Source organism: Lonchura striata, chromosome 4A (assembly GCF_050655825.1).
Source record: "Lonchura striata isolate lonStrDom1 chromosome 4A, ASM5065582v1, whole genome shotgun sequence".
In the NCBI taxonomy this organism is placed as follows: Eukaryota; Metazoa; Chordata; class Aves; order Passeriformes; family Estrildidae; genus Lonchura; species Lonchura striata.
The window spans coordinates 7666603-7798065 of record NC_140742.1 but is presented as its reverse complement, the minus strand read 5'-3'; the positions used below and the strand labels follow the sequence as shown (position 1 = coordinate 7798065).

The following is a 131463-nucleotide window of genomic DNA, read 5'->3' as shown; positions in this document are numbered from 1 at the left end:
TCACACGCTCACTCCCTTGCTCCCTGCCTAGCACAGAAGTTTTTTGCAGTCTTGCAGCCCAGGCTGTGGCTGTTTCAGCTCTGAGGCCAGGCTGCACCACACCTGCCAAACCAAACACCCCGTGGAGCTCCACTTGGGCCCAGGACACATGAAAACCAATGCAGTGCCTGGGACAAATTCAGCAGAGCAGCTTCTTTAACAGGTCCAGCAGCTGCAAGGCTTTGTTTGCTTCTCCTGTGCTCTGCAGAGCAGAGATCAGGCCAGGTGCCCTGATCTGAGCAGATCCAAGGAAGCTGCTTTGTCCTGAGTGCTTCTCCAGGTAGCTGAGTGCTGCTGGGGCAGGGCTGATCCTGCTGATCAAAACCAGAAGGCTCTGGTGGGTACCAGCCTCCTCAGGATATGTGGGTGCATGGACCGGTGCTGGTGCATTAGCCCACATTTATGTATCTATGCTTTGCATTCCCTAAACTTTATTGCCAAAGACACGACAGGAAAGAAAGAACTGCTGGAAAGTAATGTGACTTTTGTGGTAATTGTGTGTGGGATGGGGCAGAAAGCAAAGGTACTCCTTGTGATAGAAAAGAAAATGAGGAATTACAGAGACAGGGCAAACAAAAATCAGCCTGGGTGGGTCAGGTTCACGTCTACTGATGTAGGATATGGCTAGTTACCATCTCCAAGGCACTTCCAATCTTATCTCTTGCTATTGTCACTCCTGTTTGTTACAGGCAAACAAATTTTACTGCTGGTCACACTGGGATTTCTTTCCTTTCCCATCCATCTGTGCAGGATCCCAAGCAGCAGAGAGGGTACAGTGCATGGAGCAGCTGCAAGCTTTGTGTGCAATGGAGTTAACCTCATTTCCAGCCCCATAAGTGGTGCTTAGCTCCATCCCCCTGGCACAGGAGCATGGATCAGTCCTCCAGGCAGCAGCATGTGGGGTGTTACATCCAGCTGGCAGCAGTGCTTTCGCCTTCCTGACCCCACCACTGTACTCCCTGTGCTTAGCTCTTGCTGTTCTAGTTTTTGCTGATCTAGACGTGTTAAAATTAATTTTTCTCTTGGTGCCTGACTCTAGGCAAGGTTATTAGATAGCTGGGTCACCAGTCTGTGACTGAGCTGCTGAAATCATTTGCATTGGGCTGTGGGCTGGTAACCCACTGAATACCCACTTTTGATGACTAACCAGCATCAAAATTCCTGCAAGCTTAATTTTAAAAACAAGGAGTATTTTATTGAAAGAGAACAAGAAAATGCAATTCCATGTTGTAAAATCATTTGCCTTCATGTGTCAAGAGCCCAGCTCAATTTCCCTCTGCTCTGCGTTCTGGAATCATTACCACATTTATTTCCAGTAGTGCAGAAAGCCTTTTCCATATGCCTCCACTTCAGCCAGTAGTCTGTAGCTTGTGTTTAGTGTCTCCTAGGCAGAAGAAGATGAGGACAAACCAACAGCTCTACTGTGATGACGACTGTAGAAAACATAAAACCATTCTCCAAAAGCAGTCCCCATCTCTGAAAGCAATCCCAGTTCTTCAAGGAGTGCTTCAATCCCTCTGAGGGGTGTGCAGCCTTGGGACAGTCTGTAAAAGGAGTTCACAGACACCTTCTGTGTCCCCAAAAAATCCTCTTTGGCCAGAGCATCATTGTACTTCATCCTGGCTAAGGTGAGAGGGCTCAACAATGACAAAGATGCATAAAGTTAAAAATTCACCAGGACATAATTTTTTCTGAAGTCATAACAAAACGTGTTTTGCATGGATATTTGCTTTCACAGCATTGAAGGAGATTTGTGCCAAATTAGATGGGTGAGCAGAATGTAATTGTGCATTCATGTAATTTGCATCACAGGACTTTTAACTGGACACTGTTCTGGCATTTCACATTCCAGCCCAACAACAGTCTGCAGGTTTTGACCAATGTGTGCTCTATAAAATTACTGGAAAAGGACAGTAAACAGCTTATAAAAGGTGTTTCTTAGCATCAGCTGCAGACAGGAATTCCTCCCAGGAGCCCCTCTTGCTCCCTTTGTTAGAGCTGATAGAGGCATGCTGGATCAGAGGGAATTCAGAGATGCGACATGGCTTAAAAACAGAAGAAAATAATACTCTTGTGGGGGAAAGAAAGGCTCTCTAGTGGGCTGGGCACAGGCAGAATTAGAAAACAGGCTGTGCTGTCCTCAAGCAAGGGCATTCCATGTCCTCCTGCTTCTGCAGCAGGTACTGACAGTCTTTTTAAGAGTGGCAGATGGGAGCAGTGAGAGGACCTCGAGTCCCATTGTGGAGGGTACCTGAAATGGCCAGGCCCTGCCCATACTGACCTGTAGAGAAAGAACAAACTGGTTCTTAGAAGGGCACTGTGCCCCTGCTCTCAGCCACATCAAGCCAAGGATTTTATCACCACAGTGTTTAAGGGGACCACTTCTGTGTCCCTGCCTCAGCAGCCACTCCAGCAGAAGAGTCCAAAACTCTATTTCTTTAGAAATGCAGCTTTTTGGCAAGGGCTATATGGTCCAAGACTTGTCCAAGGGCCACACTTGCAGGAGAGCTGGCCATGTGCAGCCCAGCTGCAGTCCCCAGGAGCTGCTTTGCAGCTTTGCTCTCCCAACCTCAGCACATCCTGTGCTGCACATGGAGACAAATCCAGGTTAAGAGCTGCCAGCACCAAGTACCCAGAGAGAGCAGGGCACCCCTCTGATAGACAAAATAACATGGCTTGGCAGTGAAAGAGTTTTGATCTCTTCCTGCTTTTTGTTGTTGTTGTTTTAGCATTATCTGTCCTCACTTTTCATATTTTTGATGTTCCATCCAGACCAACATCAACTGCTGTGACAACTATGAATAAAAAGCTTTCTTCTAGAAGTTGGGCAAGCAACATTTGGCTTTAGTTTTGATTTTGTCCTAAACACTTTTACAATTTACTTAGTTTTTATGTTCACACATGTATCTCATAAGAAATTTGAGAATGAAGCACTGCCAAAGGCATTAACACACGAAAACATTTTTTAGCCACTAAATATCCCCTCCTGATCTGTGAAAGGAGTTTTTTCCAATCATTATACTCTTATAGTCCATCAAAATGGTACTGGAAGAAAATCTGAGGTAGCTTTCAGTGTCACGTAGCTGCTAAGTGGCTCTTATTCGCTTTATCTTTTGAAACACACCATTTTTGGTGGTGATGACATCAATAGTGTCTGATGGTTTTGTCAGGCCAGCTAGCCAGGAAGGCAGCTTGAAAAACCTGATCTTGTTTACAACTGATTGTAAAGGTCTCTGTTCCCTGTGGATTTAATTCCTGTATTAATGCAACTACTTGACAGATCTGTTTTACAAAGAGTTGGAAATCACACATTGTGAGAGGTCTTGATGGACTGCAGTTCACCAAAAACTGCTCCAGCTCGGGTCCCTTCCGTGGGATGTGGGATCAGTCCTTCAGGAAGAGGCTGCTCCAGGTGAATGACAGAAAGTGTGGAGTCAGGTCAAACTCAGCAAATCACCCCAAATCCTGGGGAATATAAATTCTAACCACAGATTCGAGTGCAATATTTCAAAGCACAATCACTTCTTTTTCAATGTGAGGTTAAACACTTAAAGGAGAAGGAGGCCACAAGTGTTGAAAATCTTCAAGCTGATGCAAAACTAGTTATTTATTTTCACTCCAGCTATAACTTATCCTTCTCCTGTTTTGTTTTGCCAGCCAAACTGTGATTTTTCTATCTTGTAACTGAGAAAAAGAATCTAACTTCCCCACTGGGGACCAGCCTCACAGACCTGGGAACTGGAAGCTGTACTGTGCAGCACACACCAAATAAAACCTTTGCCCTGCAATCCAAACAAGCTGTAATGATTTTACATCCCCAGCTGGGAGGAAGGTTTTTCCACATCCATGCAGCTTTCTGGTGCATGCAGTTCCTCAGATTTAAATGTCAGCTTGAGACCATGGCATCTTCTTCTCACCATGATAGTAATCTCAAAGTGAGCAAAACAGAATTATTAATTCTCCCTTTATCAAGTCCCACCCTAGCTGAAACCACTCAGCTTCTTACTCCTTACAGCCTCTGGGTTGGGTATTCTTTTTGGCACAGCCCAACCTTTTTTGCTAAGACTTGCAATATTTTGCCTAATTTTTAAAAATTTGAACTCTTCTTGAACAGTGCCACCTCCTTGAATCCACCACTGTGTGTCTGCCTGCCACCCTTCACTCTTTATTCAGAGTATTTAGATGATTTGGGGTAATGATGATCATGTCCCCTGGCCATGTGCCATCTGACAGAGTGGGTGCTGATCCACACACGAGGATGCTCAGAACCGTGGTTATGGAAGCAGTGGTGACATCAGCGAGGGGCACAGCAGGGTGATGGGCTGTGAAAGGCCATGGTAACACAAATCCATGTTTTCTGCAGACAAGCCCCTGGGTGGCACACATGCTGTGATCCAGGTGGCCTTCAATGGCAGCTTTTCCTTCTGGCCATGGATTTGCCAGGGTCTGACAGCGCCTCTGTCCCAAACTGCCCGTTGAGATTTGCCCTTGGCATCACCTGCAGCTCTGTTTTATCTGTGTGGCCACTGCCCCCACCCCAGCACAGACCACTCAGTTCCAAGAGCCCTCCTCCACAGTGGGAACTGCTCTGAAACCCTGAAGAGAAAAACTTTTATCTTTATCAGTGTGAAAATAAAGACTTCTTGGAGGCCACTGTTCCCCAGCTGCTCTGGCCAAGGGGAGCTGCAGCCATCGCTGGCAGTTCTGGGCATGCCAAGGGAATGCTAACACCTGGTAGGGGATTAGGATGGCACAACTGTTGGGACAACAGCTGGCTGGGCTGACCCTGGGAACAGGCAGCTGCCTGTGGTGTGGCCAGCCAGGGTGGCTTACAGAATCACCTGTTGCATGGGGTGCTTCTCCTCTCAGCCCTCTTGCACACCCACATGTATGCAAAACTGATTTTTCATGTATTATTAAAAGCACAATTTATTCATGCAAGAGTGTAGTACTTCCTCACTGCTGTATGAAAATCAGCTGGGGACAGTCCATAATACTGCTTGCCTTCTCTTCCCTTTTCCTCACACAATGTGGAAGAAAACAGGCAGTGGGAGAAGTCCCACATGGTCAGACCACAGCCTATTTTAGCAGGATGGTTGAGACCAGAGGCTGCAGTTGTCTGTAAAGGACCACAAACACAGATCAACCCAGCTGTCAGCAGATCCTCCCCAGGATCTCCTTTACTGCTTCTCTGGCCTTGACCATGAAGTAGTTGTTCTGAGCTGCTCCCTTCTTCCTCTAGCAGCCTGCTGTGAGTCCACAAGCTGCTGGGCAAACACACTCTGTTTACTTTTTATTGCCTGTGCTCTGTCCTAGGAGCACAATTATCTGCTGAATGTATAATACACCACCTCTCCTGTAAAACTGCCCCTGTTTATGGTTTTGTCAATGAGGAGTCTCCCATGACATTTTTGTGCCCTAAGGAGGCATTGCAGGAGGATCAGGGATGGCAATACTACATGATGAAAGACTGAGAGGAAGAATTAGACAAGCCACCAGCGTAAATGTTGAAACCTCCACACATCAGTCTGCTGGCCTGTATCTATCTATATGTTACCACTTTAGGCTGTCCCTGATGATCTGGAGAGAGGCACTAAGTGTGTGATAACCACCTGTGCTGGAGTGAACCTTATGGTGACACAATGGATCTCCAAAATGCTTTGCTGGGCCCAAAATCCTCTGAATCCTGATGTCTTTCAAAGTGAGGATGCTTTCAGGAGTGAGAGTTGATCTGTAATATGGCAAGGGACACCCGTGCAGCCAGGCACCACTGGTGCAGCAAGGGAACCACCCACTCACTGGGATGAGAGCTGGAGCTGCTCCCATGCTCTCCCTCCATGTGGGAGGATGGGAATGGGGTCTTCTCTGCTGCCAACCCAGTCAGGCTGACAGAATAGGTTCTCTGACCAAGCAAATTAGTAGGTGATATAAAACTCATGATAAGGGAGGACTGTGACCCCATCTGTCGTGCAAGTACTTCTAAAAAAGGTGTAAAGGGTAATCCAGGTCCATGGCCTTGGCTCTGCCCAAGGTGCAACAAGACCTGCTAAGGTCAAGTTGGCTCTTTTACAAGGAAAAAAAAAAATCCATGAAGGGAAAGTCTTTCTTTTCTCCTAAAAGAAACCTCAATGCTGGCATTCAGGGAGGCCATGGGTTTCCACAGCTCCATCAGCCTGCTCTGCCACAGCCCAGCTTGTCCACAGGGCTCAGCATGGCTGTCTCCACCATCACAGTGCTGAGCACGCCTTTTCTCAGCTGGCTGGGGAGAAAATGTGCTGGAAAGCTGAAATAAAGGTTTTAAATTCAAAGAGCTCAAGGCAAATGAGAATGCCGAGGGGAAAAACAAGAAGCTTACTAAAGGTGCACTGACTGTACCCTCGAGCAGCCACAGAAGGAGCATTTGTCAGCTCAGAGGTCAAAACAAACCAGAAAGAGAACATGTCTGGGTTAGCAAGACAGGGAGGAGAAAAATATTTAATCTTGAGCAATCAGAAGCATTTTGTTCGACCTGAACATTCCTGTGTTTCCTAACTCTATATTTAACTCCCCTTATACTTAAGGTTACTTGTAATGGAAAAAATGCATTTAAAAATCTTTCATTGGAAATTCAAATAGTTACAGAGGTCCTCAGGTGAAACAAAGGGAAAAACAGAGGATGTTGAATCAAACATGTTTTTCAGCTGTAGTTGTCAAAATCGTGAGTACTTTTTGTTCTCCTCATATGCCTTTGTGCACTCCTTTTGTAAAGGGGAGATGTGAGAACTACTCATGGGCAGCAGCTCTTAGACTATCCAGGTGAAGGAAAAAATCATTAAAGATTTTAAGAAGAAGGAGACAGCTCAAGCCTGTACCTGTGCCTGAGTGTGCACACGATGAAACAGGTTCCTGGCTGCCCTGAACTGATGGCATATTTGTTATGAACATATAATCACCCACCTGCAAATAGCAGTGGGTGCCAGGGTTCATTTACCTTTGCATCTGGCAAGGGCTCATACCCAATAAACCCCTCTGGCTTAGCTTTTGGACTATCCAGTGCTGCGGGCAGTGATGAGAAAGTAGAACCTCTTTGCCATGGAGCAAGACAGGCTCAGCAGCTCAGAGGCTCTTGGTACCAGGAGCCAAGGATGTGCCAAGCAAGGGAGCCTGGGATTTTTGACTTCTATGTTTTTTGGGGTAGAATGGTGCCAGACACACCTGGGGCCTAATCTCCCTGTGAGTGTTTAGGTGGGACTTGGCCTTTAGCACTTGGAAAGTGAGGGGCAGGTCATCCTGAGGGGTGGTGAGGGGCAAAGGGGGTGACATGTGGCACCTTTCCTTCCCTTCTCCCTGCCAGGACACACCCCTGCAGACTTTGTAGCAGGAATTTTCAGGTCCCTTGTGTGGGAGCACTTGGAACTCATTGCATAGTACTTTGCCCCCTGTTCTGAAAAAAATATATAACTTTTTCAACAGCTAAAGCATGAAGCAAACAACTGAATTAAGAGGGATCTTTGGTTATTAAGAGTTTTGGAGAACAGTTTTAGATTCGTGAGTTGATTACACAGAGTCTGGATGAGAAGGGCAAGCATGAGTGTGTACAGGGCTCCAGCACAGCAGATCCTGGTACAAACAAGCTTTTTCTCTTTCCCTTCCCAGGAGCATCACTGATAGCCATGCATCCTAAGGATCATGGTGCCTGGTAGGGAGCACTCAGGAAAGGTGTCCCACCCTGCACTGGCAGCTTTCAGAGATAGCATCTACACCCACAGCAAAGATTCAGATGTGTTAGAAAAGCAGTATCAGCATTAGGAAAAATATGTCCCTCAGCTAGTCTCAATTTGGACTTTACCTTGGACTGTATCCATTGCAGGGCAAAGGAAGTCAAACCTTAAAAACAACTTTGTAATGGCTTTTTGTATCAGAGGCATTTTGATCCTGATAAGATTTTAAGTTACCATATGCTAAATGCCAGAAGATCCTTGAACCATTATCCTTCAGTTTCAACAACACCATTCCATGGAAGGGCAAACTCCTGCACAGGCAGTGAGGTGACAGAGAGGAGAAATCACCTCTGTCTCTCCTGCCTGTCTGGGAGCACAGCCCACGGGCCAGCTCCCACGCAGTGGGGAGCTCCCACACCCCTGTACTGCTGCTGGACAACTGGACCTCAAAATCCAATACCTGCACAAACCTGTGACACAACCCAAGCACTGCCACCAGTTTCCCCCAGTGCAGTCTGAGAAGCTTTTGCTGCTGTGTCCCTCCTTCACTCTATAGAAGGCACCCTGTGATGACCATGACTTATTTTGTAACCATCTGATCCCCAAATTACGTGCATCTGCAGCTAAATAAGGGTGCACTCTGTGCTGTTTAAGGTGGATCTTCCTGGTCATGCAGGTTGGGCTTTGGACTAGAAATACGGGGGAGTGTCATCCTTCATAGCACCAGAACCAAAACAGATGAGCTCTTTGCAGTATTTGCTGTGTCACAATCCTGATGCTGCCAGACAGTAAGTGTAGATACCATGTTCAAGGGAATTGTAGCCTGATGCTATTGTGTTCTTTGGACATGAGCCACAGTACCAAGAACCTGCACAGAGACCACTCAGAGTATCACCAGCAGCCAGCATCAGTCCTACAGCCCAGCAGGGACCACTCTGGGCTGGGGGTGAGAGCTGGTGAGTGCTGCCTTCTCCTCTCTAACCCTGCAAAGGTCTCCCACAGCACTACAGAGAAAGCTGGAGGTCCAGCACCACTGCTTGGCTTAATACTCTGCAGAAAGGCCACACAATTTTCGTGCTGCCAATGCTGAAGGTCTCACAGCAGTCATTGTGGTCTCTCTCTCTTTCTTTTCTTTTCTTTACTTTGTACTTAATGTTTCCATTTAAATAATTATATAATAATTATAAATTCCATTTAAATAATTCCTGTTACTCAGAAAAATCACACTCATGTATCTGAGAAGCAAAGGCCTGTTTCACCCATATGATTTTGTAGGTCAATTGCAGTTAATCAGTGGCATTCTTTGAAAATGAGCTGCAGAACAAGGACTGAGCAGCAGCCTGTTTCAGCTGCATCTGTGATTCCTTTATTATGATTCACCTTGCACAAATATCCAAATAAACAAGTTTGCTGCCAGGAATATTCTGGTGAGAGGCGAAATGTTGAAAAAGTCACTGAACTCTTGTTCTGAATGGAGAAATCTCTTCCTGACAATTTGATCATCGAAGGTGCCCTGGCTTGCCAAGACTCTCTGTGCCTGAGGCGGGTACCACAACACGTGCTTGGCACAGTCACACCAAGAATATGCACAGCTTTTTCTTGGCACATTTCAAGGAAATGCATATTTTTCCACAGTGCTGTCCTTTTGAATCCTTACATAGAAAAGTATAATTAAATTCTGATCCAATATCCTCTTTGGTTTTGCTGATCCTGTATCTGAATGTAGATGATCTTCTAACCAGGACTTTGCCACTATAACAAGGGTTTCTTCCTTATCAGAGACTTTCACAGTCTCTTCTATTTCTTGAAGGATTCTATCTTTCTAAAAACAAATAGCTGATTTCCCACCTACAGTGTCCAATGTATCATGAGATCTCTTGATTTCAGGAGATCAATGAATATCTAATGTTGCTCTTGCTTATGTGGACAAAGCCCTTCAGCATGTGCCCCAGTGCCAGTGTGGTTTACAGTGTGGCAGCATCATGTGGCCTCTTGACCCAGAGTGAAGCCACCACAGTGGTGTCTGCAAGAATTTAGTACTGTTGCCTGGGCTAGCAGCTTGCAAAATATTTGAGATGCTGAAATATATCCTGAAGACAAAGAAGACAACTGCTTCAGACAGGCTGACAAATGAACCTGTTACCCTCTGTCCCTTAGCAGATCTTGTGCCATTTATTAACTCCTGTCAGAAATGGCTCAGGGCTGATCCCCTGGGTTTAATGCTCTAATTTCTAGGGGTTATGCATATGGAACATGCAGAAGTCCAGGGCCTGGAGCACACACAGTCTGGCTCTGAAGGAAAGAGGGTCCATGGAGGGTGAAAAAAGAGCAGAGAGTGAACCCTCCCCCAGATTCAGAGCCATAAATTGTCCCCTTTTTCTCCCACTTAAAGAATTCATTGAGCCTTTCTGAGCTTGGGCTGTCTGTATGTTTGCATTAACACAGGGTTAAGTTGTTACTAAGCAGGTATTCCAGAAAAAGAAAAGAAAATACCTACAAGGTATTTTTAAATGCATTTAACTGTCTAAATCCTCTTGCTAGATTTAAGTTCAAAACTAAAACTATTCCTTCTCATTTTCTTCAGACAGTGCAGACTTCCAGGATACAGAAATAGCCCAGCATCCCTATTCAATAGTTTATGAGCTGTCAATTCATGCTCATTGTGTCCTGTGTTTAGAAATCATCTAGAGCAGCAGGATGTATGTACCAGGCCCAAGAAGTCTGTTTTATTTCGTACACGTCACTATTTAGAGCAGCTGTGCTGGTGAGATTTCCTCACATTACTGCTATTGTGAGAAGAGCAAAAGACACTGAAATACTCCATTTCAGAAGGCTGCTAAATGACAATGTTTGAAGTCTTGATTGCAGAGCAAAGCTTCTCTAATTCAGAATTATGGAATTTTCCCTGGAGCCAAGTGGATGTTTCAGGAAGTCATTCAAAGGAGCAGTTTTGCGAAGGGAGGAGGAAGATCTTTTTTTCATCTCAAACACATTTTGAGCTTTTCTGAAAAGAGACCAGTGTGTTATAAGAGTTATCTGGTGACTATTTTTGTACTACTTCATAAGTTATGTGCCACAAGGACACCAGGGAAGGGGTTTGCAGGAGCCCACACATGGTCCCACCCAGCAGGGAAACCCTGCAACCTTTCCTGCTGACAAATGGCACAAGTAGATAACTCACAGAAATAACGACCATGGAAGAAGCTGGGCAAGGGGCAGGTGCAGATAAACGGGCAGAGATACTGGACATCACCACCTTTTCTCCAACAGAAGAGAAGTTTTCGTTTATATGTCAGCATTGCTGACTGCAAAAGAGAAAAATGTACAATGAAAATATTATAATAGCCATCATATGCTAATGCTGAAATAATTATTCATTGGTTATGGGTTTGCTGTTGAGCCAAGAAGCTCCATGCACCCCTGGCTGTGGAGTTCAGCTGTGATGCTGGCTGTCCTAAAGGACAACTCCTGCTCTGGCTACAGCTCCCCAGCCATAAGTCACACTTCCTTGCTGCTGTGAAGGGCAAAGGAATTTGTCTCTTTCAAAGCTCTTGAAACTAAAAAGTCATCTTCCACAGTGACTTGAAATATTCCAGGGAAGTTATTCTTTCATATGTAATTATTTTTGATTTTTAAAAATTTTATTTAAATGGTCAACACTTCAAAATCAGAAGTGAAATTGCAAAGGATGTTAAAAATGACAGTCTTTTCTCTAAATCCTCAGATTTGCTCAAACACAACCATTATCATTTTGCCAGACATCAAAATATTTCCCTAGTCCTGCATTTCTTGTGAATTTTGTCTGTTCAAACCACAAAAAAACCCCAAAAAATTATTGTTCTCTGCTGGACAAATGAGGGATAAGCTGAGAGTCAGACTGTGCTCCTGTATCCTGCCTGCTCCAGGCAGTAGGCTGTAGATGACCTGCTAAATTGGGAGCAGAGGGATGCAGGTATATATGGAAGGGAATCAGAGCTGCCCTGGGAATGCTGTTACTATATAAGCTGTGTGTCTCTATGTGAGCCCAAAAGCAGATCTGACTGCTGCATTGGGCACCTAAATGCGGGGGGAACAGGGCATTTCCATGCAGGAATCTCCAGACATCTCCCTAGGCTGTTCCCGTGGTGTGTAGCTGTGGTGATGTGTGTAGCCCAGAGCAGAAAGCAGCTGCCTGGAGGAAGGATGGTCCCTGGGGCATTGCCTTTCACATCCAGCTCTCTGCAGCAGCCAGTGTTGTTGCAAATAATAACCTCCAGGCAGGCAGGAACTTTTCAAGTCAAGCAGAGTTTGCCTGGAAATGCTCATGTGGTGTGATAGGAAGCATTTGACAATGACTCCCAGACCAAGGATGCAGGCTCAGGGTCCAAAAGTGGAGCCATGCTTAGGGATGGAGTCATCACAGCCCTCCTGGAACTTGCTCTGGAAAACCTTTCATACCCCCAAAAAAATAGGACCCTCATTTTCAAGCCTCTGTGAAAGGATGGCAGGAGGTGAGCTTTCCTTCCTTAACCAAATACACATATTTAGGAGACCAAACCCTGTCCAGTCTGGGGTGGGAGCACAAGCCAAGCTGCTGATGAGGCAATGCCCTGTGTCGTTCATGATGTGCTATGATTACAAGTTACTAAACTAAGCTCAGCTGACTAAACTAGGCTGGACTAACAGCTCCCCCGATGCCTTTCCTTCCCCCATTCCCTGCACAGCCTTTTCCCTTCACACTGCCAGAGGTGCTCGAGGTGGAGAGCAGGAGGCAGGCAGCCCCAGCATGCAGGCAGCCCTCGCAGGCTGACCCATCCTGCTGGGTGCCATCTCATGTCTTTCCTCTCCACTTCTTTCTCCTCTTGTGTTTGTGCAAAATCTGCAAATCAGTGTTCCTCTAGCAGAGCTGGGTTCCTGTCTGGACCCTTTCTGGGCAGGAGTAGATGGGTGCGTGTGAGACACAGCAATACAGGCTGATGTTATGGAAAGGCAGAGCTCTAACCCAGCAGGGGCAAAGGAAAATTTCTTTTGTTGTTTTTGGTTTAGCTCACCCAGAGTTTCTCTTTGTTTTTCTGCCAGGGCTGCTCTTAAATGTCTGACTGTACACTTTTCAGTGCTTATTGAAAGATCATTGCTTCCCACAGCTCAACATTTTTTCCATCCAGCTCATAAGCCCTCCGGTGCCACGCAGCTCCCCCAAAGCAGCGCTGTGCCCCTCTGCAGCCTGGGGGCAGGGGCTGGGGGAATGGGGGCATCTCTGAAAAATGCATCCTGTTCAGATTCGATCAGCTACAAAGGGAAAAAAAATCAGGTGCTAATGGCCCTGAACTCAGTGATAACTTTATCACTGCTGCATTCGGGCCACACCAGGACTGGGTGTGAGGGAGCTGCTTCCAGCCGGGAAATTGCCGTGGGGTCAATTGAAGGAAATAGCAGGTCTGAGGTGGTGTTTGGAACACCGTGTCCTTGCAGGCAGAGCTGGCAGGCGGCTGTGACAGGCTCACCTTGTCACAGCTTACCCGTGGGACACCAGCTCCACACCCTCGGCGCTCACGGGAGCGCTGCCCCGCTCCCCACGGACACGGGGCGAGGCTCTGGGTGTCGGGGTGCTGCACTGGGTCTCTGCTTCCTGGGGCAAAGCAACCCTTCAAACAGCCTCACCCTCAGGCTTGGCTCAGGGAAGTGGCTCAGGCCAGCGGCTTCTCCTGAAATGTGAGTTTGGGGCAAGTTTTCAGGCTCTCAGAAGTGTTTCCTTCCTTGGGCTCTCTCAAAGGCAAAGAGGGATAACTTGCAGGAATATGTGGCTCTCCTGGCACAGCTTTCTTCCATAGCCCCAAATGCTGCCTGATCTCTTCCTTGCTGTCACCCTCAGAGGTGCTTTAATTTGAATGGTTCTAGAGAAAGCAGAGGCCAAGCAGGGAGCATGCCGGGCACGTAAATCCTGACTGAGAACAAGTGCACACCATAATAAGGTTTGAAATCTTACTCTGGCAGATCACCTTGACCCCCATCTGTCTGCAAGGAGCACCCAGCAGTGCAGAAAGGCAGCTGGGGAAATGGGATGCCACGGGCAGAGGGAGCTGAGCAGCCCAGTCCTCTGGGCTGGGTGCCATGTCCTCTACAGCAAGGTCAGGGGTGACCCCAAATGGGGCTGATGAGAAGCATGAGCCATGAGCTGCTCCCCCTGTCCTGGAGGCACTTGAACTGACAGCCTTGTGTAGCACACAGGGTTGATACCCCTTTCCTTGCCTCTGACTGCAGCTCTGTTGCAAAAGTGGTTCTTTATTTCTGATTCTCACAGGAGCAACCTGTATTCAGTCATCAAGTGAACTGGCCTCCCTTTGTTGCTCTTAAGTGGTTTCAATCTGTGTGCCTTGCTAGGAAAAACACCGTCTCCCGTAAGAAAGAAATACATACGGTAAATTCAGAAGCATTTTAGGTGTCCCAGCAGTGCACTAAGACGTTTAAGATGCATTTGAGGAAAGCTGCCCTTTGCTGAACTGTTTCATCACGCTCTGTTTAATGCAATTGCTGTCTCCTTGCCTTGAATAATGTATGTAATAGCCAGGGTTAGTTGTGGTCCCTGGTGTGTGAATAACAAACATCAGCCATGGTCAGAGACTGGCTCTGGTGAGGAGGCACAGTGCTTCTACTCTCATCTCCTCAGAAGAGGAAGTCAGCAAACACTGGCAGCTCTCATAAAATGAAGAATTAATGCACCCTGATGTGCACACAGTGAACATTGGGCAGACAAATTGCATCCTCTGTCAGTAGTCAATTTTAGCACCCAGCTGAGGTCGCATGTGCTGATATGCACCGGGAGCTGCAGCACTGGGGAGTGGGGCTCTGAGAGCACAGCAGAGGATTGCTGCCCTGGGGAAGGCTCCTGCCATTGCCAGCTATCAGGATGAGAACTGCAGGTAAGGAGGTCTTTTCCCAAGTGATATTTTGTTCTACTGACCCCAGGAGCAAAGGTCATCTAGGAAAAATGACCTCTATGGCTAGGTGAACCATGGATTGTGTAGGTAACAGTGAACTGTGGAGATGGGCTACAGGAGCATGAGGGACAGAGTATTAAAGCAAGGCCACAGGGATGCAGAAGAACAGCCAAGAGAAGAAAAATGTATTAATAAATATTTTTTTTCCACTATGTTGGCAAAGTGAGCACTGAAAATAATCCATGAAAACTGGAGGAATTTAAAATATTTTAATAACAATCTCTCATATTATCAGGGGGATTTCCCCAGTGCGTCTCAAACACTTTACCAATGAGTTTAATACCCCTTATGCTCAAAAAACAGATAAGAAGACTGAGGCTCAGCTAGGCAAAAACATCCAGCTATCAGCCACAGAGAGCTCCTGTCCCACGCCAAGTTCTGCCCCCACACACTCCCCAGTATACAGTTGTGTGTAGCAAAATCTTCCTTCTCCACACACATGACCCAAAGTGTGATGGAAATGGCAACATTCCTCAGTTACATATTCCTAATGCTCCCACAGTCTGGATGCCACCACCCTTGGCATCATGAGCCATGACACGCTGTCAGGAGGACAGTGACAGTGCAGCACATTGAATACACAGTTTATTCTTTCCAGCTTTTGAGATTGAGATGTACCATGCACCCAGAAATGCCCCTTCTGACTTATCTGAAACATCCCCTGAGTTACTTAATCATCCAAAATACTACAGCTCAAGTGAAAGGTGGAAAGAGGGAAAAGCCTGGAATCTTTTCTGTAAAACTGTTGGCTCTTCGCAGTGTTTTCTTTACAGGCCAGGCATTCTGTCCTGCAGATGCTCAACCAGTTTTGCTAATATTTCATTTCAAAATGGAAGCAACATCTTGACCAGCACTGGATGGAAAACCTGCAGCATCCCTGACGGCCAGTTCAGCTGGTGGGCAGCGTGCTGCATCCAGCTGATCATGTCACACAGAGCAGCAAGAAACCTGTTGTGATAATTCCATCCTCTTAATCACCAGCTGCTCCTCAGTTTCTCTGTGGCAGGTTTGAAATTAGCTACTGTCTGCTGCTTGACAGCTGCAGAGGGGACAGGTCTCACCAGCTGCTACTGGGCACAGCTGTCCTGTTCCCTGGTCACCCTGAGCCCCCCTGGCCTCGGGGAGAAATGCTGCTCAGCCCCTCACGTGGCACAAGCCAGCCCCACTGGAGCCTTTGGGCACCATCTCAGTGGAAATGGGCAAACAGAAATGATGTGTTTGTGCATACTCCAGAACCCCAAGGAAGGAACCGTATGACACAGTGCCCTCTCTTTTATTTCTGGAGCTTCCTGCTGGAATGCAAAGCTCTTAGGCTTTCAAAGGGTCTAAACTTCCTTGAGTACTAATGCAGGGGAGATAGAAGGCAGCAAAGTGCCCTACTTCTTGCTTTCATTTTCATCCTGGCTTGACAACACATTGCTGCCGCTAGCACATCTACTTTCCTGTTCTCTTTTATTAGCAAATGCACTTTGACTGGTTGAATGATTCATGCAAATAATTTACCAGGCCACATAAAAGAAGCTTTTCTCTTCCTGTGTTATCCTCAAATGAACAGGTACATTTTATGGACGTATTTGCTGTCCGTAACTGCTCAGTGAAAAGGCTGTGAATACTTGAGATGGAGAGTTGTTTGTGAGCCGCTGTGTGGTTGGGCTGACCTGTCTCTGGGTAAGAGAAGGGAGCAGACAGGCATGGAGCAGTCTGACCCCATTTACACTGGAAGCCGTGGAGTAACCATGGTCCCTTCTGTCTCACAAGTGCCCTGATTTGTCAGAGCAGCAGCCACTGTGAATATTATCGTAGGCAAAGCCCTGCACCCATGAATGTTTGCACAAATGGGCCAAGAAAAGGTGACAGATATTTGAACATATCATCTCAAGTGAACATTTTGCAGCACTAGGTCAGGTCAATTGCTCATCCACCGTCAATTTATGCTGTAGGAGAGATTTCAGTCAAATGAAAATCCCAGATTCATTGTACAATATTCACAGTCATTCTGTAAAGGCAGAGCTAAGACCTTCCACAAGTTTGAACAGTCCTTACCAAATCATCTAGATTTTCTCCAGGTGTCACATTTTTCTAGCAGTTTACCCATTTAGTTTGGCATTTTTTATTTTTAAGATGAGTTTCAGTGCTGGTTGGGCAACATTTAACCACATCATTGGGTCTGGAGGCTCTTGGTATTATAGAAGTACAAGCAATTCTGTATTTGTTTATTGTAAAATAAAAGAACTTTGCTTGAAGCAGTGAAGCAGCACTAGTTTACACCAGGGAAAAACACTTCCAGTATATATCACAACATCATCCAGTTTATTTTGTGTTTCTTTTATGGACATGTCATAAGTCTTGATTGCTGGAATATGGTCTACTGTAAAGAGCATTTCCCATCAAGGAGGTTGTTGTGCTCCAGGAGATAAAGAAAATACAGCTTGTGGTGGCTGCTACATCCACCTGTATCACTGGAAACAACCAGAAACCATCAAGGATACTTCTGTGACCTGTGTCATGCTGTTGAATAAAAAAAAAATAAAAAGGTGCATTATAAGAAGTGCTATTTGCAATACAAACTTTCTGTCTTGGTTTAGCTTTCTGTCATTAATGTGTTCCAGTTCTTCCTATTCTTAACAGATTTTTGGAATCACACTTTTTTTTTTTACCTTGCAGAAGTCTTTGTACACTTTTCTCTTCACTTAGAAAAAAGCTGAAGGCAGAGAGGGAAGGAGTTACAAGGTTCCATTGCTTACACTTCAGACTTTGCAACCTTCCTAATTCTGCTCTGCTTCTTTAAATTCAGCCAGACATTAAGTTGGTTGTTTTTTGGTTTGGTTTGTTTGTTGGGGTTTTTTTTGTTGTTGTTTTTGTTTTTCCACAAATCCAGCTTGTATTCAAAAATTAATTCAGTTTTTCAAGTGGAGGGAAAAAATCATTGTTGTGCAGCAAGATGAATGTGAGCTTTGAATTAAGAGTCACTTGCAGCTCTGCCTGTCACTGCACACTCAGAGTTTCCTACAAAGACTTTCTCTGAAGAAAAATCTCCTCATTTACTCCATGAACAGGTCTGACAAGGGTTGAAATTAGACTGCTGAATTCCTGAAGTTTCATCTCTGTAACCTCAACGGTGCAAAGGAAGAAATGCTATCATACTGGAATTCATCCTAAAACCAAAATTAAGTATCCTCAAAAATGGAGATTACTGTGAAAAGGTTATTGGAAAGGTACCGTACTACCACTGCAAGTAATTTTCATGTATTTTTGATTAAAATTAAAATTAACTGAGATCTTAAAGTAATGGAAGATTGGTATTAACTAATCCTGCAGATGCCACTGCAGTCATCTTCTCACTAACAAGATGGAAAGCTTTAAAATAAGTTGTCAAGTAGCTAAGCTGTTTTTTTTTTTTAATTGTTAAGTGGAGCCCCTTATTAACCTCTTGTCTAGTTTCACTTTCCCTCAAAAATATGGGCTGTTGGAAACACGCAGAACTTTCTGTAGTTTACCCTCTACATCTGCCTGTCCAAGGCAGCAGTGCAAAAAAGCAGTACAAGGAGACTAACAAACTATTCCATCAGCATTTCTAATTCCTGAAATTTGGGAAGGTAATAACAGAAGGCATCGAGTCATCAGCCCCAAGCAGCCTGGGGCAATTGCTCCCTGTTCGTGGCCATCAGGTGGGCTGAGACTGGAGCAGCTGAGCTCGCCCCATCCCCAATCATCCATCACATACATGGCTGAGAACAGATTTTTAGTAAAGGAGGAAAATGACAGAGGAGCTTTCACATGATTCAAATTACTCTCAAGGCAGGTGACTTGTTAGACCTGGATAGTTTTCATTGTTCCAAAATTTTTTCTTGGATGATGAAACCAAAAGAAAATAATAAAAAAAAAAAGTCAAACAAAACCCAGTCATATTGTTGACTGCTGGTGAGTTGCTGTGGTTTGAGGGCACTGGTACTTCCCAGCCACCCTTGCAAGATGTGGTGGCCACTGTCTAGACTAAGGCAAACTCAAACCTTGTGCTGGCACAGCTTGAAACCTCACTGTCAGCCTCAGGTCCTGCTTTAAAACACTCTTCCCCTTTTTCAGTGGAAACTCCTTATAAAACAAAATGGTTCCCTGCTAGGCATAAAACTGACAGACAGCTTTTCTCACACAAATAATTCATGGTAAGTTGAACCTGAGATCCATGCAGGACTGGTACTTCTGCATATGAAGAAAAGTTGCCTCTACTGGCCAAGGGAGTGGAAGAGAGAAAAACAGGCAAACAAAACCCAGCACCTTCTATTCTGATGTAAATATATTCCAGGTTGCTCAATGCTTCGAAGAAGCTCAACAGAGAGCCACAAAAATTGCTTGCAATCTAGAAACATACCTTCAGCATGAGAGCATGGAGCTGAGCAGTCTGTTGTTCATCCAGGAGAAAGGAGGGTGGCTCCATCACAGTCTGCCTACATGAGGATGCATTTTTAACAAGCACTTTTAAAACTGACATAAAATGGTAAGATTGAAATGAAGGTGCAAATAGCCAGTAATGAAGCCAAGTAATCATTAAGATAGAAAGAAGATAAATTTTTCCATCACATTAATAGCAACAGAGAGAGTGGCTGTTCACCTACAAAATATGCTGCAGTACAATCAGCAGTGACAGGCTGAATGCAGGAGATGCCCAGTGAGAATGTAAAGTCCACATGTCTGTCTTCCAATGGATGTCATCCCATATCTTGTATTTTTGCTTGGAATATAGCCACATGTAGAATTCCCAGATGTGAGTGATGCCATCTATTTGGCTTTAAATAGCAGTAAGTCTTGAATAATTTATTACTATTAACATTAATGAGACTTTTGTTCATATGCCTCAAAGAGCAAGGAAAATCTGTGCTTGTCTGTATTCTGCAGCACTGATGACAGATTTTTCTCTAAAGGACTTCTTAGGAGTCAGGTCATCATGGGGAGGTTGGTTGTGATAGTCTGCTAAAGAGAGAGTATTTATTCCAGCAACCTTTCCAAGATGATTGTCAGCTGAATTTTTCTTCATATTCAGAGTTCCTCAGGCCTGGTGACCAAAACCTGTGTGACAGTGACACAGCAATTCTGGAATGAAATTATACAAGCAGGAGAAAAAAGTTAATGTCCCCTTGCAGCACCTCTGTCAATTTGCCCTGTGCTTTTGCCATACAGCCCTGAGCTTCTCCACTCCACATTATCTGAAGAATCTCTCTATTAAAACATTAGTTTGTGGTGACAGTCTTTGCAGGATCTTCTCAGTCTTGGCAAAGACAGAGCACATGTCAGGAATTGGTGACTATCTCGGATTTTGCTAATATGATTCTTCTTTATTGAATGCAGCTTCTTAAAACTGGATTTTCTGGAGCAGCACGTGGGATGGATGAGGTGCCCCAAAGAATACAAGAGAGCACGCTGCTGTCTGGTTGGCCCTGGAGCCAGTTCAGGCCTCACAGTGGCGTTTTTGAGACCAGGAGAAGGAAGCCAGGATATAGCTCCAACTTTAGCCCAGCACCCAGAGAAGCTTGTGGAGCATCGGGGCTGGGATGTGGCACAGGGAGCTCTTGGTGCCTTGTTCCCCATCCCACACGGGGACATCCACAGCAACGCTGCCAGGTCCGTGCCAGGCAGGCTCAGCCCTGATCCCCTGGGCTCCTCAAGCTGAAGGTGCTCTGGATATGGCTCAGGGTATAGTCAGCTGTGCCTCATAGCCATGGCCATCCCTGAGAGCCTTCACCCTGAGCTTCAGGCTCAGCAACACCCTCCTGTCACTGCTCTTCCTCCACAGCACAGCCTTTCCTCTCACACTTGCCATTGCTGATGTGGCAGTTCAGGCTCCAAACTCCAAGTGCCAGTCCAAAGGCACAGGCTTCTCTGCCAGCCAGCTTGTTTCCACTGATCCCTGAGATACCTTTCCAGAGCACTGAGTCCTGAAAAAATGCAGAAATGTTTTAACATTTTCAGTCTTGATATGTGCAATGGCCAGGGCACAAAGACCATATTAGTGTTATGCATTACACAGACTTAACCAAAGTATAGCAGTTAACACAGAACCAGTAGGACACAGTGTCACCACCATAAAAAGACAGTTCAGATATAAAAATTTTGGTTAGTTTTAAAATAGGAAAAAAAGTTATTCATTTTCAGTTTGTCGCCACATGAAAAGGCTTTTTTCTGCTCTTTTTAAAAAAGAAAAAAAAAAAGAGTCTAAAATGCGAATAACATTTCCTGATATGGAAAGCAGAAAACACTCCTAGCACATTTTCCAAGGTCAGCTGTGAAAAGGAAGCTGCTTCCAACTCTAGCTACAAAAATTAGCAAGCCAAAAGTTAGAATTCTCTTCTATAGTTAGTCTGTTCATAAAAAAAGACTGAGCACCTTGGTCCTCTCCTCACCCCAGAAACATCCTGTCTTACATCATTGGGACATTCTGGGTATTGGGTACTCCCAGAACTTGAGTAAATATCTAAATACAGACTCAGAAGCCTACATTGGAATCTGCTATGTAAAAAAACCCAAAGTCTCTCATTTCAAGCAGCAAGACAGCAGAATAGTAATCTATATTTTCTATATCTTCATTGAAGTCTAAACCTATTCTCTCTCTTCTTTGTTTACTGTGCAAACTGCTTCCCCACACAATGAAATGATCTCTCCAATCCAGATCTCACTTTTTTTAAAGCAGTGGGCAAGGAGTCTGCCCTGGGATGTGGTGAGCCCAGAGCAGGGCTCACTGACCTCCCCACAGGCTCCTGAACAAACAGAAACCAAAGTGCTGCTGGTGGCAACGCAGCCATGAAAGGGCTCGGCAGCAAGCTGTGTGTGCTCAAATCAGCAGCCAAGCAAAGCACCATCGTGAGTTTTCACTTGCACTTGCTGAGGGCTACACACAGTTACTTGCTGTAACTCCACAAATCTGCAGAATCTCAAGAAGCTTCCAGATGTGTCCAGGTATTTTCATCTGGATAAATAAAGGGCATATGCCCATAAACATTTCAGCTCCCCTAACAGGAGTTCCCCTTGGTCAGGATGGGTCAAACCCACTAGTTATTTTCCCTTGGTGCTTAGAGCAGATTTAGGGACAGGCTCCAAACAAGATCAGCTGCTCTTCCATCATCCTTGTCAGCAGATGCCCCAGCAGCTGCTCTGGAGGAAGAAGGGGCAGGTTTCTGTCTGTGGATGGGCCTGGCGTGTCATGCACCTGTAGGTCAGAGCAATATCCATCTGTTTTCTGTGTAACAGTGTCAGGCAAAACCAACAATCTTTTTCCGGGCAAAAACTCTGGGAGTTTCTGTGGATCTTCCACTCAGAGCAAGGAAGAGACACGAAGAGGTAGCACAACCTATCAATCAAGGATGCATTAAAAATAACTTTAAAAAACACTAAAGTGTGACTTCTTTCTGTCTTTTTGTTCTGTGATCATCCTGAAATAGCATGTGTGATTCAGAAGCAAGCCTAAAGCCACAGCCACTGCCACCTCCCTCAAACCTGCTTGCAGCAGCCACAAGACCCACTGCCCAGAGGCTGTTGTTCATTTGCCCTGACTCCAAGTTTAAACAATCCTGGGCTGTACTTGCTGTAATGAGTATGATCAAGACTAAGCACATGGGACATAAATAATCCAAACGCAAGATGTACACACAGCCTAATCCAGTTACAGCTCTAATTTGCACATTTCCTCTTTGAAAGCAGTTCTTTCATCTTCTGTAGAGAGCTAAACCTCTCCCAGATGCCATTTGTGAGCCAGGAGAGGTGCTTTGCATCAGAGCCAAGTCAACACAGAGATCTGCAGGACATTTCTGACCCGCCCACCATGTGAAGTGCAGGACAGAGTCCTTCAGCCAGCTCTTTGCATCAGCAGTTCCTCAGCCTCCCCAGCTTTGCAGGGAGCTCTGGGTCCAGATGGGAGAACTCCAGAGCTCAACAGCAGCCCTTAGCTGAGCTCCCCACTCCATCCCTCACTGCAGGCAGCCACAGCACAAAGCAGGAGGAGCTACAAAGAGCTGGCTGTTACTGAAGCAGTACCTGTGGCTCTGTTCAAAAACCTGCTCCTCGTTTGCATCCCCAGACACTTCATTATAAAGTAGAACATGCTAGGATTGACTTTCTTTTTCTTGTTCCTCCCTCAATTTTCTGCTCTTTTCCAGGCTGTTGATGTTATGTGTTATGCTCCTGTATTTATTCATCCTAGCAGGCACAGGCACCCAGCCCTGCTGCTGAGGCTGGCATAGCCCGGGCAATCACTCCTCAGATTTTGCCTTTGCTTGTGGATCTTTGGCTGCACTTGTCAAACAACAAAGTATTATAGAGGCTGCTAAGAGACCTTGTAGGTGTGGGGTGTAGTCAATGACAGAGGGAGAGCACAACACACAGCCAGTTTTTATGAAAATTGTTATTGTTTACCATTCCAGCATTTCCTGCAGTTTTGGGATATTATGGCTCATAGGTCTCATTAACAACTCTTTGATGAGACTATTCTCTAAGAAATCTCATATATATACATATATATAAACAAAATACCATGAGGAATATCGGCTGGAGGCCTGGCTTGGCCTTGGAAACATCTAAACCTAGCTCCAGAGCAGAGCTGTGCTTGTAAAATCTTAACCAGTTAAACTGCTCTGTCAGCTGAGCTGCCAGCTGAGCTCTGTCCATGCAGCAGGGTCTAGCTGCTCACCAGAGGAGCTGTGGCTGCCCCATCCCTGGAAGTGTCCAAGGCCAGGCTGGACAGAACTTGGAGCGACCTGGTCTAGTGGAAGTTGTCCCCACCCATGGAAGGGACACTGCAACTAGAGGAGCTTTATGGTCTTTTCCAACATAAACCATTTTATGATTCTATCTTTCCTGATGGCAGAATTGGAAAATACTACTACACACAGAAAAGACATTTTTACCAGCTAAGGAAAAGCTTGTATTTTCCTGTGCAGATAAGTGGAAGAATTTCATATTCTCAAGTGGAAAACAAGCAGAACAAAAACCTAGAAATGACAGTTTTGTTCAAGAATAGTAAGCTTGGTTTGGCCAGAAAGTTCAGCAACAAAATTTGAATCTCAAATTCTTATACTAAGATGATGTTTAGCAACACTATTGTTTAGAATAATCACTTTAGCTTCATTTTTTAAAACTAATTCAAGCCAAGTCTGGGGGAAAAGATTTTGTAAGAAAAGTAACAGAATAATTCAGTCGTGGCCTCCCAAAAAAACCATGTAGTTTTTGTTTGTTCAATAGAAGCAAATTATGTTCTGAATCAATATTTGGACTTTGTCCAATTACTCACTGTTAAATCCACTAAGAATTATTATTTATTTGGAAATTGGTAGTGTATATTATAAACCAGCTTCAACTGTCCCTGAACAAGCCTAACATACAGCCTCTGTGATATTTTTTATTTATTATCCTGAATTCCTTAAGCCAAACCAGTTCCAGCAATTTGCTTCCAAGGCCTGACCCAGTGCACCTTTCTCCACCAGGTGAATGTTGCTGGATGGCAGATGCAGGTCTTGGAGGAGCAGGGGGTCAGTAATCTTGGGGCATTAATGGTGATATGTCTGTTGCTATGAGACATTTTTATTTCCCTGAGGAAAATATTCTGAGCAACTCAGTTCTGATCATTAAAGTCCCTCAAAATATTATTTCAGATAATTCTCGAGGATGCTGGCATAAATCTCTGATTAGAAGCAATTACCACAGGAAATTTACCCTTTCCTGTTTGGCTTCTGCAGCACATGGCAGCTAAAATTTATTCTGTAGTTTGCAGCAGCAGAAAAATGGTAAGTGGATCTAAACACGTACATTTAATAGAGACACACATGGCAGAGCCAAAATCTCCAAGATGCTGACATAGATGGAGCTGCTTCCCTAGAGGAGCTGCTGGTCTGGAGTTTAAGCAGTGGTCTTTATTTGGTCTTGCCCAGAAGCCCCTGTCTTATCCCAAGTGATTGGATGCCTGGGTTTAATGGGAAGCCATCCTTAATAAGCCTGTTTGAGCCACGGGCTTCAGCAAGAACACACTGTCTGGAGCACTACACTGAGCCTGCTTTATTCTGGGTTGATCACAAGGCAGAGCAGGAAGCCCAAGATTGCTCTGCCCCCTGCAACCTCAAACACCATGATCCACGTGTTGGGAAAGCAAAGCTTTGCATGGCAGGGTTTGCACAGAGGTAACAGCAGAGTTAGAAAGGTTACACTTTCTCTCCCACGTGAATTTGGCTTTTCAGCCTTTCCAGTCTTCCTGCTTAGAGGAGGACTTGCTGGCTTTAAGCAAAGTTTCCACACTAATGATGCAGTTAATACTGTGCATCTCCACTCATGCAGAGTTTCCCTACTGTTCATGCCACGTTCGGCTCTCTCAAGGCTCTCTGGGCTCTGGCTGTGGGCTCTGAGGGTGCCTCTGCAGCTCCATCTGGACACCATCACCTTGCTGTGGCAAGGGACCAGCCCTGTCTAGCACTTCCCATGCCATAAGCTGTAGCTCCATGGATCCCAAATGCCCTTGGCAAGCCAGGAGAAATGCTTTGTACACAGAGACCTCCAGCTAGCGCATTATTTTCTGACCCAGGTGCTACAGGGCAGGGAAACACCTCGGGACAGACCTGGCTGCTGCCCAACTGCCTCCCATGGATGAGACAAAACAAATAAACCCAAGCAAGTGCTGTAACAGGGTATCTGGAGGCAAGCAGGGCTGCCAAGCAATTAGTGTCCAAACAATGCCTAATTAGTCCCTTGGGTGCATCACATTACAGAACAAAGCAGAAGATGTCTGTCGGGGTGTTACATTGGGAGCGTGGGATTCTGATCCGATTGGGGCTGGTGCAAGGCAGCGGGAGCAGGGCTGTTGGATGGTCATGCCCAGGACACACCTGGGGAGAGACCTTTCCTTGCTCTCACAGCACTGGAGGCAGTTCTGTCGGGAGGGCAGAAGAGCTCTCAGTCTGCAAGCAGTGCAATACTGAGAGCTGCAGGACTTATTCTGAATTAGCTGCAGTAGATCAGATAAAGAGCTGCATGATTTATTCTGAATTAGCTGCAGTAGATCAGATATAGATGTAAAGGCAGTTTTGTGTAACCTGTTAGTGATACATTGTAGAACTTAAGACTTTGATACACAGTAAATTATACAATGTGAGTAATATAAAACCTGTTGGTTGGGGGGTAGTCAGGAGAAATGAAGCTTCTGATTGACAACATAAGAAATTTCTTAGCTAAAATCAGGCATTCAAAGTTGACCAAATGTAACCATGAAATTCTAGATCCAAAAATAGACAGAATTTGAATGGGGACCGAAATCCTGCTCAGTAACTATTTGTAAATCCCAGCAAACCACACTTCTGTGTCGAAAGGAAAACACAGGCATGCATTGGTTGGCTTTGGCAGAGAAAAAACAAATTTGCTTTCCCAAATCTGCTGACATGTTTATCAGGATATCGTGAATGAATGCATTGCATTTGCCAATACAGCACACAGTGGCAGCTGAAGATAGAAAATTATTTGAAAAGAAATTACAAATTATTTGGCTGCACACAAGGGGCTTTATTTGCCCTGCCTGGACAGTGAATTGCACTTCTGAGCAAGATGAGACTGAGCAGCAGAGCTGACTGCTGGCTGTGGCTCTGGGAAAAGCATGGTAGGGGAAGCCTGGGGAGAAACAGGTCACTCAGGCACTGCAGCACCCAGTGGATCCCTCCTGCTGTCTCCAATGTCCTGGACCTCTGCAGAAGCTAAGAGGTCTCTGCCCTTAATGGGTATTTATATTTTAAAAGCCTGAACAAATATTTTCAATGCATTTGCTTTAATTCTTCTGTTTTCACTCTACACTGCGTGGTTGGAAGAGAGAACATGCAATCAAAAAGGACAGGAGCTAATGATGAAAAATACCCTTTGCTTTCAGCTTTTTGTGTTTGCTGGAAAATAATAGATTTTCTTGGTAAAAACCAAGAGGATATTTGTGACTGAGCTTGCTCTAATGAACATGAGCTGTGCTGTGCCTCTAAGGCCTGTTGCACTTTCAGATGATTTCACCACTTTACAATTCAGCTCTTATGATAACATTTAGCACACACTTTTTTAACCATTCAGTGCTAAGGCAGCTAAAGTCCAGCAAAGGGTAGCCCTGGACACAATCAGTTTCGAGGTGGAGTCCATCTTACAGAAAAAAACTCAAGTGAACAACACAAAGGCTGAGGTGTTGTAATTTTTAAGGCAGGGAGTAGAATTCATTGGCAGTGCTAATGTGATTTAAGCAAATTGAGCAAAATAACACATGGAACTGTCTTTTAGTGCTCTTGTATTGTGTGGGTTTTACTTCGTCAGTTGTTTCAAAACGCAACCAGCAATTTCTGGGAATGCTGAGTTTAAAAAAAAGGAGGGGGAGGGGGAAGAAAAACTTATCAGGCATTTCTATAGCTTAGTAAAGATTATTCATCTGGCTCAGCAAGACTGAACCAAAGAGCTTTCATTGACCAGTTGATATTCAGAAACATCTTTGTTTAAATATGATTTTAAATGACATGAAAATTAGATCTATTCATGAAACCCTGACACATGCAAATTTCTTGTTTGTACATCTGGGCTTATGGTCAGATCTATTTTAATGTCTTTAAAAAAAAATGCAAGTGCTAGTAGGCAACCAGAGAGTCATCACAGTTTTTGCAGGACTTAAAGGAATGCAGAGCTGAAATTAAAGCCCAAAATATGTTCTGCAGGTGCCCTTTTACCTGTTCATCTGTGTAATTGAGTAGTCCTTGGCAGATCTGCTGGTGGCAGGATGAAGGATGGACTCCCCTCAGGTGTCACTTCACCTGCCATGAGAGACAGGAGCTGAATGTGCTCCTCATCCATCAGCATCACGTACAAGTGACCCTGAGGAGCAGCAAGCACAGGTGGCTGTGGTGCTGTAAATGTGATGTGTCACTCACTTTTTACCTTAAGTGGTACCCCCCATCCTTGCCCTGCTGCAGGGGAGCCCCTCACTGCAGTGTGGCCGTGCAGCAGCTTGATCCAAGTGCAGTCACCACTCAGCAGTGCAGCTTTGGGATTGTGGAAAATGCAACGCTCCCATGGCTGTGGGCAGAAACATCAGTCATGTTTGGGCTTCTCAAGATGTTCACCCAAGTATGGGCAGGATGAAATTTGTTGCTGCTACAAAATGATGCAGCACCTCTGAGCAGGGCCTCTCTCAGCCCATCTGACCCTGACAAACAGTTCACATTAACTCCTATAATTTGTTGACTATTCTTTGAAAACCTTTTAAAGATTTTGTTTCACTGTGTCTGGAGTTACAGCTTATGGCTCCCAGTAGCTGTTGGGAAGGAGAGGACAGATGGATGCAGACAATAGCAGCTCTTGGAAGAGAGACCTGTTATAATGACACCTGCAGAGACTGATAGGATGTGGAAAGGAACCCATAAATGAATGATTCTGGGACTTGATTTAATGTATACAAAAGAATCTGAAAAAAGACTAAATATCCTCTATCTTGCCATAACACTTCTTTGCAATAAATAACCCCTATAGAAATGTTTATTTCTTTTATTCCCAGCAGTGAGAGCTTCTTGACAAAACACATCATTTTCATTAGAAATGGTTCTGGTTCTCCTCAAAAACAAAGGAAAAGTTTACCTTAACAGTTCAAAATGTTTGCGATCAAAAATGAATTAAATTCAGAATTCTCATTCCTGGTTCAAGCTGTGTTCTGTAAGGATTTTATTCATAGGTGATGGCTGCTATCCAGAGAACCAAATGAGGCCATTGAAGGAAAAGCAGTGTTTTGTTGGCAGTTTATTGTGAGCTATCAAGTGGTGCAGTCTGGAATGAAATAACCTCCCACAGCCCTTCCACTACCTGTCTCTGATGGAAACCTCTTTGGGAATCATGAATAATTGTGAATTGGTTTTTAGCTGTTCCAGGGTCTTTCTTGGCTCCACCTCCCTCCAGATTTCCATGGCTGGAAATTGCCAGTGTGTATGGCTGAGCAGGACACCCACAGCTGAGATAACAGAGCATCTGCCCCTGGCCCTGAGGTTGCCAAAATCCTCAGTGGCCCAGATGAGCAGGAAATTATTCAGCTATAAATCAGCAACCAGGCAAATATGCCAGACAGCTGGTGAGATGGAGCAAGTGCTGACCTGGAGACTTTTGCAAGGGTTTTCTGCACAGGGATCCAGGATGGAGGTGGGCTCTGGTGGCTCCAGCACAGCAAAACCTCTGTGGCAGGAGTCACGCTGGTGGCACGCGGTCCTGACAAGCCCAGGTGGGCAGAAGCTGTGGGCCATTGTGCTATGAGCTGGATTCCACCTTTGTCAAGATATTGCTGCAGCAGGGACTGGCCCTGCCCAGGAATGAGGAGCTGCTGCACAGGAGATGAAGAGGGGAAGGTCCTCACAGCAGACACAAGGATGCGCCAAGAGCAAAGGAGCAGGTGGGGAGCTCACCAAAGGAGGTGAGGTGTGGCCAGCAGCTGTGGTCTGTGTGCACAGCACAGCCTGTGCAGAGCTCACTTCTAACACAGACTGTAGCAGGACAGCTCAAAAAAAGGAAAAACACTCTCTTGGCTCTTCCTGGTTCTTCCTGGCTTTGTGCAGCTGCCTGGTGAAATCCTGCCCTATCCCATCAATATATCAGTCAGACCTCAATTCGTGACATTTTGAGTACTTTTTCCTGGCTGGCCATAGTAAAGGAGCAGCTCAGCAAGGAATCAGCTTTTAATTTCAAATTAATATAAAAATGCACTTTTCTAAATACCATACCACCTTTTCAAGCAAAGACAATCAACCATACATAGGAATATGTGACTGGGGGCTCTAATTAGAAGATAGAACCTTGCATTAAAGCTAGGTGCTGGATGGATGTTGCTACATTTTCATCCTGTTCATGGCTGCATCCTGTTTTCAACCTTCTGCAATAAATGTCTATTTTAATGAAGACTGCTGGGTCTGATCTAAGTACCAGAACATCTTGTATGCAGTACACAGAAGTCCCTTTTCCCTTCAGAAGTGCTGTAGTGTTCATCTGCATCACAGATCCATGACCAGGCACACAAAGAGGATGGATCAAAGTGCTTCTAAATGCAATGTTAGGTCCACTGTAAAATCCAGGGCATCTCCAGAAGCAGCCCAGGTGTAGCTGTACCTGGGCCTGTCGGTTTCTGGATTGCTGTAGAAACACAGCCTAAAATGCTCTTTTCCCCCCCCCCCACTGGGGTTGCTCAGCAGGGCTTGCAGGCAAACAGGGTCATCCAAACACCTGGGCAGGGCTGGAGATCCCCTGCCTGAGGAGACCCTGGGAACAAGGGTGTCTTTGGTGCTTGCTAACACTCAGATGTACCCTCCACGGCCATGGAAGGGTGCCTAGTGCCTCTGTCTCACCAGCTTCCTTTCTGCTGCTGCTGCCAGGGTTTCCCAGCCTGGGCGGAGGTGATCAGGGAGACAGATACAAAACAGAGGCAAGCTTTGTGCTGTGAGCAAGAAAAAAAAACCCTCTGCAGCTCCAACAGGGCTTTGTCTCTTTTTCCCTTCCTCTTGCAGTTTCTCCACCTTCCCCAGCCCTTGTCAGCTGTTTGATGCCAATAGCCAAGCAGGGCACATTCCCAGTGATCCTTCCCCTTCTCATCACTATCAGCAAAATAAACAAATGTATGTTTTTTCCTGTGTTATGGAGCTGGTGAACTCTTAAAAGCCTGTTTTCTTCTCTAAGAACTGAGATCCCTGAGGAATCTGCCTCCCTTGCGTCTTTCTTGTGTTGAGGTGGAATTAGTCACATTTTTTGCAAATGACAGCAGTTTCTCAGAAAAAAAAAAAAAAAAAAAGAGCAAGTTCTGGACAATTTATAGGCTTATGCAAAAAAATAGTAAAGCAGTCTCTAGCTGTTTGGACTGTGCTCTCTTTTCATTGCACACAAGCAACTTCCATCACCACTAATATGCAAATAAAAATATTTGGCCTCAATCTTTCCTACAGGGAGGAAACCCTCAGCAATGCCACGTATCCTACAGCCAAGGCTGGTCACATGTCAGACCATATTTTCTTCCCTAGCCTCAGTCCATGCAGCCTAAGAAACCCAAAGGATCCCTCATATCCATAGACCAGACCTGTAAAGACATTTCAGCTCAGTCCTACCTCAGGTGTGGTTTATCACAAGTTATTTTTCATATCACAGAATTGTTGTAACTACAAAACTGTAGTGATGGAAACTGAGCCTCAGCTGGTGAGAGCTGTTTAGTCTGTTAATATACAGCAGGCAGCTCACAGACACTGCAAATGCAGCTTAGATCCCTGTCCTTACCCAGGCATTTTCTGCATACCAAAATTAACTGTGGTCAACAAAGAAACTTCGGATTGGTTGACACTTCAAGGAAATGCACAGATGAATCATTGTGCCAGGAGTAGGGAAGGGGGAAAATCTGTATTTAGGATGCATGCTCTCTGCAGGCCCAGAGGACTTGTGAAATCCATGAGCTCTTGCAGATTCCCCCTTGGCAAGGCTGACTTAGGGAGGTGCAGAAGAGGCTGGTATTAAATATTGCTGCCTTGACTGGTGGCACTGTGTGGTTGTGCTCCCAGCAGAGCTGTGCTCTGTTGTATGATCCTGAAGGGAGTAGGGAGTTGTATGAAGGTCTGAAAAATTCAAATTAGGGCTGTCCATCTGCAGCAATAACCTGTCTCCTGTCTCATGGGTAAGGCAATTTATTCAACTACATTGCATTTGAGAATGGGATGTCAGGATTGGGAATTTTCTGTTTGTGGGTTTGAAAAAGTACTTTTTAATAGGGCCTCGAGAACTGTAATGAAAGAGGCCACTGCAAATGCTCAGCAAAATGCAGGCTGAGAAGGGACTTCTGACAGCAGACACTCCTGCAGGACACAGGACAGTGGGGAGGGGAAAACCATTTCAGCAGAGTAGAAGGCTGCCTCAGGGACAGGCAGAGAAGGCCACAAACTCCTTTGGGCTGGAAAACTGAAGCTAAAAAGAGTCTTCAGATCAGTGGATGCTGGATGCCCCAGGTCTTGTGGGTTGCCAAACACCTTGGCTCTGGCAGCCCCTCATTTCTCCAGTGACAGTCAATGGGACGATAAAATGTGTGCAGCTCCTGCACTGTCAGTAACACAGTAGTCTCCACGAGGTTTATGAGCACTCCTGGCAAAAATGACAGAAGTTCTGTTCCTGGAGCAGCTGAGGCAGACATTACCAACTGCAAATAACTCACAGACAACATAAAGCAGCCTCACTCTCTCCTTCCTTCCCTCTCTCCTCCACACCTGGCTTTGCTTTGGAATCTGTCATGGGTTCCCCTTGAGATTTCTGCCAGTCAACACATTCCATCTTCAATCCTACACCTCCTCAATCCATGGTAAGGGGCATCCTCAGCCTCCAGGGATGGGTAGCTGGAGAGTGACAGTGCCATTTGATCATTTGATGGCATAAGGTGGGGAGCCTGTACCCAGACACCTTCCTCCTGGAGCCCAGCAAGAGGAGGGTTAATCATTTCAGCCTGGTGTCTTCTCCAGTCATGAACTATGGAAAGGGTCAATCTCATGTTGCTCAGACCTATGTGCCTCTGCAGCAAGCTGTAGAGGGATGTAGGGACAAAAGTATCCAAATGCTGGCAGTGGCACTGAGATTCCTGGATTTTTTGGCATCTGACACCCAAGCTTTTAAGTTACTCTTAGGTCATGGTCTTTATGGCATAGCCACAGCATTGTAAATTGACTTTTTAATACAGGAAAGTTGAGATTTTTCACCTCCTGACCTGCCTCCAGGAACTGGGGTTTTAATTGCACCATTAAGCATCTTGGGACTTCCAGTGTAATCATAAGAGCTGTCACTAGACCCGACACAACTAGGAAAGATCTGCTTTGGAACATGGCTTAATACTAAATCCTAAATTTCAGATCCTGAAGATTCTCCAGATCTGGTGTTTCTGTTCCTCTTGCCTCCATGTGTTAGCACCTTATGTTATCCTGCCTACAAAAGTGTCCAGAGCTGATCCAGATGACCAGTGGGAATAAGGCATCAGCAAAAACAAACTTAAAATGGGAAAAAAAAGAACTGTCTTACACATGGAAGATCAAGGGCTGATCTCTGGAAGAGGATCCCTTTCCCAGGCTACAAATCATCTGAATCTAGTGCAGGGCACTAGTTCCTGACAAAGATAATGCAGTTTTGGAGCAGGGATGGCCCTGAAAATGGCATCCTACCCATGGCAACACCTCAGTTGGAGGGACTGGGATTGCCTGGTGCTGTCTGTTTGTTGGTCTGGTCTTATGGGAAACAGTGATAAATCCTTTGGGCTTGCAGCCCTTTCCTATACCCCCTTCTCACCCAGCACTATGCTGGAATAGGCCTCTGGTTTGTTTGAAATTGTATGGGATGCCTGGAAATGAGATACTTGATAAAGTACAATTTGAGCTGCCACAGCCTGTTCCTCTTCTCCTGACTGCTTTGCTGTCTGGAGCCCAGTTTAGGCCATCTCTCACATTTCAGTCTGGGGGTTTTCTGGTCTCTTCTCAGCCTCTTGTGGCTCTTTTCTACTGGGTTGCTACCTGGAAAAGGCTCTCCTTGTAGCTCAGCCTATCTCAACTCCAGGGGAAGGAGCTGCAGTGCCTGAGATGCTGTTTGGGTCTCAGGTTTCTGTTTAATACATGCCTGTGGTTTGTGGCTGTCTGAATGCCTCCAAGGACCCCTAAAAATGAACGACTCCTGCTGCTGCCAGCAGGCTCCACTGGCACTTCCCCCTGCACCCTCGAGCTGGGCCACGAGTTCCTGCCCTGCCTGACTCTGCTTTGCAGCCAACCTGACAAACATCAGCTCCAGGAAACCCCTTCAGTGTGGGACAGAATGCCAGCCCCTGGGAGGGATTCCTTGGCTACTGCTTTGGTTCCAGGTCAGAGCTGACTGATGGGTCTGCTCCAAACCATACCTGTTATTCCTCAGGCCCCTCCTGCCACCCTGCTCTTCCAAGGGCACCATTTTGGGACCCTGCCCTGTGCTAGTCTGGCAATACAAGTGCCCCAAAATTCTGGGGAGTAACCTGATGCACTTCTTCTACTGGTTGTATGACACTAAAATCATCCAGAATCAACAGAGAAATTAAATGGGAGCACTGGCACTCTCTCCCATCTGTGAAGCTCATTAAAGGTGGCTTTTAGCATCAAACCAGACATCCCATGAAAAAGAAAGAAAATACCAAATGTCATCTTAGCTGGGGAAGCAGACCCTTGGGCACATCCTCTTGCAGCCAGCCTTCCTAGGAGTCCTCTCTCCCACCAGTACGTGGGCTGCAAGACTGGATTCTGCAGAAAATGTTCCCTGGAAACTTGTTGCATGAAACCAATAGAGCTGTGCCTTTCCAATTCCTACTCCAAGTGGCCAGTCTGGGTTAAAAAGCAACTGGAATGTTAGGAATTGTTAGGAGAGGAACAGAAAACATAGCAGAGCCTCCCTATAAATCTGTCTCAAATATTGAGTCTGCTCCAGCCCTGCTGTCTCAGGCAGAGCTACAGAGGTGATGAGAGGGCTGGATCAGCTTCCAGGCAGTGGACAAGGAGATACAGAGAGACTCTTCTAGAACAGAGGTGAGCAAAGGACAACACAGCAGGGGCTTAGAGGAAAGAGTATTCACTGATAATACTGCATTTTGGTGGCCCAGGGAGTCAGAAAGCAGCCTTGGTGCCCAGCTGGTGGGTGACACGGTTCCGGGAGGCTGATGGATGTGTCAGCAGCGATCTGCGCTGGCTGAGCCCTGCCCGAGGGCACTGCTGAGCTGAGCCTCTCTAACGGGGACAGACTGACAGGGCACATTTCTGGTCAGGGCTGCCTTTGCATCATTCCCTGCCATTGCCCTGAGGGAAAACCCAGAACAGGGAGCTGAGCTGAGCCTCTTGCTGCAGAGGAGATGCCCTGCCCAGGGCGCAGCAGAGCCCAAAACAGAGACTGCTCCGGCAAGCAGGCAAGAGACAGGGGCAGCCCAGGGCCGTGGCTGAAGGGAACCAGGCAGGGAAAAAGAAACTTGAGGGGGCAGAAGCAGGAATAAAAAAAAAAGCCATTAAACACAGCGAGACCTCATCACTGTTGGCCGAATTCAGTGTTTGTCAAGAGAGGAACATCTGCACGACTGCACTTCTGCAGTGAAGGGACATGGTTTGCAAAGAAAATCACTGCTGGCCCCACAGAGCCTGTGAACTTCATTGCTTTTCTGTGCATTTTCTCAGCAAGCACTCCCAGTTGTAAGGAGTGAAGCACCCCAAGGTGCTCTTTGGGAGCTGCTTCCTACAGGCATGCCCTGGTGCCCTCTTCAGTATAGGCAGTGAGCAAGGATATGTCAAGGTAAAAACAAACAAATAAATAAATAAATAAAAATTATGGTCCAGTTGTTGCTTGCCAAGTGCTAGAATTTGGGCATTTAGAGTTGTTCCAGGTTGCTGTGAGGTTGGCTTAGGGATGTTTGTGTCATTTGCGTGTCTGCATCAAAAGGCTTCTCCCATTTCACAGTTAATTCACAACAATGTGAGCTCAGATTGACAGGTTTCCTGATTGAAGTGTTCCTGCCTTTATAAAGAATCAGCTTGGTGGAAGGGTTTTCTATTCTATATTCTTTCCAATCAAATAATGTGTTTGTCAATCTTACACAAAACAAGAATATTAGCGAGACATAAATCATTTAGTATTATGAAAAAATAATTTCCTTTTCAGGAATAAATTAATGTGATTCTTGCATCACTATGTATAGAAATATTCTTATATTACATTAAGTTAACTTTATAATCAATTTGCAACACTATAATAATAAATTACGTTTTGAAGAATGCTAAAATAGGAGTTTATTTTTGTAGGACATAACTGTTTTAATGAGGGTTTGTAAAACAACAATAAATTTAGAGACAATTCAGGAATACAATTCCTGGTTGTAAGAGAGGAGCAGCTGCCACATTTGGTGGAGTGAGCCCTTTAAATCACCAGATATCAGCTTAAGAGGTAGAAGAATAAGGGAGGTACAGTTGTTCCCAAATGTCATATAGAAATCTGCTGGATTTTATGATCTTTGATCACCTCAAAAAGCATCTACATAAAAATTGTACAGACACCATCCCTTATATGCCTGTGCACAGGATTTGTATGCACAGGTGAGTATAGGCACACATACATATGGAATAGCATTTTCCCAGTTGCTTTTATAAACTTCAGATTTGGCATAATTTTACTGAATCAGCTCTTGTGGGGTTTCACAAAAAAATCTTTAGAAAATGTTTCCTTAAAAACAAATTCCATGTCATCTCACCTTACTATTACTATTTAGAGGAGGCATGTCAAAACTCACCACTATTTGTCCTTCACCCAGAGCATTTTCCAAGGTTCAGTGAAGTAAAAAAGAGACTGTTGGTGCCTTGTCAGGGGGCTGTGGTTCAGAGACACACTTTTCAGTACCAAGGGGATACCCCATACCAGAGACACTGATTCCCAGCACTGTCACAGCCATGTGGCAGATTGGTCTTGCTCTTGCTCATTCATGGCTTTCCCTTTTTCAAGTTCAAACATTTAGGTCTTGTGTCTGCTCAGTAACACATTAAAAAAAAAAAAAAGTTTGAAATATTTTCCTTTGAAAATAACTTTTTCAAGGGAGTTATGTTTAAGACTCAAGAGATGGGAAGGGATGTATGTGTTCATCATTAAAGTAATTATTAGGGCTTTGTTCCAAGTTTTGGTAATATTAGACTGGCTTGGTATAGAAGGTGGAAATCCAGTGGGTAGATGGGTCTGGTGAGAGGTGGTTATTATGTTCTGCACTGATGAAAATCTATTCAATTAGCAGGTCATGTGTGCTCTGAAAGCTTTAAAAAACCCCATCGAAGTGGTGAGCATGATGGCACATTTAGTGGCTCTGTCCTGGAGGCATAAATAAGAGAGCCCTAAACTGATCATGCATGTGCATGGAGCGTGGTCATTCCTGGAAATAAAGACTGGCATGACTCAGGTATTGAGTGTGGCTGGGTATTAAGAGAGTAATAAGCAGTTGCTGGGAGGCATAATTCTACAGTAGCTTCCACTTAATAAAGCAAGGGGTTGAACTGGGAGCACAGCCCAGGCAGTGGGTAGGAAGTGATGGTGGCTGTCCCACAGAAGCAAACAGGCTGGAGCCTGCAGCACCTTGTGCAAGGAGCTGCAAGACAGACACTGCTGAGGGCTCCTCTGATGTGCTTCCTGCCTCAGGGCTTGGACCAGGCAATGTACCTGTCCACACCAGAAGGACTCAATGGGCAAAAACAAACCTGAGCAAAGCTATAATAGTGGGCTTTTTTCCTTCCTGGAGCTGACACTTCCATGCCCAGGGGTGGAGGCACACACACTGATTGCTAATAGCAGTGTAAGCTGAGCCAAGTGCTGGGACTATAGTGGGATTGCTTGGTGGAAACATCCCAGCTGTAGACGAAAAACTCCATGGAAGGGACCAGGTTTTAATAGATTTAGTGAGGAAACAGTTTCCCAACAAGAAAATATTGGGGAGGGGAGGAACCCAAATGGCCCTCACAGAGTTCTGCTGCAGAACTGCAGAAGTTGCAAAAGCAAAACAGTTGGGAATGAGAACATAGGGAATGCAGAGCACATGGCACAAGGTTGAGCCCCCTTTAAGCAAACACAGGTGGCACTGAAAACGCCTGAGAGCAGAGAGGGAATCACTGCAGGGTCAGCAATACCCAGATGGACAAAGCCAAGGAAATACAAAATAAATGATGTGGCATTTCAGGATGCAGCAGTCAGCAGAGAGAAGGACAGCTCTGTGCTGTCACTTGCATTTGCTCCTGTTTGTGTCCCAGGACCGTGGCACCAGTGGCACGTTCTGAGATCTCACTGCTCTCTCAGTGCAAAAACAGCAGCAAGCAGCAGGAGGGGCAGTGACAGTCATCTCCAGGCCCCAAGAGATTCAGAGCTGCCAGCACCCATGGCCCAAGGAGAAGGTAAAATTTTTAGTAACTGGGCTTTTTTGGTTTTCAGCAATTCCCTGGGCAGCTCCTGGGGTTCCCCTTTTGGTGTGTGCCATCTATGAGCTACACACCAAATGAGCTTCCGCAGCATGAGAAAAATAGCCCTGGGTAGGTTAGGAAAGCACCTGGAGAGAAAACATCATGCTCATAGTAAGTAATTCAGATATTACAGATGCCATTTTATTTTAGAAGGCACAGGAAAATGTGACGTTTGTATTTTTATTGACGTTTTCCTCTGTCACTTTGGAGAAAACTTTTAAAGGGTGAAATAGCATTTATTTTTGTAAATGCAAGAATTACAGACAAATTATCTGCAGAGGGAGGGTGTCCCAGTGAGGGCCTGCAGGAGCAGGTGCTGCACCTCAGGAGCTGTGACAAAGGCAGGCTGCCAGTGCTGGGAACAGCCTTGGCCCCTATCTCACTGTGGTCTGTGTGTTCTCCCAGCTCAAAAGGAAGCCCCTTGCAATCACATCTTTCCCTGCTCTGAACAGAGCAGGGACAGAATGACCCCCAGAGGCCCCCTCTGACCCAGTTTTTTCTAAGACTTTCTTCCATGGATTTCTAATTTTATACTTAATGAGCAGACTTCAGAACAAATACAATCTGTTGTTTTATTTGAGTGGAAAAATTCATTTTTCTAATTTTCTGAAACCCTTTGCTGGCAAAACAACCTGCTGGAATGAACCTGGTAACACGCAGGGTTTTGCAATTAGTTTTGTAGGGCTCCCATCCTACCAAATCACCTCATTTACTTCTGTGCTGCTCTGGCTGGGCTGGGAAGTAACCACAGGCTGGGGATTAACCACAGAATTGTCCCTGGGGTGGGTTTCAGATGTCACCTGCACAGACACAGAGATGTCTCCAGGTCTGACTGGAGGGTGAAGGAGCACATTGTGTTTGCAGTGTGCCTTTGTTCTTCCATTGCCTTCTCATCCATGATGGTTTCCCTTTTCTATGAGCATCCATCTAGTGTGAAATATTAAAAAATAAAAAATAAAAAACTTAATTAGCTCTTGCAAACAATTATTCCTTTTACAGTATTTCATTTGATGTGTCCCAAGAATTCCTTCCTTGCATGTTTTCAATAAATTTGCTGGTTTCCTGCTGGCACAGTAATCTCTGTGGGGTCACTCTACTTTGGTCATATTGCTGTATAAGTTGCAATGTTTATTTCTATCACCTACCCAGACTTAAATTTACTTACTTGCCATTAAAACTGGCCTGTTCTGCAAATACTTTCCTGGCAATATATACACTCTTCAAGTCATTCAACTCTCCCAGCTACTTTTGAAAGCAAAGTTACAAGCGGGGAAAGGCTGGTAAAACTGAAGGTTTGTCACCACCAGGAGGTTGCAGAAAAAATGTCTCAGTAGTGACCCCCCTCTGAGAGATCCTTTGGAGAACCACTGCAGCACTTGCTTCCCAGTGCTCAGCCCAACCAGCTGGAAACCACATCCTGACTGATGGGGAGCAACAGCAACAATAAATAATCCATTCTTTTTTAAACAGCTTTCCTCATTTCTTACATCAAATAAATGAAGAATAGTAACTTACCATCTGGCAGCATATGGAGATTTCTTCTTATGTTTAATTCTCTAAATGACTGCAATTTTTCTATTTGCTGGGGAAGAATATGAAATTCACTACAACTAATATCCTAATAAATACATAATTAAGAAATGAACTGAATATCTTAAATTAAACAAAGGAAAACTGTTATCAAAAATAGTATAAAGTATAAAATTGAAGAAAGAAGAAATCCTATTTTTCTTGGATGTTTCACATAAAGAAGTTCTACCACAACAAATCTCATTGTTTCTTCAGTGGTAAGTGTACCAAGTTTCAGAAACTCAATTCAAGAAGTAAAATCATTATGAAAGACTGGTTCAGAGATTAAAACTGTAGCCTAAGAATCAGGAGTTCCTGGTTTAGATCCCACATCAGTTAAAAATGTCTTGTGTTAATGTTGGTAAATGACTTGCCAGCAATCAGCTCCTTTCTAAAAATTATTCTCCCTTAAAAACACTGAACCAGTCCATATAGCTAAAAATTTATTGTATAATTTATTCTGTAACAGCAGGCTCACCAACTTCTTGGATCTGAGCACTAGAGGGTGACAGAGCTGCACCAAACAAACACAGACTACAGCACTTTATGGCACCAAGATAACATTTATTTATGTAGTCCAGACTGATTCAACAATCACATGGATAAAGACCCTTCCTAAACTTTTTAAATTCTAATTTGATAAATTTGACTTCAAAGGTTATTGCATCTACTGCAGGTTCTCCTCTGTCCATGTGACTGAAGTTAAGATGGGATTCCCTTCCTGAAAACATCTCTCTAGCACATGGCTTAGATGTCAACTTCCTTTTTTAATGTGTATATATTTTAATTATGTTCTAAATAGGCATATCACAGGCACTGGAACAAAACCCTCTCTAGAATGCCCTTAATCTGTGTTATCAGGCATGCACTCTAGGTTTGACAGCTCTGAAAAAGAAGCCAAAATAACTACAACTGCAATTCTCAAAAACATTAACTTCCTGTAAACAGTAGCAGTGATCCCACCTTGAAATGCCATGACAGTGAAGTGAGCATAGAGAATTTCTCACTAAATAGTAAAGACATTAGAAAAGACTCACAGGCATTCAGAATATCTCACGGTACTTGTAAATTAAAAGAGAATGTTGAATTATAGTTCAGAAATTAGGTAATGTGGAAAGAATTTCCAGGGCATACACAGCTACTGTGGAAGTGGAATAATGATGCTTTGCACTGACCACAGAAATCATGAATGCTGTAAAAAAAAAAAAAAAAATAAAATCTCTGGTCCAAGTGCCAGGTCAGTGAACGGTTTGGGTTGGAATGAAACTTAAAAAATCACCTGCCGTGGGCAAGGACACCTTCCACTAGACCAGACTGCTCAAAGCCACATCCAGCCTGCCCTGGATCCAGCACAGGAATGGAGCTCGCCCCGTTTCCCTGGGGATCCTGGGTCGGTGCCTCACCGCCCCGTGTCCCGGCGGGGAGCGGAGCGCTCGGTGCTGCCCCCGGGCCGCGCGGGGCGACCGAGCAAACGGACAAACAGAAAAAGGGATGTCAGCAAAAATAATCCACACACGCCCAAGGTTTATGGCCGAAAAGGAGAGAGAGGAGTCCTGCAACTTTATTCGGAGAGAGCCCAGTGGGGCACACGCCCGCTGCGTTTTCTCTCTCGAGGTTTCGGAGGGCTCAGCCTCCCTTTATCCTGAATTCCCCGCTCGTTGCCCTCTTCCTTTCCCCACTGGCTGAGGTCAGGAGGAAGGCACAGCCTTCCCGAACCGCCTACCGCGAATTCCCCCCTTAAACCTGCTCAGAAACTCGAGCTTGTGCAGACCCGTGGCTGTTTCAGGAGCCAGACTGTCTGGGCTCTGCAACAAACCTGCTGCCCAAAATCAGTAGAGACATTAAGACCCATTTCAAAGCTGTTAACATCCATACCTTCACCCATCGAATTGTTTGTAAAGACATTAGCACACAGCTTCCCCCTCAGGGACAAAGGGTCCCGGCGCTGCGGCGGGAGCAGCAGCGACTCTACCGACCCGTTATCTCTTCTGCCCTCCTCCTCCACTCCCGTTCCCGGTCTCTCTCGCCCTCCTGTGCCCCACCCCGTTCCCGCTGCTCCCGGAGACCCGCCCGGCTCTCGCCGCACCGGCTGTGGCTCCGCCCGGCCCGGCCCGGCCGCTGCCGCCGCCTCCTCTGCGGGTCCCCGGCCCGAGCTCCGCCGCCCGGTGCCCGCTCCGGAGGGGCGAGCCCGGCCCGGACCCCGGGAAGGAGAAGGTACCGGGTGGGGCGGCTGCTGGGGACTTGACCAAGGCAGCCGAAAGTGGCCGGAACGTCCAGAAGTTACTCCGGACAGGCCTGGGGGTGACACGGTGACAGCCCTGAGACGAGACGGCACGGCCAGCGTGGGGGAGCAGAGCTGGTGTCACCCGCGGGGACCTGGTCGTGTCCTGCGCACCTCCGGGACGCTCCTGAGGCCGTGGGTTTGTTCGGGTTTTGAGGGGTTTTGGAAGAAGAGTGTGTCTTGGGGACTTGTTTGATTTTTCTGGCGTTTTTCTCAGGGGTGGGAGCGTTGATTTGGGTTTTGCTTTTGCTAAGCTGACGTTTCGAAAGCTGCAGAGCCCCCGCTAGCCCCTGGCCGGGGAGCCCCGGAGAGCGGCGCTGGCTGGAGCCGACACTGGGTGGCAGGAGGCTCCCGCAAACAGCTTCAGTCCGGGGCGTTCGTCCCTTCCCAGCCCATCACCTCCGGCACAGGCTGCTCTGCACCCCCTCGTGTCCGCCTGCATGTGCCCTGGCCCCCAAGTGCACACTTAGCCCCCCACCCACCCCACTGACGCCCGGGCACCCTGCGCCCCAGCGTCAGCCGCACAGCCAGGGCTGGGTGTGCTCACGGGCGTGCAAGACTGCTCGGGGGATGCAGGTGTGCTCCGGGGAGTGCACGCGTATTCCAGGCTCGCTCGGACCAGTGCTCGAGCCTGGTTCAGCGGGTGAGCAGAGCGAGCGCATCCCTCCCGCAGTTTGAATAAACTGGGGGATGTCGGCCCGTGGGGGATTAACGGCTCCAAGAACGTCTCAGAGCACAGGGACCTTCCATGTGAGAATGTCCCTGAACTGCAGCCTCCCACCAAGCTCCTGCTGTTGTGTGAGAGTCCTCCTGCTCTTCCTGCTTCTCCGCTGTGGATGCACAGTCCTTGACCCAAACACCGAGGAGCACCAGAAGGGGCTTTGGTAGAAGTGTCAAATGTAGCCCAAGGGTGGGAAGGGAGCAGCTGGGGCTCTAGTGATGTGAACGTACCAGGATCTACCTGCACATCCACATCCTGAAATTAAAATTTTTTTTAAGTAAATTCAGTGGGTGAGAGTGCCTCATGACTGTATTGCCCAATAGTCACTCAGTGTCAGCAGCAAATCTCATGTTCCCTTTTGCAGACAGGGCATTTGCAGTCACCTTTGACCCCTACTCCCTGGGAGCAGCCATTCTCTGATACTTCCACAAAATCTGATTTCTTTCGCTTTAACTGACTCTGTTTCCTAGGAAGGAGGACCAAGCATCGTGTGACCTGTGACCAGCTACTCTGGGATGTTTGACAATGCACCACACTCTGCCTTAGCGCTCCCAGTAGCAGAAGATGGGTGCTGTGGTCATGGAGCAGGTGGCTGCTACGCATCTCTAAGGTCAGCAGGTTACCTCTGCACCACTGCCTTCCCATAGCATTGTGGACATCCAGTGCTGGTGCCTGGAGGACCATTTGTCAACACAATACAAACATGCTTTATGCTCTTGCCAGGTCAAGAGGAACATATAAATGTGCAACGGGACAAATAAATAGGAAAGGACTTGGGGCTGCTCTGCCAGAATAGCCTGAAGTGGTAAAGCACTGAGAGAAGGGTCCCTCAGGGCAGAGGGCAGGGTGGAGTGCCCAGGCCCTGCTTGAAAGCCTCAGATGACCGAGGAAGGGTGACATTCTATTAGTAAACCACTAATGACCACCTCTTTGGCATTTCCTGAAAACTACCATAGGTTGGCTGGTTCCTGGAGGAGCACTGTGATGTCAGCAGTCAGCAATCCTGTGGAACTGGCCAGACTGGCAAATGTATGAAAGTCAGCTAATCTGCTGTTTTATCACTCCTCCACCCCCAGATCCCCATCCACTTCAGGCATCGGAGGGAAGCTAATTGACTTGAGCTTCCTTTTTGTGCTCAAACACCTTGGCTGCCTTGGTTATTTTCTCTTATTTTTTGTTTCATACAAACAGATCGGTTTCAAAGGCGGTGTTGGCACAGGTTATGTGATACAGATCTACCAAATAACCCGGGAGAGGCCTTGCTTCACCAGGTGCTCTCTGCCTCTGAGTGATCTGGACACACTTTTGCTGCCTCTCCCCACTCACTGGGGTGAAAGTTACTGCTGGGAAAGGACATCTGTTGTTGCTCACCTTCCCTCTTTTCCTTTATCCCCCAAAGTAGAAGAAATGCAGACTTTTGGGCAGCAAGGGCCAATGTGGAGTGGCCTTCCAGGGAATGGGACTTTAGCAGGGACATGGCACCATTCCTCGGAGTGGCTTTTGTAGTGAGAAGGGCAAGTGTTCATGAAAACAGCTTCCTAGATGTGGGCTGACCCAGAGGCTGAGTCTCCCATCTTCACCTTATCTGACCCAGTAAGTTTGACTCTGATCCTCACCCTCCTCCACCCTGCAGATTGCTGGATGGGCATGCTGCCAGGCTGTATTTTCCCTTACCACGTTGGAGACACAGTATAAACTTGGAGGCAGGTGGGAGGTGCTGAGCTCTTGCCTTGGCAGCAACTGGGACAACCCACCTCCTCATCCCTGCCATCTTACTGGTGTGAGAAAATAGGAGCAGGTTGAATAGAGCTCCTCACAAGGGTCCCGCTCTTAAACACCCAGGGAGTTTCAGGGATCCATGCAGGGAAGGAAGCTCACCAAAACATGCTGTGCCAGATGGGGAGGCATCAGGAGAGGCTTCAATCTGCCCCAGCTATAATTAGCCAAGAGGTGAATGCAAGCATTCAAACAAGGCTGCAGGAGCTCCATGTAACCTGGATGTGATGAGGTCCTGCTGACACTGCCTGTGCCAGGAACAGAAGGGTTGGGAGAGATACAGGCACAGGGACCACTGGGACTTGGCATGAGGGAGCCCAGCACTCCAGCAAGTGCAAACCCTGCAGTTCCTGCAGGACCATGTCATGGTGGGCATCTCTGTTATGGGGGCGATCCACTGCTGCTGGCTGTGTGCCTGCTCCCTCCACAGCCATACATCGGAGTAAAGCAGGTTCCCACTGCCTTTGCCCATCACATCAGAGAGAAATGGAAGGAAAGCATTGCAGCTCAAAACATAGACACAATGGTTGTCCATCCCTGTGGCAGTATGACTTGCCAACAGCAGGAAGTTCAAAATCTGCTCATTGGGTTGGGCCAAGCCAGCCAGCAGCCAGCTATACATCCCTCTGAGCAGCCATAAATCACCAAACTGCATCACTTGAAGACATGCCAGAGAAGACATGTAGGATAATAAACTGGTCAGGTGGGACCTACCTAATCCATAGGGGCATGAGGCCAAGTACCTGGTGGCTGGGCTGGGTTTCTCAGGGCTTGGTGCTGCCTCTGAGCAGCTCATGGGCTGTGGGAATGAGCTGAAGCACAAACCTCTGCAGACTGGCACCACCTTGGGTCAGTCTAGGTGTGTTACTTGCCCTTCTGTCCTTACACTTGTAGATTTGTGACCCATCTTGCCTCAGGAGCTGGCAGAGAAGGAAGAGCACTTTGCAGGGTTTTCTTTCCTTGGTGGCTGGATGTGGGGCAGAGAGGACATTTGAGGTTGCTGGCTCACCCTGCCAGGCAGCACCCCCTTGTCAGATGCACAGGCAGCATGGGCACACAGCAGTGGCAGAGCTGAGACACCACTTGCACCTTGTTCCACTCACAGGACCCCCTGGCCCAGGCTAGTAGCCCCTGGCACTGCAACATTTTTCCTCTTATTTAGCCTGTTTGTGCAAAATCACTTTACTTGTTTGTTTGCTTTTGCTACACGTGCCTATATGGCCTAGCCAAACAGTTCATCCTTTTGGCTTGTGCAAGCCCTTTCAAGAGGCTGGTTTATGCCTCATATCTGTGAGTTGATGTTTAACCAAGTCAAGCATTATTTTGTTACAATCTTTCTGCATTGGCACCGTTGCCCTTGCGCCTTCCTTCCCTTCCTGATGTTTTTGGAAAGTCTGTCAGCATCCTCCTTGACTTTCCCTGCCATGAGCACAGGCATTTTATGGTGATGTGTCTATCCTGTTTGACTTGCACAAACTTCCAGATCACCTCTGGTCATCTGTCCACGTTGTAGTATGAGCTGAAAGTGGAAAGTTCTGTTGGAGAACACTCCTGTGTATTCTCTGCTTTTTACATATGATCCATAAGTTGTCACCGAAGCTGTAGAAACACAAAGTATTGCTTTTCTTTGAGTGCAAAGAGGAGAGGGCAAGTGCACCAGAGAGGAAATGGAAAGAGAAGATATGCCCTCTTGTGCTGCACAGGAGCAATCAGACCAGCACAGTGCAAAACTAGAGCATGTCAAATTTACTCTCTCTGAATTGCAAAAAGAACAACTCTTTTTGCAAGAATACACAGCTTTGCTGCGGTTTTTTCCTCCCTAGGGTTACAAAATCTGCTCCCGGACCTCCAGGCACAGCCTCTGCTCCAAAGGCAAAGCCTTGCTCTGGTGGGATGCTTTCACAGCAGGAGAGCTTTCAGAGTGCTGTAACCTTCCAAAAGAAGGGTGAGCCCACCTTTTCACAGCTTGGTTATGCATTTTATCTTGCCTCCTACAAGTATAACTTTAGTCCATATAATCGGTGTGTGAAATAAGGTTAGTCACAGGACTTCCTGGCAGCAGCTCATAAACAAGCTTTCCTCACTTCCCTCTTATGAAAGGTCATCTCTCTCCTGCTGCACTGACTTCTTTGTTTGCCTCTTCTCCCATTTATCCCCTGTCTCCCATTAGTATCTCGATCAGTCTAGTAAACGTTTTGCCCCGTGGCAGCCTTGTCGAACACAGCAGGAAATCAGGCTCTGGAGCCACTCTTGACACATCTCCGGGGGATGGATCTTTTTGCACTTTCTGGTAGGTTATTTTGCTATCGTTCCTCATTCACACATTGAGCAAGGGGGAACCAATGTCCCAAATATTCAGCAGCTCGTTAGCACTGAAAGGTAATAGGGTCTGTGAAGCTTCCTCTTCCCTTCATCCCTCTCTCACTCATATCCTCCCCCCCCTGCTTTTACCTTTGTAGCTGGGATTTTTTTTTTTTTTTTTTTTTTTTTTTTTTACCTTTGTTTCCTGGGCTGAGTCTGCTGTTCAACATGTGGTACAAGAGGGTGGTATTTAACTAGGTCTCACGATTATTTATGTTTCTATGAAAAACACACCCACTTTCCTGGATGCAAAGGTGGCCACGCACTAGCACACATGAAGGATTCACCACCTATTGTGTGTTTTATGGATGCAGCCTTTTAGCACACAGGTCACACTGTCACCATCATGGCATTTACAGTCTCACCAGTAGCCTTGTTGGCCTTGATCCACATGTTTACATCTGACTTCCTCATCAGCACAAGGGATAAGTGTACGTAGCAGTTGGACCAGATAGAGGAGAGTTCCAAAAGCAGCCAGGGGAGATGTGTACTCATGAATCATCAGCTCTTTGGTTGCTCTTAGCTGGAAGAAAAGTGACTCTGTTGTGGAAATTTCCCTTCCTTGCTGCAGCCTCTGTCATTGAACACACTGCACTTAGATCCACACACTCACCATGCTGGTGCCTTGATCTCATCCATTCACACAGAGAAACCCTGGCCCTTGCCTGGAGTTTTATTTTATCTACCAGGCTCTGCCTGCACCAGCCGACTGCAGGTCTGGGACTAAGAACTGTCACCTTATTGTCACCCCATTTGCCTCCTGGCTAGTCACAGCTGTGATGGCAGCTGGGTTGGTTTGCAGCATTGCTTGAGGGTTCATTTCCTGGAAACAAGAATTGTGAAGCCAGGAAAATTTTCAGATCACCCTATTTACATATTCAAACAGACATGAAAGCCTAGCAGGATTTTCTGCTAGCCCTGTGTTTCCTTTTCCTCTCTGTCATCCTTTTACCATGTCTTGCTATAAAACTGGCAAAGCTCTCAACTCCTCATCTCAGCCTCAGATTGCCCCCCTTCTCTACTGTCCTTTGAGCATCTCCTGATTTTTTTTCACCCAAAAGCCCCATCAGTGACATCTAGCAGTTCACACAAAGCTGCGTGTTTGTGGTTCATGAATGACAGCCCAACTGGGACACAGATGTTGAGTCTCATTTCCCACAATCCGGTGGCTTTTGGACATTTTTCCAAGATACTTGTTCCATTCTCTCCTCATGTTCAAGCTCCCTTTTAACAACCAACTCAACTGAGTATGTTTTTTATGCAAACAGCAATTTCCTTTTGAAGCTCTCAGTGAAGGCCATGTTTGTCACTTAGTGCTTTGAGGGGAATTTGAGTAAATTGGACTGGAAACAAAAATACTGCTGTTCCCTCTCCCAGGAACTTATCAGATTCCTGCATTTCATGTGCATTTCTGCTCTAAGAAGCTCAGTAAAGTGGTATTATCGGACTGTCTCTTCACATTGATTCCTGGCTCAATCACAGACAATTCACTCATTAAAAAGACCTCTTGCCATCATTACTAAGTTCCAAATGGAGGTTCAGGTGAGTCTCCATGACCCAAGCTGTGGTCTTTCCCCTGCTAAGACACCATCACTAAAAGCAAAGGAAATACATGACAAATGCAGGCTGTGACTGTCACTGCCTGGTTTGGACTCAGCTCAGTGTTATGCCACATTGCTGTCTCTGCAGGGACATAGAAATAGAAAGTAAAAAAGAGAGGATTGCATTTAATGTCCCAGTTTGTCTGGGCAGAACCTGTGGGTAGAATTAAAGGCAATGGGTCTCTGCCTATTCTGACCATTACTCAGGGAACTAAATGTAAACTGAGTACCATCAAACACACATCTCCCTGAACAGTTTCTGGGGAAAAATTGTTTTCCACAGCCATATCCCACTGCTTTCTTCCTCTGCCTGCATTGGAGCAACTGGGAAGAAACTGGGCTGGGGTGATGAGCACACATCTCAGCCACATGGAAGGGACCAGGGTGTCATCGTTTCTTCCTAGCTGCCAGCATCACTGCAGGAACAGTGGATTTCTGAGCTGTATTCCTCCAAGGGAACCATGAAGTTATTTCTAGCTTTGACCAAAGTTTTCTCTTCTGAGTGTCCCCGTCTGTGCTCCCCACTGTGCTGTGACCGCTCCATCAGCCTGTTTTCAGCAGGTACTGATAGCTGTGATGTGCCAGGAGCCCCTGGAGGGCTGCCCATGCATTTTGTGAGCCCTGTTGCCACGATACTGAACGCAGAGCAGATGTTTATTTCAATAGAGATGGCTTTGATTCCTTTTCAGCTTTTCGCTCGAGCTGCCATCGTGTGTGAATACTTCTTCCCAGGAGCCAGGCGTGCTGTCAGGGCCCAACAGGGCAGGCCTTGTGGCTGTAGCCAGCGAGGAAGGAACAAGGGTGAGAGGCAAGTGGCAGAGCAGCACAAAGCAAGCCGATGGCCCCGGCCTCTCAGGAAGGATGGCTGAAGCTCTGGGGACAGGGACTGAAGATGTGTGTGTGTCTGCATTCACGTGTTTGTGCACATTTGTGTTTGTGTGGCCCTGTTTTGGTGCTGGCAGCCTGGCAAGGCTGGGAAAAAGTAGTTTCCTTCTCACAGCTAGTGCTTCCTAGCACTTCATTGTCCTTTTTTCCCCCTCCCAGTTGCCTCCATCAGATTATTGCTGCCTTGCTGCATACATGGACCAGCATAGCTGGAGTGAAGAGAATATCTTCTTGAGAACAACAGAAACCAGGCACCAAAAAATATTGAAGATGTGGTAGGAAAGGTAAGGAGATCCCTTCCTTTAGTACAGTAATTCCATGTGAGAATTATCCAGATGAGATAATTACTTCTTTCTGATTTTTTTCCCCTTCTCCTTTACCCTTTCCTTTCCTTCCTTTTTTTTTTTTTTTTTTTTTGGTTGGTATATTTTTAAAAATACCTCTTTTTTTTCCTCTTTCCTCTCTCTTCTTTAACCCATCTTGTTTGTCTCTCTCTCCACCCTTTTCTTGGTGCTGGCAGAGCAACGTGCCCTCACAAATACCCAGAGTTCTGCCCAGGGCTATCAGACTCTTTGGAAGGAGTGCTTTGCTAGTGTAGGAATTCCACCAGAACCAGCTTCTTGCTGTTCCCTTATATAGAAATGTTTTTAATTCTATAAATACTGTATGCATTTTACTAAAAAAAAATTAGGGGAAAAAAAGGTTGGACTGGCTATGTAAAGACACTGTGCTGTTGGGGCTGGAGTTTTGTTTGCCCACTGGCAGGGCCTCTCACTTCCTTCACCCTTTCCACTGTTGTGAGCAAACTATTTTTGGTATTCCAAGAGCGCAAGCTTTGCTGAAATTCTGGTTTCCTGCTTAGTGGGGGGAAGAAATTAGAGCAGAAAAGAGTTATTTAAAATTACAAAATATATTTACAAACAGGGGGAAGAATATATGAGAACAGTAATTTGAGAACAATGTTCTATGATATTAAACTACTGAATTGGATACAATTACCTATAAATACATATATGTGTGTCTCTGTGTGCGTATTTAGAGTTTGTGGTTTATTTTAGAGATGGAAGTGTAAATAGAATATATTTGTAATAAAGAGGTCAGAAACAAAACAGTAGCTCCATCTCACTTATCTTGCAATGTTGGAAGCACAGAACTGTCGTACAGAAGATCATCTTCTTTAAGCCAAATACTGTATTGAAATAAAAAGTTAACTGGCACAAGGATTTTTTGTGTTGAAGGTGGAAATGTTGCCCTTGAACTTGTGAACAGTCCATTCAATATCATAATCCTTAGGAACATAGTGACTCACCATTCACCAACTGGTACAATACACATGCACTATCAGCTTAGTACCCTCATAAAGACAACTCACTGGTTTTTTTACCCCTGTTATGGGAAATTAAAGATTATGTCAGCACAAAATTCCTGTGCTACAGACTCATCTAGCACCACGAGCACTGTGTCTATTGGTCCTGTTAACAAGTGGCTCTGCCTACCATCTACCATTGCAGGGCAGTTCCTCCCATCTCAGCTGAGCACTTTGGCAAAATTTTAACCTCCAGGCTAAACTTCTGCATGGAACAGGCCAATCATGCAAGGACAAAGCCCATCCACCACAGTAGCTCATCTCTGACTACAGCCAGTGGAAGGGGCTGGGGAAGTGGATGAGAATGGAGTGAGCAGGGGCAGTGCTTGCACTCGCCACAGGGGATTTGCAGCTCACCTAATTCCTCAACCAGAGGTGCTAGTTTTATAAACAGTATTTCCCAGTGTTAGAGTTTTTTTTCCTTCCATGAAACTGTCCAGTCACTTTTGGCCTGTAGCAAATAGTTCACCAGCTTAACTATACCCTGTGTGAAGAAGTGCCTTCTTTTGTTTGTTTTGAACTTGGCATCTGCTTGTTTGATTTAATGATCTTTAGTCTTTACATTGAAGGAGATGGTGAACCAGCATCCTTCACCCACCTCTTCCATCCTAGGCATTTACCTCAGCCTGATTATTTTCCTTAAAAGTACAGGAAGTGTCAATTAAAAAATAGTTCAGACATTTCTAAGAGGAAGATTGCAAGAAGATGTATCATTTTGCCCTGCTAAGAAATATCATTTTGTTCCCTTTGCTTCTGAGGGAGGATGTGGAGCATCATCCTTGTGTCAAGCACGTACCATTGTTTTCTCCTGAAGAAAATGAATGGTTTTACTATATTACATGAAAATCTCAGTTTTTTACACTTAGCTGGCATTGGCAGACTTTGACAGCTGAATTATCTAAATAATCTATTTGTGCTGGAGGATCTCCATGCACCTACTGTCCTACAGAACAACTGAGCTGCCTCCTCTGGGGGAACTGAGAGCTGCAGAGGCGACAAGGAAGGTGGGATACTGAGAATACTAGAGAGTGAGGAGAGACAAGATGTGTTCTGGGCATGGGAATGAAGGTGGTAAGCAGAAGTGAATGTACAATGGTCTGGGTTCTAGTCCAGCTTCAAGGCTCTGTAATTTTAAATTATTTATTGGATACAGAGATGTCGAAGTTGTAATAAGGGATTGACAAGGACTACGTTTGTCTCCCTTGAGTTAGTGAGTATCAGCAGCTTCTAGTGCTGGAAATTCTGAAGATCCTAAATAAGTTGCCTTGAAGACAAAGTGATTTACCTAATGCCCATGAATCAGAGACTGATTTATGTCAATGGATTGAGAAATTATGTTCTTAAAAAAACATTTTAATTCTTCCTTTGACATCACTGATGTTCTCATTAATAAAATAAATATGTGGCTCTTTTTTCCCCCTAATTCCAGTCAACTTTTAGCTTGCACAACATCTTTGGCAAGGTGTTTCAGACTCAAAAACATGAAAGGCATTTGAAGTTACTGTTTTGGGATGCTGTATGCCACTTCTATGGGAAACCCTTTAGCTGTGCTGTTTCTTTTGAGAGACAGGTGCCAGGCAGGAGAATTGTGGGTGCCTCTAAATGCATTGCATGGGATTGGCACCACAAGCCCAGGTCAGTGCAACACCAGCCAGCTGAACTTTGCAAAGGCACTGAAGGGTTTGCAACACCCAGATCCATCCTGATACATAGAAACTGGGCATCATATTTTTAGACAGATGTGTGAGTTTGCATCAGCTCTGCTAGAACCAGATCAGACACCTGTTCCCTCCCTCCCCCCAGTACACCACTGTAAGGAGTCCTTGGAGTTTGTAAAATACAGTTTTTTTATGTTTAACACTCTAATTTTATTTTATTCATTTATGTTTGAAAGTTTAAGAGACATTTCTACCACTTTTTGTGGTAGGTCTAAAGCAACTAACATGGTGCAGGCACTCTCCAAAAGCTGCATGGTTTTGATAGCTCCCTGAAGTCTTCTGATGTAAAAATAATTATATTTTCACACCAGCAACACAAAAATAGTAGTTAAAAAACATGAAACAGTTGAAGGTCTGACTTGGGTCACATTACTACTGTGAGGCCCTGGGAGCTGTCCTAAGTGAATTATAGACACATTTTAAGTCTTGGAAAACAGCAGCACCAGGTATTTAAAGGGCAGGCTGGTAGGGAGAAGGAAAGGTCTTTCATAGAGCAATATCAGCAACTGACCACCTGTCTTTCTTAATGCACAAACTAGAATTTGCTAATTACAGAGGGGAATACAATATTACAGCCCTTTTCTTAGATGTTATGGTGCCAGTCTACCTCACTTCACAGCCTGGCTCAATGATTCAGTCATTGCATGACCAGCTGATTACCTAAGATTCCCTGACAGGTTTTCCTTCCTGGCTCAGCTCACCATGTCATTCCTGGGCTTTCCGACCTGACTTTTCACAGGATGTTTTTCTTTGTGTTTTTGTCACTGCAGTTCCTTAGTCAACCTGCCATGCACAGAAGACAGCTATGGATGTACTTGCTGGGGAGAATACCTTATCATGCTTCACAGTTGTCCTGCAAGACCAGAACTAGAACTCTCTTAAATAAATCTGCTACAGTCCCTTTCATGTTATATTAATCTGAATGCAAGTCAGAAATACATAAAAGGCCAAAAGTCACAGTATGTGGCCCCAAAATAGGAAGAATGGATTGGCAATTAGTAGTCTCTGGTACAAAGTAAACAGGGAGAAAATATGTATAGCATCAAGACAAGGCTGAGATAAACAATTAGCAGGAATCTGGAGAGAAAAATCAAGGTAATATATGGATAGAAAGAGAAAAGCAAAGCCTCAGAACCAGAAGAGGAGCAGCAGGTCTGCAATGCAGTAGCAGCATGAAATAAAAATCATCCTATTTCATTTGTCAGGATTTTTTCAGGGCTTATATTCTAAAGATTATTAAAAGCTAGCAGGAGAAGTGATTTAAGTATATTTGAGCAGAATGAATCAGGCCAGGATTCAAAAGTACCATGAGTGAATATTCATTCATTTATTTGCTGAACCACTGTACACAATTAAAGATTTTTGTCAGTAGAAATCCCCATTTCTTTCCAGAAGTTTATTAATGGAAAACATTTTTGAATTTAATTATATGGTATCAACTTTCAGAAAATACTTACCTTAAACATTCCTCACATTAAAATGAACTCCAGGTAGGCTCATAAGTAACTTAGATGTATAACTAAAACACAGAAGCCTTTTTAAGTCATGCTATTTTTTAAAAAGGTGCAGAAGAAAGTAAACACTTTAGTAACAGTAAAGGCTTAACAAACTGGCAAGTTGAAAAAAAAGTATTCCACCACGATCCACAAGCCCGTCTTTGACAAACATTACTGTTTGTTTTTTGGTTCAAACCACAGTGAGTTAAGGATGGAAAGACTGCCTAACTTTGAAATTCTTGTCTTCAGCTTGTTTTCACACAACCTTACCTTAAACAGAGGTGTTTTGTGTTCCTTGCCCAGTGCAACATTCCTCTAAGTCCTAAGAGAGGGAGACTGCCTGCTGTCACATCCTTTCTGAAGGGACCCACCCTCTCAGCAGGATAGCTGTGGTATGGCCAGCAACCCAACACCTCCAGATTACCTTACTTTTTCTTGGCTTTTAGATCTAGAAACCTGTGAATTTGAGGGAAGCCTTCGCATACCCATGAGGATATTTGTGATGGATCCATGATTTCTGTACTCTTGGTCAATGGGCTTCTGGGGAAGACTAGTGCCATAAAAGATGTCAGTTTGAGATTTGCTTTAGTAACCGGCAAAATTTACATGTATAGGAACATGAATCACACACACTAATGTGTGACTCATGCATGAATAGGGAAAAAAGTCACTTCAAAAATACTGTTATTTTCCCCTCTCTAGGCCCTGGTAGAATGTTGGGGCAGCCCAACTCACCAGGAAAGCAGGTGGTGGTGGTGAAGGACACAGGTATGTGTTGGGACAGCCCTGCAGCAGCTGGTGCAGAGTGGGGAGAGCTGCCCAAGGAGGGGGGAACACCCCCAGGGGAGCCAAGAAAGAGCCAACCACCCTGAACTGGGAGCTGAACCTCCAAAGACCAACTGGACCTGCCCTCACCACCTCTGCCACAGCTGGCTGTCAGGAGCACCCCTGAGACAAGAAGACATCGCCACTTTTGTCACAAAAGCAAGTAAACCCCATCAAATATTCCCTCAGTTATTTGTACCCAGTTACTACCCTGTGTCTCCGGGGTGCAGGAGCCAGCGGTACAGGGGTGTTGGGGACAGTGGGGCCAAGGAGCAGCGCTGTGACTGTGCAGGAGGGACCCCATGACAGCACCCGAGGGGTCAGCATTGCTGCTGGAGAGGCTGCACCTTAGTGCTGTGTCCAGTTCTGCGTTCAGGAGGGACACTGAGGTGCTGGACTGGGTCCAGAGAAGGGCAGTAGAAATGGGTGAAGCACCTGGAGCACGGGTGTGATGAGAGCTCTCGAGGGAGCTGGGGGTGTTTGGCCTGGAGGAAAGGACGCTCAGGGAGGACCTTGCTGCTCGGTGCAGCTCCTGACAGGAGGCTGGAGCCAGGTGGGGGTCGGGCTCTTCCCCGGGGAACCAGCCACAGGACAAGGGGATGAGATCTTCACTGTGCCAGGGGAGGCCTAGGTTGGACATCAGAAAGAATTTATTCACAGAAAGGGTGATTAGGCTTTGGAACGGGATGCCCGTGGAGGCGGTGGAGTCACCGTTCCTGGAGGTGTTTAAGCAAAGCCTGAGCATGGCACTCGGTGCCCTTGTCTGGTTGGCAAAGTGGTGTTTGCCATCGGTTGGACTCGATGACCTCAGAAATCTTTTCCAAGCTATACGCTGGTCACTCTGTGACAGCCGGGCGGCCGCGACCCGGGCCGCGCTGACGCCGAGGGGAGCCGCGGCCCCTCCCTCGGCCGTGCCCCGGCCCCGGCCCGCCCGGGGAGGCGGGCGCCGTGACGCCAGGGCCGTGCGGCGGCTCCGCCCCGCGAGGCCGGAGCCGAGACGGAAGCAGCCGCCGCACAGCAGCCGCCGCCTGCAGCCGGAGCCCGACATGGCGCTCTGAGCCAGCCCCGGCCGCGCCGAGAGCCGCCACCCCGGGGGGCCCCGAGCAGCCGCCCCCGCGCCGGGACCGGGGAGCGGGGCATGGGCAGGGCCGCTGCGGGGAGCCCGGCGGGCAGGGGACAGCGGCGCTAGCGACCCCCGCCCGCCCTTCGCGCAGCGCAGCCCCGCGGCCGCGAGGTGAGGAGCCGGCGGCGGGCGGGGGCCGGCGGGCAGGGCGGGGAGGGAAGGAGGGAGCGCGGCCCGCGCTGAAGCCGCCGCCTCCCCGCCGCTTTGTCCTTCCAGGCCCCGCCGCCGCCGCCCAGGAGAAGGAGGCCGAGATCGGGGAGCAGCGGGCGGCGCCCGCCCGGCCGCCGCAGCCCGCCATGGCCCACTCGCCCGTGGCGGTGCAAGTGCCCGGCATGCAGGTGAGCTCCGCACCGGGCCCAAAATGGAGGCGGCGGGCCCGGCCCGGCTCCGGAAGCGGCGCTTGCGGCCCGCACCGGGCGGAGCCGCCGCCGGGGCGCGGGGGGCCGCGGGTGGGCGAAGCGCCGCGGGGAGGCCGCGTTCGGGCCGGGGCAGGCCGGGCCGCCGCCTCGCCGGGGCAGCGAGCGAGGCAGGGAGGGAAGCAGGGGCTGCTCCGAGGCAACGGGAGGCTTCGGGGGCCGCGTACCTGCACCCCGGCGGAGGAGAAGGGATCCCCCTCCCTCCATGCCTCCCTTTGTTCAGGGGTGGCCGCGCCGCATCCAGGAGCACGTAAGAGCCTCTAAAACTGATTAAAGGCGAAGTTAATCGCAGGGTGTGTGGGTGCGCTGTAAATGACATAGCAGGCGCGCTGGCAGGCGGACCTGCAGCAGGACTTCCCCACCATCCTGGCGCTGGGCCTGTAGTGCAGCTTCCCGGAGGACCTTGGGATTCATGGAGAGGTGGTATCCGCCAGGTCTGGTGGGGACAGAGCACCGGCGAACGCAGTCTGTCAGAAACCTGCACCTCTCCTCGCCTGGGAATCAGGCCTGGTGTCACTTTTCTATGTTTGTGTTACCTGCTTAGGAAACAAACAAGTTGGTGTGTTACTGACTTTCATAGGAAAGGTGGAATACCTCTGACTCTTCATTCTTACTCCACTGGACAATCTGATACAAATTTAGCCGGATATCTTTATCAATGTAAAGATCAGCTCATTTCAATGCTGATTTTTTTTCTTGTCAGGTACTGGCAGCCCAGTCAGTGTTTTTGAGCATTCTCTTAACTTCTAGGATAGTCATACCTGTATAACATCGGAGGTTTTTTTCAGTTCAAATACAGAAACATTTATGATACATTTCTGTGTACGTGAGAGATACAGTAAAGAGTTCAGGAGGCTTCAGAACAGAAATATATCTTTTGGTCAGGTAACTTTATGACTTCTACAAAGTGTAGAATTGATATATAAACAGTATTTACATATTTATAAGTATAAGCCTGTTACAATGCTATGGTTTAGTTTACCTTTCTATTTTCTAATAATTTCTAGGCTTTCTGAAATCTGTTAAATTATGGTAATTCACTGACTTTCTGTTTCTATAAGAGATCACAAGCCACATCTGCTCAGCCTAGTTGTTCCATTGTGTCAGAATAACTGTTGCATTAGAACATCTTAAAGAAATTTTGTTATAAAAGATTTAAAGGCTTTAGTCTGAGCTTCTTTAATTACAGCCTCTGGGCTTTCTAGTGTGTTTGTATTTGGGAAACTTCTGTTTCAACATTCTAGTTTGTCAATTTCCTATTTTTATATCTGCTTAATGTATCGCTGTTCTATTTTCTGTAACTGCCAACACAAAAGGACCTTGAAATTATTTAAGGTTCTGTTTTTTTCATTGTTACACCAATAAACTTTATCCTAGTAGCATCCTTATCCCCACTAGTATTGTTAGTAGTTTAACTCACAGCCCTTAACATATATGAGTATGTTAAAAACATTTTTTAAACTATTAGATAAATCCAGATGCATAGAATTAAAACACACTTTTTCCCTTGGTGGCCATCTTTTTATGAACGTGATTACACAAGTCCTGAAACCCTCAGAATACAAAAAAATAGAATTTGGTGTGATATTGATCTGCTCATCCTTCTAGAAGAGTCCTAATACAGAGGGTTTTCATTTTTAAAAAACCCTAACCCAAACACAAAAACTTCATGACAGTCTGAGATGGAGGAGTTGTTTCCTTTGGGGTTTTTTAACCTATCTGGACTATTCAGGCAGGATCATCTAAGTAATGGTAAAAGCGTGCCTGCTTCTGCTCAGTGTTAAAGTAGGTGGGTGGTGATTGATTAAAGAAGGAATAAACAGGTTCCTCTGTGATGCAAGATGTAATGGTTATGTTAAAACTACCACTGTGGAATAGTCACAGTGATATTGTCAGAGAATGTCACAAGTTTGAAGTTTTCAGCTTTATTGTCATCTTATGCTTTCCCTTACATTTGATTATACAAAAAAAAAAAATCAAGAAAAATACAAAAATAAACATGTTATGTAATTTCCATACTCCAAAACCAGACCTTAAGACATTTTATCACCAAAGTATATCAGATGCTTTTTTGACTCTTTTAAGATTTTCCACCTTATGAAGAGTCGGGTCCCCTTTAAAAAAAACTCAAACATGGAAAATTAGAGAAAATCATGGAGAGTTATTTTGGTGGACTTGCAGTTTGACTTTAGTCCCCTGACAGCAATTGCAGACCCAAAGGTGGTATTATCTGTTGCCCTTATGAGTAGTTACAGAGCCATTTGTTTATGTAGTGGTTGGATTCTGTTTAACCTGTCTTGTGTCCCTAACAAAACCAAATTTTATACCTAACAATTCTTGCTTCTGCAGACAACTTCCTAAACACATTCATTTTCCTTGCTCCTTTGGAAAGGCTCCCCTTGGTGCAATTGTACAGAGTTAACTTAGCCAGCTGCCTAACTTCTAAGCCCATTCAGTAAAATCCAGGTACTCAGTGTATGTATAACATGAGTGGTCTGAAGCTGAACATGATACCACAAATTATGGCATTTTATGCAGAATCCAAGATGAGATGGAAAATGGAAAGGATAATGAGCACAGTTAAGGTGTCCTGGTTACAGGAAGCACAGTTTGCAGTGAGCTTGATTGTCAGGTTTGAGGTTTTATTCAGTAATGTCACAGTAACTTTGTTCCTTGGGATAAAAATACTCAAACTAGTTCTTAGGCTGGAATGCTTTGAGATCTCACAGTGAGAAACCTGTTCACCAGCACTGTCTTCAAGGAATCCAGTTGAACTCCTACAGAACATTTCTGGATACAGCTTGCAGGAGACACATTCCCTGTGTCTTTGGCAGCCCAGGTGCTGAAAACAGCTGGAGTGAAGAAGGTGTTAGACTCCTTATTATTAATCCTAAATGCTCTTCTATTGCCTGGCAGATAGAGTACGTAGTTCAGAGGGTTGTTTGTTTCTAGTGATCAGAACATTTGATGGGTGTAATTTGAGATTAATGTATTTCTGGTGAATTTATGTTCTTGGCAGCATCTCACGCAATGCTCCAAAACTCTTTACAAATAAAAGAGGTTGGAAACTGTTCATTTGCAAGTGAGTAACAATTAACCTTTCTAAGGTGAACGGGGAGGCTACTTTTCAATGTGTCAGCATTTAAATTTTCTAAACTAGTCTGTAAATTTGCTGGAGCATCACTCAAGTAGTAAATGCCTTTTTTAGCTGGTGGAGTTTTAATGTAACTTACCCTTTTCCTATTCTAATTTGTCATGCAAAACCCTAAGTCTGTGAAATACTAATTTATTAACTGGTGGGAATATTAATTATTCTCATTTATATTTTTTGTTAGTATGTGCGTCTTTGGAACCTGGTTTGGGGCTTTATCCCTATTTTCTCTGCTATCCTACTTATCTAAACACTTTCTGTTTCCTTTCTCATGGCTTTGTTGATATCTCCTGATGCTGTATGACAGTAGTTTTGAGCACAGCCAGAAAGGTTGTTTAGAACTGCTCTCCATCTGTTTTTGTTGGCATTCAGGCTAACTTGCAATAAAGAACCTAACTTCCTCTAAAAGTGTAGCAACCAGGAGCATGTGACCTGTCAGGCAGTGTACTCTGATTCACAATTGAAGGATTGCTTGATTAATTGAAAACTTGGATGTCAAGGTGAGCTTTGCTCCCTGTGCTGCCAGTTAACAGAGTGACCGTAGGGCGCTGCTCAGTCCGGAGCCTGGCAGCTGGAGAGTCCCTCCCTGCAGGCTGCTCGGGGTAGATCAGTAATGCCTACTTGGGTAAGTAGAGGAAGATGAGAGGTAGTGTTTAATTTTGTAAGTGGTCTTTTTCATAGCCCTAGAAAAAAACCACATTTTTCTCTTAACTTAGTGCACATCAGAAATGTGTGATACCTAAAGCTAGTCTTGGAAGTGTGTCAGATTTCTAGTAAACCTTATGCACTGAAGTTAAAAGAATATGGCTTCTGTTAAGAGCAACCAGAGTGTTACTGTAAAATACTTACATGTTTAGAAAGTGCATGTTAGAGAAACTTAAATCTTTGAAGAAAGATGCATTCAAGGTTCTTTTAATTTATTCGTCTCCTAGGAACTGAGCTGTATCCAGACGCTTCTACAGCAAATTTGTAAAGACTTTAAACCTTTACTATTTAGAAACATGTCTTACTTAAGGGAAACAGGAGAATCTAGCACTTGTTGGACGCCAGGAGATTTCCACAGTGCCTAGAAAACTGATGTCTTATGATTAAGTTGATGTGGACTGTGGTGTTTTTTCCAGTTTCAGTTCCTTGATTGGTACTTTGAGCTGCAGCACAGGTAGACTCTGCAGGAAGAGTATTTTAAGCCTTATGGAGAACAAGCCTGTTTTCTTCTTGAAGCAGCTCTGCTTTAAAATATTGGTGGAATTCAATACTGCAGTTGTTCCTTTCGTAGGAACAGAAAAGATGTTGCAGGACCTACAAGCTCTATTGCAGCTAATAGTAGATTCCTAAATCAGCTCAGGCTGTATTAGCTGAACTTGGTTCTTCCCTCTTATGCCTCCTGGTGAGTTACTCTGGTGGCAAGAAAAGTACGGCTCAGGCATCCTTTGTAACGTCTTACTAGTGTCAAAGGAGGAGAGTAGACAGAGCTCTGAGAAGTATTCAGTACATGGGAGCTGTGCAGGTATAATCTCCTGGAATTCAGCAGATGCTTTTGTCAAGGTTAAAAGAAAAAGTCCAGTCCTGTAGTAGTATTTTCTGTGCATATTTTACAGTTTTATAGACACATTGAGTGTTTTGACTTGGAATTCAGAGGCAAATCAGCTGAAGCTGGAGAGAGTGCATAAACCAGTTCACCTTAATCTCTGTGCTGTTCTGCACCATCATACAATGTCAGTTTTTAGCAGAGAATAAATACACCCCCAGAAGTAAAAACATTACATCTGAAAATAGAGTTCTAACTTTTAAAAGGATAGAATTGTTATTTTATTCTGATTTTAACATTGAATATCTTTGCACTAGCTGTTTTTGGTCTCCAGTGTCTCAGCTTTACAAGTTCTGATGTACATTTTATCTTGCTTTTCTCCTTTTTCTCCAAAAGGAGAATGTACAGCAAGCAGTAGGTCAGTAATATATTGCAATTTTTTATTTAGGTACATATATTAAGGGGAGGAATGTTTCTTTATATCTAGAAACTCGGTGGTGCACCAGGAGGCGTATATATGACTGAGTGTGCCTCTGCAACAGCATTTGTCCTATGATACCTGTGAAATGTGTTGGTGAAGATAGCCAAGAGTAGGAGCCTCAGCTTTCAGCCATCTCTAAAAGTGAAAGGCTGGATTTAAAACCAGTAGTAAAAGTACTGCTTGTTTTCTCTTTAGTGACTGTCTTTAAATTTAGAAGTTGAGAAATTAAAAAAATTATAAGAGACGAGACTGTTGTTTTGCCTTTGATTTATTCTTAGGGACTGAATTTAATAATTGACAAAAGCATTCAGATATGGGTTTGAGGAAGATGAGGTTAATGGTACGAAGTTGAAGCTTTGAAATGTTTCTGTGACAAGTATTTTTTGTCATGCTGTAGTGTCTACGTGTATGGTGTCTTCGAAGAAATAATTGGTGAGGTATCCATTACGTCAGGAGTCACTGTTCCATATCCTGCTATTTCTTTCTTGCAATAATTGGAAAGAAAATTCCTTCCTAATACTGCCTCACCAGTATTTATTTAAAGAACTGTCATTTGTTCTTTAAATTTAAACTTCTTGTAGTTCTTCTGGAACATGTCTGTTCTGCTGATTAGATGAGGATCACTGAGCACACTCCTTAGCTCTGAAGGAGAAGCTTAAATATCCTGGGAAGGGTGCCCACCTGGTGATAGTCACTGAAATCTCCTCTGCCACAGGATTGCTAGCCAAATAGATTTGGCAAAAATAACTGAATCAGAGAAACTATTAATACAGGTACTGACAAGGTAGCAGTAGCTTGCTGGTCTCATTCTTCATCATATTTTGTGCATGTGTTTTTGCAGAGTTGGGCTATATTGATTAGGTCCATAGCTCAGGAAAGAGCATGGCTCCAACTTTATTCCTTCTTCATAAGGAAAACTTTGAAAAATTGCACAAAACTGCAGTTTTTGGAAATATGTAGCCAAGTTTGTGTTGCTGAAATCTGGATTTGAATGGTCTTGATTGAGGCAGCATATCTGAAAAAGCTTTCTGACAAGGTCTGTCATAGTTCTGCATGAATTCTCTGTGCATCAGTGAAGGAAAAAAAGTAATGAGAAATGTGCAGAAATCTGCAGGTTTCACACTTGAGCCTTGGAAGGGAGAGTGTAAGAGCCCAGATTGGCTTCACTGTTTACATGAACGAGAATTCAAGGACCATATGTTCAGTCCTGGAGAATGGGGTTTTTTTTCCTGTTTTCCTCCTGTTCCCCCATCTTTTGCAGTCTTTCCTCTGAACTGGGTACTGTTATATTTTCTGAATATCTGAATAATGCTGACTGGGGGAGGATTAGAGAGTGTCTATGCTTTGCTTGATGTCAAGTTGTGTTTCAGTGGAGGCTTCTGTGTTGGGAGCTGAATGCAGAATAATAAAAACAGTGTACAGCTTGAAGTGACCATGAGTGTAGCATGCCTAAATGTAAAACACTGAGTAAAAAGATTGAATTTCTACTGATGTAGATAAGTTAAAAACATACAGAATTGTGAGGGGAGCAAAATGTTCTTGCTGTTGATCTCTCACCTAGGAAGGTGTCATCTGGCAGCTGGTCACAGCAAGAGCACTTTTACATTCCTGCACAGCTTTATTCTAGCCTAGTTGGCAAGAAGAATCTGATTCTTTTTTTTTTCTGCAGGGTGTTTCTTTTCCTCCCCTCCCCCTTCCTCTTGCCTTTTATGTAATGAGATGCTTTGCCATGCTATGAATGAGCTGCAAAGTAATTGAAAAAGGAGTTTCCTGAACGGGCAGGTTGGTTCTGGCAGCAGAGATTTCTTTCTTTGCAGCTCGTTTTGGACTTGTATTTCTGGTTTTTCCTTGTGTGCTTTTTGTAGCTTCAGGTCCAGTATCATCGATATGATCGAGGGCCAGAGTTCAAGAGGAAAGTACAGCTTTCAAGCTTGCGGTCCTCTAGCCTTGGGGGAGAGGACAGAAATGTAGGATTCTAGTAGACTGCTGTTTGTCTTTCTTTCTCCAATCTGGCCCCTCCCCAAATTAAAGAAATGGTGATACCCTGCAAGTGTGGGGTCCCACTTAGGGTTCATTGCAGGCAGTCACTATGCCTGGAGCTTATCTGTGGTAACTAAACTTGTGACCTGCTCTTTAACCCACCCACACTGTGGTTTGGAGCCATCCTTTTTCAACTAGCTTGTTTGTGCCTCACTTCAATTTTGTTTGGCCTGAAAATAAGTAGTGACTTCTTCAATGGAGAGATTTAAGTACGAATGTGTGTCATATTTGATGTCTTTTTGCTACTTTTTAGTTTATGGATTGGCAAGTTAAAACCCTGGATTTTATTGTTGTATTCTAGCTGGCTTGTAGTATAATTCTAATCTTATTTATAGGAGGAAGGTTTGTGTATCAAATTCTGACTTGCACAGGAAATGCTAAAATGGCTTCTAGAGTGAGAAGGCCTGTCAAATTTATATGTTGCCACTTAACTGTATTTAAATATTAGGAAAATGGTTGAAATGCTGTAAAGATACAGGGTATTGCTGGCAGAGTTCTGACACGGTTATTCCTTTAAATGGGTGTGGCAAAAATTAAAAAAAAAATGTTTGTGTGCTGATAAGCAGGCTGGTGCTGAAAGAAAGGGCACGCTGCTAAAAGTAGGCTGCAGCTCATAAATGGTTATTTTTCCATATTCCTATTAGATGTGGCCTTTGAAATCTCTCTGCAGAGTACATTTTTCAAAGCAGTTCTTAAAGTGGAGAGGTTACAAGTGTTCTTAAGCAAGGAGAAATTGCAGTAGTCCTTTATGTTGTGACTTTTGAATCGGGTTAGTTCATTGAGGTGGGTAAGTTACTCATTCAGCAGTCACTTGTCCTGCACCGTTCAACAGAGAAGATGAAACTTGTGAAAGATCAAGTTGTTGAACTCTTAATAAATGCAGAACAGAGTTAGTTGATACACTGGGACACCACAACCTGTTGATGTCTTGAACTGATTTCTCTCTCCATTTCAGGATGTCCATACTTCTAGCTAGAAAACATTCAGCCACTCACATATTTTTCAAATTATAGTAGAGACTCAATCATGTAGTTTGTGTGTCCCCCCACCTTAATTTCTCTGTTTTTTTTTAATATGCTGTGCTCCTCAGAGATGTGAACAGACTGGAGATTATGCAGCTGTATGCAGTGGTTTGAGGACATTTAAAAATATACTAGGTAGTTAAAAGGTATTGATACATAGAATAGAAGCCAAGTGGGACTCCATTTGAACTGTAGGATGTGTAGGATATCAGTTATAGAGAAACTCACTGTCATGGGAAATCGCTCTTTGTTTCCTTTCCTCAGTGCAGAGTACTCTTTATAAATAATTGGCGTAAATGTTTTAAATTGCCTTGTGTCAAAGAGCTAATCTTTGCAACATATGGTATTAGTCTTTTTTTGTGCTTATTTATGCTTTTGCCTAAGCTGCTTTATGTTGTGTGAAAGAAAAGCTAAGAATAGAGGAAGTGAGTTCAGTGGTTTCCATTTTCAGCATAACGTACAATTGACAGCTCGCATCTGCCACAGGTCAGGTGGTTTGAATATGAAGGTAATTCTTTCCTTAAAAATCTGACAGTAGGTGGATTTGAAAGCTGATTTTAGAGTTTTGATAGTCATAGAAATTTTCAAGCAGCTCACCTTATGGCTAACTTGATGAAAACAGCCACATAGGTTTTTCTTGCTGTTTTTGCTTTTTTATGTAGTTCCCTAGGTTCTCACTAAAAATGGCAATGAGTCTTGTCCTTGTCAGATAAGAGAGATGTTTCATAAAGGGTGTAATGGAGGTCAGGTCCCATATAAGGATGGCAAAACCCAGATCAGTTTTTCTTACCCACTGAATAGAAAAACTTGTAGATAATGTAAAAATCTGATTAAATCAAATTGTTTTGTTGTTAAAGTAATATTCTCTGCATGTGTATCATACCGTTCCAGTAAATATAATTACATCTTGATACCTTAGTTTTGAACAGGGCTGCAGGGCAACATCAGAGTTTATTTATATGCCAAAACAGCTGGACAAAAAGTGTGTATATGTTCAAGATGAAGAAAATAGGTGTGTACAGGTTCTGCCCTTGTTTTGAATGTCAGCAGGTTCATTTTTTCTTATTCTTTTTAAGTAATAATGGATCTGCACCTGTGCCTTGATTAACTTCAAACTATTCAAATTTTTATGTATACACACACACATGCCTATGTATACACACACTAATGCCTGGCACTATTTCTGTGAGTAACTTTCCATATGCACGTAAAATATGAAAATATATATAATTTATGTGAATATATATTGGTACATGGTTTAATATGCATGGTGTATAATTAGTGTGTATATATATATATATATAAAATATCTGAAACAACATGCAGATAGTGTATGGCAAGAGATAAGGAATTTATCTGTTGATTAAGACATTACTCTTAAAGAAGTACTGTAGCATATTACGTTTGTCAATCTTACTCCCTCTTAATTTTATTTTTGGGGAGTCTGAACAGAAGAAAAAATTGAGAGGTACTTTATTATCTGAGAATAGGTAAATGCCTGCAAATGGATTTGTTTGAAATGTCAGTCTTTTAAACACAGGTAATTCTGATGGCTTCCAAAGATACTAGGACCAGTTAGGCTGCCATAGTAGTGGGTGCTTGAAAAACATGAGTAAACACTCTGTGGGGCTTCTCTTACTAACCTTTTATAAAGTCCTTTGAACTAATTATTATATATTTATTTAATACATATTTGGATAATGTAGGTGAGCTGCTCTGTAGCAGTGCTACAATTCTGAGGGAACTTTTGTTCCTGATAAAGCCTGGGAGATGCTTGAAAGTCCTCATAGTGTAACAGCATTTTTCAGTCAGGTTTTAGGAATACTGTTAAGACAAGAGGATATATGTTCTCACACTGACAGACTACTTAGAAGAAATCTCACAAGACTGTTAAAATAATTGCTTTAGGAATCCTAGAGGATGTTGGGTGCCTGATTTTGTTAGAATCAAAGAATTATTAGTTCAGTCTCTGTCCAGGATACTTTGAAGGTTTTGTTTTTTGTTTTTTTTTCATTCAGTTGTGTTCAGTGCCTTTGAATGAAATTAATTTATGAGCGTTTTCAGAAGGCCTGTTTTTGTAAAAGAGCTGTCCTGTACCAACAAATCTGGACACAGCAGTTTATTCTAATTTGGTCTGTGTCATTAGATTTCTGTATAATCTTGGAAGTTATATATTCAGTATGCGTTAAGTTTGTTTTAAAGAATTCAGAATCTGAAGAACCAGGTACATGACAGGGTCAGAGGTGAAAAGGAGAGTCAGCAAGTCCGTCTTGTAGCAGAGCACAACCAGGACATTGCTTCAGAAACATGTGTTTATTGGAATCAAAGGAAAGAGGTTATATAAGCCAGATTGGCAGAATGCTTGACGCAGCAACTGACAAAAATTATGTTTAAAAAAAAAAGAAATATGCTGGCAAAAATGATGCTATAGTGGTTTTTATTTGGGGCTTCTGAGCAAGTGATAAGGTTGGATGACCTCCTGAGGTCCTTTTGGAGCCAGATTGTGTGACTTTGTGTGCACATACACATGTGTATAAACACATAGAGTGATGGTGTAAGGTTGAATAAGAGAGGAGGAGAGGTTTCCTGAAGGCCCCAGGCTGTGTGGCTGTGCCAGGCTGGTGAAATGGTGCAGAGAGGGCTTGTGTTGTCACGCTCATGCTGGTGCTCTTAGTCACACTGGCAGGACTGGGGCTGGCATGTGAATGTGCCTGTGCTTGTTGCTGCTTTTGTCTGGATCTGGGCTTAGGGAGGGAAAGAGTGAGATATTCTCTGCCTGATTTGTCCACTTGCAGGTATTATCTTTGAAGAGGTGATGATAGAGTTCATATACTGCTTATTGTCTTGTTACCATCTGCTGCCCAACAGACTTGTCTTCCCATGGAAACCAGTATTTATTAAAAAAAAAAAATACTGGTTATTTGTGCAAGCATCTTTCAAAGCTTTTTTCCCTTTCAGTTAAAAATCTGTGAAACAACAAGGAATAAAAATGGGTGGTTTTGCTCAGGAGTGTTAATAGTGTTAAAAATATTAATTTCTATCATATTAGAAGTTTAGCTGGCAGCTGTGTTGCAGAAATTTACTGGTATGTTTTGAGGATGTGTATAAATGCATATACACTTATATTTATATAAAATATATCTCCATCCTTTTCAATACATTTGTTTATGGAGCAGTCTTTTAAAGTTTTGTTTTGTTTTCATTAGTTACAGAAAAACATTCCTGTAGAACAGTAGGCTTAAAGACAAGGAAATTAAGAAAGGTAAAAGCAAATCTGTTCCAAAATGCAGTCTTTGTTCTCAGGCCATGTTTTAAGTTATGTAGTGTTACAAGTTTGAAGTCTTTCCAAAGGACATTATCTCAGTATTCGCTGTAGTTGGTCGGAAATATTTGTCCTTATCCTGGAGTGTCCTACACTCCCTTGTCAGCCTCGGTGAGTAACAGAAGCTGTAAAGCTGACTGTGCTTGCTGTGAGAGGATTTTCTGAGAATAGAAAAGATGTGACTGTTTCCTGAAGTAGTCCTGCACAGTTTGTTCTCCTCTGATGCCCCTCTGTTCCACCTCCTCCTCCCAGGGATATGTACATGGAGTTCTGCAGCGCTGGGAAGTCCAGCCATGACTGATCTCCCTGTACTCCAGCACTCACACATAATGGCATCAGGAGTTGTTGGAAGATAAAATAGCCTTCAAAGCTCTGATTCACCTGAAGTAGCTTGGGGGAGAGAATTTGTAGGCCTGGTTTGTTCTGTTGATGGTGGTTAAGTAGGTGTATAGGATGGAGTGATGTGCTTTTCTACTGAGGAGCCTGAGGAGTTTTCTACTTAAGGTTTCTCCCCCAGCAAAATCCAAGTGTTGTCCTTTGAGGTGATCAGGCATTTATGAAGGGCTGGATTAGCTGAGCATGTCTGTTATTAAATTGCTTTTCTTTTATCTGACTGGAAGTGCTAAACAGGTTTAATCTCAAATGAACAATACCTGTTAGTATTAATGGCTCCTGGAATCTCAGATTCCAAGTATGTCTTAAATTGAAGCTAGGTTTTGTGAAGATGAGTATTTAAGCATCAATAAAAAGTATTGCCAGTCATCTCTCTTGTTTCTTGGAAGTGTGTGTTCTTTGTTTATTGTAAATGGAGAACTATATGTTAATTATTCCTTATTGTGACTAATGCAGTTGAAAAATGATTCCTGGCTAGAGGACAGTTTGGCATCTTACCTGGCAGCAGGGTAAGGTTGGGTGGCAGTCACTGCTACTTTTGCCACACCTGTCCCTACAATAACTTTTTGGAGCATGCCCGAAAATGGATTTTAAATTCAGATTTTTTTAAATATTCTTTTTAGTTTTAGCAATAAAATGATGGCAGGAGCTGGTGCAGTAGTTACAGCAATGTGTCTCTTTTTGGACAGTCTGAAGATTTACTGCTGTTCTGTGACCATTTTAACTAAAAGCTTTATGAGCACTGAAGGCTTCAGTTATTTTCTTTCCTACCATAAAAAAAGTTCTTCCAGGTTTCAGACCAAATAGCTTCCTCTCTCTCTCTCTTTTTTTTTTTTTTTTTTTTTTTTTTTTAATTGTTTGCTTTGATTATATATTTGTTCATCTTTTAGGTCTTTCACTGTATCTATCAACAGAAGAAAATACAATATTTTTGTTTTAACTATTTCTAGGAATTGTTTTTAATGGAGCAGAGTAGCAATGAGCTCGTTGTAGAGCTCATTGGGGAATTCCTCATTCCACAGTTGTAATGTGCTGTCAGGAGCAGCAGTAGTGTGTCTTGTCTGTTTGTAAAATCTAGAAATCTTACCTCCACAGATCAGTGTGAACCTGCTGTAGTAATTCATGTTCCCTCCTCTTGTGATAGCAGAAATAACAGCTTGGTATATATGAGCAGTGAACTGATTCAGCTGAAAATAAACCTGGAAAATCATATGGTTAACTCTTAGCTAAATCTGTTTCCTGATTCATTTCATCATATTTTGGGATAAATTCTGGTTCTGGTCAAAGGGAAGAAGCAACACTAAGGGCCCAGATGTAAGAAAATGGGACTGTACATTTTGGGCTAGCTTAAAGTACTAATGCATTTTTTTTCCCAGTAAAGATTTTCTCAGGAATTTGCAAGAACACCACAATGTAAAGTTATTTTCTGGAGTTTCAAGTTCATACTTGAGTATTTGGTTGTGTAGGGTAATCTGTGCTTTAGGTTAAATGTCTGCTTTTGCCAAACCTGCCACTTCTTTTGCTAGTTCTGACTTTTGGAATGTGAGAGAGATGCAAAGCAAAGCATTTCTTCCACGTTTTCAAATTTTCTTACTGAATTAGAGGGCTTTTTCAGGCAGCGACGTTTCTTTATTCAACACTGATTTGTGCAATCAGTTGCCCAGTTCTGATAGCAGTAAGGTATTTAATTCTGTTGCTGTGCAAAGCATTGGTTCTTTTGGTGTGTCTGTCTGACCTCTTCAAAATATTTCTCTGTAAACTTTTGTAGTCTGATCTCAAGTTCTGTGCTGGTAAACTGTGGAGTGTGTCATCCACGTCCTTCACAAGCCAGGGCTCTGATGTTCAGATATGCAAGGTTCTCTAAGCAGCTACATGGCTTGCTTTATCTTGAAGGAAAAATGAGAATTTGCTTCCTTTTTGTTGCCCTCCTGACTACTTGTCTACTAGAAATTTACTTACTTGTCTACTAAGAAATCTATTTGACTACTAAGAAATCTAAAATATTTTTATAATAACCAGTCTGCTGATTTTAAGAGTAGTTATTCAGCAGAGATTCCAAACCAGCAGTGTCCTCAGCAGTGCTCTGCTCCCCTCTGTAAGGCATGTGTGGTGATACCAGCCAGTTCTGGGCAATGCCATGTGTTCAGCACTCCATGACAGCTTCTCATTCCTCTGCTGAACACCTCTCAGTCCCCTTGGCTCATCTTTCTGTCAGTCCTTTTAATGGCCCAAAGACACCTGGTCTCACCTGATCTCGGGCTCTGCCATCCCCTCCCAGGCACCCCTCGCTGTGTTACATGACAGGGAGCTGTGCCTGCCCCAGGCTCTTGGCCAGGTGGGAAGCCCAGCCTTTTCTGCCTGGATGGTGTTGGTGGTGGTCCTGTGCCAGTAATTGCATTCCCCAGTCTTCACAATTCCTGCACAGGCAGGATTAATGTTAAGAACAGCTCTATTCTTTAAAAGGTTGTTATGTGAGGAAGTGAAATGAGGTTTGTATCTGACTCCCTCCCTGGTAAGGCTCACTTACCTTTGCCAGAATTGCATAATGTATGTTCTGTAACTAGAATTAGAAGGTAGTGTGTAGGAAATAAATTTACCTGATGCAACCCTTCTGATGATGATAAGTCTGGATGGCGTGCTTCTTGGGGAATAATGAGGGCCAATAACTTGGAAGTAAATTAGGCAACTCATGTGTCTTTTTTCCCTTTTTTTCCTTTTTCTAGAACCACAGAGCAGACCCAGAAGAACTCTTCACAAAATTGGAACGCATTGGGAAAGGCTCCTTTGGTGAGGTCTTCAAAGGAATTGATAATCGGACACAGCAAGTGGTTGCCATAAAAATCATAGACCTTGAGGAAGCAGAAGATGAAATAGAAGATATACAGCAAGAGATAACTGTTTTAAGTCAGTGTGATAGTCCTTATGTAACAAAATACTATGGATCATATTTAAAGGTAATGTATAATATTGCAAAAGATTTGCTAGAATGCTGCTATGAAAATCATCTAAAATTAGGGAAGATTTATCATGCCAAATTGGCATTTTTAGTAGGTTTTTATTTTTCTTTGAACAGAGGTTTTAATTTCATTTTTCTCTTTTTGCTGCTTGCTGTTTGGGACTGGGATTTGCACAGAATGACTAAAGAATGAACAGAGTTGATAAAGGATTCTTTTTGCCATTGCTTTTGAACCTTGGTTTTCTCTCCTCCCTCCACAATCTCTAGCACAATTTTGTGGCCTTTCTGAGCAAAAGAAAAGAAATACACCTTTGTAGTTACAGAAGCAAAAGCTGTTCCTGGTGTGGAAAGAAGCCCTGTGCCATGTAAGATGTGTTGGCAGTTATGCAGCTTAGTGGGCCTGAGACGAAGTAACACTGACATCAGCAGAGTTATGTAACCACTGTGTGAAATGTTATCTAAGGCATAATTTAACAAACAAAAATTAAAACCTACAGAAAACCAAAATGTTGAGTAAAACTTTTCACCTTAAATGCTGCTTAAATGTTTTGCGCTGCTGATGTATTTTGGGTGACTTTTAAAAAATCCCTGAAAACATTTAATGTAAACTAATGTTTTAGTGATAGCTCAAAGTATATTAAGTATCTGGGAGGGGTTATGTGCTTATGTTTGGGATTTTTGTTGGTTTTGGTTTGTTTGCTCCAGTTTGGGAGGTTTTTCTGCTTGGTTCTGTTTTTTGGTGCTTGGTCTCTCTCTCAGCATTTCTGCTTTCTTAAGGTGTAGTGGGGTTTTGTACATTTTAGAGATATATTTCTGATCAGTGTTCTCTGTCTCACCCTTGTGCTGTATCTTTCAGTTATATGTAAAAGTATTTGCAGAATTTATTTAGTAATATTCTTTGTAGATTTTGCTTTTTTCTGTTTAAATTGCAAAAGTATTCAATCTTTTATATTTTAATACTGAGTGGACAAGTTATTTTCCCAATATTTCCAGTATATTTAGTATACTCCAAATACTGAGTTCTCATTTTGGCTAATGTAAGACAACTGTAGTGGCTTTGCTGTTTACTATGAGTTCTTCACACCTGAGTAAGCATACAAATTGCCATTGATAACCCATTTTTGCTTCTCTTTATTGGACTCAATCAGTGGGATTTTTGTTTTGTTTGTGAATAAGTAATAAATGTCTGAGAAGTAGGATTTACTTTCTACCACCGCAGCATATTAGAACAAGTAGGTTCATTGCAAGATAACTTTGAGTTCAACTTGTAAGGTTCCCCTGGAGCAGTGCACAAATGGTACTGCTGATCCAGACATGATTGGCCTTTTTTACAGTCCTTTATTTTCTGTGTTGAGCCAAGTCCTAAATTTTGTTCTCTTGGATATCCATAATTTCAGCTTTATGCTGTAAAAGTCCAGTTGTTTGCCCTGAAGTACAAACAGGTCAAAGTAAGTCTTGCAAAGTGTTTTTACTTGGAAATGTTTTTGCTTGAAAAAGTGTTTTGTGAAATCTCAGAACTAAACAGTGATTTCAGCAGCTATGAATGGAGGAATTAAACTTTGATTGGGTGGGGATTTGTTTTGTTTGTTCTTTGTTTTCTCAGAGATGGGGGGTGGAAAAAGCTTTATAAGTTATGGATTGAATAGGGAAAGAAAATAGTCTTATCATTATTTACAGCAATATAGGTGTGGAAAGTAAAGTCTAGTTATTCTATCAGTGCTACATAGCTATTAAATTCTGCTTAGGTTTTTTTTTTATTTAAAAAAAAAAATCTTGGCAAATGTAGGATTATGTTAATGCTGCAGTACTGTACTCTCTTCACCACTATATGAGTTCTTTCCATTTGTGTTCTAAATGGATACATTCTGAAATATTAATGATGATGTCTTGTTTACTTTTCACACTTGGAAAGTTTTTGGGGAAGGAAAACTTCTGTGCATGGAGTTCGGTGAGATGTTTGTAGAATTGCAGTTACTTTCTCATTCCTGTAAGAAATTCCTCTTAAAAAAAAAAAAAAAAAAGTAAAAAATTGTTCACAGGAATGTTTTCTATCCCAGAGTAGCATGATAGGTAATTCTGCTGCTTGCTATTCCCCAAGTAAATGAATAAAAAGATCCACAAATAAATGAAGACCTTTAATTCTGTAATTAAAAATAAATAAAGCAACTTTTTAAGTAGTATCTTCTATCTAAATTGTTCTTAGACTAGATTAATCCCTGGCTGCTAGTTTAAGGTCTTTTAGCTTGAGACTCCTCAGGGGAAAGAGGGTATTGGCTTTGTTCATTGTGCAAAGATTGTTTTATTCTGCCTTTTCATTTTAGTAATAGCAAGTATTTTGAGAGTTTGTCTGTCTATTTTTTTTTGCTTGTTTGTGATTTTAAAAATATGGACAGTCCTTTAATAGTTTTCCTAGCAGTGCAATGTTCCTTGTCTGTTATCAGGTATTTTAGTCATCATTGGTACAAGATGGCAAAGTCTGTTTCCTTGAGGTTCTTTTGATTAAGTTGATGCTAATTATTGTGACACAAAAGGTACAAAAGCCCCATATCATGGTAATGTGGGATATGTTGAGGTTCAAATGGGAGTTTCCCATTGAATTAACCTCAAAGCTTAGGTATTAGTAATTTTTTCCTAAATTTTCCTTGGGTGTCTGGCAAGATCAATAGTGTTTTCTAAACATACTGGTAGATGATGTGCAAGCATATGTGCAGTCAAAGAATGCACCTTAATAAACACATTTGTGTACAATAATAAAATGTTTTACCTTTATATCATGGCTTTCACTAATGTGGGTAGAATCATATGAGCTTCAGCTATATTGCAACTTTTGTGATTGTAAGATAATTTAAGTCCTGATGGAGATATTTGTAGATATTTGTAGCTATTTCATATTTGTAGAAGGTCAGGATCTAAATTTGTCTCCTCATCCCCTATTGCACTTGGATTGCAATTAACATCTCAATAAATAAAGCATTGGGTGTGGAGGGTCCCCTTGATAGGTTAGATAGCTGAAATGAGTGTTTTGCTCCAGCCTAATGGGTTGTCAAAATGCATTACTCGCCTACCAGTTCAGGCAAGAAAAAGATTAAAAGTTACCATAGTTCTGGCATGTTCTGGTTACACAAATTTGGGAAGTGTACTTGAAGTGCTTCAGCTGGACTTCCCAGCAGTACCATAGAGAAAAATCTCTTGATGACTGGAATTCCATTACTGTTTTCCTTATTTGTGCCATTTAGACCAAGGTTTTCAGTATCTAGCCTTGTAACTATTACAGCAACCTGAGCTTTCTCTTTTCTTTTGCAATTAAAACAAACCTGAAGTTATTCTCAGCTTTTCAGACTTGGATATGGAGAAATCCTGCAGTGACATCCAGAGACTTCCATCAGAATTTGCAGCAAAGCTTTGAGACAATCTAAAGATACTGGTTGTTCTGCCCTGTCTATTTATACTTGGCTGACAGAAAATAGCTAGGAAAAAGGTTGTTCATGCCTGGCTAGAAAATATCCACACCCAATTACAGTGGATAGTAGCAATTTCTTTGAGACATTGTTTGAGAAACAGTACTTACTCATTTTCACCCTGTACTGTTTTCAAGTAATAGTCAAATTCTCCAAACATGTCTGGTAACCACAATGTTTGCCTTGAACAGGAGTTCTTTGCAGGTCTTCTGAGCTGACAAAGTTGGGCTTTATAAAAACTGCTAAAATTAGCCAGCCCTTCCCTGCTGAGATCATAATATTGAAATAGACTCTCATAAATTGTGTGGTTTTTAAATTCAGTATAAATCTAATAGAGCACACTTTGTTAGAATGATTGGATGTGGTCCTTTCAGAAACTACACCTTTATTTGCTTGCTGAGTTTTCTTTAGATTTCCATTCCTGGGCAGGCCATAGGGTGGGAAAGTATACAATGGAGAATGCAAGAGGCTTTAAAGAGTACTCCTGCCCTAAGCTTGTGCTCTGTAATGAGAAACTAGCACTGGTAAATATTTGCTGGAAACTTATACAGTGTGTGTGGTACTTCAGCAGCTGTGGTTCAGTTGAGTAGTTTTAATAATTGGGTTTTATTTTAAATAAATACATTTATTAATGAAATTTTCTTGACTAGTACCACACAGATTCATATTTGAGTTTTGTCTTCTGAGAGAACTCTGGCAAGCAAGTAGTCTGTAGATTTGCTACTAAGTGTTTCCAGTTTTATTTCTATGAACCAGCCACTTTTTGCAGTGACAAGCCAAGGACAAAGTCAGTACCTAGAAATCAGTGTTAGAATAATATGTCACTTCTAGAGGTTGAGACATCTTCAGAGAGGAAGTGCAGAAACTCAAAAGATCCATGTTAAATAATTATTTGTATCTAATTAAAACTTAAACCACTGCCGAATCACTTTAACCCCCCCCCCCAAGTTCTGTAAATGTGTTCCTTTAAGTGAAATCATTTTAGATTGTGTTTTTTCATTGCTTTTATAAATACAGAAGTCAAACTTACTAATTAGTATTTTAGAATTCATAGGAGCTGTGTGATCATTCTACAAGAAGTAATTGCATACAACTGGGTGACTAATGAGACTCTCTATTTGCCGTTTCCTAAGAGTGTGCTGGCATTCTATTGAATTATATATCAATTTTTTATGGCAGCCTTGGACTTTTGACAACTTATGTCTTCTTTACAGGGCACAAAACTATGGATAATAATGGAATACTTGGGTGGAGGGTCAGCTTTGGATCTTGTAAGTATATGATTTTTTTTGTGCATTATAAGTGTCAGTGAACTTTATTTAATTGTGTTTTTTTATAAAAATAAGTACCTAGAGGCAGCTGATATTACATCACTGCTGTGTGGTAGTGGTCTAGAAGTGTGAATTTGAATGGTAGGTCTGTCACATTGAATTCATGTTAGTTTTTCTATTTTGCTCTTTGTAAGCATTAGAAAGCATCCATTTGTTTTCAGTTCTTAGGGTTTTTTTAGTTTGAGTTCTTTTCTTGCTGTATGTTTGATGGAGGCTTGGGGTCCTCTGTCCATCTCTTCCCACTTCCTCCAAGTAGAATTCATTACAGTTCAGTAAAAAACATTTCCTTTAGCTTTGGGTCTCAGGAATGAATCAGGAGAGTGTGTCCACAGACAGTTAATTTTAACTGGTTAAAAGATGTTGGGTTTTCCATGTTCAGGTATTTTCAGTTAAGCATGAAAGTGCCTTTTACTTGAGATAGTGTGGCATTCATAGAGGTATAGCCTGGGGAGTGCACAAGCACAGTCCACTGAGTGTGAATGTGGTTTCCCCATGGTTTCAGTGCAGCTCTGCCTCAGCTGCCACATTACAGACCCACCCTTTCCTGTAAGATAATATAGCTCAGTCTTTGTGTGATTCTGAAGGGAAAATACGATGTCTTCACTATTACAGAGTGGTAATAATTATGTTTGTGCTAACAGGGGTCCTGTCTGTGAGAGCTGAAGTATGTGCTTGACTTCACAATTCTTTTTATAGTTCTTCATGAAATTACATCACATCAGCTCATCAAAAGCATAGTGATTAGGTGTAGCATGTGGTAGTTTGTAGCTCTAGAACTTGGCCCTTTTGAGGAAGAGGCTGTGAGGTACTCTTAACACTTTTGAGTAATTGATTGTATTCTGTGGAGTGTCAGAAACAGGGAAATAGCTATTGCTAGTGCCAGTTTAAATCACTGAACCTGTAGAGGAATAAAATTTTAGAACAAAATTTCAGTTTTGCCTCACTTTGCCGTACTATAATTTCAGGATGTTCACTGTTTTGGTGCTGAATTGTTGGTATTTTTTTGATTGCTCACTTTAATTTCTTTTATTTGCATAACTTTCTAATGTGTAAAGGATACACTTAATCCATTAGCAACTTTATAGTAGCATGTCATGGTCTTGATACAAAAGCAAGCATGGAATCAAAAATACTGGGAAAGTAAAAACTGCATCATTAAATTTAAAACCCGCAGTCAACAGGTTAATCTGTTTTAAAATAAATTGGTTTTCTTAATTTACTTAATCTAAATTGCAAAGTTCAGTCTGTTGTGTTTGCTGCTTGTAGGAAATACAACTTTTTGGAAAGTTAGTTGTTGCTTTTCTTGTGTTTTGCATGCTGAGGGGAGCAGACAGTGGATGTTTGAGGAGTAAGAGCATTTTCAGTGTGTTTGCAGTAGAGGAGATATGAAGGTGATCATTCCAGTGGCATCTATTTCAATTAGAATATTGACATATTGCATTGAATATTACATTATTTTTGTTAGTTCTCTAATTTTGGAAAATGTTTCAGGTTTAAAATTTAATTTAATCAAAGCAAGGCAAAAATTAGATGCAAGACTAAAATTATTTTAATGTGTCTTTTTTCCAAAGCTGCGTGCTGGCCCATTTGATGAGTTCCAGATTGCTACTATGCTAAAGGAAATCTTGAAAGGTCTTGACTACCTACACTCAGAGAAGAAAATTCACAGGGATATAAAAGGTGTGCAACATTTCAAATATTACTTTGTTAAAGCCTTTTAAAACCATAAAACAGTATTCTAATTAGTTATTATATTACTTCCCCTTGGCAGCTGCCAATGTCTTGTTATCAGAACAAGGTGATGTTAAACTTGCTGATTTTGGAGTTGCTGGGCAGCTAACAGACACACAAATTAAGAGAAATACCTTTGTGGGAACCCCATTTTGGATGGCCCCTGAAGTTATTCAGCAGTCAGCATATGATTCAAAAGTAAGTAGAACTTTTTTTTGTATCTGATTATCCAACAGCATTTGTTTTGATTTTTTGCTTTTAGCTGTATCAGTGTAGGGAGGAAAAAAAAAGTAGATTTGAAATTACAGGGTTTCAAATAATAAAATTAAAGGTAGGATTTAATTGGTTTTATATACTAGTTACATGTCATTGTATTCAGGTAGAAAGTAAAATGGTGATGTCATGTCTCTTTCAGAGCAACTCCCTGAATGTGGGGTGGTTGGTTGATTTGGTTTCACTTCAATGTTCTGCATTTAATTCAAACAGTAATAAAGCACTCAGAAAGTAAAATGCCACCAGAACATGGCAGTTCATTTAAAGCCAAGATTGTGGCCAAAATGTTAATTTCTTCTTACAGTTCTATACATACAGCTCTGGGTATAATTTCTCAAAGGGTATTTCTGAGGATCTATGTAATGCTGAAAATTTTAGCATGGGTCTTGAGAACATAAGAAGTAACTTTGTGGCTATGGCTTAGTAGCATTGTGGTACCTTGTGCTTTCTTTGTCATGAGAGCTCTTGATGGGTGACTAATTGCAAAGGAGAGTTTCCCTATGTAAACTAGCAGTAGAAAAGCAGAGTTCTTCCATGTTTTTCTGAGAGCTGAGAACTGGTGCTAGAAATGACAATAAGGAGGGAACAGTCCCCTCTTCTGTATGTAAAACCACACGATGTCCTAGAGCATGTGGTGGGTGAAACAGCAGTGTGTTTCAGTCTGGCATTGGACTTTCCACACTCTGTAGACAAAACCTTAAAATAGCATCAAGAGAATAAAAACCTTGGTATGTGTAAAGTAATACTTCCCTAACTGCTTTTTCTCAAATAGTAGACATGAAACTATACTTACATGATGTGCATATAAAGAAAAATTGGTGGATATCTGAAGTGTCCTGAAAGCTTCCACACTCCAGGAGACTTTCCCAGCATCAGTCAGACTTGAAGGAATTTGTGTACTTGTCACAAGTGTTCTTGCTGATAAAAAAGTTGGAATTCTCCTGTTTAGGGTTTCAGTGGTCCCCTTGTAACGTGTTCCCTAGGGCATTTTGGAAAAGCTCTCTACCCTGCTTAAAGAATGTGTGTTGGCCAGTCAGATTGGGAATAATTCTTCTTCTGCTTGCCCTGTGTATAGATCAGCTTTACCACACCTTCATTTACATTTCCCCAGCAACCTAATCTTTTGCGTTCCATATCTCCTCAGTGTCTTGCAGGAGCAATGTCTTCCCCCTTTTTTTTCCATGCCAGTAGGCTGGTGGGAGAGTACAGAAGATAAAAACCTTTGGTAGGAGAGATGAAGGATTTGGATAGCATACACTTTAGTTTCTAGACTAATATTGATGACTGTTTTGGTATCTGGACTGAATTTTAGTCGTCTTCTCTCTGTACTCCAAAAAGCTGGAAAATAAACTGGAAATTTGATACATTTTAGTAGTGCCAGAGATTTGTAAGCCCCATATTCTTCTTTAAAATAATTTTGCTCCAATACACAATTGTTGGTTATGGTATTTCAGTAATAAACAGTGAGTTAGTTTCGTTCTTTGCTATGAAGTACAGCTATTTTAGGTCTTGTGAACAAAAAGGAATATTGGAGAGATGCAAATTATAATTCTTGTTCACTCTGTGGGTAGTTTTGGTTTATGATTCTGTGCCAAGTGTAGTCAACTACAGCCAAACACTTTTTAAACGAGAAACACCTTTAGTGATCTAAGTAGCTAATGTGGCTCATCTAAAAAGATGCAAATAATAATATATTTCACTTGGGAAAAGAAATCAAAATCAGGAAAAAAATTTAAAATACTAGTATTTTATGTATGATATCCAAATATCATACTAAGTTTTGGTAGAAAGGGAGAATTTGTTTATAATGATGCTTTTAGCTAAAATAAATAGTACTTCATTATTCTGCTGTGTCTTACACTGTGAACTTGGTGCTTCAAGTGGTTTCAAGTCTAACTAGTTGTCAATAATTCTCCAGCTAAATTCATCAAGCAATCTGTTAGGAAAGAAATTAAGTGATCCCCTGCTGGATTTGATTCAGCTTTCTGCCTTGTTCATTTAGAGTAAGCTGTCAAACAAGATTGGATACCTAAACAAACTCTGAATTAGACATAGGAAATTTGTGGCAATTTGTCATTAACATGTGGAAAACATCAAAAGAAGATCAATATTTCTGAAGGTTTTCCAAAAGTGTGTAAATCTAGGTGTCCATTTAACTTGCTGGCAGTGTTAGAACACCAACTGCAGCAAAAATTATGATCTAGATGTTTGTCATTAAAGACTGATTAAATCAACCAGGTGAGTCAGGTGTTCCTGAAGTGTTAGAAGGGAATGTTTATCGGCCTAGGCCAACATTAATTTTATTATATAGATTATATGTGAAGATGTCAGTTACTGGATACTTAGTCATGGCAGCCCATAATTTTGTACTAACAGTTCCTTTTCCCTCTCTCAGGCTGACATTTGGTCACTGGGCATCACTGCAATTGAACTGGCCAAGGGGGAGCCTCCCAACTCGGATATGCATCCAATGAGAGTTCTGTTCCTCATTCCGAAAAACAATCCTCCCACTTTATTAGGAGACTTCAGTAAACCTTTTAAAGAATTTATTGATGCATGTCTGAATAAGGACCCAACATTTGTGAGTAGATAAATGTGTGTATGTGTTGTGTAGATGTTTCAGTTTTGTTTTCTGCTCTCCTATGCTTGTGAAGTATTTTGCTGGCATTATGCATCCTCAGTGAGTGAAATAATTTTAAGGACTGTACTTTGCACTATGAATTTTAGTGGTGCTTTTTAATATCTCTGTCTTTATCCTAGTTTGTTTTGTTTAAAATACTCAAAAGGAGGAAAGAGAATGCTGAAAGAAATTACAGTGGCAGAGGCAGATTCCTAAATGCAATCTAAACTAGGATAATGTCAGAAGAGAAGCTTTAACAGAGGGGAGAATCATCTGAAATCCTTTTCTTCAGTACAACTTTTGCTGTTTGAATTCAGTTTACAAGGAAACGTTGCATTGGAGAGTTTTCATTAGTCATTTTCCTGGGTGTGACCTTCTAACGTAGAAGGATAAGCTGTATAGTCTATGGGTGACTTGATCATATTTTTAGCATGCTCATAAACTTGGATTACTGGCTTTTCTCACTTCCTGTTTCACTAATTTCCTGATATTATACAAGTTAACTCTAGAAGCCTGTTGTCTTACTAGGTCTCCCCTATTAGCATTTAAAGTCACGAAATGTTAGCATAACATTAAATAATTAATGTTTCTTACAGCGCCCCACTGCAAAAGAACTTCTGAAGCACAAATTCATTATGAAAAATGCCAAGAAGACTTCCTATCTGACAGAACTGATTGATAGATTTAAGAGATGGAAAGCAGAGGGACACAGTAGTGATGAAAGTGATTCCGATGGTTCAGATTCGTAAGTTTATTTTATCGTCTTTAAATTGTCTTTCTTTAAGCTCAATTTCAGTTCTGTTTAAGTGCTGTCTATTTCCTAGTCTGAGGCTAGTGGTTGTACCAAAACCACTGAATCACAATTAGAGATATTGCAGAGCACAGTTGAGGTGCATGAAGAAGTTTGCATAGTGCCTGTGGAACAACATGTTTTCTGTAAGTGTCTTGTTTTTCTGGCTATCAGATAACTCTTAAATGGGATGCCATGGAAGAAGGTAAGCCTTGTAGGCAGATAACATCTTCTGTTTGCTTTTGGTCACATTTCAAATTATTCAGCCTCTTTCAAAGTTCCGATAATGTTTCAATACATGTTTTCCTTCTTATTTTAAGGAATACGGAACTAATCCTGATAGACTTGTTATGTGTTAGGGTTACCTGTGCTTGCTTGGTGTTCTGTTGTGGCTAGTATTATGTACATCATGTCCTTTTTGTTTCAGGGAGTCCAGCAACAAAGAGAATAATTCCCATCCTGAGTGGAGCTTCACTACAGTTCGGAAGAAGCCGGATGCAAAGAAGCTCCAGAACGGGACGGTAAGTACAGACACAGGAGTTCTTCTTTCTAACTGCTGCTTCTGAAGGCAGTTTAAGGAAGATAGTGATAAAGCTTAGTAACTTCATTTTTCATAAGACCTGACTGGATTTTTTGCTGTTCAAGAGATGTTAGTGATATTTCCTATGCTATGTCAGCCTCAAATGCAAAATACACTGCAGATGTACTGTAGATCAGTAATATAGATGGGAATTTTAAACTCTCTTACTAGTGAGGAAAAACTGAACTGTTTTTCTGATGCTGAATGAAATTGTTTCAGATGTGTCATCAGGCATCTGTTTCAACATCCTACAACATTTGTTGATGTACTGTGTCTTTGTGGGTTTTGTAATGTATTTTAAACACTTCGTTAAATTTAACTCAACTTCCAAAATCACATGTGCTGTGCTAAGAGGCCGTGTGTATGTTGTATATATGCTTGTATATGTTGTAATATGCTGATGTAATCTATATTTGTTAACTTCTAGGATCAGGATCTTGTTAAAACCCTGAGTTGTTTAACTATGATAATCACACCTGTGTTTGCTGAGGTAAGTGTTGGCTTAAAAATCTTCGTTGAAAGTATTAGCCAAATGTCTACTAACTTTTCTGAATTTTAACTTCTTTGGTTTGCTCCTCAGCTCAAGCAGCAGGACACAAATAATGCTAGCAGAAAGAAAGCAATTGAGGAACTTGAGAAAAGCATCAATGTGGCAGAAGCAACGTGTCCAGGGATCACAGATAAGATGGTGAAGAAACTTATGGAGAAATTTCAGAAGTAAGTAGCTCAGTGATAAAAGGGAGATCTGCTATGTCCAGTGCTTTAGCTTTGTAGTTAGTTACAGGTAACACTTCTGTCTGAGACCAAAACTAATACTAACAATTACTCTATCTGGTCTTGAAGTGCTGCAGCTTTACTGTAGTTGCTATATCTTGCTTCTTTAATTTAGCCTGCAGGTTTGTCTTAAGCATATTTACAGGCAATAGAGAAGAGATAGAGACTCTTTTTCATACCTTTTTTTGGAGTGTTTTCTTGAGAATATCACTTCTGGTGGGTTTTGTACTATGAGCCATTGAGATGAAGGCATGTATGTACTAGTTTAGTGATGCAGAAATATTTATATGCTGTTTGCCTAGCTGAAGCAATGTGATTAACAAATTTCTTAACTTGCATTTTTTGTCTGTAGATTTTCTGTTAATGACTCATCCTAAGAAACTTCACACAATTGACTGCTGTTTCGTATGGACCCAGTAAAACCCACCAAAACTACTTCAAGCTTGGCAGTGCTTAGCTCATGAGCTCCTTGTGCCTTTTGGATCTTTGCAACATATTGATGGTGATTGAGGATTTGAAAGAACCTACTCAACTATTTTGTGGCAGTGCACATGGTTTTATATTTTCAGGAAATTATTTTGTAAAGGACAACTTTTAATATTGTAGTTTCACCTGTTTAATCTGATAAATGTTGAGGTGCAGTTTTGCTTTTAGAAATAACCATTACTTTAGTTAATAGAATGTGCAAGTACAGTATGTTTTGATGCTGTTTTGTTCCTGTACATGGAGTTGTACAGGTCTTTTATATTCATGAGTTAAACTTTTGTAAATCACTAATGAGCTTCAAAGAAAAATAGCTTTTTCACAAGCATATTCAAGACATGTAGTGGCAAGGGTATTGCTGTAGCACATGCTTCAACCAGCATATAGTTATCGTGCCCTGAAAAACAAACCTGCAACAGTATCTATTTTAATTCTAAATTGGTACAGGATTTTAGGCAGCTCTATGATTAAATATATTTGAGAGCAATATGGCAATAGTTTGCAGGTGATATGTAGCAACAGGTCTATCCTGATGTACAGTCTGTGTATTACCTTTTAGAACAGGTTTTGAAGTAGTAACTCAATCTTATATCATCATGGTAGGAAAATTTAGAGCAATACAGTTGAGGGGGTGGGGCTTTCGGCAATAATGGACAAAACCTGAAGTCCAGTTTTAACTTAATTTAATTTTTTTTCCTCTGAGTATACATGCCTGGGTGGAAGGGAGCCAGAGAAGCCGAGCGTCGCATGTTACATACCTCACACGCAGGTATCGGTGTAACACCAGCGTTCTGTGTGGTGGTGTTGTTTCTCCTGTAAGATATTTATACACATTTTTGTTCTGAAATACATTAAATACAGTACATCAACATAATTTGTTTATAATTTTCTGAAAGTGTATTTTAAATATGTATTTACCAGTTAATATGCAAATAACTGAGTTATAGATATTCTTTCACGAAAAGGTAGTACTGTGCAGTACGGAGTGATTTTTTTCATAAAAAGTAGGTAAGACTATAAAGTTGCTTTCAGTTATATATTTATGGTACTGCTAGATGGGTAATCTCTTCTGTTGTTTTGTTTTGATTTGGTTTTTTCCCTTTTTCAACCCAGTATGTATATTATGCTGAAGTTTTGAACTGGGATTGTTTTTCAGTACTTAGCTGTGGAACTGTTGGTGTAAATTTATTTTTGATAAAGGCTGGGTGTGTTTATTTTATGGTTCAGACCTGCACATTTTGTTTTTGCACAAAAGTCATTTTAAAGAATCTGAAATATATCTGCCAAATATTGAAAAAGTAATGGTGTGCAAGTAAATACTGCATTTTTCGTCAAATGTTGCCATTACATCGTTTTTATATAAAGGACACTTGTGAGAGATGGTGGTTAGATATGCCAAGGACAATTATTTTCAATGGTGCCTACACTGTAAAAAAAATTACTTTTAACTCCTTGTTTTAATTTTAAAAAAAAATGTTTCTGTTTAAAACTTTCATCTGCTATATAACTGAAATTCAATTAGAATTTATATCTGAGAAAAAGTCTGGAAATAGTTTTTGAAAACAATAATGTTATGGATTAAATAAATATTTTTATAAATGTAAAAGCAGCAAAAGTTGTAAATACAGTTGATCTGAAGCTTTACAAAATAACTGCATCACAGAAACAAATTGTAGTGCTCTTCTAGCTTCTGTAGTTGTTAGTCTTGTAAATCTGTTTATAGATGAAGCTTATTTCAATGTTTTGGGGGGTTTAAAATGGTTTAAAAATAAATATTTAAGTTCTGTAAACTTTCATGAGCTTGTTCTGTTGCGCATCATTTTATTCTGGATTTCAGCAGCTGTGCAGAGGTGGGGACAAGGGTGTTCCTGCATGGGTGCTTTGCAAAGCTCTGGGTGCCCAGCGCTGTCCTTGGCCAGAGAACAGCTCCAGCTGCTGTGTCCCAGGGAATGGGGGGAGCACTCCCGGGGTTCAGTTTGGTTCCTTTCTGAGAGAGGAACTCCGGGATGTGTGAGCTCTGACATGGCTGGCAGAGCAGCTCTGTCACAGCTCTGTCACAGCTCTCCCTGCCTTTGGCCTCGGCCTGGGGCAGTGAAGGGACACAAAGGCCCGTGCCACAGCTCCCTCAACTTTCACCTCAGCAGCCTCAACACAAATCTCATTTTAAGGAGCTCCATATACATTTTTCAGAATTAAAACCATGTTTTTACTTGCATGTCACTTCCCTTAAGGTGTTCTTTTTCTGTGGGAGCCTGAGGGATGTGCTGATGGGAATTCCTCCTGAGTTTTGTAACTGGTGGCTCTACCCTGTTGACGCAAGATCTTTAATCTATGCAAGTCTGTGAACAGTTCTGGGTAGGTGGGGCTAGCAAATGACATGGGAAATTGGAACCTGACATATTTGAGATACAGCTGTAATAAGTTGCTAAACTATAGTGCCTCTTCTTTTCCTGTGGAATGGATGGGATGTAAACCTACCTTGTGGGACAGCATGGGAAAAACTCCCCCACATGTGTACAAATCAGGCTCATTCATACTACAGTCCATTCAAGAAGGTTTTTTTATTGTGCTGCATATGCCTGAAGTCTCTGTGCATAATAAGACTATAGTTAGCTCCTAAGAAGGGACATCTGTATTGCTGATTCTAGAGATGAGCTGTCCTTTTTCCCACGTTTTAGTTATTGATGAACTGTGTAACTTAATCAGCAGTATTCTGTTGCTGGTAGATAGCTAATGGAAAGATAGATCAAAATATTCATGCAGGAACCATCTTCCTGCTCTTTTGGTTTGCCAGGCTTCCTGCTGTAGGTTGAGAAGAATTGTTGCTGAAGAAATCTTATCAAAGTAATCTGAATTGCAGAATAGAGAAATGTATTTGTTCTTGGGTAGATGAGTCCTTTATTAATGTAATCATTCTTTAAGCCCTTGGTCTCTGACCCCTCTATTCATGTCTGTGCCATTGCACCTGCTCTTGCCTTGCAATTTCGACAGCTGAATATGAGAGTGTGTAGGTTTGAATGTGTTTGCACAAAGTTTAGTGATTGTTAAAAGTCTGATTTTTATCACACTATTTTATGACTTAACACTGGAATAAAATTATTTTCCTCTTGGCAAAATTTTAGTGGTGTGTATGTTGGCTTATTTCACAGCTTTATCTATTTTGTCTAAACCTTTATCTGTTTTATATAAACCAGTTACTTCTATCTGAATGCACTGAGAAGCTTAATGTTTTCCCACTGTGATGCTGCAGTGCCTTCCCCCCTTCAATAATCCTTTGTGTAAGGACTATAACAATTTACATTTTCCAGGTTCTGCTGTTTGTCTTTCACCACCAGCAAACCAAATCTTTCCACGTCCTCTCTCCATCGTTGTTTTCTTCTCTAGGGAAACAAAGTCGCTTAAATAGATGTCCTTATCTCAGAGGTGATAAGAGCTGAGCAGGGAGTGAGGGGAAGGACTTAGGCAAGGGTTGTTTCAATGGTTCCTTGGCAAGTAAGCAACTGCTTACTGGGATTGTTCTTTAGTTTTAGTCAATCCCACTGACTAAAATTTAAAAAGTGGCTTACACAATGAATTTAGCTCGGAGAAGTCCATTTGTGTCACTTACTACTGCTTTGTTGACACTTACACTGGTTGTTGACCATGTGTAGGATGTGCTGAGGCACAGTGCCCACACTGTGCTCCAGTGCTCCCTAGTCCATGGAAAAATCAAAAAATAATTCCCAGATCCTTGTTTCACCCTCTCAATGCTGTTTTCCCAGCATAGTCTTGAAGACCAGACCTGGCAGTTCTTGAAGATTTAGGCAGGATGTTTGTATTGATCTCTTGTGGTGAGACTGTGTCTACTCTGGGACATGCTCAAGGTGTGCGTCCACATGCTTGAGGAGCTGACAGTGATTGTGGAAGTATCGCAGGGCTGTGTGAGCAGCCTGTGTTTAAACACTGCTGCTTTTTTTAACCCTCTACCAAACTGTGCCCACAGACTGCCATTCTTAAATGTTGTACTGAGTGTCTTGCTCTTTCCAAGGTGCAGAAGTTTGGGAATGGGGAAGAAACAACCCTCTAGCCCGAAAGATTATCCTTTTTTTTCAGTAGAACGTGTGCCAGAGCAGCGTGAGGGATCACTGCAGCTCACAGCTTCAGCACAGGGTGACTCAGAGCAGAAGCAAACCTTACAATGTACTCACTTGTTGGGCTAATGCATTTCTTTGGGAACCAACCAAGAATGTGGCTGTTTTCAGCAGGGTTCAGGGATCTCCACAAGTCTTCCCAGTGCAAAGACACAGAGGAGACCAGACAGCAGAGCAGGAGAGGGAAACCAGCTCCTGGGAGCACTGAGGGAAGCTCCTGAGCTGGGAGGCACAGGACAAGGTGTGCTGTGGGGTTGTGCCTGCAGGATTTGGGGTGCAGATTCCACAGGACAGAAGGAGGAACTCAAAACTCCAGTGTGAACAAAGGTTTTTTATTGTCCACCTTCTAAAACAAAGGACAGCAACATGCAGAGTGAGCAGGACCCATAAGCCCAAGTCTTTCTACAATTTAATCTATTTTTTTTTGTCCCAATTTTCATATTTCTGAAATCCTTCTAGCCTGCTGCAGTAGTTTCTCCACTGTGGATTTTCTTGGCTGTCTCCCTGCTTACAGTCATGTCCTACAATGACTTACAGGGTTGTTCTTAAAGTTATCAAGATTTCCCCACCCCCCCCCCACCGCCTACCCCCCACCAAAATATTATGGAGGTGTCATAGTAAGTTTTTCAATAAAAATACTTCCAAGAAGCTGCCTTGTTCCTTTCCTACTGCTCCTGGTATCTTTTCCCCCATGCTGCTAAACTGAAGACAGATTTGGGGAAGCAAAGCACCCCAAAAAAACCCCTCACATGTTTCTCTCCCTCAGATTTAAGCACAGCACTGAGGTACTGGGGCTGTCACGGTGCTGCCAGGAGGTGATGGCTGATGTGCCTAAGCAAAGCACAGTTAAGCAGAGTTAGAGGGTGTGAACCCATTTCCCAGTACTCACCATGGGGGACTTCTAAAAGCTTGACAAGCACTACCGAGATATTTCTGGAGAAGGATAATCCTCTAAACTGGCCAGGAAGAAGACAGCCATGCACAGAGCCTTGTCTTCGAATGCCAGCTGCTCCCTGCAGCACTGGAGGGAGGGGAGGCAGATGGAGGAGATGGGCTCTGTGCTGGGGTTTTGCCCTGTCCACATGGCATCAGTGCGAGGAACAACCTCCCATGAAGATCTTGCTCCTTTCCAAAGGGGCCTGAAACACCCTTTCCCCTCCAGTGTGCCACCCTGCAGCTCGGAAAAGCAGCAGCTGAAACTACTCTGTGAGAAGTCTCTTTTTATTTTTTTTCCCTCCCCCTCAATGAAGACTCCAGCAGCTGAGCTCCAAGCATCAGCTTGGGCAGGGCATAGGGGCTTAGCAGGGCTTTAGGAGATACCTCGCACCTGGCTGAAGCAAGAACCCCCCTCAAGTGGGGGGAGCTTCCAAGTGTGCAGGGGTTGAATACTTCTGAACACACCCTGATGTTCATTAAGACATCCTCTATAGCTAAGAGCACTCACACAACACGATCCCATCAATGTTTCATAAGCTGTAAGCAGACCTAAAAGCCAAGAGTGTCACCATCCTTTGACCCCGGGTCAGCACCAGCCACCCCCGCTCCCTCTGGCCGGTGTCAGGCACCTAGGTGAAATATTTGGAGGCCCCTCTGGAAATCCTCTCTTCAGCAGCGCTGGTGGCAAAGGACACCTCCTCATCCTCCTCATCCAGCTGGAGGCTGCCCGAGGAGAGCCGCACGCGGGCCATGGGTGAGCGCAGCACGCGGCCGTACAGGGAGCAGTAGTCGGCGGCCAGCAGGTCCGAGTCGGAGTCGCTGGACTCGGTGCTGCTGCCCAGGTAGCGCTCGGTGGAGCGCCGCGGCCCCGGAGCCAGCCCGCGCTGGGCTGGGACGTGCCAGAAAACCCCCCCTTTGCGGCTGCTCAGGGCAGGGCACGGCCCCAGGGGCCTGAACTCGGAGCCGTAGGGGAAGCGGATGGTTTTCATGTCCGACTGGCTCCAAGACCGCTTGGGAGGCTGCTCCTGAAGGCCGTAATCGAAGGAGCGAGCCAGTGACCTGTTCTCCCCCGCCACGCTCATGCCCATGGCTGTGCCTGCAGCCTCACCGTGGAACTGCCCGGCCCGGGTCCCGCTCGGGCTCTGCCGGGGGGGTTTTGCTGCCACAGGGCCACTTGCACCAGCTGCTCCTGCTGTGTCCTCAGCCAGGGCCAGTGCAGGGCATGGGGACTGCAGTGCCCTGTCCAGACAGAGCACAGGGGGGGCCGGGGCCACCACGGGCAGGGGACAGGGCACATCCGTGTACACCAGCTGCCGGGCGCTCACTTCCCGCATGTTGCCCACAGAGGTGCTTTTACTGTTCCCAGCAAACTGGTGGGGCCGAAAGGATGTCAAGGGATTCCTGGCTCCGAAGAGGTCGATGGGCTCCCAGGCCCGCTCCATCTCCAGCTCGGCATAGAGGAGGGGGAAGGCAGACGAGCTTTTGGAGTGGGGCAGGAAGGTGGGGGATGCTTCGGGCTTGGAGCGCTCCAGCTCGGCGGCGAACGTCACCTCCACGGTGGAGCTGCGGCGCCGGCTGTCCAGGGTGGGCTCGGAGCCGTGCACTCCGTTGGCGTGGTACGAGCCCCGGCTGCCGTAGGCCAGGCGCAGCTCCTCCACCTGCGCAGGGCAGAGGGGTGGGTGCCAGGTGGGAAGGGAGCCCCCAGAGCTGAGCATCGGGCTTGGCCTCCAGCCGAGCTCCTCAGCTGGGGCAGCAATGCCAAGAGCCTGGCACAGAACTGCTGCTGGTGCCATGGGGACTTACCTGCTTTGATACATCCGTCAGGAGGTCTGGGGAGGAGCGGCACTGCCTCTCATCGTAGCGGGATGTGTAGTGTTTCCTGCAGAACGAGAGCACGTCTGTATGGCCAGGAGGGCCCAGTCCCCTCAGGCACCCCCTCCCTCCATGCCCTGGTACCTCTCGAAGGGCAGGCTCTTCATCTTGGCCTTCCTCCCGTGCTCCAGCAGCTGCCGCTGAGTCCTCCCACTGCAGCATGGAGGGAGAAATGTCAGCCGCACCATCAGCCCCAGCTCTGGGCAGGCCTTGTGCCCCATTTGAGGGGATGCAGCAGGGGGTCTTTCCAGGAGAAGTCACTGTATCACCCCCTTGGATTCAGACAGGGCTGACATAAAAGGGAGGCTCGGAGCCATCCCCAGGCCCTTCCCAGCCCCAGCAGTTTGTGTTTCCCCATGGGATTTACCTGTAGCGGAAGCTGGATCCTTTGCTGCACAGAAGGGCTTTGGGCTTTGACTTGGGCTCTTCAGAGAGTCTGAAGAAGGCGTGGTACTCCACACACGTCTTCCAGAAGGCCTTGCAGGTGTCCCGGCTGGCCATAGTGAACTCCAGCGTGTCCTTGCACAGTGCCTGTGTGCCAGAGACAGGACAGCCGGGGTCAGGAGCATGGGACAAGCTCTGCCATTTGCCCTCTGATCCCCCAAGGGTCATATGGGCTGTCAGTGGCTCCAGGCAGTGCTCTGTCACCTCACTGGGGACACAGGAGTAGCACATGTCGCCCTCAAGAAGGAGCACCATCATGAGCAGCAGGAATGGATTTACTCAAAACTGGGGACTTTGTGTGGCTGACCTTCCATCCACAGCTGTCTGCTCCCGAGCCCAGTAGCTGCCTGTGGCGTGGTACTTACAGAGATGTTTGCATGGAGCTTGATGAGAAAATGCTTCCTCTTGAAACTCAGTTTGCGAATTTTGGACCAGTTGAAGGTGTTGATCTTTGTATTGCCCTGCAAGGACAAACACAGCAATTACAGCTGGATAGGGCAACCTGTAAATACAGAATGCAGCGGGCCACAGCCTGAGCTCACAGGACACTGCACCAGACGCCAATGGAGCTCTTGGAGCTGCTGAGGTCTGGGGAAAGGGTGCTGGGTTTGGTGTTTGACTGCATCAGTTGGTTCTGCAAGTAGAAATTGAGGTTCAGGGCTTAACTCTGCCTGCTGAAGCTCTTTGCAAAAGTCCAGGTTCCCCAGACAAGCCTCAGAGAGGTTGAGGCAGGGAGTCCTATCTGTGCCAGCTCAAATATCATGTGAGTTAAGGCAGAATCAGTGCCCCAAAGAAATAATATTCTCCCCTCTTTTGCTGGGAAGTGTAGCAGTACTCAGCTCACCCCCACACCTTTAGACCGGGTTTAAGCAGGCTGGAAGCACACATTACTCTGTTATCATTTTTGCACAAGGAAAGATGCAGCCACATGGCAGAACCAGGAAAAATCGTGTTACTGCACTCTGTGGCACCAGAACCCTCTCAGCTTTCTGCGAGAGCCCAGATTTTAATGGGCTCACAGATGCCCTAATCATGAGTGAGGAGTGTTTATGGCTCTGAATAAATAACCAGGTCTGGCAGCACTAATTACCAACAGCAGACCCACAGCTAGGTTTTATGTTTGGGTTTGGTTTTTTTTTTTGGTTTTTTTTTTTTTTTTTGCTGTGACAAGATGTTCCCAGGTTGAAATCAGCGGGTGTGGGAGTGGAGCGCTGCTTCACGCTGGCTGAGAGCAAGTCTGTATTTACCGTGCAGCTCGGCCGTGATTACAGCGTTATGTAATTGCACAGACGTGGGGGGCTATTTTCGCTGGAAGATTACACGGTGAGCACATGTGACAGAGCCGTGGAACCTGTGCTGCTCACACGGCCACCACGCTCGTGGGACAAGGGCCAGCCGAGCTGGGGCACGTTCGGTGGCACTCAGGGCTGAATCCCACAGCATCCCCTTCATCCCCGCGGCCTGTGAACACACGCCTGAGCAGGATTTGGGAGAGTTTGGGGCGCTCAAAGGGAGGAGGGTCACCTCCAGCTGCAGAGGCCATCCCCGAGCCCCGGGCTCACCCGCAGCACCAGCACGCCCATGTGTGTCACGGCCAGGTTGATCTGTGTCCCCTCGCCGTCGCTGGCGGGGTGCGGGCGGATCCCGTACATCTCCAGCCTCCTGGCCACGTCCAGCAGCTGGGCGTCCGACTCGGCCGGCGTCTTCCCCCTGCAGACACAAACGCGCAGGGAGAGACAGGAGCGAGAGGGGAGATGCCGAAATGGGATTGGAAAAAAGCCGTTTTGCAGGTGCACAGGCTGGCGTCACAGCCACCCCGCCGCCGCCCTGCCCGGGATGGGAACACCGCGTCGGCAGAGCTCCATCGGGGAGCGAGGCGCGCAGCCCGTACCTGTGCCTGCGGTGGTAGTGCAGGATCTTGTTGTCCAGGTACTCCTGGTTGGGCAGGTACCTGTGCGTGGCCAGGTGCTGCTGGTCTGTCTCCTCGTGGAAGTCGCCCAGCTCGGCTTTGGGACACGGGAGAGCAGGGGTTAGGTGTGAGGGGGCCAGGGGGAGCCCTGGCTGCTCAGCCAAAGCCCGTCCGTGCGGGGATGGGCGCTGGCCCCGCGGGCTCGCTTGCCCTTACACTGCAGCAGGTGCGAGACGAGCAGCGCCGCGCTCTTGTCGCTGCAGGGCAGCCGCCCCTGTGCCAGGTCCTTCTTGATCTGCAGGGTGAAGAGGTACCTGTGCCGGGGACAGGAGCATGTCCTGGGGGGAGCTGGGCTGAGCCCTCAGGCCCGTGCTGCTCCCATCTCTCATCCCAAGGATGCCCATCCGCAGGGTCACAGGATGAGCGCGCAGCCCCTGCAGAAGGCTGCAGCTGGGCACCAGTATGACCAGTACATCCCTGTCATTGGAATGTTCATTAGGAGATTTCAAAATTAACATTCCTTTCTGTTTTGGAGGGCATTTGCCTCTCTTGGGCCTGACTTGGGCATTTGCCTCTCTTGAAGCACTGTCTTGGTATTGTTCTTAGTCACTGTTTGCAATGGTTTCTCTAAAATTGTAAAAGCTAACAATGTCATTTTTAAAAATAAAACTAAAGTTGTTCTCTCAGAATGCTGCTTGAGGCAGGAGCTAGACTGAGCAGTCAGACTCTGTGCCCAACTGCTAAAGTGTTTGGCAGTAAACAAATTGCAGCCTTGTAAGACAGCTGATCCTTCAAGTGGATTGTGTTTAAAAACAGAGGATCAAGAAAATATATTCTCTGGTTTTGTTCTGTAAAGCGTAATACTTAGGATACTTAGGATAACCGCTGCACACAGACAGGCTGGGGTGGATGAAGATAAAGAATTAACACACTGCAAAAACACAGCACTGTGTGGCAAGAAAGTAATAAAACAAGCGCTGTACCTGGTCAGTTCTTCTCTCAGGTGGCCGGGGTCCACTGGGAAAAATTTCACCATAAATTTGAAAAGAACCTCCTTAGGATCTTAAAACACAACATCTTCATAAGTTTTCTTTTACATGTCTATTGAGAACATTTACAACTCTCTTCACACATGCTGCCTCCTTACAGAGTAAATTATCTGCACCCTTACAAATCAGGGACTACAGCCTACTTCCCCAAACCAGCCTACCCAGGCCCCCGATATTGCCAATATTCTCCCAAATATCCAAATAGAGATTTGGATATCTAAAGAATATGAAAGAGAAAAATGTCCCAGAAATTCTTTAAACTGCAAAAATCCCCGTTGGAGGGATGTCACACTACTACACGAAATAACTCACACATGGACACTAGATGCAAAAGAAGGAAAAAAAGAACTAAAAGAGAGGATTTTATTTTCTGACTCCACTATATATAAAATAGCAAAAGTGACAGTGGATTGGAGGGTAAAATTGCCACTTCTCCAACTACACTAGTCAAACCAACAGTCCATCAATTCCACCCACAAAGAAAAATACAAAACAATCATTATTTACATGAACAGTGTGAGAAAATTCAGTAGAAATATGTAAACATCAGAAGGCATAAAAAACTTTTAGAACTTTAAAACTGTCAAAAGAACAGGGTGACAGAGGGGGATTCCATGAAATGGTGCCAGGGAGCATGGCCAGAGCCTTGGTGTAATTGGCATCGCTGGGGCTGTGTTAAACTCAGCCCTCCAAGCACTTGGGATACAACAACTCCATAGGAGGCTTCTTGGGCAAAAGCTTTTTTGTGGGATGAGTGAGAACAAGCAGCTAAGCCCAAGGCAGAATGTGTGGAGGGAGGGAAGCAATTAGGTGAGCACTGATTGTCACAGAACACCCTGGGATGGCTCAGAGGACAGGCCAGAAGGCACTTGGTAAAGGAAATAGGTGCCTGCAACAATTCAATTTGAGGTGCACCCAGAAAGGGAAGGCTCCTTATCAGGCTTTCCTCTTTCAGGGAAATTCATGCAAACACCATTCTGCAGCCTCCCCATGGCAAAGACTGGGGTCATGGCCCCAGGCTCTCAGTCACCTCCCTGTACTTGGGGGAAATATTCTGGGATAGAAAGGCCTGTGCTGAAAGCAGCACTGTGTTAACACGGGTCATGGCCAGGCAGAGGAGGTGGGCCTGAATTCAGGTCAGGCTCTGCAGCATCTCCGTGGGGCTGGCGAGGAGTTGCAGGGTCTGTGGGGCAGAGGGGGGACCCTGCCTCACACAGGTGCCTGGGCCACTCTGAGCTGCAAAGGGAAAAGGAGGGCACGCAGGAGCAGTGCCTGTCCCACTGCCAGCACGGCCACTCAGCCACCCCTGCTACCCTGCCAAGCTGTCAGATTATTAACAGCTCCAGTCTAAAATGGTGCAGATACCAGATTGCAAAAGCAGTGGTATTTCCATGGGATTTTGTATGGATTGAGGTGTCCTTGCAAACAATCCTGCCCAGCCACGCCCTCTAAAATGAGCCTGGTTAAGTGCTGGAAGCCAGAGATCCTGTCCCCCAGCAACAGCACTGCATGAATGTGTCTGTGCTAGACTGTCACTGGTAATGATTTATAACAATTCTATTCTTGAAATACTTACTTTTGACTTGCTTCGTTATGGGTTTTAGTGGTTCCAACCAGACCTGAAATAAGGCAAAGAAGAGCTGGGTAAATAAACAGCACAAGAGATGGGGAATAAAAGCAGCAACAGCATGGTAGAATGCAGCATGAAAATGTTGACCAGCTTGGCTGCTGTGACAAGTGTCCTGCTGGGCAGTGCCACACGGATGGCTATGGATAGACCATGAGCTGTAGATAGCACTGGGGCTTGTGGCTCCCCTCCCAACTCCAATTTTCAGGGTTTTTCTGCCATCATGGCAAAACTTTCTATTTAATTTTCTGTTTGGAATTTCCAGGAAGTGCTAACAATCCTCAGCCATGCAGGCAATGGCAGCTCCAGGGGCTGCACTCACCTGGTTCCCAGCCTGGCTGTGAAACTCCAGCCCAAAGTACTCCTTCTCCACAAGGTTGAGGTGGCTGCAGGTGAGGTTGAAGAGCCCTTTCCCACAGGATTTTTGCTAGCAAACAAACACAGCACAGAGGCAGCAGGTTAGGCAATGCTGACAGTAGCATGATGGGATTTCAGAGAGGTGTGGAGAATTTCAGCTCCCTCCCTTCACCCCTTTCCTGACCACGTGTGGCTGCAGCTCTCTGGCCACAGAGAGCAGGCACAGACTTTCCCAGGCATTGTCCTGGGGAAGGCTGGGAGAAGATCAGAGAAAAGAATTATAAACAATCCTTATCTTCACTTGCTGCACTGTTGTTGTGAACATGTGGAATGTGTTATGGAACTTTTTTACCAAAGGGTGGTTTCTTAAATTGACCAATGGTGATGGTGTTTGGATTCAAGGCCCAATTGCGTCCACCTGTATCGTGACTGTCTGTAAGGGTGATGGGTTTCTTAATAAGTATAGAATAATAGTGATTGATCAGCTTCCTGAGAATCATGGAGTCAATGCTAATTATTACCTGGCTGGGGCCTGCAGTGACAACCATGCTGCAGCAGAACCTTACTCAATAAATGCTGTTGGCCTCAGCATGTACAACAGGACAACTGCATGCTGTGCTCCCAGCTTTTGGAAATCAGATTCCTTCCCATCACTTCTCTCCCTTACTAAGAAACATAAACCAGGAAGGAGAGCATGAGAAAATAAACCATGTTTTGATTCACTGTTTGCAACTATCACTGTCTGGGCAGTTCTGTCCCTGGCAAGCCAGTGAGTGATCCCCAGGATGGGCAGGGACAGCCATGGCAAACGTGTTCATTAAGAGCCAACGGGAGCAGGCCTCAAACCTGTGCAGTGAGTCCCTGTGTCCCAACAGCTGGGGATGAGCTGCTATTATGCTTAATGGTAATTAACAGCAACAGGATCCTGTGCTGTGGGCTCTGAGTCATCTCTGGGCTTTAGCAATATGAATTAAGTGGTGCTACAATGCTGATAAGGGAGGCCAGGCTGTAGTTATTCCCAGTAAACAGAAACACTTGGAGGGTGTTTTCTTGACTTGTTGCCATGCTGTATGATCTGGCTGGAGAACAAACCAGGAGGCTCTGACTCTGGAAAATGCTGCACAAAGCACCAGAAATTAAAATGGCAGTGACCCACCCCAACAAAACCCTGATACGCCTTCATCAGCTTGTGAAAAGCAGACCAAAAAGAAGTAATGGTTATTGCAAAAGCAGGCTGGAGCAGAGAGGCCAGGTTAGACAGCTGCTAAATTATCACATGTTGGGTGATGGAGGGAAAGACAGGCTGCAGCTCCCTGTGGCAGTGGCTGTCCCCAGCAGGGATGGGAGGGACCTGGCTGCTGGTGGTGATGCACTCTAATAACCACCTTTCAGGGCTTCTCCTGGGATGAAATTGCTGGCTCTGTGCTGAAAGGCTGCAGAAAAGTGATAGCATAATAACAGCATTTGCTCTGCAGCACTCCCAGTTCTCCTCAAAATTACTGGATCACAAGGGTAATTAAAAAAAATTATAAATGTTTTTTCCCAAGCTAGAATTTTCTAGCATGAAAGGCCTTGGCCTTTGTCAGGCAGCCAGGAAAGACAAGCATTTCTTACTGGGTTATTACCTACCATATGTCTGCTGGCATCAACCCACTCTGCTCCAAGCCAGCACTGCCCAGGGCAGGGACAGGAGCAGCCCCAAACCCAGGAAAACCTGCTCACTGGGAGACACAGCCCTGCTGCTGCAGGGGATGCTTTAGAAGCAGAGCCCTTCTCTTGCAGAGTGGTGCTTGCAGGTGTCCTGTCCTGGATTTTGGGGTGCTAAGGCCAGTGCTTCCTCAAGCACTGGGGTACAGTTTTGCTCAGCAGCATCAGCCCTGCACTGCACCAAGTGAGAGAAGAGGGGTCTGTGCTGGAGGAGCACAGGGCAAGGCACAGGCATGACATGTGGGGCTGTTTGTCCCATGTCCCAGCCTCTGGGTGCCTCTGGGAATGATGCAGGGCCAGGTGAGCGCCCACAGGCAGAAACCCCAGAGCAGAAGGTGAAAAGGAGAGAGGCTGGACTTGCCCTTCACTCCTCAGTGAAAGCATCTGGGACTGGGAGCAGAACCAGAAAGCCAGAGGCACTTGCAGAGGCAGACAGCAACGCATGCAGCACACGGGACACCCACATGCCCATGTCCCCAAAGGGACTCTGGCAGCCCAATGGCAAAGCCCAGCTCTGCAGCACTCCCACAGGACAGGCTGCTACACCCAGATCCTTGGTTTAGGGGTGAGCAACAGCTCATGGGATTTGCTGTGATCTTCTCCCACCACCTTGGGAGATGCCTGCCCTATCAGGTGTGCTGCAGCCAGCACAGAGTGTCAGGCACCAAAAGCCACCAGCCTCCCTGTGCCCTCGCTCCTCTGCCACCCGGCAAGGAATTACCAGCTTTACAAGGGACACACGACCACAGCACTCTGTTCTTCACTCAGCCTCAGCAGCTGGTTTTTCTGGGCTTTTTGGTTTGCTCAGCAGCATCCCAGGCCCAGCCATGGGGTGCTCAGCAGGGAGGGCACAGTGGGCACATTCAGAGATGTGCCAAGCCCGTCCCTCCCCTTCCCTGAGGGCTCAGACCTGTTATGCCAGGAACCACCTCCAGTGCCCAGCTGAAGGAAATCCTGGGAACTCAGTGGTCCCAGCTGTCAGCAAGGAGGCAGAAACCTTCCTGGGTCAGCATCCAGCACCAGGAGAGGAACTGGTTCTCATGCAAAGCAGCCTGGAAAGGAGACCTTGCTGCACACACCAGCAGCTGTGACACCCACGTGAGGCAGGTAGAGATGTTTACCCTGAGCAGGAGGGGCAGGGGGAGCCAGGCCCTCTGTGTTTTCTTTCTTTTGTCCTCTTCCCTCCCATTATACTGAAGTACTCCTCATTCAAAAGAGCTTTCCAAAGTCAGAAGGGGTTTAGGAAGAGTTGCTTAAAATATCTGCTCAAAACTTAGCCCAAAGCACTCCTTTTATACTGGAGAAGTCACTAATTCAGCTACTCTTTTATTGTACCCACACAGCAGCAGCAAATGCATGAAATGCCTAAAAGGGGTTTCCAATACCATTCCGTGCTAAAAAAGGGAATGACCAGGAGTTCCTCTAATGGAAGCTATTTGCTGCAATAACATGTCGTGCAGAGCTATAGTGCTGCATTTTGAGCAAATAAGAAAACAGAGATGGAAAAGAATGCAGCAACATTGTAGCAGAAGCATCTTCTGAATTGTGTCTCACTATAACCTGATCTAATCAATGGGGGAAGGAGGAGAAGGCATTTTAAAATGACCAGTCTCATTTTCAAACTGACTCCTAGACTAGGGCAGATTAATTAAACTGAATCAAACAATTTCCATACTGTATCAAGGGATGGAATTGCCTTATAATCCTCTTTTGTGAAAAATACTGTCACAAAGAAATGGAGCTGTGCATCTGAGAGCAGCTCTCAAGCTGTGCTATAAACCACAGAAGAGGACAGTAGAAGAAAAGCAATAGAACTAGGAAAAAAACCACTTTATATTAAACACTCTGCTCCCACAGGAGATGCAGGTAAGTACTAGAACAAATCTACATTAATTAGCTAATTCAATTAGCTACTGTGATTATCAAACCTTAACCAACAGTAAATGTGCAATCACACTTGTAAAAAGATGCTTCTAACACACAGTCAAGACAAACCTACTTTCAGTTATCTGTACACATATGCATAAATCTAACACCATAGATATTAATACTTAACATTTTAAACCTAGTTCAGATCTAGCATTTGTTAAATGTGAAGTATTAATCACAATGTGCTGTGGGACACTGCCATGCAAAAAATAATATAGAGTGAATTTTTTTTCCTCAGCTATTCAGAAAACCACACAGTTTTGTTTTTTCTCAACTGAATTCCCAGGAGAAGATGTGTGTAGATGTTTCTCAACAGGGATAACTTGGACAAATATGCTATTTTTATTCTGTTCCCAGATTTTACTTCCTTGCTGAATGTTTACACTGGCAGCCAGACAAGAGAACTCGACAATTGTCAAGAGCATCACTTAATATTAACTGATTTACTAAAGATCACATTGGGTAAGTAAAAGCCATTCCTCCTTCTTCATAAATAATGCCAATAACAGGGAAGCATAGGAGTGTGTTGATACCAAAAAACACTTATACCAATTAGCACTAGACAGCTTAATTTTAAATTTGAGATTAGTTTTCTTGTTTGTTTGCTGGGTGGGTTTTTTTTTTAAAGCTTTAAACAATAAGCTATCAGAGACCATGCAACAATTCAGAGCAGCAATGACTTAATAATTAACACCAAAAAATCAGTAAGAATATGATACCCACTTACATCAACTACAAAGATCTTCTGGGAATCATCCAGGAACTGGACTTTCAGGTGCAGCATCCTCGGGCACGCAGCTGGGTGTGCAGCAGACACGGCAGTGCTAGCAGTGTGAGCCAGGAGCTGGGAAGGGAGCCCTGACTCCTCTTGCACACATAATTCCCTCTCAGCTGGATGGAGAAGGCTGCACTCACTGATGTGGAGCAGAGGCTGGAGCAAACGAGCTGACTGCCTAAAAACTAATTTAAAAAAACCAAAAAACCAAACAAACCAACACCTCCCTTGGTTTAAATGTCACCACTGCAATAAAAGATGTTTTCTGCCTGTGAATTATGGGTGTATCAATAGGAGGAAGATTGGCAGTAATGGGGCTGAGATAAATAAATACTCAGCTCTTCCAGCTGGTGGTGAGCAATGTGAGGGCAAAGCAAGCCATGGTTGGTGCCACAGGGTCAGGGGAGAAGAGCTGAGCATCTCTTCTGCCAAAGTCACCCTGCAGTGAGTGTCACCCCTGCTCTGCTCTGGTTAAGGGAGAGCAGCTGGCTGGCAGCTGTGCTGGCTCCATGGGGTGGGCAGATCGTGTCCTGTCCACTGAGTGATGTGTGGATGGGCTGATGTACCTCACCAGAGACTGGAAAATGTTTCCAACTGGACTCAAACCAGTTGCGAGTGTCCTTCCTGGAGAGGCAGAGGAGAACCTGCCCCTAATTCCCACTCACACCGTGGTTGAGTAGCTTAATGAAGTCTCACAAGCCTTTGAGACAAGCTGGTTCCCAGCTCAAACCTGAGAAGCCCACGTCCCCACTCCCCAGCTCATCCTGGCAGTGCCAGAGCCCCGGGCTCAGCCCAGGCTGCTGGTGCAGCCCTGCTCGCTGTGCTGGGTGCCTGGGGGTGCTTGTGCTGCTCCTCTGCCCCAGGTGCTGAGGGTCATGAGTTCTCTGACCCCTCTGGTTCCTCTCACCCATCAGACACCACCTCACTGAGCTTTTGGTGAAAGCAGCCTTTGGCCAGGAGCCCCCACTTTCAGAAATAAATGCACTGAGCAGTGCCAAAGGCAGGCTCTGGACTGGCATAGGGAATTGTTATTGCTGCTGCTGGAAAGTCACAACCACACACGATCCTGGGGGACCCAGAGTGATAGAAACAAAAAAAAAAACAGCAACAAAAACCCACAGCAAACAAAAAACCCCCACATTTAGTGCTGCAGAGATTTTGCTTGGTGCTCTCTTGCCTATTTTTATTGAAACTTTCACTGTAAGTCACTTCACTCCATTTGCTATGGCCTCTCTTACACTTCCCAAACATTCCTGAGGAAGTCAAGACAGAGGCTATCAGGGCAACATACCTTGTCATCTCTGGTTCAGAGAGAAAGACCATAAAGCTTTTTATCCACAGAAAAAAACATAAGTCTTCTGCTAACCAAGACAAAAAGGAGCCTGAAAATCAAAGCCAACCTGCTTTTCCCTATGAAGCTGCTCCACAAATCAGCTGAGCCCATTGTGCTGCACAGCCAGGAGGGGATGGCCGTGCCCCCTGTGCCAGCACCACGTCAAGGACCAAAATTTGCAGATCTGCACGTGGCCCTGGGCTCTGAGATCTTTGTGTCACAGGACAAGGGCAGCATCACGTACAAACCATCCGGGGGGGCTGAGTGCACTTTCCTCTGCAGCTGAAAGTGTTTGTGCTGTCAGATACTGACAGGCACCAAGGAGAGGAGCAGCTCTCCTGTGAGTGCCTCTCCTGTCACAGGCACAACTCTGCACTGGGAGCACGGCGGGGACACTGGGCTGGCAGGAGGGATGTATGGGGGTGCAATAGAGGAGCCCCCAAAGCCCAGAAGAAGCCAAGTCTCTTTGCTGCAGGCTTTCCTGGCATGCCAGGGCACTGACCCTGGACTCCACAGATGCTGGTGGAAGCTGGGCACTGGCCAGTCGGGCTGTGGGCAGAAGGACATGGTTTATTTCACAACCTTGCTATGAAGGAATAAGGCTGTTTTGGGTCAGACAGGACCTCTGGCCATGCTATCAAAGCTATCATCCTATCAGAACTATCCATGGATACAGCATGGAGCCAGCAGCAGCAGCAAACAGGATCAAGCTACATTAACAAGAGCTTTTTGGGATAAGATACTGAAGGACAGCAAGAAGAGATATGGGACAAGCAAGGTTTGCTTGGGGCATGAAGATTGCTGCTGTCTGAGCGGATGAGGAACCTCTTTTATCCCCACCTATCTCCCTCTGGAGGTGACTTGGGAGCCAGCCGGAGCAGCACACAAGGGGAACACCAGGAGCAATTCAAGCTCCTGGCCTGAGCCAGTGCCAAAGTCCAGCCTGGTATGTATGTCCTCCCTATCTGCAGGGGCAGGGAAAAATGAAAATGGCACAGGAAAGCACAGAACCTGTGAAGGGCAAGCACAGCCCTAGTGGCAGGTGGGGAGGGGACCCCAGGCAGCAGCACCAGAGCACAGTGGGACCTGAGCAGCAGCATGGTGGAGTGAGTTCTGCTTCAGGGCTCCTTGCTCAGCCAGCTCAGCCCTTGATTTGAAATACTCTGGACCTCACTACCACCATCCTGCATTGCACCAAGAAGGACTTTCTTCCACCAAGTGCATCTGACAATGCATATTAGGCTGGATGCATTGTCTCAGGATCTTCTTCAGCCTCTCAAATACCCTGCAGCTTGCTGGGATGGACTGAGCAGAGCAAGAAACAAGAAGTTTCCTTCCTCCCAGACCCAGTTGCTGCTTTTTCCAAGGAGAATGCTCACATCCATGTTCGGGTGTTTCTCCTTTGTTCCCTGTCGGTGTTGGAGCGAGGGCAGGGAGAGGGCAGAGAGCTGAGCAATGCAGCTACACCCTGCAGAGCCTCCTGGAAGGGTGAGCCATTGTCACTGGGCAGTAAACCAGCCAGTTCAGAGCTGCTGTCCTGGTTTGGGGCTGGGGATGGGTAAGGAAATGTCCCAAACCTCCCCACTGCCTCCTCAGAGAGCAGCAGGCTGTGAGAGAACAAACCCTGGACATAACATGCTACCCCTGCATCACTGTGCATTGCTGTCCCTTAGGTTTTGTCATGTTTATCTTCACATTTGGTTTAGAGGAAAGGAAATGAAGATGTATAGAGAAAATCACTGAATAATCTGCCAGGGGATTTTAAACACCACAGTCCAAGAGGCAAGAACCCACACCCAGCTCGCTGCTGAGCAGACAGAAACGAACACTTGAAATGCCAGACAGGACTCACCCAGGTGGACTTTGGTCAGCTGTGACCTTTCATACACTCACATTTCACCTCCCCTTCCTCAGCTGGAGCTGCAAGGACAACATCCACGTTCCCTCCTCACCCAGCCATAACTGCCCCAGCTGCAGGGCCAGGGAGCAACTCTTGGCTGCATTACTGAGAGCAGACTCTGGCACAGCCAAAATCCTTCTGAACAGCTCCAGGCCCACAACAGGCTACCCCAGCTGGTTAAAGGATCCAAGGATGGCACCAGCACTGTAAGCAGGGACATTTATTTCCAGAATAGGGTACCTACCACATTCCTGGTGCCCCTTCCAGGAGGAATGGCTTCACTCTCAGCTGGGGTCCCAGCTTATACACAATTGCTTTAAAATTTTTATAAAATGTACCCCCTAAAAACTATTTTCAAAAAAGAAAGCCTGAAAAAATTGAGTTTGTTAACTTAAAAGAGAAGAAAGGAACAACATTCACCTGATTGATGCAGAGCCACTCCAGAATGGATCAGCTGCGTTCCCAAGCTAAAGAGAAAATGAAGAGTTTGCTAGAAACTGCAGAGAAGATCTGAGTTAGGTCCTAGGAAAGACCCTTAAATTGTGAGGCAGAAGGAACACTGGAGCAGGCTGAAAAAAACAGAGTTGATTTACACACACCTGCAGGGGACAGTCCAGGTCCTTTAAACCTTTAACAGTGATCATTGTTTTACATTTTCTCCACATTATATCTTGAACATATCTCAATGCTTAGATCTGACTTGCCATGTCCTGCCCTTCTAAAAACTTCTACCTCAAAACTGTTTTTATTGAATATAATAAATAATGATACATTTACATTTTCATCAAATTGTGCTTACCATCAGCTAAATAATCTGACATCAGTGTCCTGAAACTCATTACTCATAAGTAATCGCTTGGAAAAGGGAAATAATTGCATTCTTAATTTTGTGTTTAGGTGGGGTTCACCCATTACCTTCCAACTGCAGGATAAGAGTTCTCTGAACAGCATTTTGATATCAGAAGGTGACATTGTGCAGCAACATTTTGCCCCAGTCCCACCCAAGGCAAAATTATTGCATAATCTCAAGGAATCACAGAATTAAAGCAAATCTTATTCTTGTGATTATATTTTTATTTCAGCTTCAGCAGCTAAGGTAAGTGGCTCTTTTTACCCACCTGAAATAACAGAGTAGGAAATCCCAAATAACCTCGATTACGCACTAAAGACTCCATGCACAACTGCAATTCCAGACACCTGAGAAAATTAACCCTAGGTGCAGAACATTCTTTGGAGTCCCGAAGCCCTGAAACATAAATTTATTTCCATTTCTGCTCTGCACCATGCCAAGACAAGGCACTCGCTGCCTCCACGCTCCCTCTCGTGGTGCTGCTGGTGCCCCACAGCAAACACCGAGAGGATCGGTGTGCAGGGATGAGCAGGACACTCCAGCAATCACCCATGGGCACTGCTGACTTTTCCTCCTTTTTCAGATTTTATATGCTATGTAAAAACTATTACCAGGACTGCAGGAGGCAGCTTGCTGTAAGCAAATACAAATAACAGCACAAACTGTACAATGAACTAAATACTGCCCTGACTCTGGTGATATCCAGACCACTTTATATCATTTTTGATATGCCAGTTGCACTGTGTTGTTGGCACAGCTACATAAAAAGCACTCTGATGTTTAATTCAAACAGGTCACTTCAATGACATGAGAAAGCAATTTATGCAGCAAGGGAAAGCCTCTTAAAAGTATTGAATCAAAGGAGCACTGATGCCTCCAAGAACTTGGGCACTGCACAGCATTCAGTGATTTCCTGCTGGGGAGAGGCACCTCGCCACTCCTGTGCAGCAGTGCACAGCACTGGGATGGTACCTCTGTTTTTTGCTGTCCTTTATTTTTTCACACATGCTGCTGCTGGGCTGTTTGCTGAACATCAGGAAGGATCCTACAGCCAATAGCTTCATCTGAGGAAGCTGCCAAATGGAGTCTGCAATGCCAGGTGAATCCTAGTGGGAAGGATAGAGTTCTAAGGAGCTATACTGCTTATTTTCATGACAGATGTGGTTTCCCTCTTGGCTCAAGACAAACGACTCTGGTTGAGTAAGCCTTGATTACAGCTAGACAAAGAATGCACTTGTTCTCCAGGTACCTCCAGGCCAATGGATCAGACCCATTCCACCACATGGATCTTCATCCAGAGTTTTATTAACACTTCCCTCCCAGGTAGCCCCTCTACCCCCACTCTTTTTTTTCTTTTATTCTTTCTCAAAAGACCCTATCACACTTCAGTCCTACGAGGGCACACCAGATTCCAGGAATACAGCTCACAGCAGAGGGAAAGGCATGTCAAAGCCACTCTTCACAGCAGGCAGGGAAAGAACAGAGCAGTATCCACCTGAAGCTGGGAGCTTGGTACTTTTGTAGTGATCAAAGGTGATCCCAAATTCATGGCTTCTCTTCTAGGGTCTTCTGGCAGGTGGTGACAGCTACAAGACATATTTCCAAAACCAGGAAACATTCCTACGAGGTCCCAAGGTTTCAGGGGTACAGTCACAAAACCTTTCCAGGTTATTAAAGCGGGCCCCAAGAGGGAGCCATTCGGATGATCCTGTGCTGACAACTACTTAACAGACAGCTGAGAGAAAAGGAATGCAGCTGGACACACAAGCACTTCTAACCACAGCCTGATAATGGACAGGCCCTGCAGCTAAAATCTTTCTTCTAACCTATTAAAACATCTGCATTACTGAGATTAGACCCAGAGCATTTGGCAAGGCTGTGCTAATTCCTGGAACAACGAATGGAAAATAATGACAAGACCAGTAATGTGACTGTGGTCCCTGCAAGAGACACACATGACAGCCCAACACACAGAGGCAGGAGCTACACTCACCTCACACACTCCTTCCTCCAGCAGGGGTTATCCAGTATCACCTCAGAAAATCCCTCACCACCCCTCATAACTGCAACTTGCTCCAGCATTTACGTGTGCTCTGCGAGCAGCTTTCTCTCTTTTCCAACACAGATCAGCTTTCTGAAATTCAGTGAAATTCTTCTTGTTTTCCACAGAAGCCAGGCTGTTGATGATTACATAATCATTATTAATTTGAAGAAAAAGGGTCTTAGATCTGTCCCAGCAGTAGGATGAATCCCAAGCTGAAAACTAATCATCCTATCTTACCCGTTCCCAAAAAGAAAAGTAGCCCTTCAGAAATGTCACAGTCAGCAAGTGTATTTTCTCGTTTCTGGGCTGACCAAATAATTTAAACAGAATGTCAAGGTAGATCTTCAAAGGACATAAAACTGTATGAACTAGTCAGCCTAGTGGCAGGAGAAAAGAAACAGTTTCTGGAAAAGCCAGAAATTTCCCAGAAAGTTGATTGCTTCCTTTACTGAGTTGCAGTTATAAATCAATCAAACCTTTTAGCAGAAGCATGAGTTTTAAGACTCAAAAGAGACCTTGTAGTCTCCCAAATGTATGAAATATTAAACCTTTTCATAAATTTCAGAATGTTTCCACTTTGTTATTTAAGTTCTAGTCCACTTACTTATTTACATGCAAGAAATCCAATTTAAAAATTATTCTACAATGCTGGTGCATCTGATTCCAAGCAAGTCCAAGCACCTCCACATCTCTAACACACCCTTCCCCATATGCCCCCAGCAGGGAAGTGCTACAGTTATGATTTTTCTTCCCAGGCAAGAACAATGGAGGTCACCCAGTAACTGGCAGTGTCGCTGAGTCTCAAATCCCACACAATTTATAATCACTGCAAATATGCTTAGGAGGAAGGAAGGCACTGCTAAGAGAGCTGTCACAGCACTCAGGCTGAACCAGCAGAACACCAAGGAGCACAGATATGCCACAAACCAAACAAGCAGCAAAGCCTCCCTTATGAGTGAATATTTTACAGATTCCTACAACATGAGAGACTCTTTCCCATCAATTATTGCAGTTACTGCTCCAGAGCCTTTGGAGGGACTTGAAGAAAACGGCTTTGAAGGAGAGCACCAGCGGCAAGCAAGCTGATTCCACACTAAATACACTGTTTCCAGAGAGGTTTCCTCCCCTGCAATCCTGCCATCAGCCCACACTGCCAGCCCAGCTCGGTGCTGCCCTCAGCAGCACCAGCACACCACTGCCAGCAGCCGTCCCCTCTGAACGGAGCGCTGCGCTCAGGCACCGCTCAGAGTCCTCCTCCTCTGCTCCTCGCAGCTGCACTGACCAGGCAGAGATAAAAGCAGCTATGGAAAACACCCCAAACCCACATTATTTCACTTTCAGAGCGCAGAACATCGGCCACGTCATCTCCTGCCAGAGCGCGGCCGCAGCTCCGGGAGCTGTTTGCGCTTCCCGCAGCGAGCCGTGACTCACCAGCCCCACAGCCGCCCGGGCTGCCTTTCCAGCACACACCGCTCGCACGGCAGCGGCACTGCTCCGAACCCCTATCTCATTTTAATTAAGACTAGACACTTCCACCTAGTTTCACACTGTAATTACAGCCCAGCCTCCCGGGGCAGATGCCAGCGTGCAGCTCCACACGAGGTGTGGCCGGCGGTTCACCCTCCACCCTGGCAGGGTCTCTCCGTGCCGGCTGTGGGGTTCGTGCGGCTCTGGGTTGTACCCTGCACACCCAGCCGGGCTGCAGGGCCCAGCTCTGCCCTGGGCAGTGCCACAGTTACATGTCACCCCTGCTGCCTGGGGGAGCGGGGTGGGGACAGACCTCCTGCCTGTGCTGCAGTTGGCTCCTGCTCTCTGATGGCTCTGTGGGGACATCCCTGTCCTCTGGCTGCACGGGAGAAGCAGGACACTGCAGGCACCTGTAGAGCAAGACCCGCTAGACCAAAGAAAAAGCTGCCATGAAACACTACATAAACAACCCCAAAACCAGACAGCAACATGACTTTGCCACACCTATTTAACAAAGGATGCTACACAAGTCTGTGCAGCAGCAGTCGAGTTCACTCTCAGCACCAAAGACTTTTGAAAGATAATAGGCTTAAATAACAATCTTATGTCTTTCCTTAAAATCCTCACCCACCCTCTATTACACTGTCACCTGGAAACAAACCGGTGGTGTAAATCACAGGGGCGTAACAGCTGTACTCACATCACTTCCCAACCTGTAAGTGGAAAGAGTAATCAGCTTCCTTAGTTACGCTGAGTGCCATAAGGAATTGGGAGCATTATTGCTGCATTCTGACTTCTTTTAAACCACACGAGAAGTCAGACTCACACAGCAATGAACCCAATAGTAACACCACAAAGCAGACAGATCCTGAAGTGTGAGTTCCCACCCTCAATGACACTAATGAGAACAGGGCATGCTTCACCCTCACATCTCAGCTGGTTAGGGAAGCAGACATTTCACCCAAAATCACTTATAAGCACACCCTGCTCGTCTCTATCATTCTCTCGAGATGGAAACTACTTCTCTATTGCAGCAAAGGAAGTGTGAGCAGGAAGAAGAAACAGCACAGAAACCAACCTACAAGATAAGGCTAATGCTATTTCAGCTGGAGGAGGGGTGGTGAGCAGGCTACGTGGTTTGCCTGCTGACACACTGCTAATGACTGAAGGTACCAAAGTATCAACTTTTTCTCAACTTGAAATCACATTTTCCATTAAAGCACAGCTTTACTTACAGAGGCAGTACTAAAGGTCAGTGTCAAGACTGTATGTCCTGAGGAAGATGCATTTTTTGTTACAGGGCCCAGATGACAATCATTGACTTGGCAAATTCAGGGCTTTTACTGAGCATTTAAGATAATTGCTATCAAATAGCTTTGGGCACTTTGGTTTTCTGGAAAAATCTTGTGCCCCTGCTGTGGCAGAGCTCCAGGAGCACTCACTCTGCCAGGGTGGTGGAAAGATGTCAGCTCTGGCTGGAGGGCAGCTACAGGCACTGCAAGGTGATGCCAGGACTTGTGGCCATCTTCACACACACAAAGCCTGCATGAAAACAAGAACGTTAAAGACTCACACAAGACAAACACAGATTTCTTTTGAACAAAGCTCCATCACACTGGCCTGTGAGGGGCTGCTCTGAACTGGCCCCCAGCTCAGGGCGTGCCTGCCCTGCACAGGATGACCATGCACAGCCCTTGGTCCCCCTCTGAACACCCAAGACTGTGAGCTTTACACCCAGCTGGGGCACAGCTGTACACCCTGCTCCCCCACACCAGGGCGCAATCGAGACAATTCAGATGTGGTTACTGCATTTAGAATAAAACCAGGACCTCAAAAACAGCCCACAAAACAAAAAGCAGCAGCAGCTTGTCAATTCAGCACACTCCAGAAGAAACTGGACACAGACTACTCACCCTGGTTTGGTAATACAGGTATCTATTTTATTAAAAAAGTTACAAACAGGTGGACTGTAGGGTTGTCTTACAAAATGACAAGAATGAATTCTACTGGAAAAAACTTTTTACAAAGCATTATAGGTAATTGTTCCATTTTTGCACTTGTTATTCCAGATTTCACCTATCACTGATAAAGATACAGTACATTAGATACAAGATGTTAGGTTACATTTTTATTTGTAGAGCCCTACTGCAGTGATTTGAACAACTCCTAAACAGATGCCATAGTAAAGACAATACATATTGCATTTATTATTAGCCTCTTACTCTAATAAGCAACTTCACATGCAAACTATTGAGGAAGCCTAAATAAACTTTTGGTCCCTTTTTCCCCCCAAAGTGTGCTGAAGAAACCATCTCTCATTTTCCCAGTCCTGTCACTCTAAGCTAGTTCAAGTTTAGGGTTTTTTTTCATTTGTTTGTTTTTTTGTGGTTTTTTTTTCTTTTTTCTTTTTTTTTTTTTGCTGAGGTCAATGAAAATGAACACTGCTTTGAAAACTATCCATAGGAATGAACCACTGATCAATATCAACCAACTTTTTCGTTCTTAGACAAAAGAAAACTAGGATCTTTATGAATTACTTTAATATCCTATTACTTCCTTACAACCTACAAAAAAGATCAACAACCATCACTTAAAAAAAAAGTCTAGTTTGAATACAAGGTTTGGTTTAATTCTGATATTAAAGTGCAAACCTAAGTATTAGCCTCAGCCTGTTTATAAAGTTTGTAAAAACAGGAAAAAAAATTTCAAGTAACCCCACAGAAAAAGAATAAGGTGTTTAATAACCAGGCAGAAATCCTGGAGTCCTCTTCTTTTCAGGATTCAAATTCAACACTGAATGTAGACACAGAATCTTTATTTCTGCTAATGTGGTAAAGTCAGCCTGCATTATTACCAATAAAACACATTAATATTGAGATACTGTACCGGTGATCTTTTATTGTTTTAAATGCCATCATCCACAATACAATTTGTGAGTTCTTAACTGCTTAACCTCATATATCCATCACTGCTTTTACTGGAGCTTTTCTCATAGATATTTAGCTATTACAGGGAAAGAATGTACATTTCTAGAAGCATGTTCAAATGACTAAAGCTGGGCTCCTAAAAACCTAGAACTTTGGTGCAGTAGGTGAGCTGCAGTTATTAAATTTCTGCAAAAAAAATTACACATTTTAAACCACTGCTAGAAAAAGCTCTCATGTATGCAACACGTTAATAGAGGTGAACAAAAAGATTTCATCTGTTCTTTGTACATTTTCATTCTGCTCTTTATACCTGTGTTATTGTTAAAATTTTCAAGTATTCAGAGAAAATGTTGATCAGGTAAACAATAAGGAAGGCAATGGCTGTTTAAAGCACGCTTGCAGTTAGTATCACTGAAACCTGGTGCTTTTCCCCTTGTTACACCAACTTGTCTCTAATATTAAACTTGCTTATTGGGGAAAAAAAAACCAAACTAAAAAGCAATTTGTGACAGTGCAAGAAAAATTTTAACAAATATTGCTTTAAAATATTATTCAGAAAGACAAATATTAAGAACTATAAAATGTAAAGTGATCTTATTTGCATTAGATTTACATATGCAGAGGTCTACTAGATGTCTCTTACTGTGCCAGGCAAAGCTGAGCTGACAGAGTAGGCATAGAGCCCATTTTGAAGGATACATTATCCCTTTTCAAAGGCATAGAGAAGCAATTTGTAAACAAACAAGTTTAGAAACTCGGTAGAAGGAAAAGTGTGCTGCTGTTTTTCAATGCTACAATTGTCGCGTTCAATTGAGAAACCCAAGATTGGGAGAATCATCAGCTGGAGACTTTCTATGCCATTCCAAGTAATCCCTTGTTGTACTGTCAAATCAGGCTAGTTACAAACACATTGTCACAGCTGCATTTGCCAAGAAAAGGGATACTACATCCATACAACAGAGTGCCCTCAATATCTTTCCATGACACTGTCACACGTAAACAAAAAGTCTCAAAGAATGACCAACTACATTGTAGGAGAAAACCTTGCAAATAGAAGTAAGCACTGATGCGAGGTAATATACAGAAGTAACCATTTGTTTAAGGCTCAACTTATTCTCCATTAAAACTCTCTTTTAAAAGGCATTGAGTAGGTAATACTGAGTTTAAGTATTTAATAAATACAAATTCAGAATTGATTAAAGAAATCAATTAAAATATTAAAAATGAACTCTTGCATATTAGCCATTATATGAACTTAGAAAGCTATAAAAGGACTGATAGATAAAGAACAGATTTTAAAACTTATGGTAAACATGCTAAGCATTCTGATTAAGGTGTGTGGATCCTGGAGGCCACCAACCTTATGCACTTAGATGTATGGCAATGTGCTGTAATAGAGACAGGTTTACCAAGGCTCAGCTCTGCAACCTGGGCTGAAAGTTCTCCAAAGCAGCATCTGTGCAAGTTTCCTCTGAGTTTTATCTGCAATTTAAACAAACAAACAAAAAAATACTAATGAAAGCCATATTCAATACACATCCAAAGTGAACACAGCTCCTCCCCTGCCTGGAACAGCAGCTCCATGCTGAGCTCCACTGTTTTCCACAGCAGCATTCCCAAATGCTCCTCTAACTCTGGTAATAAAAGAGGCAAGCAGGTAACAACCTACTGCTATGCACTTTTCAACAGCTGCTGCTGTGGGATACAAAATTGCATCTAAAGATCTGAAAAAGCCAGGAAATTAAGTTCTCTTGTACAGATGCACCAGTACAGGACCCAGTGTATGTGTAATAGTCAGTAATATACGGCAACAGCCGTTAACACAAGTTCTGGGAACAGGCAGATGAGCCAACTAACTCAGTTTTGACACCTGTATTCTCAGCAACCAGACCTTTTAATGACTCAAAAAAAGCCCTTTAGCATTCAGACAGCCTCAGCAGGGCCAGAGCTGTACACCACCATCCTCAGTCAAGCTCACCAACACATTACCAATGTGACCAAACCATCTTTGCATTTCAGATAATTTGCTTGGAGCTCCCAGGATTTATCTTCAGAGATATCCTGAAAGTCTTAGGTGAAGCTCGAAGCCTGTAGAAACCTGCCAGATGTACGTGCATGTACTCCACTCTAGTTTGGATCCGTGACTTCTCAGGGATTTTGAGGAGCCTTCTCAATTCTTGAAGTAATTTCTCCCAATGAGTCAGGACCTTATGTTTCCTACTGCACAATTTCTTTCCAGCTGTTGATTTGCTCTCAGCTAAGTCTGTTACCACAGAGTGCTCTGACATGGCCAGGGTTCCCCTTCTTGCCTAACAACTGGTCAACATTTAGGAGCAGCACTCCTGCCCTGACAGGAGCCAACACCTTGGTTCTTCTTGTTTGTTTGTGTGTTTTCCAACTAACAGCAACTCTCTCCCAGTCTGGTGAGATCATTCCCACTCCACACATTGTTGCTGGCCCACAAGTTTTAGACAGAGTCCCAGTACTGTCAAAAGTAGTGAACCAAATTTAGCTTCTAATGGGGATGGATTAGTCCTGCTGAATAGATGTTTTATCTTTGCTCAGAGCACAGAAGAGGCAAACCATTTACAGTGTAGCTCCTCATCCTACCAGAGTTAGATCCACCCCAAAAACTTCATCTAAACCCAGCATTTAATAATGTGACCAGCAAAGAATTGCTACGAATACTAAGAATAGAAAAATGAAGGACTGGTATTTTCCTCCACATGCCCTTCAGCATCCTTGCATTTGCAGGTTAGGGACCTTCCAATTCAGATTTGTCATCTTTCCATTTGTGTTTAGTTACTAAAATTAACACTACCAGATACCTTATCTGGCTTCATTTGCCCGTCATATTTTGCACCACTCTCTGGTCTCTTCTGTGAGCAGGCAGGAGAGAAGGGGAAGTTAGAAAATACAGTATAGTAAATATGTCTGTGTTGCACAGCCACACAGATCAGAAGAGAGTACACTTGCAGTTTTTATTCCTAGAGAGGAATACTCTTCCTTCAGCCTTGCTAATACCAGTTACTTATGAACACAGGGGACAGGAACCACTAATCAGAATCAATCTTTCATTCCAACCTTTAATGTGTTACCAATCCTATTAGTATCAGAAAGACTTTAGTGCACAAGCACTGTGCCAGATACCATACTTTAAAGAAGATTCAAAATACAAAACAGTGTCATACTGAAAATTCAAGAGGAATACTGGAGCAAGGAACACAGAGCAGATCCTGGAACTCTCCTATCTCTGAATTCAAGACCAAAATGACAGAAGACCACAGCAGAAACAAAAGAGGAGGTGGGGAACAGGATGTGAGAACAACACACATTTTTTTAAAGGAACTAAGGGTTATCCTTACTATGCAGTTATGTTCCATTCTCCAACTCAGCCAAGGCAGCTGACTGGAACAACAGTTTAGCAAATGCTTCTCAAAAACACCATGAATGAACCTACACATCATAGCTGACAGACAGGCTGAGGTATCAGCACCAAAAAGAGGTTAAGTGGTACCTGGAAGTTAAAACTGACACTGGAACAGCCTCAGGCAAAGCTAAGCCCAGACAAAAAATCCACCCCACCCCTCCTGGGTTTCTGCACCAGAACTGCAGGGACACAAACTGCTGTACGCACTGCTCTGTGAACTGACACTCCCAAGACTCCTTCTGGACACAGCCAGGTTACAGAACTCAGAGATAAAGATAATGATGATCCCAGGACACTGCTGCAGCTCAAGCCCACAGATTTCTGGTGGGCTGGTTCTACTTCCTCAGTTTCAATTTACCTAGGAGTGGTCACTCCTAAAGCAGAGGTCTGACAAGCAGCAATTGTTTCCTGGATCACAGATAAGCAGGATTAGGAAGCTGATTAGAACTATCACAAGACACCATCAGCACCTCTCCTACCAGAGCACATCAGACAGAAATTATCAAGCAGCAAAGGCTAATGATAAAGTTAATGAGATCCTACATCTACTCAATCAAAGAACAAGGATAGAGTGGGAGCTAGGAAGAGCAAAGTACCCCTAAAGTGTTAGCCTGGAATTAAATATACAGAGCATGAAGCCTGTGAAAAGCCAGAATGAGTAATAAAAGTTCCAGACATGGTGAGAACTGGACTGAATAGGAAGTGGATCAGGAAGGAAAGACTTGTTTGGCACAGGTGATGAGACTGTACTAGGCAGAGACAGCATTCCCCAGAAGCAAGGAAGCAGTCTGCTGCTAAAGGCTTGGGGTGATTGCCTAAGCCAGGCAAAAGGAAGGAGAGGAAATCTCTATCACAAAATCTTAGATCCTCTGTCTCAAGACCTCACAAAGACATATGAATATAGATTTTTCTTCTGAAGCAAGAACACGTTTAGGAAGCCACCAAATCTAGGCAAAAGTTATCATTCAAAAGAATAACATGTGGCCCTGCCCCTTCTTCAATTTCACCTTTAAGATTAAACGTGCTACTTAGTGTTAATCCAGAAGCAGACAGGTTACAAAGCTCTCTTAGAAGCAATCAATTCCAGAACTATAACTTTCAAGGATGAAAGGCCCGATTTTGTCAGAGTTTAAGACAGTAACCTGCACAAGAGGAACTATTAGTACCACAGAGGATTGCCATATCCTTTGGCATGATACTTCTAGTCCACATAATCTTGTTTGTGAAGCTGCTTTAGAAATAGCTGCAACATTGCATTACTATACACAATTCAGGATATTATCCCTGCAGCACTCATTTTTTTTTTTTTTAAGTATTAATTTCTTAGATTCATTTTTTCCTAGAACTCCATAGAATCTGCAGGTGTGATTAATGTACAATGATGTTCCCACACAATGAGAGACTTTATTTGAATTTTCCTGTGCTCCAAAACAAGCTCACCTTTCAACAAGCAAATCTCAAACTTACACACACCTCTTACACAGTGACAGCAGCCCTTCCTAATTTCACAGAACTGGAGATAAAAACATCATGTATTATCTGTAGCATGACAGTGCTAGAGCCATGAGCACCTAAAACTTGATATTTACAAAGCACCTGATAACAATCTCAAAGAGAAGCTTTGAGACTTCACTCTGACCTTGCACTCCAGATTAAAGAGGATACATGGTCCAAAGCTTCCAGTAATAACCTATTTTCCCTGTTGTCACTCAGGCACAAAAAGCTCCTTTGAGTTAAGCAAGTTACTAATGTGGCAGTGGGAGTCTGAGCCTGCAGCAGTGCAGCTGTCAGGAGGGGCAGTTCCTTCCCCTGAGTTTCCACATCATCCCTCATTCCTGCACTTGCTCTCGGAGTTGTTTGCAAAGGTCCAACAGACAACTGGAGGTCTGAGGGAGCAGCTGGCTCCACACAGAGCACACCAACCCTGCTTTGCAGTCACATGGATTCGAGCCAGAGGTGAAACAAGACCTGCAACAGCTACAGGGGAAACAGGAGTGGGAATGCACATTGGGGAGGGACAGACCTATGCACACAGGTGATGAAAAAAAGACCACACATGTGAAAGGCCAAAGGCAGCTGTCCTGGAGGGGAAAAAAATAAAAATCAAAGCAACACCTGACACAGGGGAAACTTTACAGAGGGCCCTCTGAACGCTGGACTCTCATCACACCTCTTTTGAGTCACTGGAAAAGGAGAGCTGTGCATGGGAAGCCATTTTACAGTGTGTTCTCTGCTCTGGAGATTTGAGATGAAGAACACTTTGTGCATGCCCTTGACTGTTGCATGTGGGCTTTGAGCCACTTCTCACCACTCAGGGTGGTTCTCTTGCAAAAGAAACTTATTCCACTGATAAGGCAGAAGGGTACTATCAGTTTCTGTGCTACAGAACTTTATATCTTTTAAACAAGCTCAAAGTCTTCTCAGTAAAACTACTGGGAAACTTGGTCACAATAATCCCATTGAACTCCAAGGTAACTCCCATTACTGGAAAATAACTGAGATACCAGCTACAAGAATAAACCCACTGCAACATCACAAAGCACTTATGCAGAATAACACAGCATCAAATACAGCACTGACAGTCAAAATAGGTGCAGATGAGATCACTCATTTTGTGTCATTGTAAAATTACTGCAAGCAAATGCAGCTTTCCCTGACTAACCCTACTGAGGTAACGCAAGAAGTCCATTTGACTCAATCATGTGCACAATCTCCCATCTTTTGGAGGGAGGCTGCCTCATTTTACACTCCCTGTCCCTTTATCTCTTACTGAAACACCATGTTTAGGCACCTCAGTTAGTTATGTTCCACCAACCTGCTCTGTATGGCCATGGTTGAGGTTTTTCTTAATATCTCTCACTGGACGATGCAAGTTGTACAACACTGATCTTGCTTTTCAGGCAGGGAGGCATAGTTCATTTGCCTGACGATCTCAGCAAACAGTTCATCCACCATTGTTTTGCTCTTGGCTGACGTCTCCATGAAGGGACAGCCCCACTCCTGAGCCAGGGCTCTGCCTTCTGCAGATAGGACTTCCCTCTCCGACTCCAGATCCACTTTATTCCCCACCAGGATCAGAGGAACTTTCTCGTATCTCTTCACCCGGACAATCTGGTCCCTCATCGGCTTGATATCCTGGTCAAACAATCCAGCTGGTTAGTGCATGCAAGGAATCACATGGAATTGCTACAGAACCACTGTAGGAACACATTTTAGTAACCCTCACGTGCAACTGGACATTAAAAATACACCAGAAGACTTTTTAAACTCACAGTCACGCAGATCTAGAATTCTGAGAAAATTTAACACCTATCACTAAACTACTTCTTCTTTCATACAAAAGCATGCACACTTAAAAGAATTTATGTGCATAAACCAACAGAAAGTGACTGCTGTGCTCTCAGCCAGAGGAGGACACGGTACTGCTGCTCTGAAGGCTGGTTTCACCTTTCTGAAGAAGTTGTCTCAAGTCTAACGACCTGTAACCCTAGCAGGGGCGTGCCATTACACAACCATTTAGGAAGTTTGTGCTTAGTTTACAGCTTGAGAAAACCATCAATTTAAATAAAGCCTTCTCAGTCCTGGAATGCTTAGAATAATTCATTGTGAACACATTTAATCACATGTAAGTAACCAAATTAGATGCTGTAAAGAGATTTTATTACCTAGAGATGCATTTATTCAAGTCTGAGCCGACACGGGGCGTTTACACTTGAAAGTCTGAGTCAGCCTCCTCTGCCCCCTGAGTGTTTTAAGTTGCTATCGGTACTACAAATTCTTGCATACTTCTGAGACAAAGCAATCCCAGCGTTTGAAGTTACCACCGTGCAAAGAACTGCAGAGAGGTTTACACCTACAGCCTTCAGAGCAAACACTACAGACAGACGGGAATAATTAAATATTAACAAGATTATTGCACATGCATTTCTCAAATAATGAGGGCTCGCTGGAACCCAAAAATCAGTGAAAATGAGAGCAGAAGCATCCCAATGTCAGTGCTGTTGTTTTCCAGAGATAAGCGTGTCTTCAGCTCGCACAGGGTTGTTTCGAGGCCTCTGCTGAGATAAGGTTTAGCCTTCAGCAGAAGCAAACAGTGGGGGTGTGCAAGGTCTTGCCAAGCAGCTGGAACACACCCAGCTCAGCAGCCCAAGCCAAGGCAGGAGCTGCAAATCCCCAAGCTGCACGGAGTGCTGCTAAACTCACTTACTGCCCAAAAACAAAGCCCCGTTTCTACAGGCAGCTTAGACCAATTACTGGCTGAGACAGTTCCTTTTTTTGGAGAGTTTTAATAGTAGAAATCAAATCCAGAACCACAAATTACCGTGTATAGCTAGTTCTGCTCTCCAGTACTCCACCTACGCTGGGAGAGCATCGAGCTCGTGCTGGACAGGAATATATTTTGGGGGCAGGGAGCGGAAAATAGCAGCTCACTTAACAAGTCACAACTGCAGAACAATGAGACTCTCTTCAGGAGCAACTGCAGAAACATGCCTTTTAGGAAGGAGAGGGGGTTGGAAGGGGAAGTCTCGGTTTTAATATCGAGTGATTTCTTCACAAAAGGGGATTGCCAAGAGATTTCTGTTGGGGAAGTGGGAGCTAGGCATTGTTCTCCAGCACTGCGTGGGACTTAACAATGGTGGCACCCTGATAAGTACCTGCAAAGCAAGCAGTTTTCCACCGGGAAGCAGGGCTGGTAAACGCGCTTTCAAGCTGGGCATTTACACTTTCGGCCCTTGGGAGATAAAGCGCTGCCACGCACACGTGGCTACCCCTAAAACTTCCTGCTCGGCCCGGGCAGGGCCGGCTCCGTGCGAGGAGGGGACGCCGGGCTCGGTTACCTGGAAGGACTGCTGGTTGACCAGGCTGTAGACGAGGATGAATCCCTGCCCGTTCTTGATGTAGAGGTCGCGCATGGAGGCGAACTGCTCGGTGCCCGCCGTGTCCAGGATCTCCAGCACCGAGGGCGACGAGTCCACCTCGATCTCCTTGCGGTAGAAGTCCTCGATGGTGGGGTCGTACTTCTCGATGAAGGTCCCGGTGACGAACTGCACCGTCAGGGCGGACTTCCCCACCCCCCCGCTGCCCAGCACCACCACCTTGTACTCCCGCATCGGGCCCCGCTGGCCGCTCCGCGCCGGGCCCGGCCTAGGGCAGGCGGCACCGCGGCCCTCGCATAGCCCCGGCCCGCCTCCCGTGAAGGGCGAGGCCCCGCTGCTCCCGCGCCGTCCCGGGGGCAGCCAGACCCCGTCAGCGCCCGGCGCGGCCCCGGCCCCGCTCGCTGCCTCAGCGCCGCGCTCCCGCCATCGCCGCGGGTCCCGCCCGCCCGGAAGGGTTTCGCTGGGACACCGGAGGCCGCCCCGCCCCGCCGCCTGCGCTCACTTCCGGCGTGCTGCGTCACGGCCCGCCCGGACTGCGCCGGGGGACAGGTTTGAGTGTGGCACCGAGGCACCCGCGCTGTGCTGTGGGACAGGTTTGCGTGTGGCACCGAGGCAATGTGCTGTGCTGGGGACAGGTTTGGGTGTGGCACCGAGGCACTGTGCTGGGGGACAGGTTTGGGTGCAGCACCGAGGCAGTGTGCTGTGCTGGGGGACAGGTTTGGGTGTGGCATCGAGGCACCCGCGCTGTGCCGGGGGACAGGTTTGACTGTAGCACCGAGGCACTGTGCTGTGCAGGGGGACAGGTTTGGGTGTGGCACCGTTGTGCAGGGGGACAGTTTTGGGTATGGCACCGAGGCACTGTGCTGTGCAGGGGGACAGGTTTGGGTGTGGCACCGGGGCGCTGTCCCTGCCCGCCCCCAAGATGGCGGCGCCAAGATGGCGGCCGCCGTCCCGAGCCCGAAGGGCGGCTCTGGGAGCGCCGCGTTGTCCCTCCACGAGCTCCTGCTCGGCACTCGATAACTTGAACAAACTCCTTAACAAACTCCTCTCAGCTTCCCGCGGGGGAGGGGACCCGGGCTGTGGCACCGGCACCGCGGTTCTTCATCCCTGGCAGCCCGCTGGGCTGGTGACAAGAGGGCCACCAAGTCACCAGAGGGATGGAGCTCCTCTGATATGAGGAAAGGTTGGGACTGGGATTGTTCAGCCTGGAGATGAGAAAGCTGCGCGGTGACCTAATTGCCCCTGCCAGTGCCTGAAGGGAATTTACAGGAAAGACAGAGAGGGATGTTTACATGTTCACAAATATATGTCGCGACAGAAAAGGGGGAATGGGTTCAGACTGAGAGAGTGCAGGTTCAGATCAGCTATTGGGAATAAAATCGTCCCTGTCGGGTGGTGCGGCCCTCGCACAGGCTGCCCAGAGGAGCCGCCCCAAGCCCTGCAGTGTCCGAGGCCGGGGTGACACGAGATCCCCTTTAAATCCTTCCCAGCCCAAAGCATTCCTGACTCTGCAGGCTGCTGCCTCCAGGTCACAGCTAGAGGTACGCAAGGTCAGGCAAGATCTGACCCGTGTCCTTGTACTGGTGCAACTGGCACAGGGCTCACTGCCCGGCTCTGAAACCCCCAGGGAGGAGCAGCGGAGCTCCCGGCCAGGCTGGGCTCAGGGTAGGGGTCAGCAGTGACAGCAGGGTCAGCAGGTGACAGCGGGGTCAGAGGGGTCAGCAGGGGACAGCAGGGGACAGCAGGGTCAGCAGGGGTCAGCAGGTGACAGCAGGGTCAGCAGGTGACAGCAGGGGACAGCAGGTGACAGCAGGGTCAGCAGGTGACAGCAGGGTCAGCAGGGGTCAGCAGGGGTCAGCAGGTGACAGCAGGGGTCAGCAGGGACAGCAGGGTCAGCAGGGGTCAGCAGGTGACAGCGGGGGTCAGCAGGTGACAGTAGGGTCAGCAGGGACAGCAGGTGACAGCAGGGTCAGCAGGGGTCAGCAGGGTCAGCAGGTGACAGTAGGGTCAGCAGGTGACAGCAGGGTCAGCAGGGGTCAGCAGGTGACAGCAGGGTCAGCAGGGACAGCACGGCACCAGCGCCACCTGCCCTGGAACTCCCCTTGGCAGGAGGAACCGACTGAAGGAATGCCCGTCTGTTTTCTCCCTAAAATAAACCCCCCAGTCACTCCAGACCCACGCGATGATTCCCACCTGTAGGAGCAGCTGCCCTCCAGTACAAACACGTTTGTTCTGCTGCTCCCTGCAGGATTTCAGCAGGCACGTGGTGAAGTGCTGGATTTGTTCCTTTCCCCTTTGCATCACCTGTGTGATTGCCAGTCCAGGGCACACACAGCTGCTGCGTTGTGTCCATCCTGGGTTTCCAGCAGCCATAGAGAGGTGCCTGGTCAAGGCTAAAACTATCCAGAGGTACTGAGGAGGTGACTCTGCTTGTGGCTGTTTTCACAAACAGCTTTATTTTATTCACTTGCTTTCCATAAAGACAACAGGTCCATTATGGGAAAAGGTCAATGAGGCTGAGGACTTTCATCCTCCAGAACAAATCTTACTTATGTTACACCAAATTTGACTCACTCTTCTTTATCAAATATAAGTAAAAAGCCCTTGCCTTCCTTCACCGTTGCCTCCAGAATTGTGTTGTCAAGTGGATTGCTGGCAGGAGGCAGACGTGCCTGGCTGGAAGATTTTCATGTGGCTGGTGAATCAGCTCGAAAATGTAAAAAGGTGAGCATTAAAACAGGCTGCCTCCTACTTTAACCCCATTAGAAATCACGAGTTGTTGCAAAGTACCTTAATGCACTCAGGGTGCTCGGGACAAAGGAAAGCCGCAGTGCTCCCAGAGGAGCTTCCCATCTAATTTTAACCATGACACAATCGGTGACAGTGACAAACGGGGGGGAGGGAGCAAAGGGGCAAGGGAGGGTGAGGGTGACAATAATAGGATTACACGGTCACTTAGGTTCATTATGTGCACGTCTTTGTGGCACTGCTGGTCCATTATGTTTGTGATGGGTGGAGGAATGACTGCGGGAGAGGAAGGGGCAAAGAGCACAGCGGGAGAAAAGCCAAATATATTTTTGTGCAATTGACTTTAACCAGCAACGCCTCGCTCTTGGGCTGAGGGGAAGAACAAGCAGGTGGACACAGGATTGGGAAAATGGATTTTTTTTCCCTCCTCCGTAAATCAATCCCAGTATTGATTTGGATTGCCAAGATTTATTTCCCAGCTCACAGCACTTTATACCTGGGCATAGATGCCTACAGCTGAAAAAAGGGCCAATCCCAAAGTGCACCAGGCTGTTTGTTACCGTTAAGACAAGTCATTCCCTTCATTAAACAGTTTGCACAGCTCTTTCACCGCCTTGTGCCCTACCACATATCCTGAGCCACAAAAATAGCTGGTGATGTAAAAGGTTTTGAAAGTCTGGATGGGAAGAGCTGCTTCTGCCATAAATGGCCAAGCCCTGAGCCAGCCGTGCAGGGCACCTCCTGCCAGTGCCACCTCTGCCACTCCCTCACTATCACCATCCCCTCCCCGGAGGTGCGGCACATCCCGGGTCAAAGGCCTGATTTAATCTCTGCTGTCACTTTCCCCACGGCTCCTGCCAAGAAGAAAGGAGCAGGGCTCAGCCCTCGGTGCTGCCCCAGGAGGGTTTGCCCTTTCTCAGCAAAACAACCTTCCCAAATGAACATCCGGGCAGGATTCGATTGCTGCCAGAGCAGCTCTGTGCTGTTGATGGACTCAGCTGCTCTATGCTGTGCCCGCAGCCAGCAACAATAAAGCAGGCTCTTATTAAATTAACCTGCTAAGACACAGATCCTGCAGGGATGTTCAGGGAACAGACAGATGGCACAAGCAAGGGCCAGGAATAATTGCAATCCCCATCTCACCAATGGGAGAGATGAATCCTGCCCGGTGCTGTGCCCAACAGGGAGGTGTGACTGGGAGCAGTCACCCCAAGAGGTGACAAAAGAGCCTCTCCAAGCCATGGATGGAGTGAGGAGTCTGGAACGTGTCCTGTGGATGCCAGGGTGGGCCTGCACCACCCCCAGCAGCCAAAGCCTCCCCACTGCAGCCACAGTGTGGGTGCTGTACAGCCACCACCTCCTGTGGGCTGTCCCCGCTGCCATCATCGATCTGCTCTGACTCCCTACGTCTGCCCGAGCTACAAAGCAGGCTCTGCCCTGTCAGGAAGGCTGCAGCAGCTGCTGAGCCAGGGCAGCAGGGATAGCCCAGATTTCACCTCAGTTGCCATCTAGCTGGGGACGTCATTTGTGTAAATACATGCAAAACCAGCTTAAGACCCAGCGTCCTTTCTTCTTTGCCTCTTCCAGAGGTTTTGCTAATCCACTTATTGTGCCTTATGGTGTTCAGCGTGGAAGCTGCAGGGCAGGGACATTCCTCAGGGCTGGAATGGCTACTGGAGCACCGGGGGCTGCTCTCACATGCAGCTCATTCAAGGAGGTCGTCGTGTTACACCAGTCACGGAACTGCAATGACAGCTTTTGATCTAAGCCCTGTCAAATTCCAGTGAAATGTGTCTTAGGGGTTGGATGTGTCCACCTGGCCCAGACTCCTCATTCTGGGGCTGTTTCAGAACCTGCAGAGATGCTATTCTTTTTTTGCCAGCTTTTCCTGCCAATATAGAGATGACTCAGAGGCAAATCCTGAGGACCTTTCTCAGAAATTTCTGATTTTCTGCCATCCCTCAGCTTTTAGCCATTACTTTAGTCGCAACAAAAGGCATGATGGTGCTTCAAAAGAAGTAAAGGACATTTTCCAAAGCACTTACTAATTCTGAAACAGAAGTGGGACTGCACTGAAATATAATTGATACACCAAGGAGACTGTTGGGATTTCTGGGAGAAGCATCTCTCTTTGGCTCACAGACATGGTACCAGATCACCAGCCATTTAGAAGAGCTTGGAGCCGAACAGCACCACAGGGGAAGATGCTGTCGCTACCCCCAGGCACACGCAGTGGCTGCAGCCCCTCCCCTCCCCACCTGCCCTCTCTCCTGGTTATCCCCGCGATGCTGCCTCTCCTGCCGGCAGGATCAGCTCCGGCCGTGATGAGTCACTGCTCCGTGTGAGCAAGCCACCGGTGGTGAAGGCAGAAATGTGGTTTCACGGGTCATTCCTCTTCCTATTTTCTCCAGACATCGAGCTCTCCCCTCGCTGCCCTTCACAGTCCAAGCCGTAATCCTTTCTGCAGAGCCTGGGAAGCTCCTCCAGCCGCTGCTCCGCGGCTCTGCGGGGCTCGCACCGAGCTGCAGCTCCGTGGCTCTCCGGGACAGGCCTGTCCTGCACACACCCGGCGTGGTGCCAGCACAGCCCCTCTCCTTGGCTGCCGCCTTGCACAGATTTCTGCAAAGCTGAGCGGGCGGGGCTGTCCTCAGGCTTGCCTTTGTTAAATCACCAACACACGGGACAGCCTCTTCATAGAAATACATATACATACGTATTTTAAATTTCTACCCAACAGTAGAGTAAAACTGAAAATACAGCTCCTTAAGGCTAAAAAAGGCAACAGTGAAACACATAAACCAAACCTGTTGCTTTAAACTCCAAATGAAAAGAAAGGAAGGGGGAAGTAAATATTCTGTCAAGATGTATTTTTAAGATTTGCACATATAAAGCAATTTTAAACTGATGTCTTACAGAAAGGTTGCTTTTAGAATTCCACGTGTTTTTCTTTTTTTATCATATTCCTGCAGCATTTGCAATTCAAATGCTACAGGAATGTGTAACCTTGCTCGTGAAATTTGCTGGCCAAATGAAGCAGACAACAATTAATTAGAGTGAAACCCCCTGCTTTACTCCCATTGGTGAGAACAAGAGAGAAAAAATGTAAAATTCAACCCAAATGGGGTATTGAGAAAATACTTTAATATGATGTTGATCTTAATAAGCAAAACCATTTCTTTCCTCCTTCTTTTTTAGTAAATTGCTTTTCACTTGACAATTTCCTCTCAGAGAAGTGACAAGTATTATTCCGAGTCGTTAATTCCTCCGTGCGGGCTCCGGCGCTGAGCTCACTAAAGCTTGCTGAGAGCCGGGCGGGCCCTGCCAGGCTGTGCCCTGCCCTGGGCCCCGAGCACCCACTGCCTCGGGCTGTCCCCAGCCTGGGACAGGCAGTGCCACCGAGACAGCCCAGCACCTCATCTTCCTGGCTCTTCAGTGCCTTGGGGACATTTCTGTTGGAATACTGGTGGCCCTTTCCTGGAGCATCACTCCTGGCGGGATGCACAGTATCTGAGTTCTGGCAGCACTCACGGAGTGTGGGAGATTCTTGCCAGGTGGGCAATGCCACTGTCACCAAATGCTGCAGGGTGGCACATCCCACTTGATTTTGGAATCATGGAATATCAAATCAGAATATCACAGCCCATCGTCCTGGCCTGGTCCTGTTCCCCATGCTGAGGACACTCACTTTCCCATCCATCCCTTTTCTCCAGCCACACAAACACGTCAGCAGAGAGCCCCTGTTCCTGGCACATGTGCTCAAATGGCCTCCCTGCACGTCTGGGATGAGATGCCTCCAGAGATCAGCCTGAGGCCAGAGGGAAAGGCTTTCCACAGCAGTGCAGTGGCAGAGCCATGGGCAGTGGGAGCCAGGCCAAGCTTCTCCCCAGGCTGCCTTTGCCAGCAGCCAACAAACCGTCTGCAGAGCAGGAACACGGCGAGCTCATTATGAGACACTCGATCAGCGTCCCTGTCAAGGGAGGCCAATGGGACAAAGCTGGGTGTCCTCCTCACCAGAGCCTGTCAGCTCTCCTGGAAAGAACACCTGGCTGCTTGGAGACAATCCAGATGCCAGCAAGGGTCATTTTAACAACCTGGAGAGCTGCAGCCTGGATGACATGTGGCATCCATCATCATCATCCAAGGGAGCCAAACCAGCAGACCTCAGAGGCTGACTGCTCCAGGAGCCTGGGAACCAAGGGGTTAAAGTGCTTGGCCAGGGAAGGTCCTGGGAGGAGAAAAGCACCGAAACTGCTTAATTAGAGTATTCAAATTAGATGGGGTTGCAGAGCAGTTAATTTCTCAACTTGAAAAAACCCAAAATTAATATTTGCCAGGAAGGATCAGAAGCAGTGGGAGCCATTGACAGCTTTGCTGGGGCTCCTCGTGTTGGGGAAGACTCCAGAGGTCCCTGCCATAATTACCTGCAGTCTTTAGTATTTTGTTCTGCAATTTATGAACTTGCTTGAGCATTTTGTGGATAAAAGGTGGTGATCCAAACCCCAGCTGTATTTCTGTTTAAAGAAGCAAAGGACTGCTGCCTGGCATTGCAGTGTGACACTGGTGTTTCAAAGAGTTTCCTAATTTGCACAGTCTGGAGAGGACCAAACCAGTGGCTGGTGGAAGCAAACTGTGGCTCTGCCAGGCTGGTGCTCCCTCCCATCCTCCAGGAACAGGCAAGCACCTCCCATGCCTGCACAGATGGACCAACAAACAGCCCTGCATGGACCGAGCCACACTCACAGCGAGGGCTCACTGCCTCACGGATCCACAGCCATGGACACCCCACTGTCAGCAGCCCCTGAGCAAGTCCAGCCATGCCAGTGCCAGGGAGAGGATGCTCTTCTCTCTGCCTTGTGCCACAGCTCCAGTGTGGGAATGTGGACTTGGGATGCTGTGTGGACAGTGCCAGGGCTCATCCCCTGGTTAGTCCTTGTATTGTGGGCTGACAGCTTTCCTTGCTCTGGTCCATCTGCCTCACCCCTCAGGCTTTTCTCATCTGCTTTTTTGCTGGTCTAACATTTTCTCTAATATTTAATCCCATGCCAAATTCTTTCCCATCCTCTTAAAATTCTGAAATTCTCTAATTTTTTTTCCCTTAACTTGTCTGCATAATTGAGAACCATCTTGAATCCCTTTGTGTTCAGACTTCATACCTTGTACTGCCACTATGTTCCAATCACTTAAACATGAGATCTTTGCATATTGTTCCTGTGGAGACAAATTTTTGCATGTTCCCTAGAAAGAAAGTCATCCTCCATTAGCAAGTGCTTTGTGATGAATGAGAGGGAACATCACAGCAGGAGCAGAGGCAGCAGTAGAGAGTCCCACCCTGCACTGTGCCTCAGAGCGATACTGAGACAAGCTGGGATTTCTTTCCCAGCAATATCTTTGCTCTTCAATGGCTGTGAGTGAAAGGCTTTGACACCCTCCATCAGCACAGCACCAGGTGAGGGCTGGCACACGTTCCCTGCCACCCTCCCTCTGGCAATGCAGCTGCCACTGCCCCTGGTGCCACCCAGCAAGTCTCAGCACAATGGGAAGAGGAGGAAAAAAGCCACTTCCCCCTGCACAGACACATTACACCAAGAGCAGAGAAAATTGATCTCTGGCTGCTGAGCCTCTCTAGCACTTTGTGTTGCTGAAAGGAATAATCAAGCCTGGCCTTGGAGAAGGCAAAGACAGAAAGGAAATAAAAGCTTTCCCTGTCTGATGATTTATCTCTGGGGTTGGGGCCCTCCCTGGGAGACCCAGTGGTGGTTCTGGGAGAGGCTTTTGCTCTGGAGCCTGGTTCAGCAGCAGATCCACAACAATCCCACAAAATTTTGCTCTTCCTGCTCACTCAGCAGGTCTGAGGGAAAGGGGAAGAGGCTGCCAGGGCTCCCAGCTGAGCCCAAACAAGGGGCTGCCACATGCACTTACACTGGGCTTGCCCAGGGATGTCACTTGAGCCACAGCACAACTTCTCTCCTGCCATGGTGTGATGCAGAAGCCTGGCTTTCTCCAGGTTGTGGCCCTCACAACAACTGCAGGCACTGGAGTTTGGGGACAAGGATTAAAGTGCTGAAGTGCCACTCAGGAGGCTGAGCAGGGAGAGAAGGCTCCTCACTTGCCCTCAAGCCAAGGGTTGAGCTTTGCCCTTCACAAGAGTGTGGGCTGTTTGCCACAGCCCATCACCACAGGCTCAAAATCTGTATCTAATACTCTGTTGGCTCAGCAATTACCAGATTAAAAGAAAAATCCACACTGAAAGGGGAGTCCAGAGGCTCCTCCTGGCTCCCAGCAGCACACCCTGAGCTGGCCCAGCCCCAGCTTCAGCTACTTACAGTCCAGGAGACACACATTTCCACAGGCAGCCCCCTCAGCCCCATCCTTGCCAAGCTGTCCAGGAGCTGGGGTAGAGCTATGGCAGTGTCAGACACCTGTGAGCAGGGGTGTGGGGGGAACATCACATCCCCACACTGGTCCAGGGAAGCTGACTGTCACCTCAGCCCCAGGTAGGCGCTCCCACCCCCTATCATTTGGTGCCCTGTGGAAGATGCAGGTGGGAGAGGCAGAGGAGGAGGAGGCAGCAGATCTCTCCCAGCTCCTGCTCTGCAGCCCTGTGCCAGGCCGGCCAGGCTGGCTGGCGGTGGGCGTTCGTGACTCATGATCCCTGAGCACTGCCTGTGACACATTTACTGCCAGCAGGATGGGCCTCCCGCCAGCACAGCAGCCCTGCAGCCTCACGGGAGGGTGGCTGGGCTCTGCCAGCAGCTGGGCTGATGCAGACGGGTGGGGAGGTCACCAGCTGCAGCTCTGGGATGCACAACCTGAGGTAGCCCCTGGCTGGGTGATGATAGGGGCAGACCAGGACCCTGAGTCCCAATGTTCAGTGTGGGAGCACAGGGGCAGAGATGGGAGCTGGCCAGGGCCAAGCACAGCAGGCCTTGGAGCCAGCCCAGCTCCCTCACCTCCCACAGCACCTCCTGCCTACCCAGAGCGCTGGCTCCCAGCAGCGGGCACGGTGACAAATGCCTTTAGAACATTCTTTATTAAGTGAGAAATCTCACTGCGCTCCCTATGCCAAGCCCTAATACAGTGCAGACCTAAATACAGCACTAATGCAAAAGCTTAAAGGATTTCCCATAATTGAGCAAAGCTGGCAGAGGGGCGAGAACTTGGTGGGGGGAACTGCAGCCCACCTCCCTCCTCACCGTGAGCTACCCTCAGTCTATCCCCACTGGTCCAAGTGTGGCCACAGCCCCCACCCTCGGACTGTTCAGTGTAGAAAATTAAAATCTTCCAAGGCCTCATCCTCCCCAGCTCAGAGCCCCAGGTTGCCCTCGTTACCCTCACCCAAATCCCTTTGATTTATGCAATAGCACAAGTGGCATGGTGATGTGTGACCTGTGTGTCACCCATCCTCCTGCTGCCAGCACTGCTGGGGCCCTGCCTGAGGGTCACAACGGGGCCAGGGCAGCAGGACTGGGCACATCCAGCTTCCAAAGCACAAGGGATGCTCCAGACAGGGGAGCTGCTGAGCCAGCACCTGCTGCTCCTGCACACCCCAACGTCATGGGGTGTGGGTGGCCACCAGCACCCTGCACCCCAGAGAATACATGGTCTTACCTTTGTATTTCCTCTGCCTGGGCACAGCCACACATGGCTCTGAGAACAGCGATGGGAATATCCTGTGTGTCCTTACTAGCACGGCAGAGTGTGACCCTCGGGCAGGCTCACCCCACAGGGCAAGTGGCTGATGGTTTTGATCCAGGCTTCTGTGGGGGAAAGCAAAACAGTTTTCTTCAATGAGAGTTTTCCAGGAGCTTTACAAAGCACAAGCACCTTTGCTTTGGTGCAGCCACACGCAGCCCAAAACACCCCCAGCCCCCTTGATGTGATCACCAGGAGCTGCTCACCAGTGGGAGCCCTGCCAGACATTCAGGTGCCACTGTGCTGCAGGTGTGGGGGCAAAACTGAGGGCTGGCAGGGCTGTGGGGCAGGGGGGCCACAGCCAGAGAGGCCTGATGGCCATGGGGAGCACAGGACGTGCAGGAACTGCAGCAGAAGCACTGCCATGGAGATGGGCTGAGGCTTGGTGAAGCATTAAAGCAGAACTGTGTCGATTACAGACACAGGCCCCGAGCACACAGGGGAGGGTGGGAGGCAGCAGCTCCCTTGGGAAGGCTCTGATAACATTTACCAGCAAATCATTTACACGAACCATGGAGCAAAGCAGAAATACCTCTGTGGAGCCCAGCTGTGGCTGTGAAGAGAGAAATGGTGCAGCAGCACCGTAGCAGGGCCTCCTGCCTGGCAGCAGGGATCTTCCTCAGGCAGGTGGTGAGGTGTCACAGTGCCATCCCCTCAGGGCTGGATTTACACATTCCATCCAGGAGAAGGGCAGTAGGAATAGTGGGGCAGATGCCAGGGCATTGCTGCTAAACAGACTGGCAACGCCACCCTGAAAAAGGCAAAAGGAAGGAAGGGCAAAGCAAACATCTGACTGAGCCAGGCCTTGCTGGGACCCATCAGAGCTGGGTGGCTCTCCTCCAAGCCTGTTCCTGTGGCTTTCAGGCTGTGGCTGTTTCTGTCTCCCTGTCCACAGAGAGCTCAGAGGCCTCCCAGCCCACTCCCAGGGATTCTTTGCTGGCATGTGCTGCCATCTCAGATGTACTCAAGGCATGTCTCACCTGGCCTGGAGGAGGCACCTGAGTCCATCGTCTGCAGTAACAGCTCTGAGCACAAGTGAGAGGGTGCAAGCTGCTCCTCACACTGCCCTGCACTCTGACACAACCCCTGCTAGGGAGAGCTAAAAGCTGCTTGTGTTGGAGGCATATTTTAGATCCACAACTCATTGGGGATTAGCCAAACTATTCCCTATTCTCTTATTTCTCATAATAAATAGATCAAATTGATCTATTTATCCAGCACTAAGGCCAGATTGAATAAAAACTGGTTTGGACCATCTGAATATGGAGCAAGTCTTGAAAAGTTGAATTTTTCCCATGTTCCCCACTGAAGCTTCAATAGCCAAAGAGCTAAAAGATATTTTTGTATGAAACTTGACTTTCCTGAACAAACAAGCCCCAATGAAAGAGTAGATGGGCCAGGTACTGCAAGACTTCAAAATGACACATGCTGTAAATAGAGCATCAAGAATAATTTTGGTCAGATCCTTTAATCCAATTCCACCTACAAAGCAGTTTGCAGCAGCTCCTCCTGTAACTTCTGCAAATGTGCCCCAGGTAAAATCCCACATCCTTGGCCCAAGGACGCTGTTTGTCCTTAAAACACAATTTAAAGTCTCTTGTTGATGGACTACCCTAAATTTGCTAGTGTAAGGCTCCAACCCCCAGCCTCCTCCATGGGGAGGTTTCTGAGCAGACCTGGTGTCTCCAGGCAGCCAAGGCCCAGCCATCCCACATCTACATAAAATGCATCACTTGAAAGCTCCTATATCCATCCTGCACAGAAAGAAAGCCAGACCAAAGCTAGCAATAAAAATTATGAGTAATCATTCAGGAAGGATCCCATGCTTCCACATAAACTGCCTAGAAAAGTTTCAGTTCCACTTTTTTTGATTTTAGAAGCAATTCAGTCATTTAACTGTGCCATCAGATGAGGCAGAAGTCATTTATGGAAGAAAGCTCTAAGTGGCCTTGACACACAAATAGAGTCAATTAACCTGCAGAAAGAAGTCAGGGGAACAGGCTGATGAAAAAGCAGCAGTTACATAATTTTTCCTGGGCTCAGTCTGTCTGTTCTCAAAGTCAGCAGCTTGTCCTACTGAGGATGAGGAGCAGTGTCCGCCCAGCTCCCCTGGCAGTGTCTCCTCACCACCACTCCTGCCCTGAGCAGCTGTACTGCACCCACACCCCCTAAAACACATTCTCAAACTCCTAATCTCTCCCCCAAATCCTAAAACCCAGATTCTTAAACTCCTTTGGGAAATCAGCCAAGGATCCCTCCCTTGCTGTCAGGGGGCTTGTGCTGGCACCAGACCCCTCTGGCTGCACACTCCAGGCTCACCCATCACACCATGGCCCATCACGGCCGTGTCCCATCACGCTGTGTCCCATCACACTGTGTCCCATCACACTATGTCCCATCATGCCATGTCCCATCACACCATGTCCCAGCACACCGTGTCCCGTCACGCCGTGTCCCATCACACCGTGTCCCATCACGCCGTGTCCCATCACGCCGTGTCCCGTCACGGTGCCCGGGTGCCAAGGCTGCAGTGACCCTTGCACGTCACCAGGGCAGTTACTCACATCCTCAGGGCTCCAAGTTGTCCTCTGCTGCCCGTGAGCTGAGTGACGCTGTGGCCTGGTGCAGCCACGTCCTGGCCCGCTGCCTCCAGCCTTGATGGGG

At 45.4% G+C, this 131463-nt stretch overlaps 3 protein-coding genes and 3 long non-coding RNA genes across 6 annotated transcripts; 3 read left to right on the top strand and 3 right to left on the bottom strand.

Moving 5' to 3' along the window:
• The first annotated feature begins 46329 nt into the window (after positions 1-46329).
• On the top strand, positions 46330-52904 carry LOC146763277 (uncharacterized). The gene is made up of 3 exons (XR_014952424.1): positions 46330-48928; positions 49079-49203; positions 52774-52904. It is a non-coding gene; the product is annotated as an uncharacterized LOC146763277 (long non-coding RNA).
• A 2405-nt stretch (positions 52905-55309) lies between these two features.
• Positions 55310-84592, top strand: STK26 (serine/threonine kinase 26). Its single transcript, XM_021548500.3, has 12 exons — positions 55310-55558; positions 55664-55785; positions 70524-70754; positions 75429-75485; positions 77117-77225; positions 77317-77474; positions 79945-80130; positions 80766-80914; positions 81387-81480; positions 81967-82029; positions 82120-82256; positions 82666-84592. Exons 2-12 carry the CDS (start codon positions 55744-55746, stop codon positions 82688-82690), a joined length of 1251 nt encoding a protein of 416 aa, XP_021404175.1. The 5' UTR covers positions 55310-55558; positions 55664-55743; the 3' UTR covers positions 82691-84592.
• On the bottom strand, positions 68625-70526 carry LOC146763276 (uncharacterized). The gene is made up of 2 exons (XR_014952426.1): positions 70039-70526; positions 68625-69972 (listed from the first exon to the last, which is right to left on the bottom strand). It is a non-coding gene; the product is annotated as an uncharacterized LOC146763276 (long non-coding RNA).
• Positions 84593-86581: 1989 nt separating the features above from the next.
• Positions 86582-108891, bottom strand: FRMD7 (FERM domain containing 7). The gene is given in 13 exon segments (XM_085570582.1): positions 86582-89520; positions 89666-89741; positions 89819-89887; positions 90102-90265; positions 90544-90639; positions 91741-91888; positions 92070-92226; positions 92229-92401; positions 93071-93149; positions 94713-94755; positions 95086-95190; positions 99484-105791; positions 108361-108891. Coding segments are annotated over 12 exon segments (2196 nt in total). The 5' UTR covers positions 99541-105791; positions 108361-108891; the 3' UTR covers positions 86582-88491.
• A 152-nt stretch (positions 108892-109043) lies between these two features.
• Positions 109044-118805, bottom strand: RAP2C (RAP2C, member of RAS oncogene family). Its single transcript, XM_021548378.4, has 3 exons — positions 118321-118805; positions 116298-116617; positions 109044-111534 (listed from the first exon to the last, which is right to left on the bottom strand). The coding sequence occupies exons 1-2, from the start codon at positions 118591-118593 to the stop codon at positions 116339-116341; spliced, it is 552 nt and encodes a 183-aa protein (XP_021404053.1). The 5' UTR covers positions 118594-118805; the 3' UTR covers positions 109044-111534; positions 116298-116338.
• Positions 118806-118914: 109 nt separating this feature from the next.
• Positions 118915-126307, top strand: LOC146763275 (uncharacterized). Its single transcript, XR_014952423.1, has 3 exons — positions 118915-120181; positions 120289-120316; positions 120374-126307. It is a non-coding gene; the product is annotated as an uncharacterized LOC146763275 (long non-coding RNA).
• The last annotated feature ends 5156 nt before the right edge of the window (positions 126308-131463 follow it).

Excerpts from the sequence above, each read along its gene's own strand:
- STK26 (XM_021548500.3), top strand. The coding sequence starts at position 55,744 with ATGGCCCACTCGCCCGTGGCGGTGCAAGTGCCCGGCATGCAG. Across the intron at positions 70,755-75,428 it reads ACTATGGATCATATTTAAAG|GGCACAAAACTATGGATAAT; the intron begins GTAATGTATAAT and ends TCTTCTTTACAG. Across the intron at positions 80,131-80,765 it reads TGAATAAGGACCCAACATTT|CGCCCCACTGCAAAAGAACT; the intron begins GTGAGTAGATAA and ends TGTTTCTTACAG.
- RAP2C (XM_021548378.4), bottom strand. The coding sequence starts at position 118,593 with ATGCGGGAGTACAAGGTGGTGGTGCTGGGCAGCGGGGGGGTGGGGAAG. Across the intron at positions 116,618-118,320 it reads TCAACCAGCAGTCCTTCCAG|GATATCAAGCCGATGAGGGA; the intron begins GTAACCGAGCCC and ends TTGTTTGACCAG.